This window comes from Chiloscyllium punctatum, chromosome 4 (assembly GCF_047496795.1).
Source record: "Chiloscyllium punctatum isolate Juve2018m chromosome 4, sChiPun1.3, whole genome shotgun sequence".
Lineage (NCBI taxonomy): Eukaryota > Metazoa > Chordata > Chondrichthyes > Orectolobiformes > Hemiscylliidae > Chiloscyllium > Chiloscyllium punctatum.
The window spans coordinates 8,120,831-8,265,009 of NC_092742.1; the positions used below are offsets into that span (position 1 = coordinate 8,120,831).

The 144,179-nt window shown below is 47.3% G+C and overlaps 1 protein-coding gene across 6 annotated transcripts; it reads left to right on the forward strand.

Moving 5' to 3' along the window:
• Window positions 1-5,882: 5,882 nt before the first annotated feature.
• Window positions 5,883-108,589, forward strand: LOC140476059 (probable G-protein coupled receptor 132). Of its 6 annotated transcripts, none has more exons than XM_072568032.1 (3): window positions 5,883-5,969; window positions 87,645-87,756; window positions 107,509-108,589. In XM_072568032.1, exon 3 carries the CDS (start codon window positions 107,558-107,560, stop codon window positions 108,587-108,589), a length of 1,032 nt encoding a protein of 343 aa, XP_072424133.1. In that variant the 5' UTR covers window positions 5,883-5,969; window positions 87,645-87,756; window positions 107,509-107,557. The 6 variants fall into 6 exon arrangements, with proteins under 6 accessions (XP_072424133.1, XP_072424134.1, XP_072424136.1 ...); XM_072568033.1 differs by lacking the exon at window positions 5,883-5,969 and adding an exon at window positions 46,505-46,611; XM_072568035.1 differs by lacking the exon at window positions 5,883-5,969 and adding an exon at window positions 52,523-52,658.
• Window positions 108,590-144,179: the final 35,590 nt, after the last annotated feature.

Here is a 144,179-nt window from a genome sequence, read left to right on the forward strand (position 1 = left end):
TCCATCACTTTCCTGATGATCGAGAGTGGACTGATGGGATGGTAATTGGCCGGGTTGAATTTCTCCTGCTTTTTGTGTACAGGACATACCTGGGCAATTTTCCACATTGTCGGGTAGGTGCCAGTGTTATAACTGTACTGGAACAGCTTGGCGAGGGGAGCAGCAAGTTCTGGAGCACAGGTCTTCAGTACTATTGCTGGAATGTTATCAGGGCCAATTGCCTTTGCAGTATCCTGTACCTCCAACCGTTTCTTGATATCATCTGGAGTAAATTGAATTGGCTGGAGACTGGTATCTGTGACGCTGGAGACCACTGGAGGAGGCTGAGATGGATCATCGACTCGGCACTTCTGACTGAAGATTGCTGTGAAAGCTTCAGCCCTATCTTTTGCCCTGATGTGCTGGGCTCCTCCATCATTGAGGATGGGGATATTTGTGGAGTCTCCTCCTCCATTGGGTGGTTTAATCACCCACCACCATTCACAACTGGATGTGGCAGGACTACAGAGCTTAGATCTGATCCATTGGTTGTGGGATCGCTTAGCTCTGTCTATCACTTACTGTTTATCCTGTTGGGTATGCAAGTAGTCCTGATTGGTGGCTTTACCATGTTTTAGATTAGATTAGATTACTTACAGTGTGGAAACAGGCCCTTCGGCCCAACAAGTCCATACCGCGCCCGCCGAAGCGTAACCCACCCATACCCCTACATCTACATCTACCCCTGACCTAACACTACGGGCAATTCAGCATGGCCAATTCACCTGACCTGCACATCTTTGGACTGTGGGAGGAAACCGGAGCACCCGGAGGAAACCCACGCAGACACGGGGAGAACGTGCAAACTCCACACAGTCAGTCGCCTGAGGCGGGAATTGAACCCGGATCTCTGGCGCTGCGAGGCAGCAGTGCTAACCACTGTGCCACCGTGCCGCCCACCATGTTGATGCCTCACCTTCAGGTACACCTGGTGCTGCTCCTGGCATGCCCTCCTGCACTCTCCATTGAACCAGGGTTGATCCCCTGCCTTGATGGTAATGGTTGAGTGGGGGATATGCCGGACCATGAGGTTACAGACTGTGCTGGAGGACAGTTCTGCTGCTGGTGATGGCCCACAGTGCCTCATGGATGCCCAGTCTTGAGTTGCTCAATCTGCTCCAAGTCTGTCCCATTTAGCACAGTGATGGCGCCATACAACACAAAGGAGGGTATTCTTAACGTGAAGGTGGGAATTTGTCTCAAGGACTGTGCGGTGGTCACTCTTACCCAATACAGTCATGGACAGATACTTCTGCAGCTGGCAGATTGATAAGGATGAGGTGACGTATGGTTCTCCCTCTTGTTGGTTCCCTCACCACCTGCCGCAGACACAGTCTAGCAGCGACGTCCTTTAGGACCCAGCCAACTCAGTCAGTAGTGCTGCTGCCGAGCCACTCTTGGTGGGAGTGGGGGGCATTGGAATTGGATACTGTTTGAATAGACATAGTGTGCAGGAATATGGGGAAACGGGTAGGAGATTGGCATGAGGGGATAGGAACAGTACAATGGCCACTTTCTGAGCTGCCCTTGGGCCTGATGGTATGGGACAGACTGACTGCTGGTGATCCTGCGGGACAGATGCTTTTGGCAGACATTACCAGAAAGAATGAACAACACAAATCTTTAAAGACCATCCTCCATCCCCTCCCCCCATTCCCCTGAGAGGGAATTCCAGAGCTTGGGATGAACTGCCAATGGATTTTATTTCTATTCATTCCTGGGGTGTGGATGTCACTGGTTGGGCCCAGCATTTATTACCCGTCCCTAATTGCCCCTTGAGAAGGTGGGGGTGAGCTGCCTTCTTGATTCACTACAGTCCATGTGCTGTAGGTTGACCCACAATGTCTATAGGGAGGGAATTCCAGGATTCTGACCCAGTGACAGTGAAGGAACAAGGAACAATTAAATTTAGGACTGTTCCAATGACCGGAATTGGAGGGGGGTTGTGACCCCAGTGGATTATATCACTGGAGGAGGGTGAAATAGGCAGGATTGTTTTATAAGATTAGATTTCCTTCAGTGTGGAAACAGGCCATTTGGCCCAACAAGTCCCCACTGACTCCCCGAAGAGTAACCCATCCAGACTCAATTCCCTCTGACTATTGAACCTTACACTATGGATAATTTAGCATGGCCAATTCACCTAATCTGCAGATCTTTGGATTGTGTGAGGAAACCCATGCAGACACGGGGAGAATGTGCAAACTCCACACAGACAGTAGCCCGAGGCTGGAATTGAACCTGGGTCCCTGGCGCTGTGAGGCAGCAGTGCTAACCCCTGAGCCACTGTGCATTCTGTGTTGAGTTCTCTGGATGGCAGAGATCTCAAAGCTGGGTACATCTTGCCCAGGATAAAGTTAATCATTAGCATACAATTCTGCAGAGTTAACCTTGTTGGATCTAATATTCATGTGGACGCCATGGACACAGCTGGGGATATGCCAAGTCAGAGAGTGAGGGAACTGTATTGCAATGTCGCTATTCCCGTCCAGCATTGGGGTCAGCGGGATAGCAGGGCAGTGCAAGGCTGAGGGGTGGGATGGAGGAGGTTGACCACAGGAACTGGGGGATAGAGGAGGAAGGTGAGAGTCTGGCAGGGCTGGTAGGAGCCTGGGGATGGGCTGGATGGGATGTGGGAGATGGAGCGTTCCACTGATCCTCTCAGCCATAAGAAGTGCTGCAACAGGAGTCGGCCCTGCCCTCTGGCCCAAAATCTCCAGAAGGAACAAAATGCACTTACATAGCTCCTTTTGGAGGGTGGGGGGGGTGCGGTGGGGAGGGTGGTGTGGTGGGGTGGGGGTGGTGGAAGGCTCAGTTGGCTGCACAGTTGCATTGCAATGCAGAGCAATACCAACCCCATGAGTTCAATTCCCATACCAGCTGAGGTTAGTTTGAAGGAGTCTCCTTCTTAACCCCTTCCCCCTGTCTGAGGCACGGTGACCCTCAGGTTAATCCATCGAGTCACAGAGTCATACAGCACAGAAACAGACCCTTTGGCCCAACCCGTACATGCTTTTGCCTTGATTTGGTCCATATCCCTCTAAACCTTCCTATCTATTTATTTATCCAGATGCCTCTTAAATGTTGTAATTGTACCAGCCTCCACCACTTCCTCTGGCAGCTCATTCCACACATGAGCCACCCTCTGCGTGAAAATGTTACTCCTTAGGTCACTTTTAAATCTTTTCCTTCTCACCTTAAACCAATGCCCTCGAGTTCTCCCCCACCCTGGAGAAAAGGCCTTGTCTATTTATCCTATCCATGCTCTTCATGATTTTATAAACCTCGATAAGGTCACCCCTCAGCCTCCGACGCTCCATTGAAAACAGGCCCAGCCTGTTCAGCCCCTCCCTGTAGCTCAGACCCTCCAACCCTGGCAACATCCTTGTCAATGTTTTTTGCTTATTGTTCCATTCCTTGTAGCGCCGATATCATTCACAAGATCCCACAGTCGATTACAGTCAGTGAAGCCGTTCTGACAGCACAGTCACTGCAGTGATGCAGAAAACAGAGCAGCCAGACTGTGCACAGCAAGATCCCACAAACAGTGACAATAAAACCTGCTGCAGTGATGTTGGTTGAGGGATAAATATTGGCCTCAGGCCAGCACACCGTGAAATCTGGGTACAGCAGGGCAGTCTGCCAGTTACCTGCATGTACCTCTCAAATCCCAGCCTCTTGGCCAGTTACTCTCCTATTGGTAACCCTGCCTTCAGTTACCTTGTCTCTGAACACTGGGATTCCCTCTTTAAAACATTCGGCCTCTCTCTCTCTCTCCCTCTAATGGTCTCTCTCCCTCGATCTCTCTGATGCTTTCTCTCCCGCTATCTCTTTGCCTCTCTCTCTATCTCCCCCTCTCTCCTCTCTCTACCTCTATCTTGCTGCCTCTCTCTCTTTTCACCTTCCTCCCTCTTCATTTCTCTGCCTCTATCTGTCTCTGTTACTCTTTTTCTCTCTCTCCATCTCTCTGCCTCTCTCACTTCATCTGCCTCTCTCTCCCCATGTCTCTGACTCCCTTTCTCTGCACATCACTTTCTGCCTATCTCTCCCCCTCTCTGTTTCTTGCACCCCCTACTTCTCCCCCTCAGCCTCTCTCTCCCCCTCTCTGTCCCTCTCCCCATCTACCTCTCTCTCCTTCTCTCTGCTTCACTGTCCCCTCTCTGCCTCTCTTTCCTCCCTCTCTGTCTCTCCCCTCTGTCTGTCGTTTTCTCTCTCTCTCACCCGACCTCTGTCTCTCCCCTCTCTCTCTCTCTCTCTCTCTCTTCCCCCCACCTCTGTCTCTCCCCTCCCTCTCTCTCTTCCCCCCACCTCTGTCTCTCCCCTCTCTCTCTCTCTCTCTCTTCTCCCCACCTCTGTCGCTCCCCTCCCTCTCTCTCTTCCCCCCACCTCTGTCTCTCCCCTCTCTCTCTCTCTCTTCCCCCCACTGTCTCTCCCCTCCCTCTCTCTCTTCCCCCCACCTCTGTCTCTCCCCTCTCTCTCTCTCTCTCTCTTCTCCCCACCTCTGTCGCTCCCCTCCCTCTCTCTCTTCCCCCCACCTCTGTCTCTCCCCTCTCTCTCTCTCTCTTCCCCCCACTGTCTCTCCCCTCCCTCTCTCTCTTCCCCCCACCTCTGTCTCTCCCCTCTCTCTCTCTCTCTCTTCTCCCCACCTCTGTCGCTCCCCTCCCTCTCTCTCTTCCCCCCACCTCTGTCTCTCCCCTCTCTCTCTCTCTCTTCCCCCCTCTGTCTCTCCCCTCTCTCTCTCTTCCCCCCACCTCTGTCTCTCCCCTCTCTCTCTCTCTTCCCCCACCTCTCTCTCCCCTCTCTCTCTCACCCGATCTCTGTCTCTCCCCTCTGTCTCTCCCCTCTCTCTCTCTTCCCCCCACCTCTGTCTCTCCCCTCTCTCTCTCTTCCCCCCACCTCTGTCTCTCCCTTCTCTCTTTCTCTTCCCCCCCCTCTCTGTCTCTCCCCTCTGTTTCCCTTTCTCTTCCCCACCTGTGTCTCTCCCCCGCCTCTCTCTCTTTCCTCCCACCTGTATCTCCCCCACCTGTCTCTCCCCCCTTCCCCTCCGCCTCTGTCTTCCCCTCCGCCTCTGTCTCCTCTCTTTGCCTCTCTCTCACCCCCTTGCTTCTCTCTCACTTCCCCTCACTGCCTCTCTCTCTCTCCCCTCTGCCTCTCTCTCACTTCCCCTCACTGCCTCTCTCTCCCTCCTCTCCACCTCTCTCTCCCTCCTCTCCACCTCTCTCTCCCTCCTCTCCACCTCTCTCTCCCTCCTCTCCACCTCTCTCTCCCTCCTCTCCACCTCTCTATCCTCCACCTCTCTCTCTTTCTCTCTCCAATCTATAATATTTGTGGATGAGGTGTGTACTGTGAGGTCTAGTGTTTGTAATGGTTTCAGGATGTAGACCCAGTCAGTTCATTATGATTCGCGTGCACAGTCTGTTACTGAGACAGTGAAAGTTGTGGCTAGTGATTTTATTTGTCAGAAACGAACAAGCAGTTTTTCACCAAATTGGACAGGAAATTGACAAGTTTGGGAAGTGTGTGTGCGTGTGTGTGAAGTGGCCTGAGCTTATAAGGTTCTGAACGTTACTTTCAGTTAAGTTCATCACTGCTGCTACTCAGTCAAAGATAAAACTCATTTCAAACAGCTAAGTTTGGTGTCTCAGTCTGAACAGTACACAGCTGGGAAAATACATTTTAAAAAAGTTTTGTTTGAAATTAAACCCACTTCCTGTCTCATTTTAACCCAGTGAGGACTGAAATAGTAGCTTTAAAAAATCTGACTCAGATTGTTGGAGACACAGAGAGAGGCTGACACACAAAGAATGACACAGTGAGGTGCTCAGATTAGGAGAGAGAGAGAAACTGGAAGATTGAGAAGGGGAGGCATTGGGAGAGAGACAGAGGGCGCATTTTGAGTCGAGTTGTCATTACCTGGTTCCTTCATTGAGGTAAGACATTTAAACAAATAGATTTTATTGATTATTAAGTATTTTGGAGGATTGTGAGTTGCACATTGTGTGTTTTTTTATAAATGCAAGGTTGATGATTGTTTCATTTCATGTTTAAGTTCAATGACAGCAGTTTCCAGGTACAGTTCTCTGCTGGTGTTTATATAAATTAACCAGAGGTTCTTGAGTGAGCTTAGATCTAGTTGGAGTTTATATGAAAACGCTCAAGATTGCAGAGGAATTGAATCGAATTGAACTTATTGTCCTGTGTACCGAGGTACAGTGAAAAGCTTTGTCTTGTGAGCAATACAGGCAGATCCCAGAGTTAAGTAACATAGATAGTAAATAATAGGTTAACAGCGGCATAAACAAAAACACAGGTACAGGCGAATGTTAAGAGTTTGTGAGTCCATTCAGTATTCTAACAACAGTGGGGTAGAAACTGTTCCGAAACCGGCTGGTGCGTGTGTTCAGGCTTCTGTACCTTCTCCCCGATGGTAGAGGTTGTAGAAAAAACATTGCCAGGGTGGGATGGATCTTTGAGAATGCTGGTGACCTTTCCTTGACAGTGGGCCTGGTAGATGGATTCTATAGATGGGAGGTTGGCCTTCGTGATTGTCCGGGCCAAGTTCACCGCTCTCTGTAACTGTCTCCAATCTTAAATGGTACAACTGCCATACCAGGTGGTGATACATCCAGGCAGAATGCTCTCGATGGCGCACCTGTAAAAGTTGGCAAGGGTATTCACCGTCATGCCAAATTTCCTCAGTTGCCTGAAGAAGAAGAGATGTTGTTGGGCCTTTGTAACCAGTGCGTCCACATGAAGAGTCCAAGAAAGCTTGTTGTGGATGACCACTCCCAGGAGCTTGACACTCTCCACTCGTTCCACCTCTGTGCTGTTAATGTGTAGGGGGGCATGAGTAACATCCCGCCGAAAGTCAATAATGGGGTCCTTGGTTTTGTGGACTGTTTGAACACGGCCCCAATCAGCTGATTCCAGACAGTACCAGAGTTGATCCTCTGCCTCCTCCGACCAGCACTGGACCTGTATCCGCGAGGGGGTCTCCTGCTTGAGCTTCTGCCTGTAAGCTGGAGAAAAAACACTGCATTGTGGTCGGAGTTCCCGAAATGAGGGCGGGGGGATGGAGCGGTAGACATCTTTCACAGTGGTGTAGCGGTGGTCTAAAATGTTCGGGCCCCTAGTGGGGCAGGTAATGTTCTGGTGGTACTTGGGCAACACCTTCTTTAGGTTGGCTGGATTGAAGTCGCTGCTTACAATAACAGGGCCTCGGGTATTCCGTCTTCGGGGTGTCAGTGGGGGAGTACCGCACATCCAGAACTTCCTCAACCTTTGCTTGTGTCAGCATGAACACAGCAGTTAGTGGAGCAGTGGGAAATTCCCGTGATAGATAGAAGGGGCAGCATTTGAGGGTGAGGAGTTCAAGGTTTGGGGAGCAATGGCTGCCCAGGGTTACAATGTCCGTGCACCACAAATTGTTGAGTAAAAAGCCAATCCCTCCACCCTTTGAGCTGGAGGAGATATGAAACTCAAAACAAAATCAAATAGACTGAAGAAGGTGGCAAAGAGGCAATAAATGACAATTTCCAAACCTTTAATAGACAGCATATAATCAACTAGCTCTCTGTAAATCTCTGGAACTTTTGACAATTCACTTTTCTCAACATACGCCAAAGAAACATTCATCTGTTTCTTTGACAGAATCTTTCTCTGTTCATTTCTGTGGGACTGTATTCCCCATCTTTCCCCAGTTAAAATGTCTAGAAAAACAGGAGGAGATTATTCAGCCCATTGGGCTGATTCCACTATTTTCCAGGACCACGGATGATCTTCTACTGTGATACCATAGTAACAGGAGCCAAAGTAGGCCAGTCCTCCCATCCAGTCTGATCTTCTACTCCTCCTGCCAAGACATGGAACTTCACCTGTTCCCCATCTACAAGCATTTGCTCACTTGTCCATATCACCACCCTCCCACTCTCACTCCCCAGGGCCCTTAATCTTTGTGGTATTCACAAATCTATCAATCTCAGCAACAGAACATTGATCCCTCTCTGGGGAAGAGAATTCCAAAACTTCACCAGGCTCTGAGTGAAGAAATCACTCCTTCTCTCAGTCTTGCACTGGGGCAGTGGCCTAATGCTCCATCTTCTACCATGACTTTGTCTAGCCCACAAGAGTGCCCTGGGCTGAGGGATCTGAGCTTCAGGATAGAGACAGAGTCAGACATACTCTGGAGAACCATCATAGTTTTCCTACAGTTTGGGGCAGGCCATTTGGCCCATTGAGTCCACACCAACCCTCCAAACAGCATTCCACCCAGCCCCACCCCCCCTACCCTAACCCTATAACTCTGCAGTTCCCTTAGCTCACCCACCTAGCCTGTACTTCCCTAGACACTATGGGGCAATTTCCCATGGCCAATTCACCCTAACCTTTGGACTGTGGGAGGAAACTGGAGCTCCTAGAGGAAACCCACGCAGATCCGGGGAAAATGTGCAAACCCCACACAGTACTCCAGAAGTGGCCTAACCAATGTCCTGTACAGCCGCAACATGACCTCCCAACTCCTGTACTCAATACTCTGACCAATAAAGGAAAGCATACCAAGTGTCTTATTCACCATCCTGTCTACTATGACTTCACTTTCAAGGAGCTATGAACCTGCACCTCAAGGTCTCTTTGTTCAGTCGCACTCCACAGAAGAAAGGAAGGACTGTCGATGCTGGAGAGTCAAAGCACAGCGGGTCAGCCAACACTCGAGGATTGGGAGAGTCCACGTTTCAGGCATTAGCCCTTCGTCAGGAATGGTACAGGAGTTGGGAGGTCATGTCGCGGTTGTACAGGACATTGCTTAGGCCATCTTTTGGAAAACTGTGTTCAGTCTAGCCTCCTTCCTATCAGAAGGATGTTGTGAAACTTGAAAGGATTCAGTAAAGATTTGCAAGGATGTTGCCAGGGTTGGAGGATTTAAGTTATAGGGAGAGGCTGAACAGGCTGGGGCTGTTTTCCCTGGAGCGTTGGAGGCTGAGGGGGTGACCTTATAGAGGTTTACAAAATCATGAGGGGCATGGGTAGGGTAAATGGACAAGGCCTTTTCCCTGGGGTGGGGAGTCCAGAACTAGAGGGGCATAAGTATAGGGTGAGAGGGGAAAGATATAAAAGGGACCTAAGGGGCAACATTTTCATACAGAGGGTGGTGCATGTATGGAACGAGCTGCCAGAGGAAGTGGTGGAGGCTGGTACAATTATAACTTTTAAAAAGCATCTGGATGGGGATATGAACAGGAAAGGTTTGGAGGGATATGGGCCAAGTGCTGGCAAATGGGACTAGATTGGGTTGGGATATATGGTTTGTATGGACGAGTTAGATCAAAGGGTTTGTTTCTGTGCTGTACATCTCTGTGACTCTATCTCGGGGGTTTCCCCTTCCACTTATGTAATTCAGTGTTAAATAATCTTGTTTTCTGATCTTCAGTAACTACCTTGTACATTCTCAGGGAGATATGTGAGCCACCACCAAAGCCCTGAGTCAGCCCTGTCAACGGACATCTGTCAGGGCATTTTGTCAAACTCACTGCTTGCTGTGTCACTGCACTTTCCCTTTGGAAAGACACTTCTCCAGAGAGTTGGAGGAGGTTTCAGCTCTCTCTCACGCCACACTGACTCCCACTAACTGACATTCCACTCACACAACCTGGAGATTTTTCTTAAGGTTCTGATCTCCACTTTGAAAAAAAAGCATCATTCGGATTTGTTCCAAAATACTGCCAGCTCTCCAATTACTTTAGTTTAAGGCTTGTAAGGTGACTCTGTGTGGAGTTTGCACATGCTCCCTGTGTCTGCGTGGGTTTCCTCCAGGTGCTCCGGTCTCCTCCCACAATCCAAAGATGTGCAGTGGATTAGCAATGGGAAACTGCCTGTAGTGTTCAGGGATGTGTAGGCTAGGTGGGTGAGCCGTGAGGAATGCAGGGTTGCAGGAATTGGATAAGGGGTTGGGTCTGGGTGGGATAGTGTTTGGAAGGTTGGGTGTGGACTCAATGGGCCAAATGGCCTGACCCCACACTGTAGGAAAACTATGATGGTTCTCCAGAGTATGGCTGACTCTGTCTCTATAATGAAGCTCAGATCCCTCAGCCCAGTGCACTCTTGTGGGCTAGACAAAGTCATGGTAGGAGATGGAGCATTAGGCCACTGTCTCAGTGCTGCCTGACCTGCTGTGCTTTTCCAGCGCCACTCTTTTTGAAAATACTCCCCAGGTCCTTACCATTAAGTGTATAAGTCCTGATCTAATTTGCTCTTCCAAAATGTAGCAGCTCACATTTATTTAAATTAAACCCCATCTGTCACTCCTTATCCCATTGGCCCATCTGATCAAGGTCTGAGATGTGGTTGGGCTGCGGTGGTGGTTGATGGTCAGGGAAGGGGAATGTTTGGTCTGAATTCAGCTGGCAGTGTATTTGGTGAGACTCTATTTCTGAGAGATGAACCCAGGCAGATCCCTGACTAGATTTTCCTGTCTCCTCTGGGGCTGGCCCTGAATTGGTCACCGAGAAAGTATCGATGTCTCTGCAGCTTCCCCAGGCTTCTCCCTAAACTAACTCAGTTTCTGTGGCATGATGTAAACCCGACAACAGGTCATAATATCTGGACCTTGCATCTCCTGGTTGACTGAGATAGGCTGCAGCATTTTGCAATTGTTCAGGAAACAAAACCATTGTGGTTCGTGACAGAAGAAACAATGAAAATTATACCTTTTTATATAAGCATTGCTCGCTGGTTTACCACATTGCTCTGTTTGGTTTGATTTTGACTTTATTGCTGCATGTATTTTAAAAGAGAATACAATAAATTAGAGTGAGAGGCTTTCTTGCATCACCACGATATGGTGCCATTTTGAATAATTTATGAATAAGGAAAAAGAAAGAAAGATATAAATTGAAGAGAGTCCATCGGTCAGTCCTGAGCCAGCACATCACTGACAACGATACCTTCACCACCATCACTCCATCACCACCATCACTCCTTCATCACCATCACTCCATCTCCACCATCACTCTATCACCACCATCACTCTATCACCACCATCGGTCTATCACCATCACTCCATCATCACCATCACTCTATCACCACCATCACTCCATCACCACCATCGCTCCATCGCTCCATCATCACCATCACTCCATCACCACCATCACTCCATCATCACCATCACTCTATCACCACCATCACTCCATCACCACCATCACTCCATCACCACCATCACTCCATCACCACCATCGCTCCATCACCACCATCACTCCATCATCACCATCACTCTATCACCACCATCACTCTATCACCACCATCACTCCATCACCACCATCACTCCATCATCACCATCACTCCATCACCACCATCACTCCATCACCACCATCGCTCCATCATCACCATCACTCCATCACCACCATCGCTCCATCACCACCATCACTCCATCACCACCATCACTCCATCACCACCATCGCTCCATCACCACCATCACTGTATCACCACCATCACTCTATCACTACCATCACTCCATCACCACCATCCCTCCTTCATCACCATCACTCTACCACCACCATCGCTCCATCACCACCATCACTGTATCACCACCATCACTCTATCACCACCATCACTCCATCACCACCATCCCTCCTTCACCACCATCACTCCTTCACCACCATCGCTCCTTCACCACCATCACTCCATCACCACCATCACTCCATCGCCACCATCGCTCCATCATCACCATCGCTCCATCATCACCATCACTCTCTCACCACCATCACTCCATCACCACTATCGCTCCATCACCACCATCACTCTATCACCAACATCGCGCCATCACCACCATCACTCCATCATCACCATCACTCTATCACCACCATCGCTCCATCACCACCATCACTCTATCACCACCATCACTCTATCACCACCATCGCTCCATCACCACCATCACTCTATCACCACCATCACTCCATCACCACCATCACTCCTTCACCACCATCACTCCATCATCACCATCACTCTATCACCACCATCACTCCATCATCACCATCACTCTATCACCACCATCACTCTATCACCACCATCACTCCATCACCACCATCACTACATCATCACCATCACTCTATCACCACCATCACTCTATCACCACCATCACTCCTTCACCACTATCACTCCTTCACCACCATCACTCCATCATCACCATCACTCTATCACCACCATCACTCTATCACCACCATCACTCCATCATCACCATCGCTCCATCACCACCATCGCTCCATCACCACCATCACTCCATCACCACCATCACTCCATCATCACCATCACTCTATCACCACCATCGCTCCATCACCACCATCACTCCATCACCACCATCGCTCCATCACCACCATCACTCCATCATCACCATCACTCTATCATCACCATCACTCCATCACCACCATCACTCTATCACCACTATCACTCCTTCACCACCATCACTCCATCATCACCATCACTCTATCATCACCATCACTCTATCACCACCATCACTCCATCATCACCATCACTCCTTCACCACCATCACTCCTTCACCACCATCACTCCATCACCACCATCACTCTATCACCATCATCACTCCATCACCATCATCACTCTATCATCACCATCACTCTATCACCACCATCACTCCATCACCACCATCACTCCATCATCACCATCACTCTATCACCACCATCGCTCCATCACCACCATCGCTCCATCACCACCATCGCTCCATCACCACCATCGCTCCATCACCACCATCACTCCATCACCACCATCACTCCATCATCACCATCACTCCATCACCACCATCACTCTATCATCACCATCACTCTATCACCACCATCCCTCCTTCACCACCATCACTCTATCACCACCAACACTCCTTCACCACCATCCCTCCATCATCACCATCACTCTATCATCACCATCGCTCCTTCACCACCATCACTCCATCACCACCATCACTCCTTCACCACCATCACTCTATCACCACCATCGCTCCATCATCACCATCACTCTATCATCACCATCACTCCATCACCACCATCACTCTATCATCACCATCACTCTATCACCACCATCACTCTTTCACCACCATCACTCTATCACCACCATCCCTCCTTCACCACCATCACTCTATCACCACCAACACTCCTTCACCACCATCCCTCCATCATCACCATCACTCTATCATCACCATCACTCTATCACCACCATCACTCCTTCACCACCATCACTCCATCACCACCATCACTCCTTCACCACCATCACTCCATCACCACCATCACTCTATCCCCACCATCACTCTATCACCACCATCACTCCATCATCACCATCACTCTATCACCACCATCACTCTATCACCACCATCCCTCCTTCGCCACCATCACTCTATCACCACCGTCCCTCCTTCACCACCATCACTCTATCACCACCATCACTCCATCACCACCATCACTCCATCACCACCACCACTCTATCACCACCATCACTCCTTCATCAACATCACTCCATCACCACCATCACTCCATCACCACCATCACTCTATCACCATCATCACTCCATCACCACCATCACTCCATCACCACCATCACTCTATCACCACCATCACTCCTTCATCAACATCACTCCATCACCACCATCACTCCATCACCACCATCACTCTATCACCACCATCACTCCATCACCACCATCACTCCATCACCACCATCACTCTATCACCACCATCACTCCATCATCACCATCACTCTATCACCACCATCACTCTATCATCACCATCACTCCATCACCACCATCACTCTATCACCATCATCACTCTATCACCACCATCACTCCATCATCACCATCACTCTATCACCACCATCACTCCATCACCATCATCACTCCATCACCACCATCACTCCATCACCACCATCACTCTATCACCACCATCACTCCATCACCACCATCACTCTATCACCACCATCACTCTATCACCACCATCACTCCTTCACCACTATCACTCCTTCACCACCATCACTCCATCATCACCATCACTCCATCATCACCATCACTCTATCATCACCATCACTCTATCACCACCATCACTCTATCACCACCATCACTCCATCATCACCATCACTCTATCACCACCATCACTCTATCACCACCATCACTCCATCATCACCATCACTCCATCACCACCATCACTCTATCACCACTATCACTCCTTCACCACCATCACTCCATCATCACCATCACTCTATCATCACCATCACTCTATCACCACCATCACTCCATCATCACCATCACTCTATCATCACCATCACTCCATCACCACCATCACTCTATCACCACCATCACTCCATCACCACCATCACTCTATCACCACCATCACTCCATCACCACCATCACTCTATCACCACCATCACTCTATCATCACCATCACTCCATCACCACCATCACTCCTTCACCACTATCACTCCTTCACCACCATCACTCCATCATCACCATCACTCTATCACCACCATCACTCTATCACCACCATCACTCCATCACCACCATCACTCTATCACCACCATCACTCCATCATCACCATCACTCCTTCACCACCATCACTCCATCACCACCATCACTCCATCACCACCATCACTCTATCACCACCATCACTCCATCATCACCATCACTCCTTCACCACCATCACTCCATCACCACCATCACTCCATCACCACCATCACTCCATCACCACCATCACTCAATCATCACCATCACTCTATCACCACCATCACTCCATCATCACCATCACTCCTTCACCACCATCACTCCTTCACCACCATCACTCCATCACCACCATCACTCCATCACCACCATCGCTCCATCACCACCATCGCTCCATCATCACCATCACTCCCTTACCACCATCACTCTATCACCACCATCACTCCTTCATCACCATCACTCCATCATCACCATCACTCTATCATCACCATCACTCTATCACCACCATCACTGTATCACCACCATCACTGTATCACCACCATCACTCCATCATCACCATCACTCTATCACCACCATCACTCTATCACCACCATCACTCTATCATCACCATCTCTCCATCATCACCATCACTGTATCATCACCATCACTCCATCACCACCATCACTCTATCACCACCATCACTCCATCACCACCATCACTCCTTCACCACCATCACTCCATCATCACCATCACTCTATCACCACCATCACTCCATCATCACCATCACTCTATCACCACCATCACTCTATCACCACCATCACTCCATCACCACCATCACTACATCATCACCATCACTCTATCACCACCATCACTCTATCACCACCATCACTCCTTCACCACTATCACTCCTTCACCACCATCACTCCATCATCACCATCACTCTATCACCACCATCACTCTATCACCACCATCACTCCATCATCACCATCGCTCCATCACCACCATCGCTCCATCACCACCATCACTCCATCACCACCATCACTCCATCATCACCATCACTCTATCACCACCATCGCTCCATCACCACCATCACTCCATCACCACCATCGCTCCATCACCACCATCACTCCATCATCACCATCACTCTATCATCACCATCACTCCATCACCACCATCACTCTATCACCACTATCACTCCTTCACCACCATCACTCCATCATCACCATCACTCTATCATCACCATCACTCTATCACCACCATCACTCCATCATCACCATCACTCCTTCACCACCATCACTCCTTCACCACCATCACTCCATCACCACCATCACTCTATCACCATCATCACTCCATCACCATCATCACTCTATCATCACCATCACTCTATCACCACCATCACTCCATCACCACCATCACTCCATCATCACCATCACTCTATCACCACCATCGCTCCATCACCACCATCGCTCCATCACCACCATCGCTCCATCACCACCATCGCTCCATCACCACCATCACTCCATCACCACCATCACTCCATCATCACCATCACTCCATCACCACCATCACTCTATCATCACCATCACTCTATCACCACCATCCCTCCTTCACCACCATCACTCTATCACCACCAACACTCCTTCACCACCATCCCTCCATCATCACCATCACTCTATCATCACCATCGCTCCTTCACCACCATCACTCCATCACCACCATCACTCCTTCACCACCATCACTCTATCACCACCATCGCTCCATCATCACCATCACTCTATCATCACCATCACTCCATCACCACCATCACTCTATCATCACCATCACTCTATCACCACCATCACTCTTTCACCACCATCACTCTATCACCACCATCCCTCCTTCACCACCATCACTCTATCACCACCAACACTCCTTCACCACCATCCCTCCATCATCACCATCACTCTATCATCACCATCACTCTATCACCACCATCACTCCTTCACCACCATCACTCCATCACCACCATCACTCCTTCACCACCATCACTCCATCACCACCATCACTCTATCCCCACCATCACTCTATCACCACCATCACTCCATCATCACCATCACTCTATCACCACCATCACTCTATCACCACCATCCCTCCTTCGCCACCATCACTCTATCACCACCGTCCCTCCTTCACCACCATCACTCTATCAGCACCATCACTCCATCACCACCATCACTCCATCACCACCACCACTCTATCACCACCATCACTCCTTCATCAACATCACTCCATCACCACCATCACTCCATCACCACCATCACTCTATCACCATCATCACTCCATCACCACCATCACTCCATCACCACCATCACTCTATCACCACCATCACTCCTTCATCAACATCACTCCATCACCACCATCACTCCATCACCACCATCACTCCATCACCACCATCACTCTATCACCACCATCACTCCATCATCACCATCACTCTATCACCACCATCACTCTATCATCACCATCACTCCATCACCACCATCACTCTATCACCATCATCACTCTATCACCACCATCACTCCATCATCACCATCACTCTATCACCACCATCACTCCATCACCATCATCACTCCATCACCACCATCACTCCATCACCACCATCACTCTATCACCACCATCACTCCATCACCACCATCACTCTATCACCACCATCACTCTATCACCACCATCACTCCTTCACCACTATCACTCCTTCACCACCATCACTCCATCATCACCATCACTCCATCATCACCATCACTCCATCATCACCATCACTCTATCATCACCATCACTCTATCACCACCATCACTCTATCACCACCATCACTCCATCATCACCATCACTCTATCACCACCATCACTCTATCACCACCATCACTCCATCATCACCATCACTCCATCACCACCATCACTCTATCACCACTATCACTCCTTCACCACCATCACTCCATCATCACCATCACTCTATCATCACCATCACTCTATCACCACCATCACTCCATCATCACCATCACTCTATCATCACCATCACTCCATCACCACCATCACTCTATCACCACCATCACTCCATCACCACCATCACTCTATCACCACCATCACTCCATCACCACCATCACTCTATCACCACCATCACTCTATCATCACCATCACTCCATCACCACCATCACTCCTTCACCACTATCACTCCTTCACCACCATCACTCCATCATCACCATCACTCTATCACCACCATCACTCTATCACCACCATCACTCCATCACCACCATCACTCTATCACCACCATCACTCCATCATCACCATCACTCCTTCACCACCATCACTCCATCACCACCATCACTCCATCACCACCATCACTCTATCACCACCATCACTCCATCATCACCATCACTCCTTCACCACCATCACTCCATCACCACCATCACTCCATCACCACCATCACTCCATCACCACCATCACTCAATCATCACCATCACTCTATCACCACCATCACTCCATCATCACCATCACTCCTTCACCACCATCACTCCTTCACCACCATCACTCCATCACCACCATCACTCCATCACCACCATCGCTCCATCACCACCATCGCTCCATCATCACCATCACTCCCTTACCACCATCACTCTATCACCACCATCACTCCTTCATCACCATCACTCCATCATCACCACCACTCTATCATCACCATCACTCTATCACCACCATCACTGTATCACCACCATCACTGTATCACCACCATCACTCCATCATCACCATCACTCTATCACCACCATCACTCTATCACCACCATCACTCTATCATCACCATCTCTCCATCATCACCATCACTCTATCATCACCATCACTCCATCACCACCATCACTCTATCACCACCATCACTCTATCACCACCATCACTGTATCATCACCATCACTCCATCATCACCATCACTCTATCACCACCATCACTCCATCACCACCATCACTCCATCACCACCATCACTCTATCATCACCATCACTCTATCACCACCATCACTCCTTCACCACCATCACTCCATCACCACCATCACTCCTTCACCACCATCACTCCATCACCACCATCACTCTATCCCCACCATCACTCTATCACCACCATCACTCCATCATCACCATCACTCTATCACCACCATCACTCTATCACCACCATCCCTCCATCGCCACCATCACTCTATCACCACCGTCCCTCCTTCACCACCATCACTCTATCACCACCATCACTCCATCACCACCATCACTCCATCACCACCACCACTCTATCACCACCATCACTCCTTCATCAACATCACTCCATCACCACCATCACTCCATCACCACCATCACTCTATCACCATCATCACTCCATCACCACCATCACTCCATCACCACCATCACTCTATCACCACCATCACTCCTTCATCAACATCACTCCATCACCACCATCACTCCATCACCACCATCACTCTATCACCACCATCACTCCATCACCACCATCACTCCATCACCACCATCACTCTATCACCACCATCACTCCATCATCACCATCACTCTATCACCACCATCACTCTATCATCACCATCACTCCATCACCACCATCACTCTATCACCATCATCACTCTATCACCACCATCACTCCATCATCACCATCACTCTATCACCACCATCACTCCATCACCATCATCACTCCATCACCACCATCACTCCATCACCACCATCACTCTATCACCACCATCACTCCATCACCACCATCACTCTATCACCACCATCACTCTATCACCACCATCACTCCTTCACCACTATCACTCCATCATCACCATCACTCCATCATCACCATCACTCCATCATCACCATCACTCTATCATCACCATCACTCTATCACCACCATCACTCTATCACCACCATCACTCCATCATCACCATCACTCTATCACCACCATCACTCTATCACCACCATCACTCCATCATCACCATCACTCCATCACTACCATCACTCTATCACCACTATCACTCCTTCACCACCATCACTCCATCATCACCATCACTCTATCATCACCATCACTCTATCACCACCATCACTCCATCATCACCATCACTCTATCATCACCATCACTCCATCACCACCATCACTCTATCACCACCATCACTCCATCACCACCATCACTCTATCACCACCATCACTCCATCACCACCATCACTCTATCACCACCATCACTCTATCATCACCATCACTCCATCACCACCATCACTCCTTCACCACTATCACTCCTTCACCACCATCACTCCATCATCACCATCACTCTATCACCACCATCACTCTATCACCACCATCACTCCATCACCACCATCACTCTATCACCACCATCACTCCATCATCACCATCACTCCTTCACCACCATCACTCCATCACCACCATCACTCCATCACCACCATCACTCTATCACCACCATCACTCCATCATCACCATCACTCCTTCACCACCATCACTCCATCACCACCATCACTCCATCACCACCATCACTCCATCACCACCATCACTCAATCATCACCATCACTCTATCACCACCATCACTCCATCATCACCATCACTCCTTCACCACCATCACTCCTTCACCACCATCACTCCATCACCACCATCACTCCATCACCACCATCGCTCCATCACCACCATCGCTCCATCATCACCATCACTCCCTTACCACCATCACTCTATCACCACCATCACTCCTTCATCACCATCACTCCATCATCACCATCACTCTATCATCACCATCACTCTATCACCACCATCACTGTATCACCACCATCACTGTATCACCACCATCACTCCATCATCACCATCACTCTATCACCACCATCACTCTATCACCACCATCACTCTATCATCACCATCTCTCCATCATCACCATCACTCTATCATCACCATCACTCCATCACCACCATCACTCTATCACCACCATCACTCTATCACCACCATCACTGTATCATCACCATCACTCCATCATCACCATCACTCTATCACCACCATCACTCCATCACCACCATCACTCCATCACCACCATCACTGTATCATCACCATCACTGTATCACCACCATCACTCCATCACCACCATCACTCCATCACCACCATCACTCTATCACCACCATCACTCCATCACCACCATCACTCCTTCACCACCATCACTCCATCACCACCATCACTCCATCACCACCATCGCTCCATCACCACCATCACTCTATCACCACCATCACTCTATCACCACCATCACTCCTTCATCACCATCGCTCCATCACCACCATCACTCCATCACTACCATCACTCTATCACCACCATCACTCTATTACCACCATCACTCTATCACCACCATCACTCCATCACCACCATCACTCCATCACCACCATCACTCTATCACCACCATCACTCCATCACCACCATCACTCTATCATCACCATGCCACCTTCTACACTGACCCAACCAACGCCGAGGCCACCAATCCTCAGAGGCCGTACTTTGCCCCGGGGCCTACCCTATCAACGTAGCAGTCACTTTGTTGCCTTTCCAATGATATCAGTTTATCCTGGAGACACTGCAGAGCCCTCAATCAGTTGACCTGGCAGCCACCCACCTCTGTCCTTGAATTGATATTTTCTGGCTGCCTTTTCAAATCTCGATGTGAAATCCTCCCCAGACTCACCAGATTCCTGTTTCAGTTCTTGAATGGAACCCCATGTCCTGCCTTTGCCTGGAGTTATCAGCTGAATGCTTCGAACATACTGGCTGCATCTCCACTACAGGCTGTTCTGCTATAATGTGCCTTTCCCCAGCGCCAATTGGCTACAACGCGATTGAGGAATTGTGGATGTTAAGACCATAAGACGAAGAAGCAGAAGTTAGGCCATTCGACCCATTGAGTCTGCTGTGCCATTCAATCATGGCTGCTAGGTTTTAAAATTCTATTTCCCCCCTTTTCGTGACCTTTGATCCCCTTGGCAATCAAGAACCAGTCTATCTCTGTTTTAAATACACTCAATGACTTGGCCTCCACAGCCTTCTATGGCAATGAACTCTGGCTGAAGAAGTTTCTCCTTATCTCCGTTCTGAAAGGTCCTCCCTATACCCTGAGGCTCTAGGGTCCTAGTCTCTCCCACCAATGGAAACATCTTCCCAATGACCACTCTGTCCCGGCCATTCAGTATTCTGTATGTTTCAGTCAGATCCCCCCTCATCTTGGTGTTTGCCTAACTCAAACTTTCTACTGAATGGGTATAGCCATTGTCTATTTGTGATTTTCTAAAGTGTGAGAATGCAGGGGAACACAACTGTCACGTTGTGGCAGAATGACCTGTGTCCTCTTCACTCAGCTCCGAGCCATTAAATAAACTCTCCTTCCCCAAAAGGATGGAGGTGATCATTCCCTCTATACTTAGGCTTTTAGAGATTTCCTGAATCCTACCTTAGGTTAAACTTTTCAAATGCCTGCATGACATTGCAGTTTGCAGATGACACCAAAATTGGAGCTGTAGTGGATCACAGAGAAGGTTACCTCAGATTACAACAGGATCTTGATCAGATGGGCCAATGGGCTGAGGAGTGGCAGATGGTGTTTTATCTAGATAAATGTGAGGTATTGCATTTTGGAAAGGCAAATCAGAGCAGGATTTGTACATTTAACGGTGTGGTCCAGGGGAGTGTTGCTGAGCAAAGAGCAGGTTGATAGTTCATTGAAAGTAGAGTCGCAGGTGGATAGGAAAGTGAAGAAGGCATTTGGTATGCTTTCCTTTATTGGTCAGAGTATTGAGTACAGGAGTTGGGAGGTCATATTGTTGGTGTACAGGACATTGGTTAGGCCACATTTGAATATAGCACTCAATTCTGGTCTCCCTGCTATAGAAATCATGTTGCAAAACTTCAAAGGTTTCGAAAAGATTTACAAGGATGTTGCCAAGGTTGAAGTTTTAAGTTATAGGGAGAGGCTGCATAGGCTGGGGCTGTTTTCCCTGGAGCATCGGAGGCTGAGGGGTGACCTTATAGAGATTTATAAAATCATGAGGGGCATGGATAGGGTAAATACACAAGGTCTTTTCCCCAGGGTAGAGGAGTCAAAAACTAGAGGGCACAGATTTAATATGAGAGAGGAAAGATTTAAAGAGATCTAAGAGACTACTTTTTCACGCAGAGGGTGGTGTGTGTATAGAATGAGCTGCCAGATGATGTGGTGGGGGCTGGTACAATTACAACATTTAAAAGGCATCTGGGTGGGTATATGAATAGGAAGGGTTTGGAGGGATAATGGCCAAATGCTGGCAGGTGGGACTCGACTTATTTAGGATACCTGGTCAGCATGGGTGAGTTGGACCACAGGGTCTGTTTCCGTGCTGTACATCTCAATGACTCAATGACATTGTGAGCCTTTTAAATCATAAACCACAGCAGCAGTAAGGTTCCCCTTGTCCTTACCTACCATCCCATCGACATCCACATCCAGAGGATCATCAGCCACCATTTCTGCTATCTATAGCTAGATGCCATCACCAGACACATATCTCCCTCCCCTCCCTTATACAGGGACCATCTCCTCTGAGGAACCTGGTCCACTCTTCCTTTACTCCCAATGCTCCCCCCACAGCCTCCTAGCACTTTCCCTTGTAACTCCCTCTCAATCTCCAAGGGCTCAGATGCACCTTCCAACTGAACCAATGATTTTGCTTCACTTCACTCAGTCTAGTCTAGTGTACTCACTGCTCACAATGTGGTCTCCTCTACATTGGGGAGATGAAGGGCAGATTAGGTGACATCTTTGTGGAACATCTACATTCAGCCTGCAGAAATGAACCTGAACTTCCTGTGATCTGTCACTTCAGCACCCCACCCTGTTCCCTGACCAATGTCTCTGTCTCTGACTTGCTGCAGTGCCCCAGTGAAGCTCAGTGTAAGTTGGAAGAACAGTACCTCATTGCAGCCTTCTGGACTCAATGATTTTATGGTGTGAGCACCCTCTCTCAGGTCTTCACCCCAGTCTTCAAACGCTAGGCCATGTCATCACATGGGCTGCTACCATAAACCAACCCATTGTCAGCTAATAGTCCTCATTAGCAGCTATTCATTCCCCTACACCTTTACCCATTCCTTTATTTGACCAACTATTGTTCTGTCTCTATCTCCATCTACTGTTTACTCCTTCTCCTTCCCTCTTCACCTACCAACCCCCCCCCCCCCCCCCCCCACCCATCTTCAGCATTTTCCGACAATGTTAGACTGGGGTGGACAAGGTGTAAGGTCCCATGACACCAGGTTACACTCCAACAGATTTATTTGAAATCACAAGCTTTCGGAGCACTGCTCCTTCGTTAGGTGAACTCATGTGACTTCTAAACATTTTCCTCGCTACCATCAGTTCTGAGGAAGGGTCACCGAACCCGAAACATTAATCTGCTTTCTCTTCCCAGATGCTGCCAGACCTGCTGAGCTTTTCTGGTGATTTTTGATTTTGTTTCTGATTGCCAGCATCAGCCGATCTTTGGCTTTGTTGAATTTATTTGCCTTTCAAACTGGCTGCTGAACCTTTGTGTTGACCATCTTCACACGTACGCCGTTTCTCTGTGAACGCAAACAGTTGCAGGCTTCACACCTCTTTGGTAGTGTTCTGCTTTTCTATTTTCATGATAACCTCACACTTCCCCACACTGTGTTCCAGTTGCTATCTTGTTGCTTACTCAGTGGGCTCAATGTAACTTTGCAGCTTTTCAACCCTTTAGGTTCTCTTCCCCAGAGGTTGCTATTCTACCTGAGTTTGCATCTTCAGCAAACTTCGACGCAATATTACCAGGAACGCAAAGCCCCCGGCGATCCAGCAGAGCATCAGAAAGTGTTGCAGAATCTGTGTAAAGTTAGGAACAAAATTAACATATTGGCAGGGATTCTGTGGCGATGATAATGCAGCTGTGATTGGGCAACTCGGCTTTGTTATTTATACTGAACAACTTTGTTCTCTTTTGTTGATGATTGCTACAACAATAAACCACTGGGCTTCACATGAAAGCAGATAGCCAAGTCAGGTTTAATTGAGATTATTGGATGTTAATATGGATTGAAATGATGCACAGGAGGATATGGGGAAAAGGCAGGAGATTGGCGTTAGTGAGCAGAGCTGCTGTAGACCACGATGCACAGGAACAATACCCGACACAGGGAGAGCAGGAAGGGACACAGACACAATGGGAATCCCCCTCCCCCTCATCGTTGATCAGCCAGTTGGTACTGGTGCCTGGGGAAAGCTGTCAGATGATGAACCTCCCACAAAGCTGCCTGTTTGTGCCCTGGGGTCGGACGCTGTGACCTTTGAGAGCAGTAAAAAAAGTAAAACAGTAAATAACAGCTGGGTGCAGTGTTTCTGGGAATTAACCCCCGTTGTCAGACCCACCCACCTCACTCCAAGCCCAGGTCTCCATTAGAAACACAATAAGCCCTGCCAACTCCCATGTGGATATTAGGAGTTGCCAATTCTCCCAGTGTCATCCTTCCTGATGAATGGCTTTTGCCTGAAAGGTCGATTCTTCTGCTCCTCGGATGCTGCCTGACCTGCTGTACTTTTCCAACACGACACTCTCCAGTATTCTGGGTTCTGGGTAATCCAAGATGGAGGACGGGAAAATTTTCTGGCTGTAAGAGCTGCTCCTTTTTTTTTGAAGTAATTTAGGTGTTGGAGGTGATTTCCTCGAATTCCAGGAGCAGCAATTACTGTTTTATATGCTGTTGCATTGTTTTGGAACTTTGGAAAAAAAAAGCAAAACAACAGCAGTTTTAAAAGGGAGACGGGCAGACAAAGGAAGCACATGGCGAGGTCAGTGCAGGAGAGAGAGAGAGAGAACCTGCACAGTTACCGCCTTTGCTGTTTGAATTCGTGTATCTCTGGACATCGGAGTGCATCTGGGAAAATTAACAAATAATGAAATTCACAACTAATCTTGGAGGAACTGTTGGGCGAAGTTCACAGCACAGAATCAGATAAGTTAATTGTTGTTTTAAGTCTGTCCAAGAGAAAGGCTGTATTAGTGAGTACAGTGGATTCTTTCTTGATTATATGTTTTTGGAGATAAGTCTCTTGATTAAACTTAAAATATAAGCCATAGCTATTAACTTAACTTAGGGCAGTGTTTGCAGAGGAATAAGACGGTATTATTTTCTGGATCTGTAGATTGTGAAGGAGCAAGAATGGCCTTTGCAGTGATATGTACTTCCTGTCAGAAGTGGGAGTTTAAAGAGAGTTTAAGGGTTACTGCGGATTATATCTGCCATAAATGCTGTTGGATGCGAATCTTATCAGATCGAGTGGATCAGTTGGAGAGACAGACAGAAGTGATGAGGAATTTGCAACAGCAACAGTATGTGATGGATGGCAGTTATAGGAAGGGGGAATTCTCAGATACACTCACATAGATGGGTTAACTCCAGGAAGGGTAAGAGAGGTAGGCACCTAGGGGAGGAGTCTTTTGTGGATATACCCATTTCAAACAGGTATGCTGTTTTGGAAAATGTAGGGGATGATGGATTCTCTGGGGAATGTAGCACAAACAGCCAAGTTTCTGGTATTGAGACTGGCTCTAATGCAACGAGGGGTATGTTGGCTTCCAAGATATCAATTGTGTTAGGGGATTCTGTAGTCAGAGGTGCAGACAGAAGTTTCTGTGGCCAGCAGAGAAAAAGCAGAATAGTGTGTTGTTTCCCTGGTGTCAGGATCAAGGATGTCTCATAGAGGGTGCAGAATGTTCTCACGGGGGAGAGGGGTCAGCAGGAGGTCATTGTCCACATCGGAACCAACGACATTGGAAGGGAAAAGGTTGAGATTCTGAAGGGAGATTACAGAGAGTTAGGCAGAAATTTAAAAAGGAGGTCCTCAAGGGTAGTAATATCTGGATTACTCCCAGTGCTACGAGCTAGTGAGGGCAGGAATAGGAGGATAGAGCAGATGAATGCATGGCTGAGGAGCTGGTGTATGGGAGAAGGATTCACATTTTTGGATCATTGGAATCTCTTTTGGGGTAGAAGTGACCTGTACAAGAAGGATGGATTGCACCTAAATTGGAAGGGGACTAATATACTGGCAGGGAAATTTGCTAGAACTGTTTGGGAGTATTTAAGCTATTAAGGTGGTGGTGGTGGGTGGGGGGGGCGGGGGTGGGGGGGGGGGGTCGGACCCAGAGAGATAGTGAGGAAAGAGATCGATCTGAGATGGGTACAGTTGAGAACAGAAGTGAGTCAAACAGTCAGGGCAGGCAGGGACAAGGTAGGACTAATCAATTAAACTGCATTTATTTCAATGCAAGGGGCCTAACAGGGAAGGCAGATGGACTCAGGGCATGGTTAGGAACATGGGACTGGGATATTGTAGTAATTATGGAAACATGGCTCAGGGATGGGCAGGACTGGCAGCTTAAATGTTCCAGGATACAAATGCTACAGGAAGGACAGAAAGGGAGGCAAGAGAGGAGGGGGAGTGGCATTTTTGATAAGGGATAGCATTACAGCTGTGCTGAGGGAGGATATTCCCAGAAATACATCCAGGGAAGTTATTTGGGTGGAACTGAGAAATAAGAAAGGGGTGATCACCTTATTGGGATCGTATTATAGACCCCCCCCCAATAGTCAGAGGGAAATTGAGAAACAAACTTGTAAGGAGATCTCAGCTATCTGTAAGAATAATAGGGTGGCTATGGAAGGGGATTTTAACTTTCCAAACATCAACTGGGGCTGCCATAGTGTTAAAGGTTTAGTGTTAGAGGAATTTCTTGAGTGTGTACAAGACAATTTTCTGATTCAGTGTGTGGATGTACCTACTAGAGAAGGTGCAAAACTTGACCTACTCTTGGGAAATAAGGCAGGGCAGGTGATTGAGATGTCAGTGGGGGAGCACTTTGGGGCCAGCGACCATAATTCTATTCATTTTAAAATAATGATGGAAAAGGATAGACCAGATCTAAAAGTTGAAGTTCTAAATTAGAGAAAGGCCAATTTTGATGGTATTAGGCAAGAACTTTCGAAAGCTGATTGGGGGCAGATATTCACAGGTAAAGCGACGGCTGGAAAATGGGAAGCCTTCAGAAATGAGATAACAAGAATCCAGAGAAAGTATATTCCTGTCAGGGTGAAAGGAAAGGCTGGTAGGTATAGGGAACGCGGGATGACTAAAGAAATTGCGGAAATAGATGGTGACATCTTGCAAAATGTCCAGATTACAGAGGAGGAAGTGCTGGATGTCTTGAAACGGTTAAAGGTGGATAAATCCCCAGGGCCTGATCAGGTGTACCCGAGAACTCTGCGGGAAGCTAGAGAAGTGATTGCTGGGCCTCTTGCTAAGATATTTGTATCATTGATAGTCACAGGTGAGGTGCCGGAAGACTGGAGGTTGGAAAACGTGGTGCCACTGTTTAAGAAGGGTGGTAAGGTCAAGCCAGGGAACGATAGACCAGTGAGCCTGACCTCAGTGGTGGGCAAGTTGTTGGAGGGAATCCTGAGGGACAGGATGTACATGTATTTGGAAAGGCAAGGACTGATTCGGGATAGTTAACATGGCTTTGTGCGTGGGAAATCATGTCTCACAAACTTATTGAGTTTTTTGAAGAAGTAACAAAGAGGATTGATGAGGGCAGAGCAGTAGATGTGATCTATATGGACTTCAGTAAGGTGTTCAACAAGGTTCCCCACGGGAGACTGATTAGCAAGGTTAGATCTCATGGAATACAGGGAGAACTAGCCATTTGGACACAGAACTGGCTCAAAGGTAGAAGACAGAGGGTGGTGGTGGAGGGTAGTTTTTCAGACTGGAGACCTGTGACCAGTGGAGTGCCACAAGGATCGGTGCTGGGCACTCTACTTTTTGTCATTTACATAAATGATTTGGATGCGAGCATAAGAGGTACAGTTAGTAAGTTTGCAGGTGACACCAAAATTGGAGGTGTAGTGGACAGCGAAGAGAGTTACCTCAGATTACAACAGGATCTGGACCAGATGGGCCAATGGGCTGAGAAGTGGCAGATGGAGTTTAATTCAGATAAATGCGAGGTGCTGCATTTTAGGAAAGCAAATCTTAGCAGGATTTATACACTTAATGGTAATGTCCTAGGGAGTGTTGCTGAACAAAGAGACCTTGGAGTGCAAGTTCATAGCTCCTTGAAAGTGGAGTCGCAGGTAGATAGGATAGTGAAGAAGGTGTTTGGTATGCTTTCCTTTATTGGTCAGAGTATTGAGTACAGGAGTTGGGAGGTCATGTTGCGGCTGTACAGGACATTGGTTAAGCCACTGTTGGAATATTGCGTGCAATTCTGGTCTCCTTCCTACTGGAAAGATGTTGTGAAACTTGAATGGGTTCAGAAAAGATTTACAAGGATGTTGCCCAGGTTGGAGGATCTGTGCTAGAGGGAGAGGCTGAACAGGCTGGGGCTGTTTTCCCTGGAGCATCGGAGGCTGAGGGGTGACCTTATAGAGGTTTACAAAATTATGAGGGGCATAGATAGGATAAATAGATAAGATCTTTTCCCTGGGGTCGGGGAGTCCAGAACTAGAGGGCATAGGTTTAGGGTGAGAGGGAAAAGATATAAAAGGGACCTAAGGGGCAACTTTTTCACACAGAGGGTGGTATGTGTATGGAATGAGCTTCCAGAGGAAGTGGTGGAGGCTGGTACAATTGCAACATTTAAGAGGCATTTGGATGGGTATATGAATAGGAAGGGTTTGGAGGGATATGGGCCGGGTGCTGGCAGGTGGGACTAGATTGGGTCGGGATATCTGGTCGGCATGGACGAATTGGACCTAAGGGTCTGTTTCCATGCTGTACATCTCTATGACTCTTTGACTCTATTGGCCTGGGGTCTTCAGCATTGATGAGTAATCCTGAGGGAACGGCTGCAGGTATAACTCCCATCCGTCACTTGGTGGGGAGGCATGTGGAAAGAGGTCTCAGAATGAGTTCATCTGCCAGATGAGAAAGGTTTCATCCCCCAGGATCCCATTCCGACCTTGGCCTGTATGTGCACAGATCCCTGTCACTGAGAGGACAGGTGGAGACAGCCGTTAGATAGAACACAACGACCTTGGCTTCATTACCAAGGTCAGAGGGTACAAGAGCAGGGAGGTGATGTTGCACTTGTACAAGACATTTGTTCGGCCCCAGCTGGAGTACTGTGTCCACATTACATGAGAGATGTGAGTGACTTGGAGAGGGCGCAGAAGCGATTGATAAGAATGACTCCAGGAGTGAGAAACATCAGCGATGAGGATAGACTGGGGAAGCTGGGATTGTTTTCCTGGGAGAGAAGGCAAGCTACAAGCAGCTTTGATCAAGATTTTCAAAACCGTGAGGGGTCTGCACAGAACAGAGAGGGAGACGCTGTTCACACTCATAAAAGAAAGATCGAGACGGCATGGACGTAAAGTGATATGTAAAGGAAACAAGGATGACATGAGGAAATAATGTTTCACTCAGCGAGTGGTTAGGGTCAGGAATGTGCGATCTGGAAATGTGATGGAGGCTATTTCAACTGAGGCATTCAAGAGGGATGGTTATTTAGATCGAAATGGTGTACAGGGATATGGGGAAAAGGCAGGGGGTTGTCACGAGGGGATATAGCTGATGCAGAAACAATACTCTGGAACAATTCTGTGATTCCTGCTGGACGCTCTCAGTATGGAGGGAGAGCAGGAAGGGACAGAGGCACAGACCCTCCACGGTCAGTCACCATTCAGGCGACCTTCTCTGGCCTTTGGGCAGGGATACTGGAGAGGTCACAGGTCACAGGGCTGCAGAACACACACGTGGGACATGTAAGACGGTGTTGGTGGTTGGAGCTGAAGTGGGGGATTGGGGGCAGTCACATGAGAAGTGGAGGAGTCGGAGGGCTGGAGGCTGATTGACTGGGCCAGAGGTAGTGACCTCCAAAGTGCTCCAGACTGAAATAGGGTGAGATTGGAGAATGGAAATCCTCTACCAGCACCCACACACAACCCCCCCACATCCTCCCTCTCCATGTCTGACACCCCCACACCCCCAACCCCTCCCTCTACATGTCTGACACCTTCACACATCCCACCCCCTCCCTCTCCATGTTTGAGACCCCCACACCCCCCCAACCCCTCCCTCTCCATCTCTGACACCCCCACACACCCCCACCCCCTTCCTCTACATCTCTGACACCCCCACACACCCCCACCCCCTCCCTCTACCTGTCTGCAACCCCCACCCACCCCCACCCCTTCCCTGTACATGTCTGACACCCCCACACCCCCCACCCTCTCCCTCTATGTGTCTGACACCCCCACAACCCCCCACCCCCGTACACGTCTGACCACCATTAAGCCCTCATTCCTCCCTCTACATGTCTGACACCCCTCACACACACAGTCCCCTTCCTTCCCTTCACAGATGTGACCCTCCAGTTAGTAATTGCCTGAAGATTTGGGAATGTTGGAGCTAACAAGGATGTGCTTGAATGACTCAGTGGGTCATCGAAACAGGAACAACTGGGGAGGCTAATCCCGAAAGTCTGCTGCTCAGTTGGATGGCTCTCCCACGGTGGCCTTCAGTTGTTGGAGCAGGGGAAGGGCAGGGTAGCTGGCTGGGACTTTGGGGGGATTGGGATTAACACTAAAAATCACAAAAGGTTTTCATTACTGGAGGTACAAGAGAAGGCGTGAACTTCATTGAGAAATTTACTGTGGTATGTGATAGGCAGTAGGCACCTCAGAAGCTCTCAACAGTTTCTCACCTTTATCTCCACTATCTTACTATCTTTTTAATCTTGCACCTCAATACAATGCAGGCGGAACCATCTGCCAGATCAGAATCATCACTCCTTCATTCTCGTTTACTTTGTCTCACATCTATGTCACTCTCACAGACTTTCTCTCAAAGCCTTTTCTCTCAGGTTCTCATGTTTACATCCTCCCTTGTGCCCTCTCTCTTACATACACACACGTTCACCCCCTCTTTCATCAACTCTGATTACGTTTTATATCATTTTCCCTTTTACATGTCTTACCTCTCTCTCTCTCTCTCTCTCACTTTCTCTCTCTCGCTCAGTCTTTCATGGTCAAGATTCAGAGAAGATGACCACTCAGGTGTCCTATCTGAGTAAAACCTATCCAGCCTAACCCCGCTTTCAGAAGAACAAAAAAAATGTACAGCCCAGGAACAGACCCTTCGGCCCTCCAATCCCGAGCCGATCCAAATCTACTGTCTAAACCTGTTGCCCAATTCCTAAGCATCTGTATCCCTCTGCTCCCCACCTTCTCATACATCTGTCCAGACACATCTTAAATGAATCTACCGGGCCTGCCTCTACCACCTCTGCTGGCAACGCGTTCCAAACGCCCACCGCCCTCTGTGTGAAGTACTTACCGCGTGTATCCCCCTTAAACTTTTCGCCCCTCACCTTGAACACCCGACCTCTCGTTATTGAATCCCTCACCCTGGGAAAAAGCTTATCTCTGTCCACCCTGTCTATACCCTTCATGATTTTGTAAACAGGGTCCATTTATTTGGTCCACATGGTGTGTAGGTTACAGATCTTCACGATATAATCAATATTATTTGAAACGCGATGAGGATTTCTATCTCCTACCAACCTATCAGCCAATGACTTTCAGCTCCCAATTCTCCTCCACTTTCCTCAAATCCTCCCATTAATTCCGATGTCTCCAAGTTTTGTTCCCTTGCCAAGGGAAATGCATCCTACTATTCACCCAATTTCCTCACACCTCCATTATATCTCTCTGTGTTACAAAGAAAGCAAATCCAGTTTATCTCTATTCCCGGCAACATTCTGGTAAATCTGCTCTATAGTCTCTCTCGTGCAATAACATCCTTCCTGTGATGTGTGACCAGAACTGTGTGCAGCAATATACCTGCCTTTAGACTAGTTAAGACTAGGTAAATCTGTTGGTGACAGAAAAATAAGTCGGAAGGCAAGTGCTGAAAAAGTCACAAAGATTTTGCTGAGGTATATAGACACAGTGGCTCAGTGGTTAACACTGCTGCCTCATAGTGCCAGGGACCCAGGTTCGATTCCATCCTTGGGCGACTGTCTGTATGGAATTTGCACAGTCTCCCCGTGTCTGCAGGTTAGGGTAGATTGGCCACGCTAAATTGCCCATAGTATCCAGGGATGCCCAGGCTTGATGGATTCGACATGGAAGATGGAGGGTTACAGGAATAGGGTAGGGGGCTGGGTCTGGGTGGGATGTTGTTTGGAAGATTGGTGCAGACTTGATGGGCTAGGGGAGTCAAGGCGAACAGAGACAGATTTTTAATCAGTGAGGAGATTAATGGTTATGGTGAAAAGGCAGGAAAGTGGAGTTGAGGGTTATTAGATTAGCCATGATCTCATTGAATGATGGGCTGAATGGCCTCATTTTGCTCCTGTCAATTAGCTTTATGGTCCCATGTGCTTACATGAGTACAGGGAACAGTTTACAAGTTGCCACTTAAGGTGCCATGTTCATTCCCAAGGTACCTAGGTACAGATCCTTGAGGACAATTCTGAGGGAAAAAAGTTCAGAATAATATAATATAATAAACAAAAAGAAATTTTAAAGAAGTGAATTTAAGACAAAGTCCACTCAGACTGTTCCACAGCCAGGCCAGACCCACCACAATGGTTTATGGTCTCAATACAGTTCCATCAAAACCTCCCTGTTCTTACATTCTGTCCTTCAGCTCATAAAGAAAAATGTAATTAACCCCACGTTTAGGTCCAACAGGTTTATTTAAAATCACAAGCTTTTGGAACCAATTCCTATTGGTAGAGGAATTGAGTTCCGGAGTCTTGAGGTCATGTTGCAGTTGTATAAGACTCTGGTGCAGCCGCATCTGGAATATTGTGTGCAGTTTTGGTCGCCATACTATAGGAAGGATGTGGAGGCACTGGAACGGGTGCAGAGGAGGTTTACCAGGATGTTGCTTGGTATGGTAGGGAGATCGTATGAGGAAAGGCTGAGGCACTTGGGGCTGTTCTCATTGGAGAAAAGAAGGTTGAGGGGTGACTTGATAGAGGTGTACAAGATGATTAGGGGTTTAGATAGGGTTGACCGTGAGAACCTTTTTCCACGTATGGAGTCAGCTATTACGAGGGGGCATAGCTTTAAATTAAGGGGTGGTAGGTATAGGACAGATGTTAGGGGTAGGTTCTTTACTCAGCGAGTCGTGAGTTCTTGGAATGCCCTGCCAGTAGCAGTGGTGGACTCTCCCTCTTTATGGGCATTTAAACGGGCATTGGATAGGCATATGGAGGATAGTGGGTTAGTGTAGGTTAGGTGGACTTGGATCGGCGCAACATCGAGGGCCAAAGGGCCTGTACTGCACTGTATTGTTCTATGTTCTATGTTCTATGTTCTAACGTAGTCCCTTTGTTAGGCCATTGTGCTCTGTAAACTTGTGATTTGAAATAAACTGGTGCCATGGACTTTCTCACTTTATCCAGCCCAGTCCAACAATGGCACCCCAACAACATCACAAAGGAAAGAATGCCTCTGGACGACCTCACTTCCTCCTACCATCAAACATATGGTCTTGAAAAAGACAGAAGGTGACTCAGTAACCCCACTGGAAACAGCTCACAAAAGCTGAAGTGATGACTGATTGGAGAGTGAGACACACTCAGGGGATTCCTGACTACATGCTCGCTCTGTCTTGGAAACCTGCCAGCTGCCCATTCCCTCACTATCCTGACATGTAGCCAAGGAGTACAGCGTGTAACCCAGCAACCTCTCAGCTCCCCCTGATGTGTAGCATTGATGCCAGCTGTCGTGAAAGTTCAGAAACACAGGGCTCAAACTCTCCAGACAAAGATTCTCCTGCATGTGATTGTCCAAAACACAAAGGTCTGAACATGGAACAGGGAAGTGCCTCTGATGGGTCGTAGCTAAACATTACAGAAGTAAATTTAAGAATTGTCCCTTCAGTAGGGGCAGCACGGTGGCTCAGTGGTTAGCACTGCTGCCTCACAGTGCCAGGGTCCCAGGTTCAATTCCAGCCTCGGGTGACTGTGTGGAGTTTGCACATTCTCCCTGTGTCTGCGTGGGTTTCCACCGGGTGCTCCGGTTTCCTCCCACAGTCCAAAGATGTGCAGGTTAGGTGAATTGGCCGTGCTAAATTGCCCGTAGTGTTAGGTGGATTAGTTAGAGGGGAATGGGCCTGGGTGGGTTACCCTTCAGAGGGTCGGTGTGGACTGGTTTGGCCGAAGGGCCTGTTTCCATTCACTCTGTAGCATTCTCTGTCACTGACTCACTCAGTTACTCCTTCTCACTCTCAGTCTTCCTTTATCATTGAAGCTGTCGCCCTCTCTTTTATACTTGCTCTCGTTCTCCCTATCTCCCATTCTCACAAACTATCTTACTCATTGATCTCCTCCTCTATCACCTTCTCACTCTCTCCTGCTCAAGGAAACCTAAGTGAAATATGTATAATTCAGGACACAATGTGGAGAACCATTCTGTCCCTCCTGATGCTGCCTGGCTTGCTGTGTTCCTCCAGCTTCCTGCCTCCTGCCTGTCCCTCCTGACGCTGCCTGCCTTGCTGTGTTCCAGCAGCCTCCTGCCTATCCCTCCTGATGGCTGCCTGCCTTGCTGTGTTCTCCCAGCCTCCTGCCTGTCCCTCCTGATGCTGCCTGCCTTGCTGTGTTCCCCCAGCCTCCTGCCTGTCCCTCCTGATGCTGCCTGCCTTGCTGTGTTCTCCCAGCCTCCTGCCTGTCCCTCCTGACGCTGTCTGCCTTGCTGTGTTCCCCCAGCCTCCTGCCTGTCCCTCCCGATGCTGCCTGCCTTGCTGTGTTCCCCCAGCCTCCTGCCTGTCCCTCCTGATGCTGCCTGCCTTGCTGTGTTCCCCCAGCCTCCTGCCTGTCCCTCCTGACGCTGTCTGCCTTGCTGTGTTCCCCCAGCCTCCTGCCTGTCCTTCCTGACGCTGCCTGCCTTGCTGTGTTCTCCCAGCCTCCTGCCTGTCCCTCCTGATGCTGCCTGCCTTGCTGTGTTCTCCCAGCCTCCTGCCTGTCCCTCCTGATGCTGCCTGCCTTGCTGTGTTCCCCCAGCCTCCTGCCTGTCCTTCCTGACGCTGCCTGCCTTGCTGTGTTCCCCCAGCCTCCTGCCTGTCCCTCCTGACGCTGTCTGCCTTGCTGTGTTCCCCCAGCCTCCTGCCTGTCCCTCCTGACACTGCCTGCCTTGCTGTATTCCTCCAGCCTCCTGCCTGTCCCTCCTGATGCTGCCTGCCTTGCTGTGTTCCCCCAGTCTCCTGCCTGACCCTCCTGATGCTGCCTGCCTTGCTGTGTTCCCCCAGCCTTCTGCCTGTCCCTCCTGATGCTGCCTGCCTTGCTGTGTTCCTCCAGCCTCCTGCCTGTCCCTCCTGATGCTGCCTGCCTTGCTGTGTTCCCCCAGCCTCCTGCCTATCCCTCCTGATGCTGCCTGCCTTGCTGTGTTCCCCCAGCCTCCTGCCTATCCCTCTGATGCTGCCTGCCTTGCAGTGTTCCCCCAGCCTCCTGCCTGTCCCTCCTGATGCTGCCTGCCTTGCTGTGCTCCCCCAGGCTCCTGCCTGTCCCTCCTGATGCTGCCTGCCTTGCTGTGCTCCCCCAGGCTCCTGCCTGTCTACCTTGGATTCCAGCATCTGCGGTTTATTTTGTCTCTAATTCAGGATCCAGGTAGGGAAATGGGTGATGGAAGTGAAGAGGAGAGCAAGATATGACTGAATATTCAACACAATTACAACCACCTTCCTGTCAGAGGCAACTATTGCGGATGTTGGGATCTGTAACTGAAAACCAAAAATGCTGGAGATCACAGCAGGTTAGGCAGTACCATGGAAAGAGAGCATGATGGCTCTTCCTCAGAGAGGACGTGAAGTGGGGAGGGGGCTGCATTTATGCAATAATGGTGGGGGTGGAGTGCTGGGGGAGAACGGCTGCTGACTGTGCAGATTAAGTGATTGGAATGTGAGAACAGCAGAACATTGGTGTGTCTACCTTCGAGACTGTAATGTAAAGATTGTCCCACTGGAGTTGGGGGGGTGGGGGGGGGGGGGGACAGAGGACATGGTTACAGAGAATGTAACAAGTAAAGCTAAAAGAAATGGAAGTCATAGGAGTGGGTTCCCAATCTGAAGGTGCTGAACTCAGTATTAAGTCCAGAAGGTTGTACAGTCTGAAGATGAGACATTGTTTGTCCAATTTGCACTGTGATTCACTGGAGCATATTCTTATGTATCAGAGAGTTTGCCCCAACTCTCATTGATTCCAGTTTTGCCGGGGCTCCTCGATGCCACACTCGGTTGAATGTGGCCTTGATATCAAGGGCTGTCCCTCTCCCCTCCCCTCTGGAATCCAGCTCTTTTGTCCATGTTTGAACCAAGGCTGGAATGAGGTCAGGAGCTGAGTGACCCTGGCAGAACCCAAATTGAACAGGATATTGCTGAGCAGGTGCTGTTTGATAGCACTGTTGATGGTCCCTTCCATCACTTTCCTGATGATTTGTAAACTCATAAGAGACATGGACAGGATAAATAGACAAAGTCTTTTCTCTGGGTCGGGGAGTCCAGAACCAGAGGGCATAGGTTTAGGGTGAGAGGGGAAAGATATAAAAGAGACCTAAGGGGCAACTTTTTCACACAGAGGGTGGTGCGTGTATGGAATGAGCTGCCAGAGGATGTGGTGGAGGCTGATACAATTGCAACATTTAAAAGGCATCTGGATGGGTATATGAATAGGAAGGGTTTGGAGGGGTATGGGCCGGGTGCTGGCAGGTGGGATTAGATTGGGTTGGGATATCTGGTCAGCATGGATGGGTTGGACTGAAGGGTCTGTTTCCGTGCTGTAAGTCTCTATGAATGTATGAAAAGAGCTGCACCCTATTCAGTCTCTATCCATGGCTGAATCACTCCATGCCAGGACAAACTCCTGGTGAATCTCCGCTGCTCCCTCTCTTGTACAATCACACCTTACCTGTCGTGTGGTGAGCAAAACTGCACCTCTCACAACTAAGTCATTTTTAAAACATTGCAACCACACGTGCACCTTACGTTTGATTTATTGAATGAAAGCAAATTACAAGGTTTTCTTGAGTGAAAGAATGAGGAATATTATCCCTTATAACTATATAAAAGTAATAAAAATATGACACAAAATGCATAGACATAAACACAGGTAATAAGCTTCAAAAGAAGGGAAGGGAACATGTCCGACATTTAGAGTCAGTCCTGGAGTGCTGACTATTGTTGTTTCAATGACTTGGCAGTAGCAAAGTTTAAAGGGATCCTTGAATTCTCAGCAAATTTTTATTTTTTCTGGTTGAATTTTCACCAGAGCATTGACTTAAAGGTACAGAGAGAGACACAGAGACACACACACATACACATACACACACAGATAGACATATGGAGACAGAGAGAGAGAGACACACAGAGAGACAGAGACACACACACGCACACATACATTCACACACACACAGATAGACATACAGAGACAGAGAGAGAGACAGAGACAGACAGACACACACACACAAACACACACAGATAGAGAAATAGACATATAGAGACAGAGAGAGACAAGGAGACAGAGACAGACACACATACAGAAACAGAGAGAGAAAGACACACACACACAGATACAAAAAGAGACATATAGAGATAAAGAGAGAGAGAGACACGGAGACAGAGAGAGACACAAACACAGACAGAGAGATGCACAGAGAGAGAGGGAGATCGATAGAGAGACACAGAGACAGAGACAGACACGCACACACATACCGAGATACAGAGACAGTGATACACAGAGAGAGAGAGAGAGAGAATGACAGAGAGATATAGAGAGAAACACAGAGAGAAAAAGTTGCCCCTCAGGTCCCTTTTAACTCTTTCCCTTCTCACCTTAACCCTATGCCCTCTAGTTTTGGACTCCCCTACCCTGGGAAAAAGACCTTGGCTATTTACCCTATTCATGCCCCTCATGATTTTCTCAACCTCTATAAGGTCACCACCCCTCTCAGCCGCCGACACTCCAGGGAAAACAGCCCTAGTCTATTCAGCCTCAGATCCTCCAACCCTGGCAACATCCTTGTAAATCTTTTCTGAACCCTTTCAAGTTTCACCACAGCCTGACAGGAGCAACTTGCACCAATGCAGGGTCTGTAAAACAGTGAAACATCCTAGGGAGACTCACAGAGGGGATTATCAACCTCCCAAAAACAAAATACTGCCAATGCTGGAAATCTGAAATAGAAACACGTGCTGGAGAAGCTCAGCAAATAGCAGTGACAGTGGGGAGAGAGAGATAGTGACAGAGAGAAAGAGAGAGAGAGAGAGAGAGAGAGAGAAAACAGAGGCATTAATTGACTGGGATAAGAGTGATCAGAGATCCTGATTGGGGTAAGGGTGATCGGAGATCCTGACTGGGATAAGGGTGATCAGAGATCCTGATTGGGGTAAGGGTGATCGGAGATCTGAAAAAGAATAGCTACGACGTGCTCCTTCAGCCTTAGGTCTCATTAGTCACAACCTGTGTTATATCAACAAGCTTCCTGTCAGGAAATCCTCTCACTAACAACTCCTAACCACAAAGTTTTGAGGGACATTGCAAAGCAGGGAAGAGGAAGAGGAGTTTAGAGGGGTGGATTTCCAGAATGTTGGGCTCAGACAGCTGGACGTGTGGCTACCATGAGTGTTAGCATTTGGAATGATCTTGAGTTTAGAACTGGAGGAACAAAGAGATCTTGGAGCCTGGTGGGACCCGAGGGGATTATTGAATTGGGGAGGGGGTGGAGCTGTGATGGAACTTGAGGATTTGTATCAGGTTTTGATTGGGCCCTGCTGCTTGTTAGGGTTTAGGTCCACACAGAGCAAGCTCCAGTATGACCACTGGGCTTAAGGGATTCTATCCTTGCACCTGGAATGGATATTACACCGACATTCTCACCCAGGGATTGCAGACATCATTGTGTTGATGGCAGGAAGTTGGCCCTGAGCTTGGTCTGCCTGCTGCTCAACTGAGGTAGATGGTGAGAGAGTGGTTGAGGGAGACGGTGACGGAGGTGGTGAGCGATAGGGTGAGGGAAGTGGTGAGGGAAATGGCGAGGGAGACGGTGAGGGAGTGGGTGAGGGAGATGATGAGGAAGTGGGTGAGGGAGTGGGCAAAGAAAATGGTGAGAGAGATGATGAAGGAGTGCGTGAAGGAGAGGATGATGAAGGAGTGGGTGAGGGAGATGATGGCGGAGATGGTGAGGGAGTGGGTGAGGGAGATGATGACGGAGATGGTGAGGGAGTGGGTGAAGGAGAGGGTGAAGTCAGGAACTGACTTGTCCCCAGCTCTCTGTCAGACATGCTGTCTCCCTAAAGGTGAGGCTGTCGGAAATAATTGACAGGAGAAAGTGAGGACTGCAGATGCTGGAGATCAGAGCTGAAAATGTGTTGCTGGAAAAGCGCAGCAGGTCAGGCAGCATCCAAGGAGCAGGAGAATCGACTTTTCGGGCATGAGCCTGAAGAAGGGCTGATGCCCGAAACGTTGATTCTCCTGCTCCTTGGATGCTGCCTGACCTGCTGCACTTTTCCAGCAACACATTTTCAGCGGAAATATTTGACAAGCAGCCTCCTGTGTGGTCAGAGGTTGTTAGTGAGAGGATTTCCTGACAGGAAGCTTGTTGATATAACACAGGTTGTGACTAATGAGACCTAAGGCTGAAGGAGCACATTGTAGCTATCCCTATCCGAGTCTTCGATCACCCTTGTCCCAGTAGGATGTCCCTGGCCTTATCCCTGTCAGGATTTCTGACTGGATTCAGAGTTTTTTCAATTCTTCTTCCCACAAGCAGCACCAGTATGATTTCCAAATCTGTGTCCTGGATCCAAAGTCAATCTAATGAATGGACAGTTTTCCAATTCTCCAGAAATCTGAGGAATGAAAGCACTATCTCCGTTATGACATAATTCACAGGGGACTTTTAAATAAAAAGGTTTCAATTTAGGCAGTTTGGACCACTCTGTTTGCTTGTTAAATGAAAATATGGGATAGGGATCACAGGCCTTTTGACAGGATAAACCAGAGTCTGATTGGCTGGGAAGGTGGATCACCTTGGAGATGGATGTGTCAGGTGACCAATGGGGAATGTTGAGGGGGGGGGAAGCAATTGGAGGACAAGGGGAAGAATCTCTGCGGCAGTGAGCCTGAGGCAGAGATGTTAGCCAGGGGAACGGGGTGGTGTATGGAAGGGGCTGGCATCTGGAAGCTCAGGGTCAGTTTTGGGGGGGGGGGGGCAGAGTGTGGATGTTCTGCAAAGCGGTCACCTCCCCCCCTCCCCAAGTCTGTCCAGGACTCTGCTGCAACGTTCCAATGAACCACACCTCAAGAAACAACATTTTATCTTCCACTGAGCACTCTACAGCCCCCTGGTCTCGACCGTTGAATTCCACAATTTCAGAAACTGACCCCATGTTCTCTGCCTTTCTGACTGCCTCTCCCCATCTCCTCCCCTGCTCAGCACCTTGCCTTTTTAGATTAGATTCCCTACAGTGTGGAAACAGGCCACTCAGCCCAACAAGTCCACACTGACCCTCCAAAGAGTAACCTACCCAAATCCATTCCCCTACTTTACATTTATCTCTGACTAATGTACCTAACACTATGGGCAATTTAGCATGGCCAATTCACCTGACCTACATATCTTTGGACTGTGGGAGAAACCGCAGCACCTGGAGGGAATCCTCATAGACACGGGGAGAGCGTGCAAACTCCATACAGACAGTCGACCGAGGCGGGGATCAAACCCAGGTCCCTGGTGCTGTGAGGCAGCAGTGCTAACCACTGAGTCACCGTGCCAGTGTCCTGCTCACTATCAGTACGGAGAACCCAATCTCTGCTGCAATTTCCTGCTGAATTTCTCTAGCACCCACTCTCTTTCAGATTTCCAGCTGACACAGTAACTTTGCTTTCGAGGGCAGGGTAGGTGAAGCAGGGTCTTGTTCCTCACTCAGTGGGTAACGCTCTGATCTCTGAGGCTAACGTTCACGTGCTCAGGACACACTTCAGCAAGCTGAGGAGGACAAATCAAGGCAGAATCTTGTGCAGCACTGAGGGAGTGCTGCACTGCCAAGGAACTGCCTTACAGAGAAGGTTCTAGAATGGGGACCTGAATACAATTTCAACAAACACAATTTGTCTGTCTGGCTGATGCCGCATTGCCGCTTGTGGGATCTTGCTGTGTACGAAATCAGCTGCCACAGTGACTATCCCTTCAGAAAACTCTTTGGACGGTCGGTGTGGACTTGTTGGGCCGAAGGGCCAGTTTCCACACTGTAGGGATCCTGTGATTCTAAAACCCGCTTCACCGAATGTGAAGCTCTTTCGGGGTGTCAGGACCGGTGCTACAGAAATTCAAACTTTCTCTCTCCGGAGATCACATGGGGCCAAAATTTCTGAGTTTGATGAGCATGAAAATCCAAACGAAGGGAGTTGTGGAACAGGTTGTAGAAATAGAAAAACTCCAGATTCGCTGCAGGCGATGGTTAAAACCACAGCAGCTGCAATCAACACTGGATCCGAGAGATAGAGAGAGAGAGAGAGGGAGAGAGAGAGAGAGGTCTGTTTCCTTCAATAAGAACAGTTGCTGTTCACCAAAAAAACTCGTCCTGCCTGCCTGACAGCATTTGCAGGGACAGAGAATTAACATCTAAAGTCCAATCTGCAATTTATTTTTTAAGTTTATCTTTTCATAGGATGTGGGTGTCAATGGTTGGGCCCAGTATTTATTGCCCGTCCCTAGTTGCCCCTTGAGAAGGTGGGGGTGAGCTACCTTCTTGACCCGCTGCAGTCCATGTGCTGTGGGTTGACCCACAATGCCCTTAGGGAGGGAATTCCAGGATTTTGACCCAGCGACACTGAAGGACGGGAACTTGCAGGGGGTGATGTTATCTGCTCTTGTCCTTCTGGATGGAAGTGGTCATGGGTTTGGAAGCTGCTTGGAGGAAATGGGAATTTCTTGGGGAAGATTATTTTGAGGGCGGGGGGGTTAAGGAAATGTGGAGGAGCAGAGTGATTGAGATGACCTGTACAGTTATCATTAAAACATTTCAACAGTTAAACAAAATGTGAAAGAAAATGAAATTAAATGCTGGCAGAATGTCAACTGTGTAGCCACTATCAATCATTATAAAAATCTGTCTGGTCCACCAATGTGATTTAGGGAAGGAAATCTTCCTTCCTTCTCCTGGTCTGGCCTACATGTGACTCCAGATCCACAGCAATGTGGTTGACTCTTAACTACCCTCTGAAGTGACCAAGCAAGCCACTCAGTTCAAGGAGTTGGGTAATAAATATTGGACCAACCCGTGACACCCACATCGCCTGCATGAATATTCTTTTTAGCCCTGTAAGATAATGGGATGCTGGGCTTTATCTCAGGGGATGGGAACAGCAACAGGAGGAAACTGTTCCGGTCTTGTTCAGTTTAGACACTGTGTTCAGTACGGGACACTACAACTTAGGGAGGAGGGTTTAACTTCATAGTGGGTGCAGGATGGACTCCTTTGAATGTGCTCAGAGCTGAGGGCTTATCTATGAGGGCAGGCTCTGTGAGCACAGTTAGGGATCTCTCCTTAAGTTCAGAATTGTCTGATCAGGGAGTCTAAATCATCAAAAGCTTCCACACATTGGAGAACAAGTGAAACAGACACAAAACTAAGAACCACAGACACTGGAAATCTGAAACAGAAGTAGGAATTGCCAGAGAAACTCAGCAGGTCAGGTAGCACCTGTACAGAGAGAGAAACAGAGTTAATGTTTCCGGTTCAACAAAACTGGCATTCAGGATTGAGAGATTCTAAAGACCAGTCCAAAAGGACTTGGTGCTAACTCTTTCTCTCTCCACAGATGCTTGGTGTTAGTCAGCGTTAACAGGCCGTTATCAGGGTATTGTTGAGGGAACTCGAGGTGTGCAGATTTCCCATGTTTGACCATGAGGTCCTTTAGCACTTCCTGTGGCTTGGGCAGAGTCCTGACTCTAAAACAAGTACATTTCCCCCTCACTCTCACTTCCACATTTCCTTGCTCTGAGGTAGCTAAAAGAGCCCATACTTGCAGGTGCGCTCACTCACTCTCATTGCTCGAGCTTAAAACCCTCGATCCCATCTGACCTTGGAAGCTAAGCAGACTCAGGCCTGGTGAGCACTGAATGGGAGACTGCCGGGGAATCTCAGGGACACTAGGATCGGAGGGCTATATAACCATTAGAAATTGGAACAGGAGTAGCCTGATTGGCTTCTTGACCATTTAGTGGGATCATAGCTGGTCCTGTGAGTTACTGGTGGTGTCACTGCCTCTAAGCCATCGAGACATAGAGTCGTACAGCACAGAAACAGGCCCTTCAGCCCAACTCACCCATGCCGACCAGGTTTCTAAACTGAACCAGTTCCATTTGCCTACATTTGGCCCATATCCCTCCAAACCTTTCATATCCATGTACCTATCCAAATGTCTTTTAAATGCTGTAATTATACCAGCCGCCACCACTTTCTCTAGCAGCTCATTCCATACACCTACCACCCTCTGTGTGAAAAAGTTGCCCCTCAGGTGCATTTTAAATCTTTCCCCTCTCACCCTGTCTAGCTTTGGACCCCCTTACCCTAGGGAAACAGATTCCTGATGAAGGGCTTTTGCCCGAAACGTCGATTTCGAAGCTATTTGGATGCTGCCTGAATTGCTGTGCTCTTCCAGCACCACTAATCCAGAATCTGGTTTCCAGCATCTGCAGTCATTGTTTTTTACCGAGGTTATTCACCTTGTCTATGCCCCTCATGATTTTATAAACCTCTATAAGGTCACCCCTCAGCCTCTGATGGTCCAGGGAAAAAAAGTCCCAGCTTATTCAGCCTCTTTATAACTCAAACCTTCTAGTCTCGGTAACATCCTTGTAAATCTCTTCTGAACTCTTTCCAAAGTTAAAAATCACACAACACTAGGTTATAGTCCAACAGGTTTAATTGGAAGCACACTAGCTTTCAGAATGCTCCAAAAGCTAGTGTGCTTCCAATTAAACCTGTTGGACTATAACCTAGTGTTGTGTGATTTTTAACTTTTGTACACCCCAGTCCAACACCGGCATCTGCAAATCAGAAATCTTTCCAGTTTCACAACATCTTCCTATAGTAGGGAGACCAGAATTGCACACAATATTCCAAAAGTTGCCTACAATGTCTGTACAGCCGCAACATGACCTCCCAACTCCTATACTCGATGCTCTGACTGTTGAAGGCAAGCATTTCAAATGCCTTCTTCACTATCCTGTCTACCTGTGACTCCATTTTCAAGGGGCTATGTACCTGTACCTGTAGGTCACTCTGTTTGGCAACACTCCCCAGGGTCCTACCATGAACTGTATAAGTCCTGCCCTGGTTTTACCAAATTGCAACACCTTGCATTTATTGGAATTAAACTCTATCTGCTACTCCTGGGCCCACAGGCCCAGTCAATCAAGATCCTGTTGTGACCTTCAGAACCTTCTTCACTGTCTACTATGCCACTAATTTTGATGTTATCCACTAACCTACTAACCATGCCACCTATATTCTCATCCAAATCAATTTCATAAAAGCCAGAAGAACAGTGTTCAAGTCCCACCTGCTCCAGAGGTATGTAAATACATCTCTGTACAGACTGATTACAGAAGGAGGCCATTCAGCCCACTGAGTCCATGCCAGCACTCTGTTGACCATTCCAGTCAGTCCCACTCTCTTGTAATCTCTGGAGAGAGAAGTTTTGAAGAAGGGTCATTGAACTCGAAATGTTAACTCTGCTTCTCTCCCCACAGATCCTGCCGAGACCTGCTGAATTTCTCCAGCAATTCCTGTTTCTGTTTCAGATCCTGCAGCTCTTGATTGGATGTAATAGACAACCACATTGCTGTGGGTCTGGAGTCACGCATCACCCAGACTGAGTGAGGAAGGTTGATTTCCTTCCTGTGTTCTGTCTAATTTCTTTCCTTCCTGTGCAGAGTCCGAGATCTGTGCGCAGCAACAACTTCCGAAATTGGGAGTCAAGGCCGGGAAGGCTGCAGGGCCGAGGGATACACAGAACAGCTACACAGCTCCAAGTGAAGGCTGTTTTCTTCCTGGAAGGATAATAGGGGAACCAGGCAGGTCATTTTTGACAAAACTGACAATTGACAGTGGTTACAAGGTCATTGTTACACCAGGTTTTAGTTCCAGGTTCTTCTACTAAACTCTAATGGAGTAATAGAGATATATAGTACAGAAACAGACCCTTCAGTCCAACTTGTCCACGCTGACTGATATCCAAGATAGATCTAGTTCCATTTGCCAGCACTTGGCCCATATCCCTCTAAACCCTTCCAATCCATGTACCCATCCAGATGCCATTTAAATGTTGTAATTGTACCAGCCTCCACCACTTCCTCTGGCAGCTCATTCCATACACGTACCTCTTTCTGTATGCAAACATTACCTCTTAGATCCCTTTGAAATCTTCCCCCCCTCTCACGTTAAACCTGTTCCCTCTAGCTTTGGACTTCCCTACCCTGGGGAAAAGACCTCGGCTATTCCCCCTATCCATGCCCCTCATGATTTTATAAACCTGCATAATGTCACCTCTGCTATGATGGGATTTAAACCATGTGCAGAGACTGCTTTGGGACTTGGGGTTACTGACTCAGTGACACTACTACGAAGCTGGAGTCTGACGAAGTATATGACCACACCCCCGCACTCATCACTGACGGAGAAATTCACAGCCGCACCACCACTCAATGCCACGTGAACAGTGGCCACTCAGTCACACGCCAGAGCTGTTGACAGGCGGCACCAAGATCTGTGAGTGAGCATCTGTCTGTGGTTTCTAAACAGGAATCAGCTGATGCGCCTCTCCTGCTGATGCCTGTCTCGTGTTCCCTGTGTGAAGGCAGGTCTGAGACACATTCAAAACATCAGGCAAATCCTGACACCTCCCACACACGGAACCTCAGATCAGCTCTGCAATCACCCTGTCAGCTGTGACTGGGCAGGAACATGGACCTCATCGGAGGGCGGTGAGGAACTCACAACGGTGGGCATGGAGACTGGAGTCACATATGGTCCTGATCAGGTAACTACTTTCAATCTAAAGCAAAGAACTGTGGGTGATAGAACCGAGATCATAGAACATAGAACAGTACAGCATGGTACAGTCCCTTCGGGCCTCGATGTTGTACCAATATTTTATCCTACTCTAAGATCTGACATCCCCCCCCAAACCTTCCTTCAATCACCTTAAAATTATGCCCCCTCGTAATAGCCATTTCCGCCCTGGGAAAAAGCCTCTGACTATCCACTCTATCAATATCTCTCAACATCTTGTGCACCTCTGTCAAGTCATCTCACCTCCCATCCTTCTTCATTCCAATGAGTGCGGGGGCATGGTCATATACTTGGTCAGACTCCAGCTTTGTGGTAATGGGACCGAGTCAGTAACCTCAAGTCCCAAAGCGGTCTCTGCACATGGTGATGCTGGAGATCTGAAACAGAAACAGAAATTGCTGGAGAAACTCAGCAGGTCTGGCAGCATCTGTGGGGAGAGAGAAATGGAGTTAATGTTTCGAGTTCAGTTGCTCTTCTCCAGAGCTGTGCCGGTTCCTGATCACAGCCCCTCCCTCTCCTTCTCTCTCTCTCTGAGCTGCTGCAAGAAGGCTTGGTTGGAATTGGTTTATGATACAGAGTGACACCAACACCATGGGTTCAATCCCCACACTGGCTGAGGTTGCCATGAAGAAGTCTCCTTGTCAACATCTTCCCTCGCCTGAGGCACAACCCCCCCTCAGGTTAAACCACCGCCAATCATCTCTCTGCAATGAGACTGTGGTGACATTCAGTTCCTCATAGATGTTTGCAACACAGAAGGAGGCCATTTGGCCCATCATTTTCATGTGACTCCATGAAAGATTTGTCTGAACTAATCCCATTTTCTACCTCTTGCCCCCAAATACCTGGAAGCTACGACAATGCAACTGAATATGCAAATGTTGCTGAAATGTTATGAGAGTTTCTGACTCAACCAGGCAATGAGTTCCAGATCCCTATCTCCCTGTGGGTGAAAACGTTTCCCCACAACTCACATCTGAGCCCCTCTATCACTTCATCGAATCTAGCACCCTCCCCGGTTACTGAGTCTTCTACTTCTGGGAAAAGTGTCTTCCTATTCAGCCGATAGGTGCCCCTCACAGTCTACACCTCTCTCAGGTCACCTCTCAACCTTCACTGCTCCAAGGTAGGCAATCCCAGTCTAACCAATCGTTCCTCATAGCTCAGACCCTCCAGCCAGGCAACATTCTGGTAAATCCCACTCCCTCCTATGTAATCACATCCCACCTCTAATGCTGTGACCAGAACCACTCCAATTGTGGCCTAAGCTGTGTTTAATACAGTTCTTGCATAGTCTCTCCCCATTTTACCCCATGTTTTGGCTAATTAAGACAAGCAAATCTCGTTTTCTACCAGCCCTGCTACCTTCAGGGATCTCTGGACATTTATACCAAGGTCCCTCTTCAGTACCTTCCAAAATCTGGGGGTGATTGTTCGTGAAGTCTATATCAGTGGGGGGGGGGGGGGGGGGGGCAAGAGGCTTCAGGAAAACCGGTGGTAAGTTTGACTTTGTAAGTACAAACATAAAAACAGAAAAGGTATGGAAGATTAATAAAATCCCTGCTGCAAAATCTTTGTTCAATTCTGGCAACCACACATCTGCAAGAAAATCGATGTGTTGAAGAGTGGGCTGAAGAGGTTTGGCAGCGATGAAGGAAATTGGTGAGATCAGAGTGGCGAGCAGAGAAGGCGAAGGGGAGATTTAGTAAATGGTTTTGAAATGATGAAGGTTTTTAATAGCGGAAACTGAAACAGGAAATGTTTCTGTTGGTGAGTGAGTTGGTTGCTTCAGTTCAGAGATTGAAAATAATTATCAAGGGAGCAGAGGGGAAGGAAGGGTTCTCCTTTTGCACAGAATTGTTATCATTTGAATACATGTCAACAGCAACTTGTATCTATAGATGTAAACCATTCGGGCAATCAAATCTGCTCTGTCATTCATTATTTTTATGGCTGATTCTCTGTCTCAATGCTACGTTTATGGGTGGCATAGTGACTCAGAGGTTAGCACCAGGGTCCCAGGTTCAATTCCAGCCTCGAGTGACTGTCTGTGTGGGGTTTGCACATTCTCCTCGTGTCTGCGTGGGTTTCCTCCCACAGTCCAAAGATGTGCAGGTCAGGTGAATTGGCCATGCTAAACTGCCCGTAGTGTTAGGTGCATTAGTCAGAGGGAAATTGGTCTGGGTGGGTTACTCTTCAGAGGGTCAGTGTGGACTTGTTGGGCCGAAGGGCCTATTTCCACACTGTAGAAAATCCAATCTAATTTCCACTTACCCTCCACATCCTTTGGTGCCTTTAAGATTTAAACATTTATTGATAATTTTCTTGAATATATTCAATGGCTTGGCCTCAACAGCTCTCTGTGGTAAAGAATTCCACAGATACACTCCCCGTCAGACTGTGAGAGTGAATATCTGTTAATCAGGATGGTTAGTGACTAACAATGGTTGTGTGTAATAGTAGACCATGTGATAGTAAGGTAAAAACAATGACTGCAGATGCTGGAAAGCAAATACTGGATTAGTGGTGCTGGAAGAGCACAGCAGTTCAGGCAGCATCCAACGAGCAGCGAAGTCGACGTTTCGGGCAAAAGCCCTTCATCAGGAATAAATAATAAGGCCTGGTGTGTGGGGGTTGGATAAGGACAAGGGGGAGGGGGAGTACCTCACACTCCAGAATTGTTGAACTCAATGTCCAGTCCAGAAGGCTGCAGGGTCCCCAAGTGGAAAATGAGGTGCTGTTCTTCCAGCTTGCATTGAAAGAAGGTGGACATCTCGGAGTCTCCCTGGTCAGAGTTGGCAACATCAGAACAGGTGCCACAGAGACAGAGGAACTGGGAGAATGGAATAGAGTCTTTCCAGGATGCAGGGTATGAGGATGTGTAGTCACGGTAACTGTGGGAGTCAGTTGGTCTTTAGTGTTTTTTTTCCCTCTTCAGGCTATATGTCCACCTCTAGTTTACTTCTTACCAGCCTATCTTCAGCATTTAAACCTACATTTTACCAGCTACCATCAGTTCTAAGGAAGAGTCACTTGACCCAAAATGTTAACTGATTGCTATCCATAGATGCTGCCAAATCTGCTGAGTTTTTTAGGGATTTCTGTTTTATTTCTGATTTCAAGTGTCTGCAGTTCTTTGGGTTTTTTTTTAACCATCAGGGGTGTATTGGTCATGGTGAAGGATTTTAACTGCAGATGTTGAGGGTTGATGTTGGATGATGTTATGGAGGTGGGGATCGACAGTCTCAGTGATGTTGTGGATTACTGAGCTCAGAAGTTCACCTTAGGGGCAAATATGACGTCAAGGTTGCAATTATTTTAAACTCAGATAGTTACCAAGGAGACAGATGGAGTTGGTACCTAGGGAACAGAGCTTGTCTCAGACAATGGCTTCTGTTTTTCCAACATTTAATCGGAGGAAACTTCTGTTCATTCAATACTCGATGCAGGATAATGAGGAATGCAATTTCTGAAGCAGACTCTGGGGAGACTCCTAAAATGCTATTGAAGGTAAAGTCATAGAATCAAACTTGTAGATGGTGGACTAATTTACATGGCGATAAATGAGGCCTGCATTGTGCAATTCTCCCACTGTACTGGCAGAGGTATAGCAGTCAGTTCCTGTGCGGCATGAACCCACAACGCTCTTAACTCAGTTCCAACAAAACCCAGTGAACACAGCTGATAGCTGTGTAAAATATCCTGGGTTTTTAGCCACGGAGATGGGGCAAGTGGGGAAAGGACTGCAAGTGGTTTCTGGAAAATACCCATCAGTTCCTCACAACTTGGCTGTAAATTCCAAGGCAATGCCATGCTGGTCCAGCTCCTCTGGCATGCCCTCCTGCAATCCCATTGAACCAAAGCTGATCCCCTGGCTTGATGGTACTCAGTAGTACTCCTGCTGAGCCACTCTGGGTGGTGGACATTGTAAACCCACCATCCAGAGTATGTGCAGGTTAGGGTGGGTTGGCCATGGGAAATTGCCCTATGGTGTCCAGGAATGTTTAGGTTAGGGTGGGTTGGCCAAGGGAAATTGTCCAGTAGTGTCCAGGGATGTGCAGGTTAGGGTGAGTTGGCCATGGGAAACGCGTGGTTACAGGGATAGTGAGGGTTTCTGGGTCTTGGAGGGATGTTCGGCCAACAGTTGGTGCAGGACTTGATGGGTAGGATGGCCTCTTTCTGCACTGTCAGGATTCTATGATCTCTGTGCTCCTACATTTCTGGTCTCAAGAGCATTTTGGTCTAATTTGTACCACTGCTGGCAGTTATATCTTGCATTGTCTGAATACTAAGCTGCGGAATTTCCTCCTCAAACCTTTCCAACACTTTGTCCTCCCATGGGAAGCTCCTTAAGACCCACCTCCCTCCCTGGGGTTTTGGACGGATGCCTGAGCAATTCTGTCTGCAGCTTGATGCCCAATTAAATTTGATGATTTTTCCTTGGGATGTTTGAAAGGTGCTATGTAAATGCAAGCTGAAACTGCTGTTATGTTTTGATGTGGAGGGGCCAGAAGTCACATGGTACCAGGTTATAGTCTAACAGCTTCCTGCACTCCGAAAGCTTGTGATTTCAAATAAACCTGTTGGACTATAACTTGGTGTCATGTGACTTCTGATGCTGTTAATTTTGGAACAGAAAAGGACTTTAGCTTGAGTTAGATATCTTCACACAGGATGCAACGTGAAGTAACCACAGTTTGCTGAAGATTGTGAAGACACTTGATCAAGTACTTGATAGAACATGACCCTAAAAGCTAATTACTTCATGATTAAGTATTGATGGTGTGAGATCAGCATCAGGCAAATTGAAGAGTAAAAAGATCCAAAGAAAGTAACAGGGTGTGTGAAAAGATTACTCGAAGACTTTTCAGACATATCAAAGCTAACAGATCAGTTTTTAGGGATATATCGCTGCAGAGTGTGGCTCGGGGAATATTAAATCCATGAAAGATAAACACATGGAATATTGAAAATGTCTTTAAGAAATGGCAGGGTTATTGAGTGAGTATTTCACAGAGGAAGAGGACTCAATCCCAATGGTATGGGAAATCTAAATATAAAACATAGGAGGAAATGATTGGAATCCTGTAAACTCCTCTTCCTCCAAAACCTATCCAACTCTCTTAAAAAAAAATTCATGGAACCAGCTTCCGCTACATTTTCAGGAAGAATGTTCCTGCTCCAAAAACTCTCGGAGTGACGTTTTCTTTCTCATTTCCCCTCTGGATAATCTTGCAGTGATTTTGAATCCCTGACTTAAATACAAAAATAGGGAGGTTGTGCTTTAATCAAACTGGGGCCTGGGGACCACGTCTGGAATGTTGGTCTCCTTATTTCGGGAGGTTTGTTAGTGCATTAGAGGCAGTTCCAAGAAGGCTTACCAGACTAGCACTTGGGATGCCCTCTGAGGGAAGGCTACAGAGGTTGGGCTTGTTTCCCCTGGAGTTTAGAAGTGTCGGAGGGCGGAAACCAGAGGTCTTGAGGCGTTGTGACCGGGCGGATGTTTCCTCCCGTGGGAAAACCTAGGACGATGTTTAAAAATCAACTGGAAACCCCTTAAATCCAAGGTGTCCTGCCGAGGTGTTCTGGAGAAGGGTGACTGGACCCGAAACATTAACTCTGCTTTCTCTCCGCTGCCAGACCTGCTGAGTTTTTCCAGCAATTTCTATTTTTGTTTCTGATTTCCACCACCCACAGTTCTGTTTGTTCATATCCAAATGATAATGCGGTTTCAGCTATAGAGAGTCTTGTTAAGATGCCAACCAGGGTAACTGTTTTCTGCCCTGATTACAACACCTCTAGGCAGAGACATTGATGTTGAAAGGGCACTGACGTCCAGCACTGAAAGAGTTAAACTGTGAGGTGTGGTGGCACCGAACTGAATTGTCTTGAAAACAGAAACATGAGGTGGAGCTCAAATTGAGGAACTTAATGTTATTTGCATATTCAAGAGGACTGCTGCAGAAACACGTTTTCCTGAAATGTATATGTCCACAAGGGCCAGGAATTTATGAGGTAAAAACAATGACTGCAGATACTGGAAACCAGATTCTGGATTAGTGGTGCTGGAAGAGCACAGCAGTTCAGGCAGCATCAGAGGAGCTTCGAAATCGATGTTTCGGGCAAAAGCCCTTCATCAGGAATACAGGCAGAGAGTCTGAAGCGTGGAGAGGTAAGTGAGAAGAGGGTGGGGGTGGGGAGAAAGTAGCATAGAGTACAATAGGTGAGTGGGGGAGGGGATGAAGGTGATAGGTCAGGGAGGAGAGGGTGGAAAAGGAGATAGGCAGGTAGGACAAGTCATGGGGACAGTGCTGAGCTGGAAGTTTGGAACTGGGGCGTGGTGGGGGAAGGGGAAATGAGGAAACTGTTGAAGTCCACATTGATGCCCTGGGGTTGAAGTGTTCTGAGGTGGAAGATGAGGCGTTCTTCCTCCAGGCGTCTGGTGGTGAGGGAGCGGCGGTGAAGGAGGCCCAGGACCTCCATGTCCTCGGCAGAGTGGGAGGGGGAGTTGAAATGTTGGGCCAGGCGGCGGCGTGGTTGATTGGTGTGGGTGTCCCAGAGATGTTCCCTAAAGCGCTCTGCTAGGAGGCGTCCAGTCTCCCAATGTAGAGGAGACCGCATCGGGAGCAACGGATACAATAAATGATATTAGTGGATGTGCAAGTTAAACTTTGATGGATGTGGAAGGCTCCTTTGCTCTTCCAGCACCACTAATCCAGGATTTTATCAGGTCAGCCACACAACACGCAGCTTAACAAACGTGGCATCAGGAAGTGCAGAAATCTGGGATATCGATCCCAAAAGGGTTCTGACAGTGATTCTGAATGGTACTGTTCAGGATTATGATGAGAAGGTGTTGAACCTGCAAAAGGTGTGAGGCCAGTCAGGATAAACAGCATCAGAGTTGACAGCTTGTTCACAAGTTCCCAATTCTCTCCACACCCCCTTTCCCAGACCACACCCACTTCTTCCTAAATCTGCTATCAGCCCTCTTGCTCTGTCTCATCTGAATCGGAAAGTAAACTAGATCGTGGTCCACAAAGAGAAAGTTTCCATTTAAACTGACAAGCGCATTGTTGACAACTTTCAACAGGTTCTGAGGAAAAGTAAATTCACCTGGGACTGTTTAATGGGGACAGTGCAGAGGCAGCTTTACTCTGTATCTAACCCTGTGCTGTCCCTGTCCTGGGAGTGTTTGATGGGGACAGTGTAGAGGGAGCTTTACTCTGTATCTAACCCTGTGCTGTCCCTGTCCCTGTCCCTGGGATTGTTTGATGGGGACAGTGTAGAGGCAGCTTTACTCTGTATCTAACCCTGTGCTGTCCCTGTCCCTGGGACTGTTTAATGGGGACAGTGTAGAGGCAGCTTTACTCTGTATCTAACCCCATGCTGTCCCTGTCCCTGGGAGTGTTTGATGGGGACACTATAGAGGGAGCTTTACTCTGTATCTAACCCTGTGATGTCCCTGTCCTAGGAGTGTATTATGGGGACAGTGTAGAGGGAACTTTATTCCATATTGAACCGTGTGCTGTCCCTGTCCTGGGAGTGTTTAATGGGGACAGTGTAGAGGCAGCTTTACTCTGTAACTAACCCCATGCTGTCCCTGTCCTGGGAGTGTTTGATGGGGACACTATAGAGGGAGCTTTACTCTGTATCTAACCCTGTGATGTCCCTGTCCTAGGAGTATATTATGGGGACACTGTAGAGGGAGATTTATTCTGTATCTAACCCCATGCTGTCCCTGTCCTGGGAGTGTTTGATGGGGACACTGGAAAGGGAGATTTATTCTGTATCTAACCCTGTGCTGTCCCTGTCCTGGGAGTGTTTGATGGGGACAGTGTCGGGGAAACTTCACTCTGTAACTAACCCCATAGTATCCCTGCCTTGTGAGTGTGTGATGGGGACAGTGTATAGGAAGGCTTACTTCCTGTTTAAAAAAAAGGGAGATTTTCTCTCTCTCTAACCTTGTGCTGTCCCTGCCCTGTGAGTGTTTGATGGGGGACAGTGTAGAGGGAGCTTTACTCTGTATCTAACCCTGTGATGTCCCTGTCCTGGGAGTGTTTGATGGGGACAGTGTAGAGGGAGCTTTACTCTGTATCTAACCCTGTGTTGTCACTGTCCTGGGAGTGTTTGATGGGGACACTGAAGAGGGACCTTTATTATTTGTTTAAAACAGTAAGGGGAGATTTTCTCTCTCTCTAACCTTGTGCTGTACCTGTCCTGTGAGTGTTTGGATGGGGACAGCGTTTTTAGTTTAAAAGAGTAGAGACTGCCTTACTCTGTATCTAACCCTGTGCCTGTGTCTAACCCTTTTTGTTCCTGTCCAGGGAATGTTTGATGGAAACAGTGTGAAGGGAGATATATTCTGTATTTAACCCCATGCTGTACTGGTGTTGGGTATGTCAAGGGAAGTGGTAATGAGTAAATTGTTGGAATTCTGGGCTGAAAGGTGCCCAAGTCTTGATGGACTTCCTCCCTGGGCCTGAAAAGAAGTGGCAAATGAGAACATTGCAGCGATATAATTTTTTAAAGCTCCCAGGTGATGGGAGGTGGAAGGTGCCATTAGATTGTGAAGTCACATGTGTGACTCTATGGCTTGATAAAGGAGGGATGTAGAAAACAGGAAACCTTTGGCGAGTTCACTGTTCGAAACCGTTCTGAAAGACACGACAGCAGAGCACTTAGAAACATTTGAGATGACCAGGCAGAGTCTGCTTTTGTAATCAGATTAGATTACTTACAGTGTGGAAACAGGCCCTTCAGCCCAACAAGTCCACACCGACCTGCCACCCACCCCTCTACATTTACCCCTGCCCCTAACACTACGGGCAATCCACCTAACCTGCACATGTTTGGACTGTGGGAGGAAACCAGAGCACCCGAAGGAAACCCACGCAGACACGGGGAGAATGTGCAAACTCCACACAGTCAGTCACCTGAGGCAGGAATTGAACCTGGGTCCCTGGCGCTGTGAGGCAGCGGGGCTAACCACTGTGCCACCATGTCGCCCACTGTGGCGCAGTGAAAGGGAAATCATAGTAGACCGATTGATTGACGAAGGAATGTTTGTTGTGTCGAAACAGAAATCCAGAAGTCATTTAATAAGGTGCAACATCAAAACGCGTTGTGGAAAATGGATGTTCATTGTGTAGGAAAATGGCTCGCTCACAGGAGAGTCACTGTAAATGAGTCACTTTCTGCCTGGAGAGACAGAACATGTAATGTAGCAGCAGTTTGTACCATTTACAGGAAATTCATCAAAGATCCTCAGACAGTACCTTCAAAACCCACAACCACTTCCATCTAGAAGAGCAAGGTCAGCAGATACATGGGAACACCAGCCCCTGCAAGTTCCCCTCCAAGCCCCTCACCATCCCGACTTGGAAATATATCACCGTTCCTCCACTGTCACTGGGTCAGAATCCTGGAATTCCCTCCCTAAGGACATTGTGTGTCTACATACAGCACATGGACAGCAGTGGTTCAAGAAGGCAGCTCACCCCCACCTTCTCAAGGGGCAACTAGGGACGGGTAATAAATGCTGGGCCCAGCCAGCGACATTCATGTCCCATATGAGTGAATAAAAATGAGTGGTCTGTCGAAGGGATCAGTGCAGGGACCTTAACCTTTTAAACATTAAAATGAATTGATTAAATGACTCAAATTATGCTTCACTACTTTTGCTGATAACACAAAGTTGATCAGAAAGTAGATTCTGAAGAGGACGCGTGGTGGCTGTAAACGGATATAGATCAGTAAAATGATTGTGTAAAGATCTGATAAATGGGGTTTAATTAGGAAAATATGAAATTGTTCAATTTGTTGGTGTTATCCAGATGTTTTGTATTTAATATGTGCTAACGATTTAGATGATGGTAGACAATGGAATCTATTTCATGCTTGGTCTAAATAGCTAAACTTGTTTCTCAAAAACGAGTCACTGCGAGTTCACTTTGGACACTAGATTATTATCTGAAGAAGGCTGCCTTGAAATCAAATGACTGGTGATAACCACTTGCTTTGCTATAGTCTCTCACTCAGCCTATCTTCTTTTCCATCTATCCACTCCACCCTCTCCTCCTTGACCTATCACCTTCATCTCCTCCCCCACTCACCCACTGTACTCTATGCTACTTTCTCCCCACCCCCCACCCTCCTCTAGCTTATCTCTCCACCCGTCAGGCTCACTGCCTTTATTCCTGATGAAGGGCTTTTGCCCGAAACGTCGATTTCGAAGCTACTTGGAGGCTGCCTGAACTGCTGTGCTCTTCCAGTACCACTAATCCAGAATTGATTTTCCACAGTGACTAGTTGGAGAGGTGCTCGTTATTGTCTGATTGAGGTGGAGGAAAGTTTGCTATGAACAAGCTGATCAGCTGATCTCTCCCATTTCTGAAAAGGAATCCCTCGACATCACATCAGGGTGAAACCTAATGGCTCTTTTGAAGCAGTGTTCACACTAGGGGGTGAGCAACAAAGGTATTACTCAGCAGAGACATCCTCGTCCCTTAGAACAATAGAGAAAATGTCCATACATTCCTGGCTTCATGTCCAAAAATGCCCAGATCCCTCTGCACCTGCAAGCACTGTGATCTCTCAACAATTGGAATATTAAACCAACTTGTAAGGAGATCTCAGCTATCTGTAAGAATAATAGGGTGTTTATTGTAGGGGATTTTAATTTTCCAAACATACACTGGGACTGCCATAGTGTTAAGGGTTTAGATGGAGAGGAATTTGTTAAGTGTGTACAAGGCAATTTTCTGATTCAGTATGTGGATGTACCAACTAGAGAAGGTGCAAAACTTGACCTACTCTTGGGAAATAAGCCAGGCCAGGTGACTGAGGTGTCAGTGGGGGAGCACTTTGGGGCCAGTGACCATAATTCTATTCGATTTAAAATAGTGATGGAGAAAGATAGACCAAATCTAAAAGTTGAAGTTCTAAATTGGAGATAGGACAATTTTGATGATATTAGGCAAGAACTTTCAAAAGCTGATTGGGGGCAGATGTTCACAGGTAAAGGGACGGCTGGAAAATGGGAAGCCTTCAGAAATGAGATAACGAGAATCCAGAGAAAGTATATTCCTGTCAGGGTGAAAGGGAAGGCTGGTAGGTATAGGGAATGCTGGATGACGAAAGAAATTGAGAGTTTGGTTAAGAAAAAGAAGGAAACATATGTAAGGTATAGACAGGATAGATCGAGTGAATTCTTAGAAGAGTATAAAGGAAGTAGGGAAATCAGGAGAGCAAAACGGGGACATGACATAGCTTTGGCAAATAGAATTAAAGAGAATCCAAAGGGTCTTTACAAATATATTAAGGACAAAAGGGTAACTAGGGAGAGAATAGGGCCCTTCAAAGATCAGCAAGGCGGCCTTTGTGTGGAACCACAGAAAATGGGGGAGATACTAAATGAGTATTTTGCATCAGTATTTACTGTGGAAAAGGATATGGAAGATATAGACTATAGGGAAATAGATGGTGACATCTTGCAAAATGTCCAGATTACAGAGGAGGAAGTGCTGGCTGTCTTGAAACGGTTAAAGGTGGATAAATCCCCAGGACCTGATCAGGTATACCCGAGAACTCTGTGGGAAGCTAAAGAGATGATTACTGGGCCTCTTGCTGAGATATTTGTATCATCGATAGTCACAGGTGAGGTGCTGGAAGGCTGGAGGTTGGCAAACGTGGTGCCACTGTTTAAGAAGGGCAATAAAGACAAGCCAGGGAACTATAGACCGGTGAGCCTGACCTCGGTAGTGGGCAAGTTGTTGGAGGGAATCCTGAGGGACAGGATGTACATGTATTTGGAAAGGCAAGGACTGATTCGGGATAGTCAACATGGCTTTGTGCGTGGGAAATCATGTCTCACAAACTTGATTGAGTTTTTTGAAGAAGTAACAAAGAGGATTGATGAGGGCAGAGTGGTAGATGTGATCTATGTGGACTTCCGTAAGGCGTTTGACAAGGTTCCCCATGGGAGACTGATTAGCAAGGTTAGATCTCACGGAATACAGGGAGAACTAACCATTTGGATACAGAACTGGCTCAAAGGTAGAAGACAGAGGGTGGTGGTGGAGGATTGTTTTTCAAACTGGAGACCTGTGACCAGTGGAGTGCCACAAGGATCAGTGCTGGATCCTCTAATTTTTGTCATTTACATAAATGATTTGGATGCGAGCATAAGAGGTGCAGTTAGTAAGTTTGCAGATGACACCAAAATTGGAGGTGTAGTGGAGAGCGAAGAGGATTACCTCAGGTTACAACAGGATCTTGATCAGATGGGCCAATGGGCCGAGAGCTTGAGAGCTTGTAGCGCAATGGTAGCGCGTCTGACTCCAGATCAGCAGGTTGCGTGTTCAACTCACGTCAGGGTCACTGCAGTCAACTTCTATGGGTGGCACGGTGGTACAGTGGTTCGCACTGCTGCCTCACAGCACCAGAGACCTGAGTTCAATTCCCACCTCAGGCAATTGTCTGTGTGGAGTTTGCACATTCTCCCCGTGTCTGCGTGGGTTTCCTCCAGGTGCTCTGGTTTCCTCCAACAGTCCAATGATCTGCAGGTCAGGTAAAATGGCCGTGATAAATTACCCATAGTGTTAGGGGAATGGGTCTGGGTGGGTTGCTTTTTGGAGGGTGGGTGTGGACTTGTTGGGCCGAAGGGCCTGTTTCCACACTGTAGGGAATCTAAAAAAAAAGTGGCAGATGGAGTTTAATTCAGATAAATGTGAGGTGCTGCATTTTGGTAAAGCAAATCTTAGCAGGATTTATACACTTAATGGTAAGGTCCTGGAGTATTGCTGAACAAAGAGATCTTGGAGTGTGGATTCACAGGTCCTTGAAAGTGGAGTCGCAGGTAGATAGGATAGTGAAGAAGGCGTTTGGTTTGCTTTCCATTATTGGTCAGAGTATTGCGTACAGGAGTTGGGAGGTCATGTTGCGGCTGTACAGGATATTAGTTAGGCCATTGTTAGTATATTGCGTGCAATTCTGGTCTCCTTCCTATCGGAAAGATGTTGTTGTGAAACTTGAATGGGTTCAGAAAAGATTTACAAGGATGTTGCCAGGGTTAGAGGATCTGAGCTATAGGGAGAGGCTGAACAGGCTGGGGCTGTTTTCCCTGGAGTGTCGGAGGCTGAGGGGTGACCTTATAGAGGTTTACAAAATTATGAGGGGCATGGACAGGATAAATAGACAAAGTCTTTTCCCTGGGATCAGGAAGTCCAGAACTAGAGGGCATATGTTTAGGGTGAGAGGGGAAAGATATAAAAAAGATATAAAGGGCAACTTGTTTTACACAGAGGGTGATACGTGTATGGAATGAGCTGCCAGAGGATGCGGTGGAGGCTGGTACAATTGCAACATTTAAAAGACATTTGGATGGGTATATGAATGGGAAGGGTTTAGAGGGATATAGGCCGGGTGCTGGCAAGGAGGACTAGATTAGGTTGGGATATCTGGTCGGCATGAACGAGTTGGACCGAAGGGTCTGTTTCCATGCTGTACATCTCTATGACTCTATAATTCTAGATCAATTCATTAGCCTGATACCAGCAGGGAAGAAGCTGTTTTTAAACCTGTTGTCCATATTTTTAAACTTTTCTGTCTTCTGCCAGATGGAAGAGAGTATAACGAGGCAACGGGAAGTGTAGGTGGAGTCAATGGAAGGAAGGCTAGATTGTGCGATGGACTGGACTGTGTTCACGACTCTCTGTGGTTTCTGGCTGTGTTGGGAAGAGCAATTACCATACCACGCTGTGATATATCCAGATAGGATACTTTCTATAGCGCATCAATAAAAATTGGTAAGAGTCCTTGCGGACTTGCTGAATTTCCTTAGCCTCCTGAGGACATAGAGACATTGGTGTGCTTTCTTGATAATCACATCAATATGGGTGGACCAGGACAGATTGTTGTGATATTTACTCCTAGAAACATGAGGTTCCTGACCTTCTCCACCTCAGTAACACTGATGCAACGGGGCAAGCCCTCCTCTCTGCTTCCTGAGGCTAATGACCAGCTTCTTTGTTTTGCTGACATTGATGGAGAGATTATTGTCTCTACACCATACCACCAAGCTGTCCAGATTTTTCCTGTACTCTGTCTTGTCTTTGTTTGTGATCTAACCCATTTTGGTGGTGTCATCAGCAAATTAATCAACGGTGTTAGAGCTGAATTTGGCCACACAGTGATGAGTGTATAAGGAGTATAGTAAGGGGCTGAGTACACGGCCTTGAGGGGTTGCAGTGTTGAGGGTTATGATGGAGGAGGGGTGATTGCCTATCCCTACTGTTTTTTTGTCTGTGGGTTTGGAAGATGAGGAACCAGTTGCAGAGGGGATCCTCTGCAGGATATTGGAGGGCAGTTTGGAGTTGCTGTAGATCTGGAGTTACATGAAAATCAGATCAGGTAAGGAAAGCAGATTTCCCTCCCTAAAGAACGTTTGGTGGACCAAAGGGTTTTTAAAATGACCGAGAGTGGTTACACAGTTGCTATTGGACTGGCTTTTAATTCCAGACTTAATGACCTCAGATTTCACCTTCTGCTCCAGTGAGATTCAAATCCATGTGCCTGCAACATTAACTTGGGGTTCTGTCCAGTCACTATCACTATGTAAAACTATCACTACGTCACCAGCTAGAAAAATTAAGTGAATGATTTGGTTCATTGTAAGACCATATAACATGGTCAGAGTAGACCATTCAGTCCAGTGAGTCTGCTCTGATCCTCATTCTTCTATATTCAAGTAAGTACAGGTCCAATCTACTCAGCCTCTCCCCAATCCCTCCCTACCTGGGATCAGCCGAATATACCTTTTCTGGATACATCTAGTGTATCTTTCCTTAGGTGACAATCCAAAATTGTTCACAGTATTCCAACTGTGGTCTGACCCGGCCTTGTACAGGTTTATCTTTATATTTATATTCCATTCCCTTTGAAATAGAGACCAATATTCCATTTGCCTTCCCTATTACCCACTGAACTTGGATGATATTTATTGATTTTTGTGGGATGTGGGTGTCACTGTCTGGCCCCAGCATTTATTGCCCGTCCCTAGTTGCCCCTTGAGAAGGTGGGGGTGAGCTGTCTTCTTGAACCACTGCAGTCTATGTCATGTAGTTAGACCCACAATGTCCCTGAGAGAGGGAATTCTAGGATTTTGACCCAGTGACACTGAAGGAACGGCGATATATTTCCAAGTCAGGATGGTGAGTAGCTCGGAGGGGAACTTGCAGGGGGTGGTGTTCCCATGTATCTGCTGCCGTCATCCGTCTAGATGGAAGTGGTTATGGGTTTAGAAGGTGCTGTCTGAGGATTTTTGATGAATTTCTGCAGTGCATCTTGTAGATGGTCCACACTGCTGCTACTGAGGGAGTGGTTATTGAAGGAGGTGGATGGAGTGATTATTAAGTATGCTGCTTTGTCCTGGATGGTGTCCTGGATCAAATGCATGTTAGATTACACCACTATGAATTGCCTTGGGATGTTTTACTATGTTTAAAAGACTTGTCGTTCTAATGCCTGTTGCCTGTTACCCAGATCCTTCTGCACCTGTAAGCTGTCAGCCAACTTGATATTGCCGGATCTCCTTGACCAGGGATCCTAAATTAGTCTCGTCCCATTTGCCAGCATCTAACCCTCTAAACCCTTCCTATTCACGTACCCATCCTGATGCCTTTTAAATGTTGTTATTGTACCCAAACATTGGTCTGTGACTCACTCTTGTGTTTGAAGGCCAGGCGTGAATTATGTCACTATGAAGCCCATTTCTGTGAAGGTGTAAAACTAATGATATCTATACAGTGTACCAGCAGACGATCTCTCACCCAATCTGACTTTAATGAGTTTCCTTCTTCCTCAAATTACTCTCTTTGGGTCACAGTTGTTGACTTCTCCTCAATAACCATCTTGCTTTGATTTAGGCTTTGATTATGATCAAGTTGATGGTAATTTGAGACAAGTCATAGGTCACAAGTTCGATCCCCATACTCGCCCACGTTGTCAGCTTCCACGCCAGCCTTTAATTCCCTGGGTTGTTCTGTTGCAGTGGTAGCATCCCAAAATCTGAGCCAGGAGGCCAGGATCCAAGAAAGTCCTACCTGTCCCAGAGGTGTGTAATGACATCTGTCCAATACAATTTCTGTCTTAGAGTGAGGCCTGGCTTGACAGAACATAGTCTTTCTTCACAATCTGATTACCATGGTAACCAGTCAGTGAGCATATTCACATTAGGCTGTTAATTCTACTTTAACAAAAGAACACACATTTATTACATAGTGAGGAACAATCATGAAGGTGCCTCCCATGTGATGGCTGTGAGTCTTTGGAACTCGCTGCCATAGAGCGCTGTGGGGCAAAGTCTTTGTGTATATTTATGACTGAGACAGACAGATTGTTCATCTGTTGGGAAGTCCAGGAAAAGGGCAGGAAAGAGGACATGAGGAATTTTGGATCAGCCATGACCTTATAGAATAGCATAGCAGGATTGAGGAGCCGAACGGCCTCCTCCTGTTCTTATTTCCTATCACCCTATGGTCTTCTATTTATGACAATGTGGAAATATATTACTGCAAACAGCAAAAAGGAAGATTCAGTGCTTTAACCCAGCAACGTGGTGCCACTGTTTAAGAAAGGTGGTGAGGACAAGCTAGGGAACTATAGACCGGTGGGCCTGACCTCGGTGGTGGGCAAGTTGTTGGAGGGAATCCTGAGGGACAGGATGTACATGTATTTGAAAAGGCAAGGACTGATTCGGGATAGTCAACATGGCTTTGTGCGTGGGAAATCATGTCTCACAAACTTGATTGAGTTTTTTGAAGAAGTAGCAAAGAGGATTGATGAGGGCAGAGTGGTAGATGTGATCTATATGGACATCAGTAAGGCTTTCGACAAAATTCCCCATGGGAGACTGGTGAGCAAGTTTAGATCTCATGGAATACAGGGAGAACTAGCCCTTTGGAGACTGGAGGCCTGTGACCAGTGGAATGCCACAAGGATTGGTGCTGGGTCCTCTACTTTTTGTCATTTATATAAATGATTTGGATATGAACGTAAGAGGTACAGTTAGTAAGTTTGCAGATTACACCAAAATTGGAGGTGTAGAGAACAGCGAAGAAGGTTACTTCAGATTACAACAGGATCTTGATCAGATGGGCCAATGGGCTGAGGAGTGGCAGATGGAGTTAGAACATAGAACATAGAACAATGCGGCACAGACCAGGCCGTTCAGCCCTCGATGTTGCACCGACCTGTGAACTATTCTCAGCTCGTCCTCCTACACTATCCCAAAATCATCCATGTGCTTATCTAAGGATTGTTTAAATCTCCCTAATGTGACTGAGTTAACTACATCAGCAGGGAGGGCATTCCATGCCCTTACCACTCTCTGAGTAAAGAACCTGCCTCTGACACCTGTCTTAAATCGATCACCCCTCAATTTGTAGCTATGCCCCTCGTACACGCTGACATCATCATCCTAGGAAAAAGACTTTCACTGTCTACTCTATCTAATCCTCTGATCATCTTGTATGTCTCGATCAAATCCCCTCTTAGCCGCCTTCTTTCCAATGAGAACTGACCCAAGACTCTCAGCCTTTCCTCATAAGACCTTCCCTCCAGATCAGGCAACATCCTGGTAAATCTTCTCTGCACCTTTTCCAATGCTTCCACATCCTTCCTGTAACAGGGTGACCAGAAATGTACACAGTATTCCAAGTGCAGCCGCACCAGCGTTTTGTATAGTTGCAGCATGATATTGTGGTTCCGGAACTCAATCCCTCAACCAATGAAACCTAACACACCGTATGCCGTCTTAACAGCACTATCCACCTGGATAGTTTAATTCAGATAAATGCGAGGTGCTGCATTTTGGGAAAGTAAATCTTAGCAGGACTTATACACTTAATGGTAAGGTTCTAGGGAGTGTTGCTGAACAAAGAGACCTTGGAGTGCAGGTTCACAGCTCCTTGAAAGTGGAGTTGCAGGTAGATAGGATAGTGAAGAAGGTGTTTGGTATGCTTTCCTTTATTGGTCAGAGTATTGAGTACAGGAGTTGGGAGGTCATGTTGTGGCTGTACAGGACATTGGTTAGGCCACTTTTGGCATATTGTGTGCAATTTGTGAAACTTGAAAGGGTTCAGAAAAGATTTACAAGGATGTTGCCAGGGTTGGAGGGTTTGAGCTACAGGGAGAGGCTGAATAGGCTGGGGTTGTTTTCTCTGGAGCGTCAGAGGCTGAGGGGTGACCTTTTAGAGGTTTATGAAATCATGAGGGGCATGGATTAGGTAAATAGACAAGGTCTTTTCCCTGAGATCGGGGAGTCCAGAACTAGAGGGCATAGGTTTAGGGTGAGAGGGAAAAAATATAAAAGAGACCTGCGGGGCAACTTTTTCACACAGAGGATGGTGCGTGTGTGGAATGAGCTGCCAGAGGATGTGGTGGAGGCTGGTACAATTGCAACATTTAAGAGGCATTTGGATGGGTATATGAATAGGAAGGGTTTGGAGGGATATGGGCCGGGTGCTGGCAGGTGGGACTAGATTGGGTTGGGATATCTGGTCGGCATGGATTAGTTAGACTGAAGGGTCTGTTTCTGTGCTGGACATGACCCTATTTTAGCAAACATTCAACCTGAGTCAGACATCTTTCCTATTTTTACTGTTTAACTTTTTACTCATCTTGTTTTTTTTTAGAAGTTGTCTGCACATTTGCCGGTTGTGATTTTCTCTTTTCCCTCCTTTTCGACAGACGGCAGGCAGCTGACTCACTGATCTTTCTCACCAAACCCTCGGGAAGAGAACTCTGATGAGTTTTTTTTCCAATTACTTTGACTATTTTTGGACTGTCAAACAGCACACCTGCTAGACTTGATCTGCCGCTGGCCTCTGGTTTCTCTCTTTCCTGGCTTGCAAAAGCTCAACACAGGAAACATCTCACACATCACCCCAACGGGTAACTTGAAGGTTATGTAAAAGCAGTCATACCTTCTTGGAATCCCTGGCTGTGATTCACTGGTAATATTGATGCATTTCTGATCCTTGGAAATAAAATACGATGTCTTCACAGAATTGAAAATCCAAAAACTGCCGAGCTCTGCTTTCGAACCCAAGTTTCCATAAACTTGGAAATATAAACTTTCAGCACAATTTTCAGACCATAATCTCGCTCCCATTATTTCGGACCCGACTTATCAAAGGTCCCTCCAACACTGCCCTGGCAGAGTTTTCCAAGCCTTTACAAGAAGGATAGACAGTTTGAGGGAATTGAGGAGACTGGTGTAGCTGGGGCTGTCCTTAAGGTAGAGAATTACGATAACCAACAATTGTGTCTTGGACCTCCCCCGTCAAGATGGCACAATGATGCCTCTTCTTCCTCAGGAGTCTCAGGAAATTCCACATGTCCGTACGGAACCTCACCAACGTTTACATATGCACCATCGACAGCATACTGTCTGGGTGCATCACGGCCTGGTACAGCAGCTGGTCTGCCCAGGACTGTAAGAAACTACAGAAGATTGTGTGCACAGCCCAGACCATCACTGAAGCCAACCTCCCATCCATGGACTCCATCTGCACTCCTCATTGCTGTGAAGACATTGCCAACATCAAAGACCCCTCCCACCCTGGTAATGATTTCCTATGACCTCTCCCACCAGGCTGAAGATACAGAAGCTTGAACACACACACCAACAGGTTCTAGAACAGCTTCTTCCCCGCTGTTAATGGACTGATGAATGGACCTGTCTAATTTCAATCGAATATTGATCTTGCTCCGTGCCCCTCCTGTGCAGTGTAACTTTATATGCCCCGCTCTGATTAAGTAACCTATGCTCAGAATGTCCTTGTTTAATATGATCTGTCTGTACTGCTCGCAGAACAAAACTTTCCACTGTGCTTAGTTAAACATTGCACAACACCAGATTATAAAGTTAAAAATCACACAACACCGGGTTATAGTCTAACAGGTTTATTTGGAAGCACTAACTTTTGGAGCGCTGCTCCTTCATCAGATGGGCTACTGAAAGCTAGTGCTTCCAAATAAACCTGTTGGACTATAACCTGGTGTTGTGTGATTTTTAACTTTGTCCACCCCAGTCCAACACTGGCACCTCCAAATCATCACTGTACTTAACAACAAATCAACTCAAACCAATCGAAGGTGGGGGTGGTACGTAATCAGGGGACAATTGGCACAAGAAGCAGAGTTTAAACAAGAAAATGTTTTTTAGAGAATGAGTTTCAATGATCTGGAAGGGCAATGGAAGCAGATTCAGCAAGACTTTTCAGATGTTAGAATGCTTGATAAAGGAGACATTGCAGAGCTCTGGAGAAAGTGCAACGGAGTTTATTGAATTCAATAGCTGTTACAAACAGCTGGAACAGGCAGATTAGCTATATATCCTGCTGTTGGGATCTGGAATCATAGAATCCCTACAGGCCATTCAGCCCATCAAGTCCTCAGTGACACTCTGAAAAGCATCCCACCCAGACACATAACCCTGCAGTTCTCATGACCAACCCACCTCGTCAGACACTATGAGCAATTGAGTGTGTGACCAATCCACCTCACCTGCACATCTTTGGACTTTGGGAGGAAACCAGAGCTGCCAGAGGAAACAAACACAGACACGGGGAGAATGTGCAAACTCCATGCGGTCACCTGAGGCTGGAATTGAACCCCTGTCTCTGGCACTGTGAGGCAGTAGAACTGACTACTGAGCCACGATGCCACCCTGGAGATCTGGAATTTTCAATTCCAGTTTGTAAAATGGAGTGAGGGCAGAATTTGGCCACACAGTCTGAGTGTATGGGGAGTATAGTAGGGAGTTGAGTCCCAGCCTTGTGGGACACAGGTGTTGAGGGTTATTGTGGGGGAGCTGTTGCTGTCTATTCTTACTGATTTTGATCTATGGGGCAGGAAGTCGAGGATTCAGTTACAGAGGGGGGAGCCGAGACCGAGGTCTCAGAGTTGAGAGACGGGTTTGTTTGGAATTATGGTGTTGATGGCAGAACTGTAACCAATACTTAGGAGCCTAACGTGGGTATCCTTGTTACCCAGATGTTCCAGGGATGGTGTAGGGCCAGGGGGATGGTGTCTGCCCTGTTACACTGGTAGACAAAGTGTGAAGGATTGGGACAAGCTGGGAGGCTGGAGCTGATGTCAGCCATGACTCACCTCTCAAAACATTTCATAATGATGGCAGTCAGAGCTACCGGGCGGGATGCATTGAGGCACACTGCAGGATATTTCATTGGCACTGGGATGATGGTGGTCTTCTTAAAGCAGGTCAGGACTTCTGATCGGAGTGAAGAGAGGTTAAAGATATCTGCGAATACACCCACCAGCTGGTCAGTCCTGGATCTGAGTGCATGGCTGGAGACTCCACCCAGGCCAGTCACCTTCCGTGGGTTCACTCTTCAAAAGCCGATCTGACCTTAGCAGCTGTGACCATGGGGACAGGGACACCTGAGGCTGTCTGAATAGGTGACATTGTTTCACTGCGTTCTGTTCACAGCAATGTATTGAGCTCAGTACGGATGGTCTGTTGCCTGCGATTCTGATCGAGTTTGGTCTGTAGCCTGTTGTGTCACATAAGCCTGGCCACAAATGACAGGTGACGATCAGATTGGTCTAGGACTCAAGCTTAGATTGATATTGCCTCACAGCATCTCTCATACCTTTATGAAGATCAAACCTGGATTTCCCGTGTAGGTCAGGGTTGCCTGACTTTACCTCTCAGACCTGGACTTCAGTAGGGAGGGCATTTCCTGGTTCATTCATAGTTTCCAGTTAGGAATCATTCCACAACACCAGGTTATAGTCCAACAGGTTTAATTGGAAGCACTAGCTTTCGGAGTGCTGCTCGTTTATCAGCTGGTTGTGGAGTATAAGATTGTAGGACACAGAATTTACAGGAAAAGTTTACAGTGTAATGTAACTGAAATTATACTTTGAAAAATACCTTGATTGTTTGTTAAGTCTCTCATCTGTTAGAGACTTATTTTTAACTTTGCACACCCCAGTCCAACACCGGCATCTCCAAATCTTGGGAATCATTCCCATTAATTTCTTGGGCATGCAGTCTTCTGTACACTTACCAATGAAGTCTGGCCTGGAGCTGAGATGACTGACCCTCCAACAACCACAGCCATATTCCTATGTGCCAGATATGACTCCAACCAGCGGAGTGTTTTCCCCCGGTATCCATTGATTCCATCTTTGCCAGGGCTCCTTGATATCTAGGGCTGTCCCTCTCCCCTCCCGTCTGGAATTCCACTCTTTTGTCCATGTTTGAGCCAAGGCTGTAATGAGGTCAGGAGCTGAGTGACCCTGGTGGAACCCAAACTGGGCGTCACTCAGCAGGTTATTGCTGAGCAGGTGCTGCTTGATAGCACTGTCGGTGGCCCCTTCCATCACTTTACTGATGATCGAGAGTGGACTGATGGGGCAGTAATTGGCTGGGTTGAATTTCTCCTGCTTTTTGTGTACATGACATACCTGGGCAATTATCCACATTGTCGGGTAGATGCCAGTGTTGTAACTGTACTGGAACAGCTTGGCGAGGGGAGCAGCTAGTTCTGGAGCACAGGTCTTCAGTACTATTGCTGGAATGTTATCAGGGCCCATTGCCTTTGCAGTATTCTGTACCTCCAGCTGTTTCTTGATATCATAGAGTTATAGAGATGTACAACATGGATCCGCTCCACCCTCCTCTCTGACCTATCACCTTCATCCCCACCCCCATTCACCTATTGTATCCCTGACGACCTGGTCAGGTCCACGCCCCCCTACAACCCACCCTCCCGTCCTGGCACCTTCCCCTGCCACCACAGGATTCGCAAAACCTGTGCCCACACCACCTCCCTCACCTCCATCCAAGGCCCCAAAGGAGCCTTCCACATCCATCAAAGTTTTACTTGCACATCCACCAATATCATTTATTGTATCCGTTGCTCCCGATGCGGTCTCCTCGACATTGGGGAGACTGGGCGCCTCCTAGCAGAGCGCTTTAGGGAATATCTCCGGGACACCCGCACCAATCAACCACACCGCCCCGTGGCCCAACATTTCAACTCCCCCTCCCACTCTGCCGAGGACATGGAGGTCCTTGGCCTCCTCCACCACCGCGCCCTCACCACCCGATGCCTGGAGGAAGAACTCATCTTCTGCTTTGGAACACTTCAACCCCAGGGCATCAATGTGGACTTCAACAGATTAGATTAGATTAGATTAGATTAGATTACTTACAGTGTGGAAACAGGCCCTTCGGCCCAACAAGTCCACACCGCCCCACCGAAGCGCAACCCACCCATACCCCTACATCTAGATCTACATCTACCCCTTACCTAACACTACGGGCAATTTAGCATGGCCAATTCACCTGACCTGCACATCTTTGGACTGTGGGAGGAAACCGGAGCACCCGGAGGAAACCCATGCAGACAAGGGGAGAACGTGCAAACTCCAGTTTCCTCATTTCCCCTCGCCCCACCTTACCCCAGTTCCAACCTTCCAGCTCAGCACCATCCCCATGACCTGTCCTACCTGACAATCTCCCTTCCCACTTATCCACTCCACCCTCCTCTCTGACCTCTCACCTTCATCCCCACCCCCATTCACCTATTGTACTCTTTGCTACCTTCTCCCCAGCCCCCCCCCCCCCCCCCCCCCCACCCCCACCTTCCATTTATCTCTCCACCCTGGAGGCTCCCTGTCTTCATTCCTGATTAAGGGCTTTTGCCTGAAATGTTGATTTTCCTGCTCCTTGGACACTGCCTGACCTGCTGTGCTTTTCCAGCACCACTCTGACCTAAATTCTGGTTTCCAGCATCTGCAGTCCTCACTTCTGCCTATGTACAACATGGAACAGATCCTTTGGTCCAACGCATCCATGCCGACCCAATCTAGTCCCACCTGCCAGCACCCGGCCCATATCCCTCCAAACCCTTCCTATTCATATACCCATCCAAACGCCTTTTAAATGTTGTAATTGTACCAGCCTCCCCCACTTCCTCTGGCAGCTCATTCCATACACGTACCACCCTCTACGTGAAAAAGTTGCCCCTTAGGTCCCTTTAACATCTTTTCCCGCTCACCCTAAACCAATGCCCTCTAGTTTTGGACTCCCCCACCCCAGGGAAAAGATCTTGTCCATTTATCCTGTCCATGCCCCTCCTGATTTTATAAACCTCTATAAGGTCACCCCTCAGCCTCCGATGCTCCAGGGAAAACAGCCCCAGCCTATTCAGCCTCTCCCTATAGCTCAAACCCTCCAACCTTGGTAACATCCTTGTAAATCTTTTCTGAATGCTTTCAAGTTCCACAACATCCTTCCAATAGGAGGGAGACCAGAATTGCACACAGTATTCTGAAAGTGGCCTAACCAATGTCCTGTAATTGATTGGCTGAAGACTGATATCTGAAATGCTGGGGTCCTTGGAGGAGAAATGGGACTGGGTGTGGGTTCTGGGTGTAGCAGAATGACCCATTCTCCCATCCCTTGCATTCTCACTGACCTACACACACTGGCTCAAGTCCAGCAAAACTTTAATTTTAATATTCTCCTGCTTGTCTTCTCCAGACTGGAGGAAACTCTCATTGAGGCCTCTCGACTATCTCTGATTTCCTTCACTCTGGCACTGAGGACTGAGCTTTGTGCTGTCTGAGCAATAGACTTGCAAAGGATTTGGACCAAATGCAGGCAAGTGGCACTCGATTAGTTTGGGAACCTTGTTCAGTATAGACGAGGTGAACTGAAGGGTCTGTTTCCACACTGTATGACCCTATGACTATAACTATCCCTCTCAAATCCTCTTCCTGCCTGGCACGGTGCTCAGTGGTTAGCACAGCTGCCTCACAGTGCCAGGGACCTGGGTTCGATTCCAGCCTTGGGCGACCGTCTGTGTGGAGTTTGCACATTCTCCCCGTGTCTGTGTGGGTTTCCTCCAGGTTCTCTGGTTTCCTACCTCAGACCAGGTGAATTGGCCATGCTAAATTGGCCACAGTGTTAGGTTTGAAAATGTGTTGCTGGAAAAGCGCAGCAGGTCAGGCAGCATCCAAGGACCAGGAGAATCAATGTTTCGGGCATCAGCCCTTCTTCAGGAATCTCAGGCTCATGCCCGAAACGTCGATTCTCCTGTTCCTCGGATGCTGCCTGACCTGCTGCGCTTTTCCAGCAACACATTTTCAGCTCTGATCTCCAGCATCTGCTGTCCTCACTTTCTCCTCATAGTGATTAGATTTCTTACAGTGTGGAAACAGGCCCTTCGGCCCAACAAGTCCACACCACCCCGCCGAAGCACAACCCACCCATACCCCTACATTTACCCCTTACCAAACATTACGGGCAATTTAGCATGGCCAATTCACCTGACCTGCACATCTTTGGACTGTGGGAGGAAACCGGAGCACCCGGAGGAAACCCACACAGACACGGGGAGAACGTGCAAACTCCACACAGTCAGTCGCCTGAGGCGGGAATTGAACCCGGGTCTCTGGTGCTGTGAGGCAGCAGTGCTAACCACTGTGCCACCGTGCCGCCCAGTGTTAGATGCATTAGTCAGGGGTAAATATAAAGTGGGGGAATGGGTCTGGGTGGGTTGCTCTTCGGAGGGTTGGTGTGGACTTGTTGAGCTGAAGGGCCTGTTTTCATTCTGTGGGGAACCTAAATATTAATATTTTAGATCGACTAGGCTCGTACTCACTGGAATTTAGAAAAATGAGGTTGTGGAGTCTCACAGAAACACATAAAATCCTGATGGGACTGGACAGGCTAAATGCGGGGAGAATGTTCCTGTTGTTGGGGAAGTGCAGAACTAGGGAGTTACAGTCTAAGAATAAAGGGTAAGCCATTCAGGACTGAGATGAGGAAGAATTTCTTCAGTTGGAGAGTTGTGAACCTGTGGAATTCTATCCCACAGGAAGCTGTGGGGCCAGTTTATTAGATTTATTCAAGAGGAAGCTGGATGTAGCCCTTGTGGCTAAAGGGATATAGGGGTATTGAAAGTAAGTGGGAATGGGATACTGTGATTGAGTAATCAGCCCCAATTATACTGAGTGGTGGTGCAGGCTTGAGGGGCCGAATGGCCTACTCCTATGTTTCTAGATGCTCCTTAAAACTGACCTCTTTGACCATCCTCTTGGTCATCTGACCTGCTACCTCATTTTGAAATGACTCAGTAAAGCTCTCTGTAGAGAGCCTGGCAAGGTGGTGCTATGTGAAAGGTGCTACATCAATGTTTTGTTGTTGTTGTTGTAGTACTGGGAGTAGTCAAGCAGGCTTTTTGAAGTGGTGTTGTCACGACTCAGTTGTGTTTGAGGTGGTTGCCAGATTCACCAATGAGAACCTGGCAAACGGTTAAAACAAACACTTCCTACGAAGTCCTTGGGGGAGGAAACTGTCCTTAACCAGGCAGCCTGTTTCCCTTCCTTCCCAAACAAAGGCAACTTCAGACTCAGCCATCAGGCAGTGACATTGCAATGGGAACAATTCGCCTTGCTGCAGAGAATCTTATCGAGCAGGTCAGTGTGGATGGTGTATGCCTCTCACACTCTGCATGTTTCAGAATGTTTTCAGTGAGAGCTCCTGTTCTCCAAGTGTATTGCTGTTTTCCAACACGTGGAGGTTTGATACTCGTTTCTATCACAGCCGTGTGCTATTGAACATGCACCTCGCTGTGTGCTGTCAGTCGCACCCTATGCACGGGCACACAGCTTTGCAGAGATAAAACTAAAGAATGGCAGATACTGGAAATCCAAGATAAAACCAGAAACTGCTGGAGAAACTCAAAAAGGTTCGGAGCATCTGTGGAGGGAGAAATAGTAACCACTTTGAGTCCAGTGATCCTTCTTTGTGTCTGTTGTGTTTCTCCAGAATTTTCGTTGCTTGCTTTAGATTTTGAACACATGAAATGTTTTGCTTTAATAGCAGCATCAATAGAGCTGTACTCTATTTAACCCTGTGATGTCCCTGTCCTGGGAGTGTTTGATGGGGACAGTGTAGAGAGAGCTTTACTCTGTATCTAACCCTGTGCTGTCACTGTCCCTGGGATTGTTTGATAGGGGACAATGTAGAGGGAACTTTACTCTGTATCTAACCCTGTGCTGTCCCTGTCCTAGGAGTGTTTGATGGGGGACAATGTAGAGAGAACTGTATGCTGTATCTAACCCCGTGCTATCCCTGTCCTGGGAGTGTTTGCTGGGGACAGTGTAGAGGCAGCTTTACTCTGTAACTAACCCCGCGCTGTCCCTGTCCTGGGAGTCTTTGATGGGGACAATGAAGAGGGAACTTTACTCTGTATCTAACCCCGTGCTGTCCCTGTCTTGGGATTGTTTGATGGGGGACAGTGTAGAGGTAGCTGTACTCTGTATCTAACCCAGTGCTGTCCCTGTCCTGGGAGTATTTGATGGGCACAGTGTACAGGGAGCTTTACTCTGTATCTAACCCCGTGCTGTCCCTGTCCTGGGAGTGTTTGATGGGGACAGTGTAGAGAGAACTTTACTCTGTATCTAACCCCGTGCTGTCCCTGTCCTGGGAGTGTTTGATGGGGACAGTGTAGAGGGAGCTTTACTCTGTATCTAACCCCGTGCTGTCCCTGTCCTGGGAGTGTTTGATAGGGAGAGTGTAAAGGGAGCTTTACTCTGTATCTAACCCTGTGCTGTCACTGTCCCTGGGATTGTTTGATAGGGGACAATGTAGAGGGAACTTTACTCTGTATCTAACCCCGTGCTGTCCCTGTGCTGGGAGTATTTGATGGGGACAGTGTGGAGGGAGCTGTATTCTGTATCTAACCCCGTGCTGTCCCTGTCCCGGGAGTCTTTGATGGGGACAATGAAGAGGGAACTTTACTCTGTATCTAACCCAGTGCTGTCCCTGTCCTAGGAGTGTTTGCTGGGGACAATGTAGAGGAAGCTTTACTCTGTATCTAACCCCGTGCTGTCCATGTCCTGGGAGTATTTGATGGGGACAGTGTGGAGGGAGCTGTATTCTGTATCTAACACCGTGCTGTCCCTGTCCTGGGAGTGTTTGCTGGGGACAGTGTATAGGCAGCTTTACTCTGTAACTAACCCCGTGCTGTCCCTGTCCTGGGAGTGTTTGATGGGGACAATGAAGAGGGAACTTTACTCTGTATCTAACCCCGTGCTGTCCCTGTCTTGGGATTGTTTGATGGGGACAGTGTAGAGGGACCTTTACTCTGTATCTAACCCTGTGCTGTCCCTGACCTGGGAGTGTTTGATGGGGGACAATGTATAGGGAGCTGTACTCTGTACCTAACCCTGTGCTGTCCCTGTCTTGGGAGTGTTTGATGGGGACAATGAAGAGGGAACTTTACTCTGTATCCAACCCCGTGCTGTCCCTGTCCTGGGAGTGTTTGATGGGGACAGTGTGGAGGGAGCTGTATTCTGTATCTAACACCGTGCTGTCCATGTCCTGGGAGTATTTGATGGGGACAGTGTGGAGGGAGCTGTATTCTGTATCTAACACCGTGCTGTCCCTGTCCTGGGAGTGTTTGCTGGGGACAGTGTATAGGCAGCTTTACTCTGTAACTAACCCCGTGCTGTCCCTGTCCTGGGAGTGTTTGATGGGGACAATGAAGAGGGAACTTTACTCTGTATCTAACCCCGTGCTGTCCCTGTCTTGGGATTGTTTGATGGGGACAGTGTAGAGGGACCTTTACTCTGTATCTAACCCTGTGCTGTCCCTGACCTGGGAGTGTTTGATGGGGGACAATGTATAGGGAGCTGTACTCTGTACCTAACCCTGTGCTGTCCCTGTCTTGGGAGTGTTTGATGGGGACAATGAAGAGGGAACTTTACTCTGTATCCAACCCCGTGCTGTCCCTGTCCTGGGAGTGTTTGATGGGGACAATGAAGAGGGAACTTTACTCTGTATCTAACCCCGTGCTGTCCTTGTCCTGGGAGTGTTTGATGGGGACAGTGTAGAGAGAACTTTACTCTGTATCTAACCCCGTGCTGTCCCTGTCCTGGGAGTGTTTGATGGGGACAGTGTAGAGGGAGTTTTACTCTGTATCTAACCCCGTGCTGTCCCTGTGCTGGGAGTGTTTGATGGGGACAGTGTAGAGTGAGCTGTACTCTGTATCTAATCCTGTGCTGTCCCTGTGCTGGGAGTGTTTGATGGGGGATAGTGTAGAGGGAGCTGTACTCTGTATCTAACCCCACACTGTCCCTGTCCTGGGATTGTTTGATGGGGGACAGTGTAGAGGGAGCTGTATGCTGTATCTAACCCCGTGCTATCCCTGTCCTGGGAGTATTTGATGGGGACGGTGTAGAGGGAGCTGTACTCTGTACCTAACCCTGTGCTGTCCCTGTCCTGGGAGTGTTCGATGGGGACAATAAAGAGGGAACTTTACTCTGTATCTAACCCCGTGCTGTCCCTGTCCTGGGAGTGTTTGATGGGGACAGTGTAGAGTGAGCTTTACTCTGTATCTAACCCCGTGCTGTCCATGTGCTGGGAGTGTTTGATGGGGACAGTGTGGAGGGAGCTTTACTCTGTATCTAATGCCATGATGTCCCTGTCCTGGGAGTGTTTGATGGGGACAGTGTAGAGGGAGCTTTACTCTGTATCTAACCTCGTGCTGTCCCTGTCCTGGGAGTGTTTGATGGGGACAGTGTGGAGAGGGAGCTTTACTCTGTATCTAACCCCGTGCTGTCCCCATCCTGGGGTGTTTGGTGGCTGGACAGTGTAGAGGGAGCTTTACTCTGTATCTAACCCCGTGCTGTCCCTGTCCTGGGGTGTTTGGTGGCTGGACAGTGTAGAGGGAACTTTACTCTGTATCTAACCCCGTGCTGTCCCTGTCCTGGGAGTGTTCGATGGGGACAGTATCGAGGTGAGCAAACAGAAAATGTTGGAGAATCTTGGTTGGTCTGATAGCAGGTGTAGAGAGAAATGCAGGTGAAACTTTTGGAGTGGTATGCCACTCCATCAGAATGATGGTTATCTCAGACTTTCTTCTTTTTAATGTCCTGAGTAACTTTCTGTGAATAGTTTCTGCATCTTCTTATGGGTCCTTTCTGTCCAACCCTCTTCGTTTCCACTTGTCTGCAGCATCCATTCTCATTCCTGCTGTAACTCTTGCTATGTCTCTGCCTCCCTCCCATCCTCTCATCTCCTGCATTGCAGAGAACATCTTTGGGATATACACACCAAACAACCCATCCACCCAGAGGCCGACCAATTCAACTCCCCCTCCCACTCCATCACGGATGACAAATCCTGGGCCTCCTCCATCACCAAATCCTAGCCACCCTACTCCTGGAGGAAGCACCCCTCATCTTCCACGTTGGGACCCTCCAACCCCATGGCATCAATGTCAATTTCACCAGTTTCCTCATCTCCCCTCCCCCCACCTCATCCCAGATCCAACCCTCCAACTCGGCACCGCCTTCTTGAACGGTCCCAACTGTCCACCCTCCTTCCCACCTATCCACTCCACCCTCCTCTCTGACCTATCGTCATTGTCCCCAGCTGCATCTATTACCACCTTCCCAGCTATCTTCCCCCCAGCCCCAGCCCCACCCTCCTATCTATCTCTCAGCCCCCTTTCCCCACCCCCAACATTCCTGATGAAGGGATTAGGCCAGAAACATCGACTCTCCTGCTCCTTGGTTGCTTCCTGACCTGCTGTGCTTTTGCAGCACCACACTTTTCGACTCCTGCGTCTCTCAGTCTGTTGAAACTTACCTTTGCTGTTTAAGTATAAACAGGAAATCAGGGACTGGTTGAACCAATATGTCACTCCTGACATGTTTTCACAGTCTCTCCCTCTCTCCTTCACCTTGTACCTCACCCTGTCTCTCCAGCCATCTCCTTGTTCATCTCTTGATACCTTCTGGACGTCCAAACTCTGGTTCTCTCTGTCTTGATCTCTCTCCAACATCTCACACTTTCCTTGTCAGTCTCCCTCTTTACAGTCCCACACTTGCCATTCCATTTTGTGAGTAGACAGGCAGGGGGCTGGAAGAACACAGCAAGCCAGGCAGCATCAGGAGGTGAAGAAGTCAGCGTTTTGGGTGTAACCTCTTCGGGACTGGGGTGGGTGTGGGGGGAGCTGTAGATAAAAGGGGAAATGGGCGCAGGATAGAGAAATAGGGATAGGTGAAGACAGGTGGAGGGTATGACCTGGTTGGTCAATGGGAGGAATGAATCCGGTTGGTAGCTGGAATGAAGGGTCTGTCAGAGGAATGGAAAGGAGAGGGAGGGGCCGGAAAGGGAGGGGTAGGGGCTGGAAAGGGAGGGGGAGGGGCTGGTAAGGGATGAGGAGGGAGGCTATTTGAAGTTGGAGAACTCAATGTTGATTCTTCAGAGCTGTAGGCTGCCCAGGTGGAAGATGAGGTGTTGTTCTTCCAATTTACACTGTGGTTCGTTGTGGCAATAGATGAGGCCAAGGATGGTCATTTTAGAAAGGGAGTGGTTGGGGGGAATTGAAATGGGCAGTAACTGGGAGGTCCGGTCAGCCTCTGTGGGCCCAGCTGAGATCCGCGGTGAACCGTTCCCTAAGTTTACGTTCGGTCTCCCTGATGTAGAGAAGACCACATCGGGAGCACCTGATGCAGTCAACTAGGTTGGAGGAGAGACAGGTGAACCTCTGTCTCACTTGGAAAGGGCTGTTGGGGGCTCTGGGCAGAGGTGAGGGGGGTGGGGTACTGGCAGGTTTTACACCTTTTCCAGTTGCAGGGGAAGGTACCTGGGGGTTCGGGGGGGAGAGTGGCACAAACCAAAGACTGTCGATGGGAACAGTCCCGGCAGAAGGCAGCGAGGGATGGGGAAGGGAAGAGGTTCTTGGTGGTGGGGTCTAGTTGGAGCTGGCAGAGGTGTTTAAGGATGATCTGTTGGATGCGGAGATGGGTGGGGTGGTAGGTGAAGACAAGGGGGACTCTGTCTTTATTGCATTGGGATGGGGAGATTTAGAGCAATGGAGTTGGGGAATGGAGGTGGTGTGTTGGAGGTGTGTCTGGATGACCGAGGGAGGAAAAACATGTTGTTCGAAATAGGCGGACATCTGGGAAGCTCGTGAGTGGAATGCCTCCTTGTCCAAGCAGATGCAGCAGAGACAGAGGAATTGGGAAAACGGGATGGAGTCCTTGCAGGACGCGGGGTGGGAGGAGGCATAGTCCAGGTAGTTGTGAGAGTCAGTGAGTTTGTAGTTAATCTCTGCCCAGAGACTGTCACCAGAGATGGAAATGGAGAGATCAAGAAAGGGAGGGAGGTGTCCGAGATGGACCAAGTGAATTTGAGGGCAGGGTGGATGTTGTGGGTGAAGTTGATAAACGGCTCCAGTTCAGCCTGGGTGCACGAGGCTACACTGATGCAGACATCGATCTAACAGTGGAGGAGTTGGGATCCAGTGCCTGTCCCGACTCCCTTCCCAGCCCCTCCCCCTCCCTTCCACTCCTCCCTGCCACCAACCAGATTCATTCATCCCGTTGACCAACCAGGTCGTACCCTCTACCTGTCTTCACCTCTCCCCACTTCACCACCCTGCCCCGGCACCCCCTTTACCTGCAGCTCCCCCCACACCCACCCCCAGCCCTAAAGATGGGTTGCACCCAAAACACTGACTTCTCCAGCTCCTGATGCTGCCTGCCTTGCTGTGTTCTCCCAGCCTCTTGCCTGTCTACCTTGGATTCCGGCACCTGCAACTTTTTTGACTCATTCCCTTTCGTGAGGGCATGAAAGGACCTTTCTTCAAAGGGGAAGTAAACTCTGTCCAAAGGTCATTCAATTGGAAAAGTTTGCGAGGGGTTTTCCGTGAGTGTTGAAGCAACAGATACTGCGTGTTGATGCTGATAATGATATAAAATTTGAAAAAGTATTTTTCTTTTAAATTTGAGGTTTTCTGAGATGAGTTTATTTCTTGCCACAAGGGAAAACCCAACAGAAACTGTGCTGTGGGAAACAAAGCCTGTGAAGCAATTCTGCCAGTTTGTTAGCAGACACAGAACTATGTTATGCAAATAAAACAGACACACACAAATAATTGTTCTGACACATTAGCATTAATATTCACAGTTATTCTGTAGATGTCAATGTGATGGTGTGCTATGTCCCTGGCACTGATGTAGAATGTTTTATATTTAAGAGACTTGGCCGTACTGAACGAGCGCAGTGCTGCACTTACAGGAGCAATGGTCCAGGTCAGACATTCAACTCTGTCAGCCCTTTGAGGTGGATAAAGAAGATCCCATGGTGCTCTCCTGAAGAGCAAGTTGTGAATATCTAAGTGACTGGACTGATATTTATCCCTGACTCAAAACCACAAAATTGGCCTATCTGGTTATCGTTGCATTGCTAATTGTGGGATCTTGCTTTGCACAAGCTGGCTTCTGTGTCTCTCACATGACCACCTTGGCACTCCACCAAAATTATTTAGTTGGCTATAAAGTAAACAAGGACATCCTAAGGGGGCAAAAACTTCTTCCTTTCTGTAACATAATTTATAAAGGTTTTCATTAATTTCTGCATAATCTCACACTAAAACACATCGATTCAGCTGTTTTACACATCTTTGTTCTTCCTTCATTTGCGTAATCCTGAACTAATCCCACAAACTCTCTCCCCATCACCCTGCATCAATCGCCAAACTAATCCCACTGCCCAGTTCTCTCCCCATAGCCCTGTATCAATCCCCAAACTAATCCCACTGCCCTGCTCTCTCCCCATAGCCCTGTATCAATCCCCAAACTAATCCCACTGCCCTGCTCTCTCCCCATTGCCCTGCATCAATCCCCAAACTAATCCCACTGCCCTGCTCTCTCCCCATTGCCCTGTATCAATCCCCAAACGAATCCCACTGCCCCGCGCTCTCCCCATAGCCCTGAATCAATCCCCACACTAATCCCACTGCCCTGCTCTCTCCCCATTGCCCTGCATCAATCCCCAAACTAATCCCACTGCCCTGCTCTCTCCCCATTGCCCTGCATCAATCCCCAAACTAATCCCACTGCCCTGCTCTCTCCCCATTGCCCTGCATCAATCCCCAAACTAATCCCACTGCCCTGCTCTCTCCCCATTGCCCTGCATCAATCCCCAAACTAATCCCACTGCCCTGCTCTCTCCCCATTGCCCTGCATCAACCCCCAAACTAATCCCACTGACTCCCTCTCTCCCCATTGCCCTGCATCAATCCCCAAACTAATCCCACTGCCCTGCTCTCTCCCCATAGTCCTGTATCAATCCCCACACTAATCCCACTGTCCCTGCTCTCTCCCCATAGTCCTGTATCAATCCCGAAACTAATCGCACTGCCCCCCACTCTCTCCCCATCACCCTGCATCAATCCCCAAACTAATCCCATTGCCCAGCTCTCTCCCCATAGTCCTGTATCAATCCCCACACTAATCCCACTGTCCCCACTCTCTCCCCATAGTCCTGTATCAATCCCTACACTAATCCCACTGCCCCGCTCTCTCCCTATCACCCCGCATCAATCCCCAAACTAATCCCATTGTCCCCGCTCTCTCCCCATAACCCTGTATCAGTCCCCAAACTGATGAAGGGCTTTTGCCCGAAAAGTCAATTTTCCTGCTCCTCGGATGCTGCCTGACCTGCTGTGCTTTTCCAGCACCACTCTGATCTAAACCATGGTTTCCAGCATCTGCAGTCCTTGTTTTTAGCTAAATTAATCCCACTGCCCCACTCTCTCCCCATTGTCCTGTATCAATCCCCAAACTAATCCCACTGCCTCGCTCTCTCCCCATTGCCCTGTATCGATCCACAAACTAATCCCACTTCCCTGCTCTCCTGATAACCCCGTATCAATCCCCAATTAATCCCACTGTCCCATTCTCTCCCCATAGCCCTGTATCAATCCCCACACTAATCCCACTGCCCTACTCTCTCCTCTTCTCTCCCCATAGTCCTGTATCAATCCCCACACTAATCCCACTGCCCCACTCTCTCCCCATAGTCCTATATCAATCCCCACACTAATCCCACTGCCCCACTCTCTCCCCATGGCCCTGTATCAATGCCCACACTAATCCCACTGCCCACTCTCTCCCCTTCTCTTCCCATAGCCCTGTATCAATCCCCACACTAATCCCACTGCCCTACTCTCTCCCCTTCTCTCCCCATAGTCCTGTATCAATCCCCACACTAATCCCACTGCCCTACTCTCTCCCCATAGCCCTATACCATCCCCACACTAATCCCACTGCCCACTCTCTCCCCTTCTCTTCCCATAGCCCTGTATCAATCCCCACACTAATGCCACTGCCCCATTCTGTCTCCATAGTCATGTAGCAATTTCCTAACTAATCCCACTTCCCAGCAAGTAACTCCTGACTCCCCAAAGCCTGTCCTCCATCTATAAAGCAAAAGTCAGGAGTGTGATGGAATATTCCTCACTTACTGGATGGGGGCAGCTCCAACAACACTCAAGAAGTTTCTCACCATCCAGAACAAATCAGCCACCTGATTGGCACCACATCCACAAATGTACATTCCTTCCCTCATCGTAGGCTTCAGTCCTGGTGAAGGGCTTTTGCCCGAAACATCGATTCTCCTGCTCCTCGGATGCTGCCTGACCTGCTGTGCTTTTTCCAGCCCCACTCTAACCTAGACGATGGTCAGCAGCAGCCTGTGTCCTACCTGCAAGATGCATTGCAGAAATTTGTCCAAGATTTCTTATACATCACCTTGCAAACCCATGACCACTTCCAGCTAGAAGGACAAGCAGATAGATGGGAATACAATCCCCTGCAAGTTCCCTTCCAATCATCTGACTTGGAAATGTATCACCATTCCTTCAGTATTGCTGGGTCAAAATAAGATCTTCAAAACTAGGAACAGGAATAGACAGTTCAGCTCCTGAGCTTGCTCTGTCATTTAATACGATCATGGCTGACCTCATCTCAGCCTCCACATTCCTACCTGCTGTTCATATCTCTTCAATCCATTACTAATTAAAAATCTATCTCCTCCTTAACTTACTCAAAGTCCCAACATCTCCAGCACTCTGGGGGAGTGAAACTCCACAGATTTATGACCTTTCGAGAGGAGTAATCTCTTCTCATCTCACTTTTAAGCCTGCCACCCCTGCTTCCAAAACGATCACCTCTCAACCTGGATTGTCCCACGTGAGGAAACAGCCTCTCTGCAACTGCTTTGTCAACTCTCTTTCGCATCTTATAGACCTCGATTAGATCTCCAGTCCTTCTTCCAAAACCTTGGAATTTCCTCCCTAAGGGCATTGTGGATCAACCTCTAGCACAGGGATGGCAGCAATTCCTGAATGTGAAGCTGTTGGACTGGGGTGGAAAAGGTCAGGAATCACACAACACCCGGTTAGAGTCCACGGTTTGTTTGAACTCAGAAGCTTTCAGAGCACCGTTCCTCGGTCAGCTGACGAAGGGGGCAGTGCTCCGAAAGCTTGTGATTTCAAATAAACCTGTTAGGCTATAACATGTTATCTCGTGAATTCTGACAGTCAATAAATGCAGGTCCACGGGTGAATGAAAACAAATCTCATTTAAAGTTGACATCTTGAGTGCCACTGATTTAATCGCCTCACTGCAGGTGCTCTGCCCTCATCCCCAGCTCGTCAGCTCTGAAATTCCCAAACGGAACCTCTCCAACTTTCCAGCTGTCCCACTTCCTTTAACATGCTTTTTCCAACCTATTTCCTTAACCAGGTCAATGGTCTTTATCTTGATGTCAGGTATTGTCCAATGATGTTGGAGGCCTGTGACCAGTGGAGTGCCACAAGCATCGGTGCTGGGTCCACTACTTTTTGTCATTTACATAAATGATGTGGGTGTGAACATAGGGGGTATAGTTAGTAAGTTTGCAGATGACACCAAAATTGGAGGTGTAGTGGATAAGGTTACCACAGAATCTTGATCAGATGGACCAATGGGCTGAGGAGTGGCAGATGGAGTTTAGATTAGATTACTTACAGTGTGGAAACAGGCCCTTCGGCCCAACCAGTCCACACTGACCGTCCGAAGAACAACGTAACCATTCCCTTACAGTTACCCCTTCACCTAACAGTATGGGCAATTTAGCATGGCCAATTCACCTGACCTGCACATTTTTGGACTGTGGGAGGAAACCGGAGCACCCGGAGGAAACCCACGCAAACTCCACACAGTCAGTCGCCTGATGTGGGAATTGAACCCGGGTCTCTGGCGCTGTGAGGCAGCAGTGCTAACCACTGTGCCACCCACTGCCACCGTGCCGCCCATGGAGTTTAATTCAGATAAATGCGAGGTGCTGCATTTTGGAAAGGCATATCAGGGCAGGACTTATACACTTAATGGTAATGTCCTGAGGAGTGTTGCTGAACAAAGAGACCTTGGAGTGTAGGTTCATAGCTCATTAAAGGTGGAGTCGCAGGTAGATAGGATAGTGAAGAAGGTGTTTGGCATGCTTTCCTTTATTGGTCAGAGTACTCAATACTCTGGGAGTTGGGAGGTCATGTTGCAGCTGAACAGGACATTGGTTAGGCCAATTTTGGTATACTGTGTGCAATTCTGGTCTCCTTCGGAAGGATATTGTTAAAGTTGAAATGTTTCAGAAAAGATTTACGAGGATGTTGCCGGGGTTGGAGGGTTTGAGCTATAGGGAGAGGCTGAACAGGCTGGGGCTGTTTTCCCTGGAGCGTCGGAGGCTGAGGGGTGACCTTATAGAGGGGCAAGGATATGGTAAATAGGCAAGGACTCCCCCAGAGGTGGGGGAGTCCAGAACTGGAGGTCACAGGTTTAGGGTGATAGGGGAAAGATTTAAAAGGGACCTAAGGGGCAACTTTTTCACACAGAGGGTGGTGTGTGTATGGAATGAGCTGCCAGAGGAAGTGGTAGAGGCTGGTACAATTACAACATTTAAAAGGCATCTGGATGGGTATATGAATAGGAAGGGTTTGGAGGGATATGGACCAAGTGCTGGAAAATGGGACTAGATTAATTTAGGATATCTGGCTAGTGTGGACGAATTGGGTGTGTTTCTGAACTGTATATCTCTACATCTCATTGATCCTGTGCAGTGCCTTGGGACAACTTGCTATGTTATTGGTGCTATGTAAATGCAGATTATTGTTGGTGGAACTGTGTGTTTGCGTGGTTTGCTGCAGTGTCAGCCCCCTCCCAGTAGAGCAGTGAGCTGTACTTGCTGGATTGATGGTGTGTCTGCAGCCTCAGAGGTACCACCTTTACACTGGGGAACCTGGGCAGCCACTAAATCCGGCTTGAACCTTCAGAGATGCCAGTGTTTGAAGATGAGCAGGAGGTTGGCAGGAAGTTTTGGAATGTCTGGGGAGAAACGTTTCTCTATGATGAAGGCCATCTGGAACTGCCCACCCATCCTAACAGTTCCTCCTCTGTGGCTGATGACTCTTGAGGACTGTGTGGTTATCTACATAACTACAACTGCGTCATTATGTGGGGAACTTTGAGATCTTGCTCTGGCATGCGATACACAATGTAGAAAGCAAAGCCTTGTCTTTTCCACTATTAATCATTATCTCACACAGTATGAGCTGAAATGACCTTATTGAACTCAATACGGTTACTCAGGTTCTATATCGAGTACAATTTTTGGGGAGGCTATTGAATTATTGGCAAAATTTGAGTTTGCTTTGTAGTGGGAAACTATGATAAACCAATCCCTAACACACAGTTTCGTCCTATTTCTAATGAGGGTCTGTAATTAGAAGTTGTGGGATTATGATAACAATCATTTTACCACCAAGTGGCTGAGTGTTTAATGAACCTTATCTCACAACGGAGGCAAGGCCAGCTTTATAAAAACGTGTAAATGCATCAATATGTAAACAGGTAAACATGTAAATATAAATTAGGGCAAATTCAGCCCCTCGAACCTGCTGTACCATTAAATAAGATCACGGCTATTCCAATTACTCCACACTCCTGCCCTCGATAACCTTTCACCCTCCATCTTATCACAAATCTATCCCTTAAAAATATTCAAAGGCTCTGGATCCGCTGCCCTTTGAGGAAGAGAGTTTCTGTGAGAAACTTTTCCCCACATCTTTGTCTTAAGAGATTGACCCCTAATTCTAGATTCTCCCACGAGAGGAAATATGCTCTGCATATCTGCCCAGTCAAAACCCTTCAGGATCTTATACGTAGCCATCAGGTTGTCTGTTATGCCTCAAAACTCCAGTGGATAAAAGCCCATCCCGTCTCTCCTTTCTTAATGAGACAATGTGCCCATCCCAGACATCGGTCTGGAAGACCTTCCCTGAATTGCGTCCAATGTTCGACTCCTTAAAGAAGGAGATGGATATTCTCCATGCCACTCCAGATCCTTGGATAACCTGAAAGAACTGCTGCAGTCTCACAGAGGTACCTATGCAAGATCCTTCAAATCCAGGGTCAAGACAGATGGTCCTCTACTAAGTCAAAATCTGAAAGTTCAAAGTGTAAACACTTAAACACTACCAGGTCATCCATGTCCCTGACACTGGACCCTCAGTGTTAGTGCTCCACAAAAGCACCAGCAGGAATAAGTCCCAGGAGGACAGGGAAATCCTTTAGGGAGGTCTTCAAAACTCCCTGATGTGGAGTTTTGAAGACCTGACCTGACACTGACACATGGGAGACCCCAGTCTTAAGACAGAACCAAACCGGAGAAAGTTGATCAGACAGACACACTAGGAGATCTCCTCAGGAACAAGGTGTGAAAGGAAGAGTAGAAACCTTTCAATATCTCATCTACCTGATCCTTCAAGCATCACCTGCCCACAGTGTGACAAGGTCTGCAGATTGGATGTTGGACTTAAGAATCATCCAGAGTCCTACTGAACCCGAGAGAACTCTCCATCCAGAGAGCCTGTCTAAAGGGAACGTTGACCCACAATGTCCTTAGGGAGGGAATTCCAGGATTTTGACACAGTGACACTGAAGGATATATTTCCAAGTCAAGATGGTGAATGGCTTGGAGGGGAACTTGCAGGGGGTGGTGTTCCCATGTGTCTGCTGCCCTTGTCCTTCTAGATGGATGGTCATGGGTTTGGAAGGTGCTGCCTGAGGAGTTTTGGTGAATTTGTGCAGTGCATCTTGAAGATGGTACACACTGCTGTTACTGAGTGTCGGTGGGGGAGGGAGTGGGTGTTTGTGGATGTGGTGCCAATCAAGCGGCTGCTTTGTCCTGGATGGTGTCAAGCTTCTTGAGTGTTGTTGGAGCTGCCCCCATCCAGCGCAAGTGGGGAGGATTCCATCACACTCCTGACTTGTGCCTTGTAGATGGTGGACAGGCAGGGTAGGGTCAGGGGCAGGATGGGTGGGAGCAGAGTGAGGTGGAGGCAAAATGGGGTCGTGGGTGGAGTGGAGCAGAATGAGGTGAGGGGCAGAATGGTGGCTGCCCCCCACCGCACCTTGCAGTGTCTATATATAGGAGAAAGTGAGGACTGCAGATGCTGGAGATCAGTGCTGGAAAAGCACAGCAAGTCAGGCAGCATCCGAGGAGCAGGAGAATCGATGTTTAGGGCAAAAGACCTCCACCAGGAATGAGGTTTGTGGGCCATGAGGGGCTGAGAGATAAATGGGTGGGTTTGGGGGGAAGGCAGCTGGGAAAGCGATAGGTAGATGGAGATGGGGTGGGGAAGAAGGTGATAGGTCAGAGAGGAGGGTGGAGTAGCTAGATGGGAAAGATGATGGACAGGTCAGGAGGATGGTGCTGAGTTGGACACTTGGGACTGGGATAAGTTGGGGGGGGGGGGGTGGGGGGAGGGGAAATGAGGAAGCTGTTGAAACCCACATTGATCCGGTTGCAGGGTCATTCATCCAGGCGATATCTATTTCCGGAAGATTGGTCATGTCGCAGAGGCTCTGGGATAAATGTCACACAGATGTTGGGTCCTCATGATGGCATGTTCAGGTCTCTCGACATGAGTTCACATGATGTCAGCTGGTCTTTGTGATAAACGAGGCTGTGCAGGTTTGAAAGCAATGCAGTGAGTAACCGTTTCCGAGAGTTGATTTGGTGAAGCTGACACTAACACAGTGTTTCCTATCCAACAGTAGTCTGCCACGTCCTGCGTCGCACTCTCTCCAACCAGTTTGATCATGAGAGGACAGTAATCAGCGAGACTCCCTGTCGATTACCTTCTGCGCAAAACATTGCTTTGAAAAGGTAAATGCTTCAGTTCGTTTTGTTCCATCTCTGTTGGAAGTATTTTGGACTCGGCAGAGTCTGTCTAATGTATTGTCTGATTTACTGCAAGTGTTTAGTGGAGGAGTTAGCTCAGTCTGAGTGCTGTGGGTCTCACAGCAACACGTGCAGTGAACAGGATACTCCGAGATAGACAGAGAGAGACAGAGGAAAGTGGAGCACGGGGAGCAGGAGTAGAAATTAAAGAGGATCAGGTGGAGAGAGGGAATGAAAGAGTAAGTGAAAGAGAGAAGTGAAGGGGAACTGAGAGAGAAAAGGGGAAGAGGACGGAAGAAATGAGTTGCGAAGAGGATGGAAAATAATAGTCTCTGTTTTCATTGATGACATTAGCGGCACGATTGAACAAGGGAACAGTACTATTTGGAATAAGCAGGGCTAGTGCCACCCCTCCCCCAGTCACTCCACCCTCCCCCAGACCCATCACTCTCCCCCAGTCACTCCACCCACCCCCAGACCCCCACTCTCCCCCAGACACCCACCCTCCTCCAGTCTCCCACCCTTCCCCAGACCCCCACCCTCCTCTAGTCCCCTCACCCTCCCCAGACACCCCACCCTTCCCCAGATCCCCACCCTCCTCCAATCCCCCCACCCTCCCCCAGACCCCAACCCTCCTCCAGTCCCCCCACCCTTTCCCAGGCCCCCACTCTTCTCCAGACCCTCACCCTTCCCCAGACCCCCACCCACCCCCAGTCCCCCACCCTTCCCCAGACCCTCACATTCCCCCAGTCCCCCCACTCTTCCCCCGACCACCACCCTCCTCCAAACCCCCCACCCACCCCCAGGCACCCCATCCTTCCCCAGACCCCCACCCTCCTCCAGTTTCCCCACGCACACCCAGATCCCCACCCTCCCCCAGTCCCCCCACCCTTCCCCAGACCCTCACCCTCTCCCAGTCACCTCACCCTCCTCCAGCCCTCCCACCCTCCCCCAGTCCTTCCACTCTCCTCCAGTCCCCCACCCTCCCCGTCCCCCCACCCACCCTATCCCAGTCCCCTCACCTTCCCCGTCCCCCCACCCACCCCCAGATCCCTACCCTCCCCCAGTTTCCCCATCCTTCCACAGTCCCCTCCCCCAGTAACCCCCCTCCCCGAGTAACACCCCCTCCCCAGGTCCCCCCCGGCCCCCGTAATTCGGAGCGGGTGGATACGAGGGTGCAGGACTTTGTAAGGCCCGTGTAACTGCTGCCTTCCCACCTGCTCAGCTACCCGTTGTCCTGGGGAGTCCGGTCCCCGAGGACCTGAAAGTGGGGCTGAGGTTAGCTGTGGGTCAGCGCTCTTTCACCGCTGAGTCAGAATGTGAGGATTTGGAACTCTGTCTCTGAGCACTGCGGTCTCTGAAGAGAGTGCTGCACTTTCAGGGGAGCTCGCTCAGCTGTCCAACCTACCTGCCCTCACCAGGAATCCCACTGTGCTGTCCCAAACAACAGCAGGACTATGTTTTGTGTGCTTTGTGGGGTCTTTGCGTGTGCAGTGCGGTGATCGGTGTATGGACTGTCAGAGCAGCTACATGTGAAGCTTACAGGGAACATGATACTGAGCTGAAGGAACTGTCACAAGACACATGTCCCTCTGAGCCTGGTGAAGGTCACTAATCCTCACCCTGCCACACTTGGAGGCTTCAGTGAAGGGATGATCGAGATCAGAAGAGCACAGACTTCCCATCAAATAATCAGTGTGCTTGGGAATAAAGGTTAAAATAATAAAAAATTAAAACATGCAATACACAGGAAAACAGAAATAAGGAAGGAAATCAGAAGCAATATTTTGTAACTCTTTTGAGTTACAAATACCTTTTGCTTATTGCTCAACAGAATGATGACTGACTCACAAGGTCCTCCTGTCATATTGAGATGTTCTGTATGAGCCAGAGAATGTGGGAAGTGACATTCTGCGACTTTAAGGCTGAGATTGTAAATAATTGCACAATCATTTTGTAAAGGAGACTTTAAAAAAACACAAACAGGGCATTCAGGTCTGTGCTGGTAGAACATGGAACAGTTCGATGTTGCGGCCCTTGAGTGCTAACACTCAGCACGAGATTCCACCCCCACCTCTTCCTCTCAATTCGAGAGACCTGGATTTGAATTCCAGATGGTGAGGTTTTGAATTTCGTTGATACGATGTGGGGTTAAAGGCTGGTTGGATGATTACCATCATTGCTTGTAGGCGGCATGGTATCTCAGTGGGTTGGCACTGCTGCCTCACAGCGCCAGGGTCCCGGGTTTGATTCCGTCCTCGGGCGACTGTCTGTGAGGAGTTTGCACGTTCTCCCCGTGTCAGTGTGGGCTTGATCAGGCTCCCTCCCAAAGACGTGCACATTAGGGTAGATAAGCCCATAGGTGTATAGGTTAGATATTTAGTCAGGGGGAAATGTCGAGCAATTGGGGAGGGAAATGGGTCTGGGTGGGTGGGGAGGGGTCAGTGTGTACTTGTTGGGCCAAATGGCCTGTCCCCGCAGTGTCGGGATAGCAGTGCTAACCACTGTGCTGCCTGGTTTATAATGATGGCCTGTTGTTTTGGGAAATGGAAATGTTTTCTCTATGCATACTCCTATCGAATTTCCTCATAACTTTAAAAGACGAGATTACCCATTTGCCTTCAGTTTTGTAAAGAGAAGGGCTCTACCCAGCTCAGTCTTTATTGACAATTAGAACATTTAATTGCATCCTTGTATTCGGGGATCAATGTTGTAAATCCATCGAGCAGTTTCTCCGTTCAAATATGCAGACCAGAGTCTGCACAATACTCCAAATGTGATTGGACTGAGGGTTGATCCAAATTCACCTGAACTATGGTATGGGGCTTAGACCAGCTCCTCCCATCACCTTCCTGACAGCAACTAGGGAAAGGCATCAGATGTTGGTCTTATCAATTACACCACAGCCTGTAAATGACAACGATACTGTGTATCTGGTGGGATGAGATTAAACCAGTAAACCATCCGGGATAAGGCAGGAAGGTGGCTCTGGGATAAGGCAGGAACGTGGCTCTGGGCAGGAATGTGGCTCCAGAATAGAGCAGGAATGTGGCTCTGGGATAAGTCAGAAATATGGCTTTGGGATAAGGCAGGAATGTGGCTCTGGGATAAGGCAGGAACGTGGCTCTGGGGCAGGAATGTGGCTCTGGGATAAGGCAGGAACGTGGCTCTGGGATAAGGCAGGAACGTGGCTCTGGGCAGGAATGTGGCTCTGGGATAAGGCAGGAATGTGGACAATTGGCTCAGACTGCCCAGGTGAAACTGGATGGACCACCTGGCATCGACCTTGGAACCGGAAAAGACAATGGCCAAAACAGAAACAGCCCTGTAGACCCTGTGAAAGTCCTCCTCGCTAACATCTGGGAGCTAGTGCTGAAACTGGGAGAGCTGTCTCCCAGTCTGACATAGCCACTCTTATGGAATCATACCTTACAGATAATACCTCAAACACCACCATCACCATCCCTGGACATGCCCTGTCCCACTGACAGAGGTGGTGGCACAGTGGGATACAGTCAGGAGGGAGGTGCTCTGGGAATCCCCAACATTGACTCCGGACCCCATGAAGTCTCATGGCTTCAGGTTAAACACAGGTACGGAAACCTCTTACTGGTTACCACATAGCGTCCTCCCTCGGCTGATGGGTCAGTACTCCTCCATGTTGAACAACACTTGGAGGGAGCACTGAGGATGGAAAGGGCACAAAATGTACTGTGGGAGGAGGATTTCAATGCCCCCCCACCAAGACTGGCTTAGCAGCAGCATTACTGATTGAACTGGTCAGGTCCTAAAGGACATAACTGCGAGACTGGGTCTGCAACAGGTGGTGAGGGAACCAACAAGAGGGAAAAACATCCTTCACCTCATCCTTGCCAATCTGCCAGTTGCAGATGAATCTGTCCATGCCAGTATCGGTAAGAGTGACCACCTTACAGTTCTTGTGGAGACAAAGTCCCTTCACATTGAGAATACCCTCCACTGTCTTGTGTGGCACTATCACCGTGCTAAGTGGGACAGACATCAAACCAATCTAGCAACTCAAGACTGGGCATCTATGAGGTGCTATGGGCCATCACCAGCAGCAGAACTGTATTCCAGCACAGTCTGTAACCTCATGGCCTGGCATATCCCCCACTCAACCATTACCATCAAGGCAGGGGATCAACCCTGGTTCAATGGAGAGTGCAGGAGGGCATGCCAGGAGCAGCACCAGGTGTACCTGAAGGTGAGGCATCAACATGGTAAAGCCACCAATCAGGACTACTTGCATACCCAACAGGATAAACAGTAAGTGATAGACAGAGCTAAGCGATCCCACAACCAACGGATACAATCTAAGCTCTGTAGTCCTTCCACATCCAGTTGTGAATGGTGGTGGGTGATTAAACAACCCAATGGAGGAGGAGGCTCCACAAATATCCCCCTCCTCAATGATGGAGGAGCCCAGCACATCAGGGCAAAAGATAGGGCTGAAGCTTTCACAGCAATCTTCAGTCAGAAGTGCCGAGTCGATGATCCATCTCAGCCTCCTCCAGTGATCCCCAGCGTCACAGATACCAGTCTCCGCCAATTTGATTCACTCCACATGATAGCAAGAAACAGCTGGAAGCACTGGCTACAGCAAAGACAACGGGCCCCGATAACATCTCGGCAATAGCATTGAAGATGTGTGCTCCAGAACTCACCGCTCCCCTAGCCAAACTCTTCCAGTTACAACACTGGCATCTACCCGACAATGTGGAAAATTGCCCAAGACACATCCAAGCCATCCAAATACCACCCCATCAGTCTACTCTCGATCATCAGGAAAGTGATGGAAGGGGTCAGCGACAGTGCTATCAAGCAGCACCTGCTCAGCAATAACCTGCTCAGTGACGCCCAGTTTGGGTTCTGCCAGGGCCACTCAGCTCCTGACCTCATTAGAGCCTTGGCTCAAACACGGACAAAAGAGCGGAATTCCAGAGGGGAGGGGAGAGGGACAGCTCCTGATATCAAGGCCACATTTACCTGAGTGCGGCATCAAGGAGCCCTGGCAAAACTGGAATCAGTGGGTATCAAGGGGAGACCTCTCTGCTGGTCAGAATCATACCAAGTATGTAGATGTGATTGTTGGAGGTCACTCATCTCAGTTCCAGGATATCTGTGTTGGAGTTCCTCAGGGTAGTGTCCAAGACCCAATCACCTTCAGCTGCTTCATCAATGACCTTTCTTCCATCATAATGTTCACCAATGATTGCACAATGTTCAGCACCATTCAGATACTGAAGCAGTCCCTGCTCAAATGCAACAAGATCTGGGCAATATCCAGGCTTGGGCTGAGAAGTGGCAATTAACATTCACACCACACAAATGCCAGGCTATGATCATCACCACGAGACACTCTAACCACTGCCCCTTGACATTCAATGGTATGACCATCACTGAATCCCCCACTGTCAGCATCCTTGGGGTTACCATTGACCAGAAACTCAACTGGACTCACCACATAAACACAGTGGCTACACGAGCAGGTCAGAGGTTAGGAATACTGCGATGAATAACTCACCTCCTGACTCCCCAAAGCCTGTCCACCATCTACAAGGCACAAGTCAGGAGTGTGATGGAATCCTCCCCACTTGCCCTGGATGGGGGCAGCTCCAACAACACTCAAGAAGCTTTACACCATCCAGGACAAAGCAGCCACTTGATTGGCACCACATCCACCAACACCCACTCCCTCCGCCACCACCACTCAGTAGCAGCAGTGGGTACTATCCAGAAGATGCATGGCAGAAATTCACCAAAGATTCTCAGACAGCACCTTCCAAACCCATGGCCACTTCCATCTAGAAGGACGAGGGCAGCAGATACATGAGAACACCACCCTCTGCAAGTTCCCCTCCGATCCACTCACCATTCTGACTTGGAAATATATCGCCGTTCCTTCACAGTCGCTGGGTCAGAATCCTGGAATTCCCTCCCTATGGACATTGTGGGTCAACCTACAGCACATGGACTGCAGCAGGTCAAGAAGTCAGCTCACCCCCACCTTCTCAAGGGGCAACTAGGGATGGGTAATGAATGTTGACCCAGCCAGCGACACCCAAGTCCCACAAATGAATGAAGAAAAGCCATGGTCTTATTGAACAGTGCAGCAGCTTTCAACTATTCATTGTACTCATTATTGACTTAAGACAGCATGCTAGAAAGCAACCTTTACTAGTTTAGTGAGGAAAAAGAAACGTGCAGGGTAATAAACAGTATCGGTGGATGTGTGGGATTACAGACAGAAATCCTTGCCTTTCCGGTCTCTCCACATGTGCTGCAGGAATAGACTCTGTGCCCTGTGAGAAGGAAGTGTGTATAGATCGGGGCACTGGGAGAAACTACAGAGATACTGTGAAGGCGACTCAGAAGTATCAGGAATGGGGGAGGCTACTCTTGAGCTGATTCTACGTAAGGGGGCCAGTTAGCTCAGTTAGCAACACTGATGGGGGTTTGTTCCCACACTGACTGAGATTACCAAGAAAATCCCACCTACCCAAGCCTCCTGTTGCCTAACGTGCATGAACCTCAAGTTAAACCACCTCCAGTTGTATCTCTCTCTTGGTTTCTGTCTCTGCTTCTCTCTCTCTAATGAGGGAGCAGTCCTATGGTGATTTTAACCTTTATTCTATCACTCACTGAGATTGTGGGTCATGTGTTCACTAATTCCATCCACCTACGCTGCCTCTTTGATCTTTTATACGATCACTCAGCAAATATCTATTATCGCAAGATTTAAAATTAATTGGATATTTAATAGGAGACAGGATCAGACTTCTATCAGCTTTTGGAAAAGTTTCCAACTTCTCTCCAGAATAATTAAAGCAAATTACTGTGGGTGCTGAAAATATGAAATAAATAAAACAGAAAGAACTGGAGAAATTGAACAGGCCTGGCAGCATCATCTGTGGAGAGAGGAACAGAGTTAACCCCAGGCTTGATTAGATTCCCTACAGTGTGGAAACAGGCCCTTCAGCCCAACAAGTCCACACCCACCTTCCAAAGAGTAACCCACCCAGACCCATTTCCTTCTGATTAAGGCACCTAACACCCTGGGCAATTTAGCCTGGCCAATTCACCTAACCTGCACATCTTTGGATTGAGGGAGGAAACCAGAGCATCTGGAGGAAACCCACGCAGAGGATGTGCCTGAGGCTGGAATTAAACCTGGGACTCTGATGCTGTGAGGCAGTAGTGCTAACCACTAAGCCACCATGCCACCATTACCACTTATTAAGAAACTATCCAGCTCTGCTTTTAACCTTCTCCTGGCTCAGATTCCACCACCTTTTGAGAAAGAGAATTCCAAGAATTCTTGACCCTCTGTGAGAAAAATAATTCTTATTGTCTGTGTTTTGATGTGGGTGACTCCTGATTTGGAAATATTGGCCCTTAATTCTTAATTCTCCCACAAGAGGAAACATCCTATCAATACCACTCAGGATTTTATATGTTTCAATCAAGTTACCTCTTACTGTTCTAAACTGCAACAGATGCAAGCTAGTCCACTCTTTCGTCATAAGACAACACACTGATCTAAAGTATTTTAGATTAGATTACATTACATTACAGTGTGGAAACAGGCCCTTCGGCCCAACAAGTCCACACCGACCCGCCGAAGTGTAACCCACCCAAAGCCCTACATTTACCCCTTACCAAACACTACGGGCAATTTAGCATGGCCAATTCACCTGACCTGCACATCTTTGGACTGTGGGAGGAAACCGGAGCACCCGGAGGAAACCCACGCAGACACGGGGAGAACGTGCAAACTCCACACAGTCAGTCGCCTGAGGCGGGAATTGAACCCGGGTCTCTGGCGCTGTGAGGCAGCAGTGCTAACCACTGTGCTACCCAAATCTAGTAAATCTTTGAACTGCCTCTAAAGCCTTCCTTAATAAATAACAATACTGTACATATCGTTCAGTAATGCCCTGATTAACTGAAACATAACCTCCCTACTCTTGTTTTCAATTCCCCTTGCAGTAAATTAATACATTCTATTAGTTTTTCTAATTACTTGTTGTACCTGCATATTAGCCTTTAGTGATTTATGCACAAGGGCACACAGATAAAAATCTCATTAAGATGTTTACATTTCATTCTTCCAGTCAAAATTGACAGTTTGATATTTTTCAACATTCTATTACATGCAGATGATACAAAGATAGGTGGAGTTGTGGACAGTGAGGAGGGCTGTTGTCGGCTGCAGAGGGACTTAGATATGATGCAGAGCTGGGCTGAGGAGTGGCAGATGGAGTTCAACCCTGCCAAGTGTGAGGTTGTCCATTTTGGAAGAACAAATAAGAATGCGGAATACAGGGTTAATGGTAGGGTTCTTGGTCAGGTGGAGGAACAGAGGGATCTTGGGGTCTATGTACATAGATCTTTGAAGGTTGCCACTCAGGTGGATAGAGTTTGTAAGAAGGCCTATGGAGTATTATCGTTCATTAGCAGAGGGATTGAATTCAAGAGTCGTGAGGTGATGTTGCAGCTGTACAGGACTTTGGTTAGGCCACATTTGGAGTACTGTGTGCAGTTCTGGTCGCCTCACTTTAGGAAAGATGTGGAAGCTTTGGAGAGGGTGCAGAGAAGATTTACCAGGATGTTGCCTGGAATGGAGAGTAGGTCGTACGAGGATAGGTTGAGAGTTCTCGGCCTTTTCTCGTTGGAACGGCGAAGGATGAGGGGTGACTTGATAGAGGTTTATAAGATGATCAGAGGAATAGATAGAGTAGACAGTCAGAAACTTTTTCCCCGGGTACAACAGAGTGTTACAAGGGGACATAAATTTAAGGTGAAGGGTGGAAGGTATAGGGGAGATGTCAGGGGTGGGTTCTTTACCCAGAGAGTGGTGGGGGCATGGAATGCGCTGCCCGAGGGAGTGGTAGAGTCAGATTCATTGGCGACCTTTAAGTGGCATTTGGATAGGTACATGGATGGGTGCTTAATCTAGGATAGAAGTTCGGCACAACATCATGGGCCGAAGGGCCTGTTCTGTGCTGTATTGTTCTATGTTCTATGTTCTATGTACATTTATGTCCTCTTCATAACTTAATTTCTGATCCATAAAAAGTGTCATCAGGAAGCTGAATAAGTATATCTTCTATCCCTTTTCTGAGCCTTTTATATATATTTTAAGACAGTGTAGCCTCAGCATTACCTGTGTGGTACACCACTCACTGCAAAACAGCAAATAACTCCTTTATGCCTACCCTCCTGTCTGAAGTAGCCAATCTTCTATCCATGCTCGTTTGTAACCCCTACATCACAAACTTTTATTTTCCACAATAGTCTTTGATGTGGCATCTTATAAAATGCATTCTAGAAATTTACGTACATTCTATCCATCCGTTTCACTTTCTCTGCAGCCTGTTTTTTTCTCCTCAGGGACCCGGTAAATTGGTGAAACGTGATTTCCCTTTTACAAAATGATGTTGATTCTGACTTCTCTCGGTGCTTTGCTCTTTCAGATGGATTCTAACATCTTCCCTAAAGCCTCTTAGTTTCCTGCTTTCTGTTTCCCTACTATTTTGAATCATCACTTTAATAAACTATTTGCTATTTTCCAATCTAGTCGATGTTTCTTTGAATCTAGGGAGTTTGAAAATAAAAAATTATGCATCAACTATCTCACTAGATACATCTTCTAGGCCTTGAGGGTGAAGTCCATTAGAACCTGGTTACTTGTCAGCCTCTAGCATCAACAACTGGCTCAGTACCACTTCGCTGGTGATTGTAACTTTCTTGAGTCCTTCCCTCCCTTTCATTTCCTGATTTGTAGCTAGTTCTGAGATGTTACATATTCTTCTATTGTGAAGACCAATGAAAAATATCAGTTCAATTCAGCAGCTGTGTTCATTTTCCAAAAATCAATTCAACACATTCACTTTCTATTGGATCAATGCTCACTTTGCGAACTCTTATCTGTTTAAAATATCAATAGAAACTCTTAATAACTGGTTTTACATTTCTAGGTAGCTTTGTGTTGTATTCTAATTTTCCTTCCTTCTTTGCTATTTTTTATATTCTGTCCAATCTTCTGATCAGCCATTTATCTTTATGCAAGTATCTGCTTTTTAAAAAAAATTTGATTCAAGATTTACCAGTTCCAGTTAACCATGGATGCTGGGTCCTCCTTTGAAATTTTTCTTCCTTGTTGAAATATGTCAACTCTGTGTATTCTAAAATGTCCCCTTGTGCGTCTATCTCTGTGTCTCTATTAATGTATCTCTTAACCGAGTTTGCCAGTTCATTCTGCTTTCATGCCCATGTAGCTGCCCTTATTTAAGTTTAAAATGCTAATGTTAGACCCTTCTCTCCCTCAACTTGAATGTCCAAAAGAATCATTTTAGGGTCACTGTTTCCTAGGTGTCCCCTCATTAAGAGTTCATCAGTTATTCTGATTGTGTTGCATAATGCTAGGTCTGTACCAGCTCTCTGGTCAGCTCCAGAATATGATGCTCTAAGAAATTATTCTGGCTCATTCAATTACTTGGAAGTCTGGATTCTGGGATTCCTTCTGTGCATCTCTCCATTCCCTTGTCCTTTAAGATGCTCCTTTAAACCTATTACTTTGACTGAGCTTCTGGTCCCCTGCACTCTCATCTCATTACGTTCCTGTGAAGCACCTTGTGGTATTTCATTAAAGGTGATATATAAATGCAGGTTGATTGGCTATAAACAGGTCCAGGTTGCAGGCGGTGGAGGGGTCATCTCTACTGATTCTCTGCCTCTCTTCTGTGGTTATGTATGAGCCCAGGTGTCACTGGAGAGGGGGGTATGCGGTGTCCATCAGTGTTCTCGAAGCCTTTAGAGAAGGTAGCCTAGCACAGGAGATACAGTGCTATGTTTCCCCCTCCAACTCCACTTTGATTTCATCCCCTCTCTCCCTACCCTCCTCACTTTTTTGATGTCAGCATTGCCCTCAACAGAATTTGCTTGTTAATATACAATTGGCCACAAAGATGTTGTCCTGGTGGTGGAAAAGAACATACTTAATAAAGTCTACTCACAACGGGACAAATATATGCAAGTTGGTGTTCTGTTATTGAAGAATTCCGTCACCATTTAACAGAGAGTTTCTGTCCCCAGTATTCTGGAACACACTGAGTGCAACTTGGAGCTGAAGTGATTCAGAGGTCGGAGGGAGAGAGGCTGCAGAGTATTTTGAACACAAGAATCAAAAGGCAAATGTTGAGGAGTGACTGAAAGTGAAAGAGCACCAGGAAATCAGATGGGGCAATGGCGGTGACCCAGTTAGTGTGGAGGAGTTTGAGTGGAATGGAATAATGAACAGGGAGTGAAATCATCAGGAAGTGAGTGGGTTCGGGATTTACAAGGAAGCTCATTAGTGTGAGGGGTGGGCAGGATAGGATAGAACTGGACAGTGGGGAGCCCTCAAAACTGTGAGGACATAGCCTGGGAACCAGAAGTTGCAGTAATGCAGATTAAAGCCTATGCTTCCATAGTAATGATGCAACTCATGCAAGTTACGTCTGCATACCCTTGATTTCCCAGTCTTTAGCAATCTTGCTTTATTCTTGGTCTACTATTTTTGCTTTAATTTGACCTAATATCACAGAATGGTCACAGTGCAGAATGAGATCACTTGGTTTATAGTGTCTGTGCAGCATGAAAAATGTGTTGCTGGAAAAGCGCAGCAGGTCAGGCAGCATCCAAGGAGCAGGAGAATCGATGCTTCGGGCATAAGCATGTCTATGCAGCATCTCACTTACAGCTTTCTGCTGCCTACCGTTCACACACTCTTCCCCTTCAAACAACTATCACGTTCCCTTTTGAAAGATTCAATGAACCTGCCTCCACCACACCTTCAGACAGCACAATCTAAACCCTCACATTCACTGCTTGGAAAAGATGGTCATCTGGTCACTTTGACTTCTTTTGCTAATTACTGTGACTCGTTCTCAATCATTCCATGAGCAGGCACATGTAATCCCTCTTTACTCTCATGATTTTGAAAACTCTAATCAGATCTTATCTCAGCTCCAAGAAGATCTTGGTTCTGTTGAATCTAATCTCTCCATCTCTCTCTCTCTCCTTCCTGTTTTCACTGCAGATGAGGTGGTGCGGGTGTGAGGTCTGAGATCTCAAAATACCCACCAATTGCCGAGGGGTTGACTATATCAGTATAAGGCCAGAAGACTAAGGGCAGACGTAGACCATTCAGCCCATCGAGTCTGCTCCATCATTCAATGAGATCATGGCTGATCCGATAATCCTCCTGCCTTTTCCCCATAACCCTTAATTCCTTCCTAATTAAACATCTGTCTGTCTCAGCCTTGAATATACTTAATGACACAGCCATGACAGCCCTTGACCAATAAAGACTTTCACAGGTTCACTACTGTCTGACAGAAGAAATTCCAGCTCATCTCTGTCTCAAATGTCAACCCCTTATTCTGAGATGATGCCCCTTTGGCCCCAGACTCCCCCACAAGGGGATGCATCCTCTCCACATCTCCCCTGTCAAGGCCCCGAAGTAACTTGTCTGTTTCAATGAGGTCACCTCTCGTTCTTCTAAACTCCAATGAGCACAGGCCCCAACCTCCTCAACATCTCCGCAAAATGCAATCCCTCCCTGCCTGGGATCACCCTCTGGATGGCCTTCAGTGACATTAAATCTTTCCTTCAAGAAGGAGACGAAAGTTCTCAATATTCTAGCTGTAGTCTAGCGAGTGTTTTGTACAACTTTAGGAAGACCGCTCTATTTTAATACTCCGTTCCCTTTGAAATAAAGGCCAACATTCCAGTGGCCTTCCCTACCACCTGCTGAACTTGGATGCTAGTTTTTTTTTGATTCATAGGCAAAGACTTCCAGATCTCTCTGCTGTGTAGCGTTCTGTAGTTCTGTTTGGTGCTAAGGACTCTGTCCATCTTGTAAGGTACAGGGCCTGTCAGGTACAACAAGGTGGGCCAGGTAGCCATTCAGAATACACACAATGCTACGCCCTCGTCCCATGAAGTCAAGGTTCCCTCTCACACACACTCATTTAGAGTCATAGAGTCACAGAGATGTACAGCACGGAAACAGACCCTTTGGTCCAACCTGTCCATGCTAACCAGATATCCCAACCCAATCTAGTCCCATCCGGAATTTAGACAAGGCAAAAGTTAGGCTGAGAGATAAAACTAAAAGGATTGTGTAGGAACGTAAAAAATAGGAGCAGGAGTAGGCCATTCGGCCCTTGAAGCCTGCTGCACCATTCAGTATGATCATGGCTGATCAGACCTCTGTTCCCACCTTGTCCCCATATCCTTTGATCTCTTTAGCTTCAAGAGGATGAGTTGGACCGAAGGGTCTGTTTCTGTCTCTATAAGGGTCTGACTCTATAACTATATCTAACTCTTTTGTGGAGACTTTCAATATTTTGGCCTCAACTGTTTTCTGTGGCAGAGGATTCCACAGGGTCACCACTCTCTGGGTGAAGACATTTATCCTAACTTTGTACAACTCTTCCCATGTAATTACACTTCTAATGGATCATTGCTGGGTTGAGCTGGGGTTGAACTTTAAAGTGTCGAACCAAGTGAGTTTCAGATCAGCTGGGGGGGGTAGGGGAAGGGTGGGTTAACGGTGAGTAAACTGAGCGTGAAACTGCAATGATGTAGAAGCTCTGACATTACCCAATGGGGAGGTCAAGGTGGTCATCCCTCTCTTATTGCCCAGCTGCTTTCTGGCTGAATTGTGTGAAGGGGTTTGTTTAGCCTGTGCTGGGGAATTCACCCTCACCATATGGTGGTGGGAGGGCGTGGGAGGAGGGCTGGTAAGGGGGTGGTAGCTGCATTGGGATAGCTTCCTGATACATTTTCGCTGTTGGGATGCATTCCCAGTGCCTTGCTGGGATTACAATCAGTGAACTGAGGATGACTGAGCGTCATCATCGGGCTGCCTGTAACAGAGACAGGAAAGATGATTGAGGCAGTTCCTCCATATCAAGGCTGGAGGTATCTCGGAGCTGGATGGGCCCATGGTCTGGAAGACAGAGAGGCCACATAGAGGTTCCCCTCTGCTCTGAGGGGCTAACACCTCTGACCCCTTGAATATTTTACACCTTCCTTGTCTCCAAATCTCCAGTCTGTCTGCCATAGGTCAGAGAATGCTCCCCCAGAACTATTCAGTGGTAGCAGGGAATGGCATAGTTAGGGGAAGAGATAACTGTCCTCTGAAGCAAGGTTAGAGACTCCCAAAGTCAATGCTGTCAACCTGATCGCAAGGTTCAGGTCATCCCTTCTGAGCTGGGGAGCAACCTGAGAGGGGCAGGATCCAGCTGTGGTGACCCACATAGGTACTAATGGTACAAGTAGGATTAGCAAAGAGGTTCCACTAAGAGATTGCAAGCAGCTTGGAGCTACACTCAGAGGTAGAACCATTCTCAAAAAGGGTCACTGGACCTGAAACATTAACTCTATTTCTCTCTCCACAGGTGCTGCCAGACCTGCTGAGTTTCTCCAGTAATTTCTGTTTTTGTTTCTGATTTCCAGCACCCACAGTTCTTTGTTTTTTTTTAAAAAGAGTTAAACGTGTGGCTGAAAGATTGATGTGGGAAGTGGGTTCAGATTCACCAGCACCAGTGCTGGGGAAAGAGAGAGTTATTCCACTGGGACAGGCTTCACCTGAACCATGGTGGGTGGTCTCTTGGTGAATTCAGTTGGAGATAGAGCCTTAAATTAATTAGGCAGGGTGCGGAGGTGCCGGTGTGGACAAAGTTAGATGCCACACAACATCAAGTTATAGTCCAACAGGTTTATTTGAAATCACAAGCTTTCGAAGTGCTGCTCCTTTGTCAGGTGTTGCGTGATTCCTAACTTTAAACTAATTAGTGCCAAGGAGGATTCAATTAAAGGGAAGTTTAAAAAAAATCAACAAGAAATGAGACAGTAAAGGGACAGGCTGATGAAGAGATGAAATTAATTAAAGTGTATCAGGAAGGGGTAGGAAGGACCCACAGAAAATTGCAATTGAAAATAGAACCAGAATAAGAAATAGAGGTAGAAGTTCAAGGCTTAAATGCTCTTTATCTGAATATGCACAACATTTGTAACAAGGTAGATGATTTTACACCACATGTAGAAATAAAAGAATATGACTTGATTGCTAAATAGCAATCCAGGGATTTGGCTGAAGGGTGATCCAAAGTGAGGACACAATATTAGATATTCTGGAAAAATACATCAAAAAGTGAAAGAGGGTGAAGTCTTTATTTGCTAAATAAAGGGAAGTCCTGTTGTGGCAGTGAGCAGGTACAAATGTATTGTTACAAATTGTACAGGGATTAGTAGGGCCACAGCTGGAGGATTGTACCAGTTGGAGCACATGATCGAATGGTGGAGTAGACTTGATGGACCGAGTGGCCTAATTCTGCTGTTATATTGTGTGGTTTTTGGGTTCTGATCCCTGTATTTTAAGAAAGAGTAGACTGGCCTTGGAGTTTGCTCAGAAGAGATTCACTTGACTGATTCCTGGGATGAAGGGGTTGACTTGTTTAGAACAGTACTCATTTAAAACTGAAATGCGAAGGAATTTCTTCTCGCAGAGGGTAGTGATGGTCTGGAACTCTCTAGCCCAGAGAGTCATGGAGGTTAGATCATGGAAAACATTTAAAGAGGAGGTAGTTAGATTTTTGAAATTGAGACTGAGAGCTACAAGCACCTGGGACAGTAGGGGCTTGGGCTAGATCAGCCATGATTTTGTACAACAGCAGGGCCAGGCTTGAGGGGCTGAATGGTCTACTCCCGCTCGTATTTCTCATGTCCTTGTGTTCTCAAGAAATCAAACATAGACAGCTTGGGGGAGTAGTGGAAACAAATTTTACTTAAGTGGGTCACATAAAATGGAAATTTGCACATTTAACGTTGTGTGTCACACCCAGCTTTAAAATGTGTCCTCTTCCTCTTCTTACTGAATACTAACCTCTGTGGTTTTTGCAATTGTTGAGAAAGATTTCTCTTCAACAGCAATAACAGTTCTTATTTCTCTAATCTCTCAACATAACTGACGTTCCTTATCTGTGGAATAATGAATATTTTCTGTACCCTCCCTTAATCTTTCTCCGTTGTACAGTCTGACAGCCCGAATTGAACACAATTCTCCAGATGAGGTCAAACCTACGTTTTATTCAAGTTTGACTTGCCCTCCTTATTGCTGGGTTCAATAACTCTGTGGTGGTCTGTTTGCTCTCAGTCTCTCTCCCAGCCCCTCTGTTCCTGCATTCCTTTTAGAATTGTACCCTCTGTTTTATTCTGTCTTGCCTCATCGTTCCTATCAAAGTCAATAATTTCCCACTATTCTGAATTCAACTGTGTCTGCCACTGGGCCACCCATAACAACCTATAATCTTTGGAAACCGAAAGAATGGTGAATACTGTAAATCAGAAACAAAACCAAAAGTTGCTGGTAAAGCTCAGCAGGTCTGGCAGCATCTGTGGAGAGAGATCAGTATTAACGTTCCAGGTTGAATGACCCTTCCTCAGGATTGATGCTCAGTATGATTCCCCTCACAGTTACCACCATGTTTTGCATCAGCTGCAGATTTTGAAATTGTACCATGTGCAGTGAGGTCTAGGTGAAGGATATTTATCAGACAGAGCATGGGCTTGGACACTGATCCCTCTGGAACCTCATGATAAACCTCCTCCCAGCTAAAAGCAGCCATTCATCATTCCAGATGAAGGGCTTTTGCCCGAAACGTCGATTTTCCTGCTCCTCAGATGCTGCCTGACCTGCTGTGCTTTTCCAGCACCACTCTAACCTATTTAAAAATCACACAACACCAAGGTTATAGTTCAATGTGTTAAACTGGAAGCACTAGCTTTCGGAGTGCCGCTCCTTCATCAGGTGGTTGTGGAGGACACAATTGTAAGGCACAGAATTTATAGCAAAAGTTTACAGTGTGATGTAACTGAAATTATACATTGAAAAATATCTTGATTGTCTGTTGAGTCTTTCATCTGTTCGAATACCATGTGTAAATCACAAAACTTTTTTAAAACGTTGCATTCTCAGGTTAACTGTAACAATTGGTGTGAGCCAGATAATATGTTGAAGGTGTTGGCCCCCTGTGTTCTCTGTCTATGACCTGATGTTTAGATTGATTCTAATCTAAAAAGTGAGATAACAGAATTTTACATAAATTCATGCAGTTTTTGAGCTCAGAGTTCTCCATGAATGCATGCAGTTTTTGAGCAAAGTACAATGTAACTCTGCAAGTACAAATTCACCCCACAAACGTATATATATATATATATATATATATATGTGTGCATGTGGGTCTGTGTGTGTGTATGTGTGTTTGTCTGTCTGGGTTGGGGGTTGTGAGTGTGAGAGAGAGTGTATATCTGTGTGTATGTGAGTGTAGAGTGTCTTAGGTCTATGAAAGGGTGCATGTGTGAGAATAGGAGTGTGTGTGTGTGTGTGTGTGTGTGTCTGGGGTGGCGGAGGATGGGGGTTGTGAGTGTCTGTGAGAGACAGTGTCCAAATCACTCTAATCTAGACTCTGATCTCCAGCATTTGCAGTATTCACTTTCGCCATTCACCCTGACTCTCTGGCTGTTACTCAGGCTGTGTCATTTCCATATTGTTGCATATCCTTCCATTCTATGAGCCCCAATTGCTCAGAATTCTCTTCATCTTAATAAATAATATGAACTCTCAGAGGAACCACACTTTAGGAAAATCCTAAAGTCCTAGACAGAGCACAGGTAAGTTCTGTTCGACTGTCCCTCAATTTGAGAATGATATCTACTCTTTTTTTAAATTATTCATTCATGGGATGTTGGTGTTGTTGGTTAGGCAAATGTGAGGGGATGCATTTTGGAAGGTCAAGTGCAGGTGGAAATTATACAGTGAATGGCAGAGCCCTTAGGAGTATTGATGTGCAGAGGGATCTGGGTGTGCGGGTCCTCAGATCACTGAAAGTGGCAGTGCCGGGAGATAAGGGAGTAAAAAAGGCCTACGCCATGCTTGCCTTCATTGGAAGGGGCATTGAGTATAAGGATAGACAAGTCATGCTGCAGCTTTATAGAACTTTAGTCAGGCCACACTTGGAATACTGCATCCAGTTCTGGTCACCACACTACCAGAAGGATGTGGATGTTTTGGAGAGGGTACAGAGAAGGTCTACCAGGATGTTGCCTGGTCTGGGGGATTTTAGTGATGAAGTAAGGTTGGATAGACTGGGTTTGTTTTCACTGGAACGCGGGAGGTTGAGGGGTGACCTGATAGAAGCTTAAAAGATTGTGAATGGTGTGGATAGAATGGGAAGTATGAGTCTTTTTTCCAGGGTGGAAGGTCAGTTACTAGGGTTCAAGGTGTAAGGGGGAAAGTTTAAAAGAGATGTGCGAGGCAGGTTTTTCACACAAAGGGTGGGGAGCGCCTGGAACATGCTGCCAGAGGAGGTGGTGGAAGCAGACACAATAGCAACATACAAGAAGCACCTGGTCACATACATGAATAGGAGGGGAATAGAGGGATACAGATCCTGTAAGTCAAGACAGTTGTGTCAGAGCAGGCTTGGGGGGGTCGAAGGGCCTGTTCCTAAACTGCATTGTTTTTGTTCTTATTGCCCACCCAAAGGGCATCCAAGAGTCAACTACACTGCTGTGGGTCTGGAGTCACACGTAGGCCAGACCAGATAAGGAAGGCAGATTTCTTCCCTAAAGGGCAATACTGACCCAGATGCCATTTTCCAACAATCGACAATGAATTCATGGTCATCACTTGACTCAATTCCAGGTCCCCAGAGCATTATCTGGGTCTGGATTGGCAGTTCTGTGATAATACCACTAGGCCATCACTTTCTGGGATCCTGCTCTGGGCCTTTATGAGACAGTATGTGAGATTTCTCCAGCTGCAGGATTTTGGGTACATGGGGCAGGGCGGTCATGTGAGAGCAAGAGCAGGATCTGCTCTGTCTCTTTCCGTTCCTGCCACTAGTCTACCCCATCATGAGGTCCTTTAGGCTAAAGCCTGATGTAGCATGAGGGACAGGTGTCACCATCTTGAAGGGATTGGAATCTCTTCCCAGTCATGTTTCCAGGTGAGATTCAGAATGTCCTTGTCGAGTTTCCTTTGTCCTCCACCTGGAACACCAACTGACTGAGAGAACGTGACCTCTCCTTGGGCATCCAAACATAGGGGGAGAGTAGGCGATGTACAGGGGGAGAGTGGGGGATGTACAGGGGGAGAGTGGGGGATGTACAGGGGGAGAGTGGGGGATGTACAGGGGAGAGAGTAAAGACCTGAATTGTGTTGAGGGGCTGGACTGTACCTGGATTTAACCTTCACCCTGTCTGGAAGTGAGTGGAATCTGGATTAGTGGCAGCATCCTGAACTGCTGTGCTCTTCCAGCACCACTAATCCAGAATCTGGTTTCCAGCATCTGCAGTCATTGTTTTTACCTGGAAGTGAGTGGAAACCCAGAGAGGGGAGGGGCTTTGCTGGGAGGGAAAGGAATGATGATAAGAGAAATTAAGACAAGCTTTTGTTATTTTGGCATATAGTAAAGTGTATTTCCCCTGCCAGCACCTGTTTCTGGTTGCTTGACGCTAACACCATCTTTCCTCCTGCCCTCTGTAACAGTCTCAGTGCTGGTGTTTATGGGGCGGGGGAGGGGGAAATGCCACACGCAAAGGGGAAGTTGAAATGTGATTTCATGTTGGGTTGTTACAGTAAAGATTTTCCTTTTCTTTCAGTGTGTTCCCGGGAGTCTGTGGCTAGGATGCTCCCAGGGTTCCCTTTGCAATGATGAACAGCAGCCAAGGTGCGATGCTAACCTGTAACATCAGCTACGACCAGGGCACAGTGCCACTGATCACTGTCTACAGCCTGGTTCTTGCCATTGGGGCCCCTGCCAACTTCGTGACCTTGTGCCTGTCCTTGGTGAAGATCTGCAGGAAGAACGTCCTGTCTGTGTACCTGTTCACCCTCTCGCTGTCTGACCTGCTGTACATGGGCACCATTCCCCAGTGGATCCTGTACGTCAAGAACCACAATAAGTGGACGCAGAGCGACACAGCCTGTCAGCTGACTGGCTTCATCTTCTTCAACAACTTGTACATCAGCATCCTCTTGCTGTGCTGCATTTCCACTGACCGCTGCTTGGTCGTCCTCTACCCCATCGAGTCCCAGTGGCGACGTCGACGAAAGACAGCGGTGATGGTGTGCATTGGCGTCTGGCTCCTCGTGATGATGGTCCACCTGCCGGTCTTCTTCCTGTCCAGTGTGAAGAGCGCCAAGGAGAAGAACGACTCCTGCTTCGAGACGATCCCCATGCCCCCACTCGTGGCCAAGTTCAACTATGCCCGTTTTAGCGTGGGCTTCTGCATCCCCTTGTTCATCCTGGCTCTCACCAACCTGCTGATCTTCCGAAGGATCCAGGCCAGCCCGTGCCTCAACATCCGTGAAAAGACCAAGGTGAAGTACCTGGCTATCGCCATCATATTGATCTTCCTCGGTTGCTTTGCACCGTACCACCTCGTCCTCCTCAGCAGAGCCATCGCCTTCTCCCTGTATAAGGACAGCTGCTGGTTTGAGGAAAAGATCTACAACGCCTCCACCCTCTTCCTCTGCCTGTGCACCATTAACAGTGCCATCAACCCGATTCTCTACATGTTCTCCTGTGAGAGTGTCAGGCAGGAGTTCTGCAGAGAGGTCCAGTCCATCAGGAACCACTCCAGTCGCCGGAGTAACAGGACAGACAGTTACATTCTGAGGAATGGACAGACCTCAGGGACATCTGTGTATAGAATGGAACATATTGCCAGTGAAAACTGACCCGAGATTGGACTAAGAACTTGCCTTCGCAAACCGACATTTAACATCATCTTGTTCTCAATTAAACGCGACTGGATTGCAGAGTAAGCTTCAACAGGCTCACGTTAGTGGGCAGCTAGGAATGGTGTGCAAATTTCAGCGTGCACACAAAACAGTGGAGTCTTCTGTGTGTTCCATGCTGCCTGGAAGCGCCCCAGCAATTCCCTCTCAGCATTGCTCATGTGCTGGAATCCCTTGTCTTACTACCTCAACCCAGGACCAATGCCCACACGGGGAAGGAGATTGGAGTGAGACTTGCTCCCAGTCTCACCTGAAGGTCATCTTGAGACCACTCCAAGTGATGTGAACAGTGTACTGGGACATAGCCTGTGTTTCCAGTGGTTCATCTGTTACCGCGGGATTATCGAACTGGGAATCATTGGGAGCGATAATTGACAGCGGACGGTGCGACTCCAAAATTGGTCAAAGCAAACCATGTGTCCTGTCAGCAAATCTCATGCTTCCTTCAGCCCCTGGGACAATGAGCAATGGTGATGTGGGTCAGTCAGCCTGACTCCAACCACTCCAACATCACTTTGACCAATGTCCATCTGTTCACACCTTAATGCCAGCAATAGTCAGGCAATACAGCCTACCCGAGAGTCTAGTCAAAGGGCAAAGTCAATGTCAAGGATTATACCTTTGGGATAGTCTGGATCAATTCCCAGTTGCTTACAATAGCCAGTGTCCAGAATTCTGTGCAGGTTGGCCATTTCCTTCAGGGAGGTGTGTGCAGCAATGTTATTGAACACTGGGTGATGATTTGCCCCGTTCACTGGGTACAGCTAGGTTCTAGAAGGTTCTGAACAGCCACGAAGCCTGCCATTCAGTGGGACAATGCCTGTCTTTATTTAAACTCTCTGAGTTAGCTCAACGTCTTTGAACACTGCTGGCCAGCAAAAATCTAAATCACACAGTTCACAGATCCTACCCTTTGAATGAACACACAGTTCCTAAATTCCTAAATTCCCTCCTGAATACTGTCACTCTGGGGTCTCAGGCTGTAAGATCTTAGGAGGTATGAGCATGATCTTCTTACTCAGTTCCTCAAACCTGCCCCAACATTCCATACAATCTGTTCTGCAGACGGGTCTGAAATGTAAACTTTGTTTTCTGTCTCCACAGATGCTGCTAGACCTGCTGAGTTCCTCCAGCCATTTCCGTTTCTGTTTCGGATTTCCAGCATCTACTGTTCTTTTGCTTTATCAATGCAACCAAAATATACCAGAATTCCATAAAAGATTAAGAATCTATCTCAGCCTTAAATAAACTCAATGATGGGCCAACCACAACTCTCAGGAGCCCTCAAGATATTTAACAAGTACTTTGATAAGTGTATACGACACCATAGCAGACAAGGTATCAAACCAAGTGCTAGGAACTGGGGTTAGAATAGATGGCTGTTTGATGAATCAGCATGGCATGATGGGCCAAAGGGCCCCTTTCCTCAATGTAACAACTTTTTATGACCCTCTGGAAAACAGAATTCCAAACATTCACAACAACGAAGGAAAGAAATTGCTCTTCATCTCAGTGCTCAATGACCCTAACCTTGGGACTGTGACCCATGCCCTCTATTGTCCAACAAGGGGGCAAACAATCTCTTAGCTCTTGATGAGGACAGTGTAGAGGGAGCTTTACTCTGTATCTAACCCTGTGCTGTCCCTGTCCTGAGATAGAATCTTTGGTATCTCACCCTCAGAGTTGTTGGCACAAGCACTGACTATTTCCTTTGTCGGTTCTGACGATATTGATGTCAACTGAACATTTTTACATCATTCACAAGATAAGGGTGTCACTGGCTCGGCAGCATTAATTGCCCATCCCTAATTGCCCAGGTGGCAGGTGAGAGTCACCCATATTGCTGTGGGTTTGGAGTCAAATGTGGCCAGACCAGCTAAGGATGGCAATTTCCCTCCCCAAAAGACATTAGTGAACCAGATGGGCTTTCCCGACAATCGACAATGGATTCATGGTCATCATTAGACTCTTAATTCCAGATTTTAAAAAATTCAGATTCCATAATCTGCCACAACGGAATTTGAACCCAACTCCACAGAACATTACCTGGATCTCTGGATTAAAGGTTTAGCGATAACATCACTGGACCATCACCTTCCCCATGAGAAAGTGGAAACAAAAATTGATACGATCATCTGAAAGAACTGAAATGCACAATCAGATACTGTGTGGTGAGGAATGTCTGAACTGAAGTGTCCTATCTTGAATGATTATTGCTGTATATTCAGATACAGCACATATTGTAGATAGTGTTATATAAATTCAGCAATGCAATGAAATATCGTTTATCATGGGTTTTAATAAATATCTTCTCAGGTACTCTGGTCAACCTCTCAGAGATAATGTCTCAGGGACTGCGGTTTGCCTCTTGTTGACCGTGCTTGGATCACATAGAAACACACTTATAAACAAGTGCTGATATTGAAAACTCACCAACACTCACCCTCAGATACTACTGGCTTAATTACAATAAGAATCACATTAGCCAAGCCCAGTTAATCCCCGGAGCGTTTCCTCAGGCTGGAAGCTCACTTGATTCAGAGGAAGATCGAGAGGGGATGTCATGGGATTCCTGGAGTCTGGTGATGGAGTGTCAATTAGGTTCATTAATAAGACCATAAGAAGCAGGAGCAGAAGAAAGCCATTGAGCCCACCAAGTGTACTCTACCATTCATTGAGATGTGATAAACTTCCAACTCCACTTTCCTGCCTTTTCCTTATAACCATTGACTCTCTTCCTGATTAACGGCCAAATGACAACCATTATCTTTGAGACCCCCACAATCTCATGATGCCACAAGAATCATGGGGCCATGGGGCAAACTCTTAGGTTAGAGTCGTTCCTGACACATAGGAAGGTGGCTGTTGGATGTCAGTCACCTCAGCTCCCAGACATCTCTGCAGGAGTTCCTCAGGGTAGTGTCCGAAGCCCAACCATCTCCAGCTGCTGCATCAATGACCTTCTCTCCAACATAAGGTCAGAAGTAGGGATGTTTATCGATTATTGCCCAATGTTCAGCACCATTCACCAACTCCTCAGATACTGAAGCAGTCCGTGTCCAAATGCAACAAGATCTGGACAATATCCAGGCTTGGGCTGACAAATGGCAAGTAAAATTTGTGCCACACAAATGCCAGGTGATGATCATCACCAACAAGACACAATCTAACCACCACCCCTTGACATTCAACAGTGTAACCATCACTGAAGTCCCCTGCTATCAATATCCTGGGAGTCATCAATGACCAGAAACTCAACTGGACTCACCACATAAACACTGTGGTTACCAGAGCAGGTCAGAGGCTGGTAATCCTGCAGCAAGTAACTCACCTCCTGACTCCCCAAAGTGTCCACTATCTCCAAAGCACAAGTCAGAAGTGTGATGGAATACTCCCCATTTGCCTGGATGGGTGCAGCTCCAACAACACAAGAAGCTTGATACTATCCAGGACAAAGCAATTGGGTTCAGGCCTCTGGCATGGAGCCTGTCCCCGTTGCTCAGAAGGGAAGGGTGGAGAAGAGCAGAGCAATAGTTATTGGGGACTCGATAGTTCGGAGCACAGATAGGCGGTTTTGTGGGGGCGAGAGAGACTCACGTTTGGTATGTTGCCTCCAAGGTGCAAGGGTACGGGATATCTCTGATCGTGTTTTCCGGGTCCTTAAGGGGGAAGGGGAGCAGCCGGAAGTCGTGGTCCACTTTGGCACCAACAACATAGGTAGGAGGAGGGCTGAGGATGTTAGGCAGGCTTTCAGGGAGCTAGGTTGGAAGCTCAGAGTTAGAACAAACAGAGTTGTTGTCTCTGGTTTGTCACCCGTGCCACGTGATAGAGAGTCAAGGAATAGGGAGAGAGAACTGTTAAATGCGTGGCTACAGGGATGGTGCAGGAGGGAGGGATTCCGGTTTCTGGATAACTGGGGTTCTTTCTGGGGAAGGTGGGATCTCTATAAACAGGATGGTCTACACCTGAACCTGAGGGGCACCAGTATCCTTGGGGGGAGGTTTACTAGTGCTGTTGAGGGGGGTTTAAACTAACTCTGCAGGGGCATGGGAACCTAAACTGTAGCTTTAGGGTGCAGGACCTGGAGTGTAGGGAGGGTAGGAACATGGTATCAATCTCAAAGGAGGGTGCCTGTAAACAGGAAAGTGGCTTGAAGTGTGTATACGTCAATGCAAGAAGTATATGAAATAAGGTAGGTGAACTTGCAGCGTGGGTTGGTACCTGGGACTTCGATGTTGTGGCTATTACGGAGACATGGGTAGAACAGGGACAGGATTGGCTGTTGCAGGTTCCAGGGTTTAAATGTTTTAGTAGGGTCAGAGGTGGGGTAAAAGAAGGGGAGGTGTGGCATTGCTTGTCAAAGATAGTATTACAGCGGTGGAAAGGACGATGGATGAAGACTCGCCATCTGAGGTAGTTTGGGCTGAGGTTAGGAATAGGAAAGGTGAGGTTATCCTGTTAGGAGTTATCTACAGGCCTCCTAATAGTCCGAGAGACGTAGAAGAAAGGATTGCAAGGATGATTCAGGAGAAGAGTGAAAGTAATAGGGTGGTTGTTATGGGGTCTTTAACTTTCCTGATATTGACTGGGAAAGCTATAGCTCGTGTTCGTTAGATGAGTCGGTGTTTGTCCAATGTGTGCAGGAAGGTTTCCTGACACAATATGTAGACAGGGCAACAAGAGGTGAGGCCATATTGGATTTGGTTCTGGGTAAAATTGGAGGTGTTAGAATTGGAGGTAGGTGAGCACTTTGGGAACAGTGACCACAATTCGGTGACTTTTACTCTAGTGATGGAGAGGGATAAGTGTGCACTGCAGGGCAAGAGTTATAGCTGGGGGCAGGGAAATTATGATGCGGTGAGGCACGACTTAGGATGTGTGGCTTGGAAAAGTAGGCTTCAAGGCAAGGGCGTAATTGATATGTGGAGCTTGTTCAAGGAGCAACTATTGAGTGTCCTTGATAAGTATATACCTGTCAGACAGGGAGGAAAGGGTCGTGTGAGGGAGCCGTGGTTTAATAAGGAGTTGGAATCCCTTGTTAAATGGAAGAGGGCGGCCTTTGTAAAGATGAGGTGTGAAGGTTCAATTGGGGTGATTGAGAGTTATAAGGTAGCCAGGAAGGATCTGAAGAGAGAGCTAAGAGCAGCAAGGAGGGGACATGAAAAGTCCTTAGTTGGTAGGATTAGGGAAAACCCAAAGGCTTTCGATAGGTATGTCAGGAATAAAAGAATGACTAGGGTAGGAATAGGTCCAGTCAAGGATAGTAGTGGGAAGTTGCATGTGGAGGTTGAAGAGATTGGGGAGACACTGAATGAATACTTTTCGTCAGTATTCACTCAGGAACAGGACATTGTTGCCGATGCGAATACTGAGTCACAATTAATTAGAATGGATGGCTTTGAGGTATGTCGGAAAGAGGTGTTGGAAATTCTGGAAAGGGTGAAAATAGATAAGTCCCCTGGGCCTGATGGCATTTATCCTAGGATTCTTTGGGAAGCAAGGGAGGAGATTGCAGAGCCATTGGCCTTGATTTTTATGTCCTCGTTGTCTACAGGAATAGTGCCAGAAGACTGGAGGATAGCAAATGTGGTTCCCTTGTTCAAGAAGGGGATTAGGGATAACCCTAGGAACTATAGGCCGGTGAGTCTCACTTCTGTTGTGGGCAAAGTCTTAGAGAGAATTGTAAGGGATAGGATTTATGAACATCTGGATAGGAATAATGTGATCAAGGATAGTCAGCATGGTTTTGTGAAGGGCAGGTCGTGCCTCACAAACCTTATTGAATTCTTTGAGAAGGTGACTAAGGAGGTGGACGAGGGTAAAGCGGTAGATGTGGTGTATATGGATTTTAGTAAGGCATTCCCCATGGTAGGCTACTGCAAAAAATACAGAGGTATGGCATTGAGGGTGAGTTGGAGGTTTGGATTAGGAATTGGCTGGCTGGAAGAAGACAGAGGGTAGTAGTTGATGGTAAAGGTTCATCTTGGAGTGCAGTTACTAGCGGTGTTCCGCAAGGATCTGTTTTGGGACCACTGCTGTTTGTCATTTTTATAAATGACCTGGAGGAGGGGCTAGAAGGTTGGGTGAGCAAGTTTGCAGATGATACGAAAGTTGGTGGAGTTGTTGACAGTGAGGAAGGATGTGTCAGGTTACAGTGGGATATAGATAAGCTGCAGAGCTGGGCAGAAAGGTGGCAAATGGAGTTCAATTTGGGTAAGTGTGAGGTGATTCACTTTGGTATGAATAACAAAAAGATGTGGTACTGGGCTAATAGTCGGATACTTGGTAGTGTGGATGAGCAGAGGGATCTTGGTGTCCATGTACACAGATCTCTGAAAGTTGCCACCCAGGTAAATAGTGCGGTGAAGAAGGCATATGGCATACTGGCTTTTATTGGTAGAGGAATTGAGTTCCGGAGTCCTGAGGTCATGTTGCAGTTGTATAAGACTCTGGTGCGGCCGCATCTGGAGTATTGTGTGCAGTTTTGGTCGCCATACTATAGGAAGGATGTGGAGGCACTGGAACGGGTGCAGAGGAGGTTTACCAGGATGTTGCCTGGTGTGGTAGGGAGATCGTATGAGGAAAGGCTGAGGCACTTGGGGCTGTTTTCATTGGAGAAAAGAAGGTTTAGGGGTGACTTGATAGAGGTGTACAAGATGATTAGGGGTTTAGATAGGGTTGACCGTGAGAACCTTTTTCCACATATGGAGTCAGCTATTACGAGGGGGCATAGCTTTAAATTAAGGGGTGGGAGGTACAGGACAGATGTTAGGGGTAGATTCTTTACTCAGCGAGTCGTGAGTTCATGGAATGCTCTGCCAGTAGCAGTGGTGGACTCTCCCTCTTTATGGGCATTTAAACGGGCATTGGATAGGCATATGGAGGATAGTGGGTTAGTGTAGGTTAGGTGGGCTTGGATCGGCGCAACATCGAGGCCAAAGGGCCTGTACTACGCTGTATAGTTCTATGTTAAAGCATCCACTTGATTGGCACCACATCCACAACACCCCCTCCCTCCACCACCGACGCTCAGTAGCAGCAGTGTGTACCATCGACAAGATGCACTGCAGAAATTCATTAAGGCTCTTCAGATAGCACCTTCCAAACCCACATCCACTAGAAGGACAAGAGCAGCAGATACATGGAACATCACCCCTGCACGTTCCCCTCCAAGCCACTCACCATCCTGACTTGGAAATATATCGCCGTTCCTTCACTGTCACTGGGTCAAAATCCTGGAATTCCCTCCCTAAGGGCATTGTGGGTCTACCTACAGCACATGGACTGCAGCGGGTCAAGAAGGCAGCTCACCCCCACCTTCTCAAGGGGCAACTGGGGACGGGTAATAAATGCTGGGGCCAGCCAGTGATGCCCGCATCCCACAAAAATTAATAAATAAATAAAAAGAAATAATTTCACTGGATCCATATGTTTGGAAGGCTGCTCAGAGCCATCTGCTCACACTGCCCTGATTTATATCACTGTCCCTTTACTGTGGGGCAGTGGGTCCAAATCCTGGGTCTCCTGAACACTGCTGTGGCTGCTCCTCCAGGCGAAGGGGCGGTTCAAGAAGATGCCCCCTACCTCCCCGGGACAATTAGGGCAGTACCAGAAAAAGCCCTCGAGCGCTCAGACACTTAGGTGAGTTCTCAGAGGCTGTTGGTTTCCATGGTGGGACCCAACATTGGTAGGCAAGGAGTGAGTGAGAAAGCTGTTAGAGTGGGTGGGGAAACTTAATCAAAAGTACCGGTGTATACTAAATATCAGAAAGTAAGCCACATCACAGGATTTACCAAACTTTGTGCATCAACAAAGCTAATACCTCCTGTTAAAATTATCACCAGTCTGAGCAAAACCACATATGTATTTCCATAACTATTGTAAGTTCACATCGAATCTGGGTGAATGTAACACATTCAGTCACACAATAATCGGGAATACAGATACTGCATCAATATGCTTAATGTGAAACTTGTACCATTTTTAATTGTGTTTTGTTTTAAATAAAGTTATTAAGTATTTTCTGCTATTAGTGTCTGATTTCTGAGAGTATCAGATTCCGATCTAGAACTTTTTGTTTCTTAGGCAGGCACCACCTTGATCTATGTTGCTTTCGAATTTTTCTTCAGGAGGATGCATCGAACTTTCAAGAGAGATTATAGAAAAAAGACACAAGCTTGAAATGAAACTGGGCAGGGCTGGCAGTACCCACCAGGTCTGTCCAACCCTGGGATCCGGCATAGAGTTTCCATGGAGACCCTTCATCAGTATCACTCCCAATTCCATCCTTAATGTGATCAGCATGAATTTAGCTCCATCCATACCTCGGGAGAAAGTGAGGACGGCAGATACTGGAGATCAGAGTCAAAAAGTGTGGTGCTGGAAAAGCACAGCAGGTCAGGCAGCATCTGAGGTGCAGGAGAATTGACGCTTTGAGCAATGAATGATTGCTGATGAAGAGCTTATGCTCAAACCGTTGACTCTCCTGCTCCTCGGATGTCGCCTGACTGGACGTGCTTTTCCAGCACCACTCTTTTCGACTCCGTCCATACCTCGCAAGGCAGTTCCATTCCATTTGTTAGCAAGGTTTAATTGGGTTTGCAATCACAGAATAGTTGTTCACAGTTCAGGCATGCGTTGTTTTTCTATAGCATTTTGGCTAGACCTCAGAGAGACTTGTCAGCCCAGTTTTGGTTTCCTCAATAGATAGGTGCCTTGAAATTTTGAAAAGCGTGCGGAGGAGGGACAGTGGACTGATTTGTATTCATTCATAGGATGAGGGTCCCACTGACTAGGCCAGCATTCATTGCCCATCCTTACTTTATTAGAGTCAACCACATTGCTGTGGGTGTGTAACGATGGCAGGTTTTCTTCCCTAAAGGATATTAATGAACCACATGGATTTTTCCAACAATTGGCAATGGTTTTATGGTATCAGAACATTCTTAATTCCAGATTTTTTTTACTGAATTTAAACTCCACCATGTCCCGTGGTGGGATTCAAACCCAGGTCCTCAGAACATTAGCTGAGTTTCTAGATTAATAGTCTCATGATAATACAACTACAACCTGTAACTGGACTGGTCACCAATGTAAACTATCTCAGTAATTGAAACTGGCTTATCGAGTTGAGATGTATAGATCTCGAGGGGGTCTGAATATAAGTCAACAAGACAATACCGTGAATTGATTGTAATCCAGTTGCTAGTTTGTTCCAATTAATTAGGTTAGTGAGGAGCACAGAGGGTTAAGGGGTTGGGGGGCTGTTGGTGGTCACTGATCTGCTTGGTTAAAGCCAGATCTAGATTCGATATCTGGAGCTGGTGTTTTCTCCCTGAGAACACAGAACCCGCTGAGGCAGGCTTGTGGGGGAGCTGCTGATTCACTGAATTCTTTTCAAGTGAGGACAGAGGTACTCTAAAGAATTCGGAGCTAGCGTGATCTCCTAGACTGGTATCAATTACTAAGGAGGTCAGAGAGGCTGCTCCAGGCGTTTAACCCCACCCAAACTGCCTGGGGCATTTAACCTCTATTTCTGCCACCCCCAGAAATCTGGGTTGGAGTACTCCTACAGGGTTTGGAGACAGTGGGGTCTGCAGATGCTGGAGATCAGAGTTGTGAGTGCATTGCTGGAAAAGCACAGCAGGTCAGGCAGCATCCGAGGCTCATTCCTGATGAAGGGCTCCAGCCCGAAACGTCGATTTTCCTGCTCCTCAGATGCTGCCTGACCTGCTGTGTTACTCCTACAGGTTATCATGGCCACGTGAGACAGACCGACTGCAGCGTGGGATTGTTACCGAACACAATGCTCATATGTTCCGAAGAAAATCCTGAGCTTCTGGAATCAAGCGTACACACCAATCTGGAAGTTAGACTTTTAATATTTAATACGTGTTTTAAATATTGAATGAATAAATGGAAGAGTAAGTGTACAGTAACTGAAAGAGGATGATGCACTTGACTCAAGCTTCAAACTATTAGAGATTGATATCGAATTGAGAAAATGATTAATTAGAACAAGCGACAGTGGTTAAACAAAGCTGAGATTTTTGTTATCCATTTGTGGGAGGTGGGTGTCACTGGCTGTGCCCAGGATTTATTGCCCGTCCCTAGTGTTGCCCCTTGTGAAGGTGGGGGTGAGCTCCCTTCTTGAACTGCTGTAGCCCCTGTCCCTTGTTGATTGAAGGTAGTTTGAGCAAGTGAACATGCCCTGTCTAATTTTGACAGAGACAGAAATGAGTAAATAAACATTTATTTCTGAGCTGTGAAAACCAAGTGCAAACAGTACGTTGTCCTCCAGTGAATAGTTTTGTTTCAAACCTAAAATTCACAGCCAACAATGATTTTAATTAACCACAGAATTCACAGGAAACCAGTAGATTAGAAGTTTTCAACAAATAATTAACCGCTCTAACTCCTCAAGTAGAGCACCGAGCTCTCTGAAGTTGGCATTTCATTTTCTGGATTAGTTTAGATAGGAAATTGTTGCATTATAATGTTAATCACATTATCTTCCTGTAGTCATTTTTGACTAAAAGGTAATTTTCACACATCCTGTTTAGACTGTTACCGAATCAAAGAGTAAAGCTCCTTCTGCACTGTCCCCATCAAACACTCCCAGGACAGGGACAGCACGGGATTAGATACAGAGTAAAGCTCTCTCTACACTGTCCCCATCAAACACTCCCAGGACAGGGACAGCACAGGGTTAGATACAGAGTAAAGCTTCCTCTACACTGTCCTTATTAAACACTCTCTGGACAGGGACAGTCTGGGATTAGTCACAGAGTAAAGCCCCTCTACATTATTCTCATTAACCACTCCCTGGATAGGGACAGCACAGGATTAGATATAGAGTAAAGCTCCCTCTACACAGTTCCCATCCAACACTCCCAGGACAGGGACTACACAAGATTAGTCACAGAGTAAAGCTGTAGCTGTAGAGCACGGGAGCCGTGGTTTACTAAGGAAGCTGAATCTCTTGTCAAGAGGAAGGGGAAGGCTTATGTTAGGATGAGATGTGATGACTCAGTTAGGGCGCTTGAGGGTTACAAGTTAGTCAGGAAAGACCTGAAGAGAGAGCTCAGAAGAGCCAGGAGGAGACATGAGAAGTTGTTGGTGGATAGGATCAGGGTAAACCCTAAGGCTTTCTATAGGTATTTAAGGAATAAAAGAATGACAAGAGTAAGATTAGGGCCAATCAAGAATAGCAGTGGGAAGTTGTGTGTGGAGTCAGAGGAGATAGGGGAAGCACTAAATAAATATTTTTCAACAGTTTTCACTCTAGAAAAGGACAATGTTGTCGAGGAGAATACTGAGTTACAGGCTACTAGACTAGGTGGGATTGAGGTTCACAAGGAAGAGGTGTTAGAAATCCTGCAGAGTGTGAAAATAGATAAGTCCCCTGGGCCGGATGGGATTTATCCTAGGATCCTCTGGGAAGCTAGGGAGGAGATTGCCGAGCCTTTGGCATTGATCTTTAAATCGTCATTGTCTACAGGAATTGTGCCAGAAGACTGGAGGATAGCAAATTAGATTAGATTAGATTAGATTAGATTAGATTACTTACAGTGTGGAAACAGGCCCTTCGGCCCAACAAGTCCACACTGCCCCGCCGAAGCATAACCCACCCATACCCCTACATCTACATTTACCCCTTACCTAACACTATGGGCAATTTAGCATGGCCAATTCACCTGGCCTGCACATCTTTGGACTGTCGGAGGAAACCGGAGCACCCGGAGGAAACCCACGCAGACACGGGGAGAACGTGCAAACTCCACACAGTCAGTCGCCTGAGGCGGGAATTGAACCCGGGTCTCAGGCGCTGTGAGGCAGCAGTGCTAACCACTGTGCCACCGTGCCGCCCACAAAATGTGGTTCCCCTGTTCAAGAAGGGGAGTAGAGACAGTCCAGGTAACTATAGACCAGTGAGCCTTACTTCAGTTGTTAGTAAACTGTTGGAAAAGGTTATAAGAGATAGGATTTATAATCATCTGGAGAGGAATAAGTTGATTAGGGAAAGTTAGCACGGTTTTGTGAAGGGCAGGTCATGCCTCACAAACCTTATTGAGTTCTTTGAGAAGGTGACCAAACAGGTAGATGAGAGTAAACCAGTTGATGTGGTGTATATGGATTTCAGCAAGGCATTCGATAAGGTTCCCCACAGTAGGCTATTGTACAAAATGCAGAGGAATGGGATTGTGGGAGATATAGCAGTTTGGATCAGTAATTGGCTTGCTGAAAGAAGACAGAGGGTGGTGGTTGATGGGAAATGTTCATCCTGGAGTCCAGTTACCAGTGGTGTACTGCAAAGGTCAGTGTTGGGTCCACTGCTGTTTGTCATTTTTATAAACGACCTGGATGAGGGCGTAGAAGGGGGGGTTAGTAAGTTTGCAAACAACACTAAGGTCAGTGGAGTTGTGGATAGTGACGAAGGATGTTGTAGGTTACAGAGAGACATAGATAAGCTGCAGAGCTGGGCTGAGAGGTGGCAAATAGAGTTTAATGCGGACAAGTGTGAGGTGATTCACTTTGGTCGGAGTAACCGGAATGCAAAGTACTGGGCTAATGGTAAGATTCTTGGTAGTGTTGATGAGCAGAGAGATCGCAGTGTCCAGGTACACAGATCCTTGAAAGTTGCCCACCCAGGTTGACAGGGTTGTTAAGAAGGCATGCAGTGTTTTAGCTTTTATTAATAGAGGGATTGAGTTCCGGAACCAGGAGGTTATGCTACAGCTGTACAAAACTCTGGTGCGGCCGCACTTGGAGTATTGTATACAGTACTGTTCACCACATTATAAGAAGGATGTGGAAGCTTTGGGAAGGGTGTAGAGGAGATTTACCTGGATGTTGCCTGGTATGGAGGGAAGGTCTTACGGGGAAAGGCTGAGGGACTTGAGGCTGTTTTCATTAGAGAGAAAAAGTTTGAGAGGTGACTTAATAGAGACATATAAGATAATCAGAGGGTTAGATAGTGTGGACAGGGAGAGCCTTTTCCCAAGTATGGTGACGGCGAGCACGAGGGGACATAGCTTTAAAGTGAGGGGTGATAGATATAGGACAGATGTCAGAGGTAGTTTCTTTACTCAGAGAGTGGTAAGGGTGTGGAATGCTTTGCCTGCAACGGTAGTAGATTCACCAACTTTAAGTACATTTAAGTCATCATTAGACAAGCATATGGACATCCATGGAATAGTGTAGGTTAGATGGGCTTCAGATTGGTCTGACAGGTCGGCGCAACATCGAGGGCCGAAGGGCCTATACTGCGCTGTAATGTTGTATGTTCTAAAGCTTTCTCTACACTCTCCCCGTTAAACACTCCCAAGACAGGAACAGCACAGGGTTAGATACAGGGTAAAGCTCCCTCTCCACTGTCCCCCATCAAACGTTCCCAGGACAGAGACAGCACAGGGTTAGACACAAAGTAAAGCTCCTTCTACACTGTCCCCATCAAACACTCACTGGACAGGGACAGCCTGGGGTTAGTCACAGAGTAAAGCTCTCTCTACACTGTCCCCATAAAGCAGCCCCCACCACAGCACTGCTTTAGACACAGATTAAAGTTGTTGTGTGCTGCACCAGCACGTGTAATTGAACCTCAAACCTCAGTGTCTTGGCAAAATGAACACAAATCTTTTGTTTTTTTCTGTGCACTTGCTGTTTGTGTTGAATCTAGTTCATATTTCATTTGGAGCAGCCACGATGACCACAGTTTTGTACTGCGATTTCGTTAACAGTACCTGAACAGGAAATAAGCCAGCCAGTTTAAAGTCTAAATTAGGTCACAGCAATGCAATTGGATTTGATTTATTGATTGTCATGTGTATCTTGTTACAAACGACGGTGAAAAGTGTTGCGAGTGTCGCCACTCTCCGGTTCAATCAGAGAACACAGAACAATAAAACCACAACATGGAAAATAACGGCAGAAGAATTCCTTTTTAAGAAGTGTTCAACTTTACAGTCCTTCTTGATAAATGTTCCACCGTGGGCCATGGGTGTGGTAGCCAGGCACAAGTCCCCTTCACACTGCTGCTGGAGTGAAAGTTGCCTCTCACTTCCACTGAGGGCCTCACCATTATGAGTCCTCGATGGGCCACTGCAATCCTGCCCCCCATGTCTCTGGGTACCGCACTGGCCCAAACCCAACTCTGCCTCCACCACAGTGGGTCTACTCTGGGCCCACCTCGCCAACATAATCGCCGCTGATGTCACCGGATCTTGTACTGGGCTCAGACTCCACTCCGCCGCACCTACCATGAGTGGGCACTAGGACCGTTTCGGCGATGCCAATGCCACCAGGAAAACAATGCAACCTCCAAACCTACCCACCGGGCCAAGTCACTGCTACTCATCATGACCAAACTCTTCAACAAGAGGTGAGTAAAACAAAAGAGTAAAAAAGAACAAAACAATTATGAGAAAAGAGAGAAAGAAAAGAAAGGAAAAGAGAAGCAGATGGAACAGATGAGCCCCTAACTCCAAATCCCAACTCCACTGTCATCTTAACCAAAAGCTGAGGGAGTAGAATGGAGATTAATTCCATCAGCTCCTCAATTTGTGAATTAACATGGAAGTGCCAGTGAATATAAGAATTTGGTGTATCTGCTCATGAACAATTCTTCATTTGAGTATCTCTTGTTTTGTACTGATCAGCTCATTGGGTATTGAGCCCCAATATTGACTGGCCCATGTAGTGTCTCAGCAGTAACCAGGTTATGCTGTTCCCTGGCATAGAGTGGGATGTTTGGCCACGGAGGGGACTCTGGTAATGGAAGTCACACCTCAGATGAGTAATATCCACCCGCACGCCATCTATATCTATCCCCTCCAACACATTGCCTACCTGGGCACGAGGACTGTGCCAGGGAGGACTTTGGTGGCAAATCCAGGGGGCAGGGTCACTCTAGTCCACTGAGTTATACCCCTCAGCTGTTGAGAGGCAGGTGCTAGATGCATGGCACATTCAGAAGTGGCAATGGGATTGTAAAGACTGCACTTCCTTTCTGTGTTTTTGACTAGGGACTGCAATGGGAAAAGAAATGCTTTCAGATCCAAGGACTTTATTCACTGCTGGGACATGGGCATTGCTGGCTGGAATAGCATTTTGTTGCTTGACCTTAGTTGCCCTTGAAGCTGCCTTCTGGAAACACAACAGTCTTTGTGCTGTGAGTAGACCCCCAATGCTGTCAGGGAGGGAATTGCAGGATTTTGACCCAGCGACACTGAAGGAACAGTAAAGGAAAGAATTGATGTTGAAAGTGGTGGATGTGATACCAATCAAGTGGATTGCTTTGTTCTGAATGTTGTCAGACCTCTTGAGTGTTGTAGGAGCTGCACTAATCCATTCCATCACATTGTGCCTTGTAAATTAGATTCCCTACAATATGGGAAACAGGCCCTTCGGCCCAACAAGATCAGACCAACCCTCTGAAGAGTAACCCACCCAGACCCATTCCCCATATTCACCCCTGACTATGAGCAATTTAGCATGACCAATTCACCTAACCTGAGTAGATAGTCGACGGGTTTTCGAGAGTCAGGAGGTGAGTTACTGGCTGCAGATACACAACTTCGGACTGTTCTTGTAACCACAGCATTGACGGGGTTGGTCCAGTTCAGTTTCTTGTCAATGGTTAGTCCACCCACCACCACCCCCCCCACCCCCCCCCTCCCCCCCCACCCCCACCCCAGGACATTGAGAATGGTAAGATTCTGCAAAGTTAAAGCCACTGAACGTAAGGTCAATGTTTAAATTTTCTTGTCGGAGATGGTCATTATCTTGCATTTGTGTGGCACACATGTTATTTTATACACTGTAATAGTGTTTCTACAAGAACTATAATAAAGTTGGCAAACATAATATCATCTTTGCTCAACCACGTTTACTTTCATCATGCTTTTATTTTCCAGGTGCATTGTTAAGACATCTTTAATTTAATAGATTCCAACATTTCCTGACAGCAAACTTCAGGTCAACTGAAAGCTCCCTGCTTTCACTCTCTTTCCTTTCTAATATCTTGGAATTACATTCATTACCTTCCAATCCATGGGACTCGTTTTAGAATGTTGGGAAACTTTGAACCACAAGCCATGGGTGGCACGGTGGCACAGTGGTTAGCACTGCTGCCTCACAGCACCAGGGACCCGGGTTCAATTCCTGCCTCAGGCAACTGACTGGGTGGAGTTTGCATGTTCTCCCCATGTCTGCGTGGGTTTCCTCCGGGTGCTCCGGTTTCCTCCCACAGTCCAAAGATGTGTAGGTCAGGTGAATTGGCCATGCTAAATTGCCTATAGTACTCGGTGCATTAGTCTGGGGTAAGTGTAGAGGAATGGGACTGGGTGGGTTGCTCTTTGGAGGGTAGGTATGGACTTGTTGGGCTGAAGGGTCTGTTTCCACACTGTTGGTAATCTAATCTAAAAAAAACTGTGCAGCTTCCTCTTTCAGAACCCTTGGATGTAGGCCATTATTTCCTGAGAATTTATTACCTCTCAGTCACTTAAGTTTTTTCAATGGTTTCTGCTGATGTTAATTGCCATAACTTTCTCATTCTTACTAACTCATTGGTCCCTCTTTATTTCTCATATTCAATTACTTCAATTTCTGTGGGGATAGGCACAAAATATTGATTTTAAGTCTCTACCATTTCTCCAATCCCTACAACACCTTTTTTTCTGATGTGGAGGAGCCGGTGTTGGACTGGGGTGGACAAAGTTAAAAATCACCCAACACCAGGTTATAGTCCAACAGGTTTAATTGGAAGCACCAACTTTCGGAGCGACGCTCCTTCATCAAGTAGTTGTGGAGGCAGTGCTCCAAAAGCAAGTGCTTCCAAATAAACTGAAACATAGAAAAGTACAGCACAGAACAGGCCCTTTGGCCCACGGTGTTGTGCCGAGGTTTAATCCTAATGTAATATATAATAATTTAACCTACACACCCCTCAACTCACTGCTCTCCATGTGTATGACCAGCAGTCGCTTAAATGTCCCCAGTGACTCTGCTTCCACCACCACAGCTGGGCAACACATTCCATACATTCACAACTCTCTGCATAAAGAACCGACCTCTAACGTCTCCTTTATACCTGCCTCCTAATATCTTCAAACTATGACTCCTCGTACCAGTCAATCCTGCCCTGGGGAAAAGTCTCTGGCTATTGACTCCATCTATTCCACTCATTATTGTTGGACTATAGCCTAGTGTTATATGATTTTTAACTTTTTTTCCCTGCTTTTGTTTCTAAGATGCCAGTGTTTACTTCAGCTATTCTGCTGCTTTTTATTTACTTGATAAGTGTCTGAAGAATTGCTTTCTCCTTTCCAGGCCATTTTACTGTCATAATCTATTGTCCTGCTGTTATCATCTTTTTGTCACCCTTGCCTGGTTTCTATAATACTCTCAGTTTTCTGATTCAATATGTGATGATGCTGCACCTTTAACAAGGTTACGCTGTTCTTGGCTTTTATTTTTCAGAGTGAATATAAGAGCAGCAATTCTGAAATGTCTGGGTTTAACTAGAGAATGTTTTCAAGTTTTTTTAAAAAAACACTTGTACAATGAAAGGGGCATGGCCAGTTCTCCCAGCTCAGCTTATCGCTGGGTTGGTTTGGTCTCTGGCAGTCTGGCTGTTCACTGAAAGCAGTCAGGCAGTGGGAGGCTGCTGGACCAAGAACCAGCTCCGAGGAAGAAGGTATTTCCAGGCTGAATCTCTCTACCATCTCTCTCTCTTCCTCCTGTAAGACCCTGTGTTTGATTTCACCTTGTGTGCCAAGGGGTGTTCACAGGGATTGTTGCAGGAATTTGGTACAGCATCATTGAAGATGGATAGTCTGTTCTGTTTTCGGTTAGGTTAAGTTATGCTGCATTCTGCTCTCTTTTGTTTGTGGTTCATTCCCTAATCTTGCAAATCAGTTCTGCTGTGTTTAAAACTGAGTAGTTTGGCCAGCTGCATCACTCTACACCTGCTTAACACAACTAGCAAGGTTAGGGTCTGGGCCACTTTTGTGAAATGTTTTGAGGGGGTCTGGTCTGGTTCATATCACTATCCTCTGTCATTGTATAAGATGCTTCTTTTAATTCAATGCGAGTATTAACTTACCCAAGGCCCTGAAATGTTAACTTTGATTTCTCTCCACGGATGCTGCCAGACCTGCTGAGCTTTTCCAGCAGCCTCAGTTACTTTGAGTTTTTATTCTGTACAGCAGTAGGTCACAGTGTGGAAACAGGCCCTTCAGTCCACATCCACACCACCCCTCCGAAGAACATCCCACCCAGACTGCTACCCTATCCCAGTAACCCTGCATTTCCCATGGCTAACCCGCTTAGCCTGCACATCCCTGAACTATGGGCAATTTCGCATGGCCAATCCATCTAACCTGCACATCTGTGGGAGGAAACCGGAGCACCCAGAGGAAACCCACGCAGACACGGGGAGAATGTGCAAACTCCACACAGTCAGTCACCGGAGGCTGGAATCGAACCTGGGACCCTGGTGCTGTGAGGCAGCAGTGCTAACCACTGAGTCACTGCTGTTTGTTTCCTCTTTACAATGCGTGCTTTTTTCTCTCTGCTTTATGCAATCGTTATCATTTTGCTATAACATACTGTGTACAGATGTGGAAACCGTCACCTGTTTTCAATAGGACTGTGTTTGAGTTTTACCTCTTGGCATTCTGACCATTTAGGTAACTTGTGATGGAGAGACATAGCGAGCTTGAAATTTTAACTGTTTCTCTGTCTCTCTCTCTCTCTCTCTCTCTCTCGCGCGAGAGAAAGAGAGAGAGAGATTGAGAGATCTGCAGACTGTCTTCAGCATTCTCTGTTTGTTTCATTGAGATAATTTGGTGAGTGGAGGTACTTAATCTGGTCTCACTACCTCCCATTGCAGAATTCTCTATTGTACCCTGAGCTAAAGTTCCTTTAATTTATTGATTTTGTGGGATGTGGGTATCACTGGCTGGCCAGCATTTATTGCTCATCCCTAATTGCCCTTGAAAAGATTGTTTATTTATTGTTTCACATTTTAAAATATAATTGTCTTCTAAAGCCCAGTGTTTGTATAACACCTTTGAAATTCTGCATTTTGATTTGAACCCTAATTTCTCAAACTGTCTAATTCTCTGCATGGTGGCTCAGTGGTTAGCATTGCAGCTTCACAGTGCCAGGGACCTGGGTTCAATTCTCCCTATGTCTGCATGGGTTCCCTCCCACAGTCCAAAGATGTGCAGGTTAGGGTGAAATTGGCCACAGTGTCCAGGGATGTCTAAGTTAGGTGCGTTCATCAGGGATAAATGTAGAGTAACAGGGTAGGGGACTGGGTGGGATACTCTTCAGACGGATCTGTTAGGCAAATGGGCCTGTTTCCACACTGTAGGAATTCTATGATTCCTTCATGGACTGTACCAACTGCATTCTCTCTCTCTTTCCCATTCCAAGTTTACATCCTGTTGAGAGGAGACGACGTCTTTAATCTGGCATCAGGCAAACAACATAGTCTTGGACCCTCCCACTCATGGCTTTAGAGAACAGTTTCTACACCCTGATTTTCCACTCTCGCAGGCTGTATGCCTTCCTGTACCAAAACCATGTAGATTTCTGGGAGGAACAAATCGCTGCAGATGCTGCCAATCAACAAATGCTGGCGATCCCAGTGGGTCAGGCAGCATCCATGGAGAGAGAGCTAGCGAATGTTTCAAGTCTAGGTGACTCTTCTTAGAGTTAGAGTGAAGTGTACAGGGTGAAGCATTCATGTAGTAGTTGGTGGGAAAGGTGTGCTTTGGAGTACTTGGGGAGATAGAATGTTGATAATTCAGAGTAACTGATCAGAACACGAATCTGGTAGTTTGTTGCAGAATTCCTTAAGAATACTTAACCCCCTCCCCCCCCCACCCCCCAACAGACTTTGGTGCTATTGACAAATTTAGGAATTATGTTTAGAATTGCTAACTTAAAGAGTAGGCAGTGGTCCCAGTACTTGCTCCTTGTTCCCACACCACCTTACTCCTTCCGACCTTCTGAATAACTCGTCTTTGCTCCCTTTCTCTACAGTTTCTTGTCTCCTGCTTCCACATGCTCTGACAGCACTCATCTGTTTCAAAAACAGAAGTTGCTGGAATAGGTCAGTAGGTCTGGGAGCATCTGTGGAGAGAAATCAGAGTTAAATGTTTCAGGTCCAGTGACACTTCCTCAGAACTGGGGAGTTCTGAATTTGTTCTAAGTTTGTCAGGCAATCCCTTCCCAAAGGCAAAAAGTGTGGCGCTCGAAAAACACAGCAGTGTGTGCAGCGTCCAAGGAGCAGGAGAGCCATCAGAGCTTATCTCTGAAACGTCAACTCTCCTGCTCCTCAGATGTCCTGACCTGCTGTGTTTTTTTCCAGCACCACACTCTCGACTCTGATCTCAAGCATCTACAGTCCCCACTTTGTCCTAATCCCTTACCAAAGACCTTTTAGAAATCTGGAATTATCACATCTATGACATTACTCCTGTTTATTTTACCTGTTACCTCTTTGAAGAATTCAACAAATTTGGTTGAGCAACCTTTCTCCCTTTGAAATCACAGAGATGTCCAGCACAGAAACAGACCCTTCAGCCCAACTCATCCGTGCTGACCAGATATCCTAACCTAATCTAGTCCCATTTGCTGGCATTTGGTCCATATCTCTCTAAACCTTTCCTACTCATATAATCATCTAGATGCCTTTTAAATGTTGTAATTGTAGCAGTCTCCACCATTTCCTTTGGCAGCTCATTCCTTACATGCACTAGGCTCTGCGTGTTAAAGTTGCCCCTAAGGGCCCTTTTAAATCTTTCCCCTTCACCTTAAACCCAAGCCCCTCAGTTTTGGACTCTCCCACCATGGGAAAGAGACTTTGTCTATTTATCCTATCCATGCCCCTCATGATTTTATAAACCTCTATAAGGTCACTCCTCAGCCTCCGATGCTCCAGGGAAAACAGCCCCAGCCTGTTCAGCCTCTCCCTATAGCTCAAACCCTCCAAACCCGGAAACATCCTTGTAAATCTTTTCCGAACTCTTTCAAGTTTCACAAGTTTCCTACAGCAGAGAGACCAGAATTGAACACCGTATTCCAAAAGTGGCCTAACCAATGTCCTGTACAGCCGCAAGATGACCTCCCAATTCCTATCTGTCCAATGCTCTGTCCAATAAAGGAAAGCATGCCAAATACCTTCTTCACTATCCTATCTACCAGCAACTCCACTTTCAAGAAACTATGAACCTGCACTCCAAGATTGCTTTGATCAGCAACACTCCCTAGGACCTTCCTATTAAGTGTATATGTCCTGCTAAGATTTGCCTTTCCAAAATGCAGCACCTCGCATTTATCTAAATTAAACTACATCTGCCACTTCTTGGCCCATTGACCCATCTGATCAAGATCCTGTTGTAATCTGAGGTAACCTTCCTCACTCTTCACTACACATCCAATTTTGGTGTCATCTGCAAACTTACTAACCAAGCCTCCTATGCTCACATCCAAATCATTTATATAAATGACGAAAACAGTGGACCCAGCTCTGATCCTTGTGGCACTCCACTGGTCACAGGCCTCCAGTCTGAAAAGCAACCCTCCACCACCACCTTCTGTCTTCAAGCCAATTTTGTATCCTAATGGCGAGTTCCCCCTGGATTCCATGTGTTTATTATTGTATTTTTGGTCCCTAGACATTACAAAAGGATTAATAGTGAGGGCTGGATGAAGAATGTTCTGCTGTTGTTACGTGAAATGTACCAGGACTGCTGACTGCATACTCTGTTCCGCTGAGTATGATTGATCACTGGATAAGCTTTTGCTGTTGTCAGTAGACGTGACTGTGAGCAGCATCACACTTATAAGCAAACGGTTTCTGGCAGAGATAGTTGGAAAAAAAGTCACCTCGATGGTTTCCTGCTTTGCAGTATAAGTCTGCCTCTCCCTGTTAGAAAGATCCTCAAGTCTGCCTGAACCTCTCGGTCCAGACGTAGAAGGCTATTCAACCATAAGGGAATCACTGTTGGCCCCAAGTTCTAGCTGGATGGGTGGAATATTGCACCAACCATTTCTTGGTAACTGACACTACTTGGTGGGAGTGAAGAAGGCATTAGTGACACATGGAAGGATTACTGTGATGTTTAACGGTACACCTACACTTAATGTTTGATATTGCCCACTCCATTTACTACAATATCCATAAAAGATTTTTGAAATGGTGCAACAGAAGTCTGAGTAATAATCTGTGATGTGGTTCACAGATTAATTCCTTGATTCTGTTGGGGAAAGGGTAGAAGATTGGCACTAGATGACAGAGTTGGTGCAGGTAAATTGAACTGAAAGCCTCCATCTGCTCTGTAATAATTCTGTGATTTCTGTGACATAGAGTTACTCATCTTTACATTAAACCCTTCCCAGGAAAAAGGAATTTCCTTTTGATTTTTAGGTGAGATTATACACAGTAATAGTAACATGTGAATGAGAGGTTTGAAGTTTTCAGCTTCCAGATTTCAATGGTGTCTGTCCAATATTGTTCCAATTCCTGTGCAGTTGCTAAACAGGGAGGGAGCTGGTGTAAGGAATGATTTATGGTCACTAAATTCCGTGAGAATCTCCTGAGTTGTCTGAACCCAGACATTCAGAGACATGTACAGCACAAGACAATACTCCCAGGGTAAAGCTGTCACAGAGCGTAGAGCTAACGGGATCAAAGGTGAAATTGAATCTACAGCATTCAACTTTGACAGAGTTAAAGAGGAGATTGCAACAGTTAGCTGATGTTCAGGAAATTGCAGCTGTGCTATTAAACAAATCAGTCAAGTTAAAATTGAGCTGCATCAGCCACATTTTTAAGGTTTGCACTATTTGTGGAGGGAGAGTATAACACATTTTAATGGAGGCGAGTACAATTTTGTCCTTTAAGAACCATTGAGAAATATTTGGACAGGTACATAGATGGGAAAGGTATTGAATAATATGGACCAAACGTAGGCAAATGAGACTAGTTTAATTGTCAAAACTGGTGACATGGACAAGTTGGGCCAAAGGGCCTGTTTCTATGCTGTAATCCTCGATGACTCTATATTGAGTTAAATGTGTTTTATACTGTCTGTATTAGACTTCGTCCCACTTTACAAGGTAAGATGTTGCACATTATCTGTGGCTTGTGTTATGCTCCCAGCTGATACTATGACAGGACTAGTCTGATCCAGACTGAAATCTGTCTTGACAGATCATATGTTTTTTCTTGTTGGTTTTAATGAGTTGGTGTCTCACTGTGAAACTGGCACACACAGTGCTGCAGATAAAACAATAAAACAGAAATTTATTACAAAATAAAGATAAAACAGAATAAATCAAGCTATTTTCTCCTTCATTAATCCAGCTGAAAGACAAACAGTATTAGTGACTGATTTGCTCTGGTGTCTCTCAATATCTTTACCAGTTTATTCTTTGACTTGAAGCATAAAGAAATACCACTCCTTTTAAGAGAATCTACTCAGCACCTGAACTATCGCTCATGCCTTCGAACATGTTAAGGAAATGCGTTTGCTTTGTGCTACTATTGCAGTTTTAATACTTACTTCCTTTCCTGATGCCTCCTTTATTAAAGATTGCTCAGATATTCTTGCTACTGCAATTGTTTTCCCATTTAAATTTAAGTAATTGGAATGACTATGTCCAATCTTATTGCAATGCAAATATGTTAATTTCTTTACATCACTCTTTGGTTGCTACAATTCTGCTTTATTACCTCTGCCTATTCTCTAAAACCTTGTGTCTGTAGATTTTCTATTCCTCCAATTTCCCTGAACATTTCCATTTGCCAATCTCTCCACCAGTATGAGGTATCATAAGCATCTGCCAGAACTGTTGCCTCTCTGATCTTAAATACTTGCTGCTCTTCTATATAAGTTTACAAGTTGTAGGAGTGTTATTCTTGAATTTTTCCATGATTGTGTTTTCTCTTACATTCTCTTGGAGAGATCTAGATTATTGATCTGACACCATTTCATTCATCCTTGTGAATTCTAAAGCACAGTTCTAATCATTCTTGTAAATGTATCATTTGGTTTCTTTCTTGTAATTCTAAATTGTAATTGTTAAACTTCAGTCAGAAGTTCTCAAGCTTTAAGTACTGCCTCTCTAATAGTTGCATACTCTACAGACGGTTCTTCTGACAAACTGGTTGCACGGTCATATCAGTAGCTGTGAAAACACTGCAATATTTAGGTCTAAGCATATTTTGGCCATGCCAGCTAACTTCTCGAATCAGATAACAGATTTTTCAACTCCAAACTCACTAAATTTAGGCATTGAGCATAAATTCTTAGTTAAAAAGAGGTCTCTCAACAGAGTCAGAATCATCATCTAAGTTCTTTCCTTCTTTATTAAAAGCTGTTCCATGTTAACTCATGCTCCCGAATTTTCCGATCTCGTTGATGTTCAGCGTTTTTTTAAGATTCCATCTTTATTCTCATTATCCTCAATCTATCTTTTTCTCCCTTTCCATTTCAAATTTTTAAACTCTAGTCCCTGTGTTTTTCTCACTCCTTTAAATCAAACATTTTCATTACTAACTCAAGATATCTTCTAATTATGATGTGTTAATGTCAGATTTCCTTTATTCCAATTTTAAATGTTGGATAATTACTTGTAGCATCTCATTTTTACAAAATGCTGCTTTTACTTTCAATTTATCTTCTCGCACTGTGTTTGTCAAATATTTTAACTAATCCACAGTGATATTCTCTAATCCCAGAAAACTGTTAGCAACATTCAGAGCCATGCTATAAACATCACTGCAATACAGTTGCTTTATGCCCAGACCCATTACTTTGTCATTACTTTTAAAAGAAAGACACAGATCCCTCTCTTAAATGCAGTGAGTTCAAAATCATGTATAAGCCCCCAGTTGTTATAAACTTAGTTGACCTTATTACTCAAAGCTCCAGACTGAATTCTGGCTTGATATATTATAGTTTTTGCTGGCTCTAATGAGGTGATTTTGCATTGACACACAATTGTGCAATGATGCTGATGTTTCAATAATAAATGCGTGTCATGGTGGCTCAGTGGTTAGCACTGCAGTCTCACTACGCCAGGGACCCGGGTTTGATTCCAGCCTCTGTGCGGAATTTGCACATTCTCCCTGAGTCTGTGTGGGTTTCCTCCCACAATCCAAAGATGTGCAGGTAAGGGTGGATTGGCCATGCTATAATTGACCATAGTTGTTAGGTGCATTAGTCAGAGGGAGATGGGTCTGGGTGGGTTACTCTTTGGAGGGTCGGTGTGGACTGGTTGGGCCGAAGGGCCTGTTTCCACACTGTGGGGAATCTAACCTAAAAAAAGGAGTATTATCTAGATGAAATGAGGATAAAATTTAAAAAAAACTTATTTACATAGAACACATGATCAAAGTTTTTGAAACTTTTAGTTTTTCAATGAAAACTAAATACGCTGCAGATCGCTACAGTCAGACAAAGGAAGACAGAGAGAAAGGAAGCTAATGTTTCAAGTCTAGATGACTCAATAATTTACTCCTACATTGTGCGAAAAAATGCAATGCCTTAATCCCAACAATATCCCTTCACAAAATTCAGCCAGAGAGAATTCCTTTCTCAATGATGCACAGCATTTGACTGAGCTGGGCAATCACCTCTCAGTCTTGCAAATCCTTGATTCTCTCTGTAATTGAGCGTAAATTTTCTCAGCTTCAAATAGCCCCTCCAGGGTTTTAATGAATCACTTCTGGTTTGGAATTTTAAAAATAAACTCCTTACACTGAACAAATCTATTTTTTTAACAGTTCAAGACTATCTCCCTTTCTCAGAAGCAAATTTGTTACACACTCAGTTTCAGCCAAAGCTTCTGCAAACGACTGAACTGAAACTTAAAAGCTTTTTAGATTAGATTAGATTACTTAGATTAGATTACTTAGATTAGATTACTTACAGTGTGGAAACAGGCCCTTCGGCCCAACAAGTCCACACCGCCCCGCCGAAGCGTAACCCACCCATACCCCTACATCTACATTTACCCCTTACCTAACACTATGGGCAATTTAGCATGGCCAATTCACCTGACCTGCACATCTTTGGACTGTGGGAGGAAACCGGAGCACCCGGAGGAAACCCACGCAGACACGGGGAGAACGTGCAAACTCCACACAGTCAGTCGCCTGAGGCGGGAATTGAACCCGGGTCTCTGGCGCTGCGAGGCAGCAGTGCTAACCACTGTGCCACCGTGCCGCCCTAAGATTTAATCAGAGGAAAAGAAAACAACCCCTGACCTTCAAAGTTGAAATTTACTGTCCAATTATTTACTTAAGTTCTGCCAATGTAAATAATTTCCAATTAATTCTCTCTTGGATTTTTTAAACATGAATCACTATGGCTATAGAAGTAATTAAAAGGTAATCATTAAACCCCAAGCAAAAACAGGAGTTGCTGGAAAAGCTCAGCAGGTCTAGCAGCACCTGTGCAGAGAAATCAGAGTTAACATTTGGGGGCAGTGACCCTTCCTCTAAGGAACTCCTGTGGAGATGTCCTGGAGCTGAGATAACTGATCTCCAACAACCACAACCATCTTCCTATGTGCCAGGGATGACTCCAACCAGCAGAGGGGTTGCCTCTGATACACAGTGATTCCAGTGTTGCCAGGGCTCCTTGATGCCACACTTGGTGGAATGTGGCCTGAATGTCAAGGGCTGTCCCTCTCCCCTCCCCTCTGGAATTCAGCTCTTTTGTCCATGTTTGAACTGAAGGCTGTAATGAGGTCAGGAGCTGAATATTCCTGGCAGAACCCAAACTGCGTGTTAATGTTTCAGTTCCTGGTAACTTTCTGTGAGTGAAAATAATACTCATCTAGACATTTTGTCACCCATTTTGAATCTGTGATCACTAACTGTTGACCATTCACCAGAAGGGTCTTTCAACATTCTGAAAAAAAAACCATTAAGTTACCTCTTAAAAATCTCTGCTCCCTTGACAATATTTCTAACTGTTCAATTTCTCCTTATCAATGAATCCCTCATCCCTTGGTAAATCTCTGCTGTTCCCTTTCTGAGGCCTTTCCTGATGTGTGTGGGTGCTATCTGCAGTTCTCCAGCTGAAGCTGAACCAGTGACATGGTCCTCTTCCTTTCCCCATTGTTGAAGGACCGTGTTATGATGTTAGGAGAAAGTGAGGACTGCAGACGCTGGAGCTCAGAGTCGAAGAGTGTGGTGCTGGAAAAGCACAGCAGGTCAGGCAGCATCCGAGGAGCAGGAGAATTGATGTTTCAGGCATAAGCCCTTCATCGGGAATTCTGATTCTCCTGCTCCTTGGATGCTGCCTGATCTGCTGTGCTTTCCTAGCACTACACTTTTGTGTTATTGTATTGACAATTGTCCAGGATGTAAGGGCTACTCCCATGAAGCGAGTAGATGGGTGCGTGAACACACATGCAGCATAAGCAACAGATGGTCAGTACATTGAGTTTAGGAGTTGGAAGGTCATGTTGCAGCTGTGCAGGGCATTGGTTCAGATACTTTTGGAGTATTGCATTCAATTCTGATCTCCTAGTTATGGGAAGATGCTGTGAAACTTGAAAGGGCTCAGAAAACATGTTGCCAGGGTTGGAGGACTTGAGCTTTAGGAAGAGGCTAAATAGGCTGAGGCTATTTTCGCTGGAGTGTCAGAGGCTGAGGGGTGACCTTGTCGAGGTTTATAAAATCATGGAGGGGCATGGATAGGGTAAATAGACATGGTAAAAATCCTCTTGCAAGGATGCCTGCCTTGAAGAAGTTTTTCTCCTCTCTCTACAAGAATCTCAGGGAGTCCCTCTCCCACTGCAACTCCCAGGTCATTTCCTCTGCTCTGAAGCTCTTCAACCATGTCCTGAAACAAACTCGGTACCACAGCCACATTTGCTTCCTCAGTGCATGCCTTCGTAACCAACTCATCCCACACGGACTCCAGACCACCTTTAAACCAGCAGAGTTCGAACCCGAACAGGACAAACAGTACAGACTACACATTCAAAAACACCAGCAACAGTTCTCCTTCAGGATCCTCCGCTCCACGCTTGCAGCAATGCGCTGGCACCTAACCTCTCTCCAGTCAGTCTTGCCTCAGCTGAGGGCCACACTCTCTCAGAATTGCAAAGGACCCACTCTGTACTACATCCTCAGGAGAATTCATACTCTCAACAAACAGTATTTCAATTCCATCTCAAACATCAAAAACTGTAAGTACAACAAACTTTTATCCACCCACCTCTATAACCAGCGCGCCTCAAACATTCCAGAATATTCCCCTGGCCTCGGAAACGCCATTAGCCATGTGGCTGACGCAGCTACCACCCCCACGCTGAGTGATGATGTCACTTCTGCCCCCATCATGGCCACTCCCACAGCCACTTCCGCCCCTCACATCATCGCTGATGCCACATGCTCAGTGACCTCCGCCACCCCTACTGCCATGATCACCATCACTTCCACCTCCACCAGCGCCACTCACCTGCATTCTGCTGACACGGCCCCCACAGACCCCACTGTCACTATCCCCACCCCCCAGAACCCCAAGGGGAACATTACCCCTGCTCATGCCTCCACCCCCATTCCCCCCACCATCACACCCACTCCAGGTACTGGCTCCGACCCCACTCCCGGCTCCGACCCCACTCCCAGCTCCACACCCACACCAGATCCCAGCTCCCGGCCCTGCCGAGTTTTCACCATCCCTCCAGACCTCCCCCTCACTGAGGACGAATGATCAGTCCCCAGCAAAGGACTCACCTTCATCCCCCTCCGTCCACACATCAATGAATTTAATACACGCCGTGATGTCGAACACTTCTTCCGTCGCCTCCGCCTCCGAGCTTACTTTCACAATCAGGACTCCCGCCCACCTTCCGAGGACCCCTTCGCCCACCTCCAACACACTGCATCCACCTGGACACCCCGCACTGGCCTATTACCTGCCCTCGACCTCTTCATTTCCAACTGCCACCGGGACATTAACCGCCTCAACCTGTCGTCCCCCCTCCCCCACTCCAACCTCTCACCCTCACAACGCACAGCCCTCCAATCCCTCTGCTCCAATCCCAACCTCACCATCAAGCCAGCAGATAAAGGGGGCGCAGTGGTAGTCTGGCGCACTGACCTCTACACCACTGAAGCCAAACGCCAACTCGAGGACACCTCTTCCCACTGCCCCATCGACCATGACCCCACCCCCCATCACCAAACCATGATCTCCCAGACCATACAGAACCTCAGGAGATCTCCCACCCACAGCTTCCAACCTCATAGTCTGGGAACCCCGCACTGCCCGGTTCTACCTCCTTCCCAAGATCCACAAGCCTGACCACCCTGGCCGACCCATTGTCTCAGCATGCTCCTGCCCCACTGAACTCATCTCTACCTACCTTGACACTGTCCTATCCCCCCTAGTCCAGGAACTCCCCACATACGTTCGAGACACCACCCACGCCCTCCACCTCCTCCAAGACTTCCGTTTCCCTGGCCCCCAACGCCTTATCTTCACCATGGATATCCAATCCCTCTACACCTCCATTCGCCATGACCAGGGCCTCCAAGCCCTCCGTTTTTTCCTCTCCAGACGTCCCCAACAGTACCCTTCCACTGACACTCTCATTCGTTTGGCCGAACTGGTCCTCACCCTTAACAATTTCTCCTTTGAATCCTCCCACTTCCTCCAGACCAAAGGCGTAGCCATGGGCACACGTATGGGCCCCAGCTATGCCTGTCTCTTTGTTGGCTATGTAGAACAGTTGATCTTCCGTAATTACACCGGCACCACTCCCCACCTCTTCCTCCGCTACATTGATGACTGCATTGGCGCCACCTCGTGCTCCCGCGAGGAGGTTGAGCAATTCATCAACTTCACCAACACATTCCACCCTGACCTTAAATTTACCTGGACTATCTCTGACACCTCGCTCCCCTTCCTGGACCTCTCCATCTCCATTAGTGACGACCGACTTGACACTGACATTTTTTACAAACCCACCGACTCCCATAGCTACCTGGATTACACCTCTTCCCACCCTATCTCTTGCAAAAATGCCATCCCGTATTCCCAATTTCTCCGCCTCCGCCGTATCTGCTCCCAGGAGGACCAGTTCCACCATAGGACACACCAGATGGCCTCCTTCTTTAGAGACCGCAATTTCCCTTCCCACGTGGTTAAAGATGCCCTCCAATGCATCTCGTCCACATCCCGCACCTCCGCCCTCAGACCCCATCCCTCCAACTGTAACAAGGACAGAACGACCCTGGTGCTCACCTTCCACCCTACAAATCTTCGCATCAACCAAATCATCCACCGACATTTCCGCCACCTCCAAAAAGACCCCACCACCAGGGATATATTTCCCTCCCTACCCCTTTCCGCCTTCCGCAAAGACCGTTCCCTCCGTGACTACCTGGTCAGGTCCACACCCCCCTACGACCCACCCTCCCATTCTGGCACTTTCCCCTGCCACCGCAGGAACTGTAAAACCTGTGCCCACACCTCCTCCCTCACCTCTATCCAAGGCCCTAAAGGAGCCTTCCACATCCATCAAAGTTTCACCTGCACATCCACCAATATCATTTATTGTATCCGTTGCTCCCGATGTGGTCTCCTCTACATTGGGGAGACTGGGCGCCTCCTAGCAGAGCGCTTTAGGGAACATCTCCGAGACACCCGCACCAATCAACCAAACCGCCCCGTGGCCCAACATTTCAACTCCCCCTCCCACTCTGCCGAGGACATGGAGATCCTGGGCCTCCTTCACCGCCGCTCCCTCACCACCAGACGCCTGGAAGAAGAACGCCTCATCTTCCGCCTCGGAACACTTCAACCCCAGGGCATCAATGTGGACTTTAACAGCTTCCTCATTTCCCCTTCCCCCACCTCATCCTAGTTTCAAACTTCCAGCTCAGTTACTGTCTCCTTGACTTGTCCGACCTGGCTATCTTCTTTTCCACCTATCCACTCCACCCTCTCCTCCTTGACCTATCACCTTCATCCCCTCCCCCACTCACCCATTGTACTCTATGCTACTCTCTCCCCACCCCCACCCTCCTCTAGCTTATCTCTCCACGCTTCAGGCTCACTGCCTTTATTCCTGATGAAGGGCTTTTGCCCGAAATGTTGATTTCGCTGCTCGTTGGATGCTGCCTGAACTGCTGTGCTCTTCCAGCACCACTAATCCAGTAAATAGACACGGTGTTTTCCCCAGGGTAGGGAGTCCAAAACCAATGAGCACAGGTTCAAGATAAGAGGGGAAATATTTAAAAAGGTCTTAAGGGGTAACCTTTTCATGCAGAGGGTGGTGAGTGTATGGAATAAGCTGCCAGAGGAAGTGGTGGAGGCTGGTACAATTACAGAATTTGAAGGGCATCCGGAATGGGTACATGAAAAGGAAGGGTTTAGTGTGATAAGGGCCAAGTGCTGGCAAATGGAACTGGGTCAGATTGAGGTATCTGATCAGCAGGGATGAGGTGGATCAAAGGGTCTACATCTCTGTGACTCGATGGTACAATACTCTGGGGAATCAGGGCCATGTGGCAAAGAGGTGGGAGCTATGTGTGGGTAATGCTCACTGACAGTTTTATCATCAATACGTGCTGCTATGATGGTATGAAATATTGGACCCACAGCTCCTTACGTTGGTGATCCCAAATCAGCAAAGATAGGACGACACCTGTCAATCTCTCAAACTGTTGCTTAGAAACTGGAGGACACCATTCAGCCCCTTCAAGGCTGTAGATAGAAACTGGAGGAGGCCACTCTGCCCTTTAAACCGGTGCTGTTCTGCAGTGAGATGGTGGCTTGCAGGTCCCATATATTTGGTCAGTTACCCAGTCAGAGAATGTTGGACACTAACCTGACCTGTTCATGTGGCAACGAGGAGGAGGTGCAGTTCCCTCAAGAGTGGAGAGTGAGATCCCACAAAGCAGTCCTTAAAAAATATCAAACCCAAATCCAGACTTCATTTCCAGAGGGGTGACATGGCAAAGTGGGGAAATTATGTCAATATGAAACTATAATTTGCTGAAGAAACTCAGCAGGTCTGGCAACATCTGTGCAGAGAGAAAAACAGAGTTAACGTTTTGAGTCCAGTGTGATCCATCTTCAGAACTGAGAAGTGGAAATGTGCTCGGTTTAATCCTGTTGATTAAAATGGGGGGAGGAACATGTGTGACAGAAGGCAAGGTGAGGGAAAGGTTGAAGGGAAAAGAAGGTTAGGGATTAAAGATGCTGTACAGTATCGCCCAAAATGAGTGGACTTGATGGTAGTGAATGACAAACTGTTAGTTTACAGTAGACGTCAAATACATATGAAAGGTCAGCTCTGACTGAAACCAAAAGTCGCAGAAACTAGATGCAGATACTGAGAGAAACAAAATCTGATAAAAAGGCCAGCGTTCTTGCCGTGAAATTGAGCTCAATGTTAACTCCTGAGGATTGTAATGTGCCAAATGGAGGAGAAGGGGATGCTGCTCCCTCAGTTTCTTTGAGTTTCACTGGAAAGCCCAGGAGGACACAAACATGACTGTGAGAGTGAGATGGCATATTGAAATAGCAAGCCTCTGGATGATCGGGGTCAGAGAGAGAGGAGGTGGGCTGCAGATCCGTCACTCACTCTGGGTTTGGTCTCTCCAAAGTCTGGAGAGGGCTGCATCATCGGGTAGAGACAAAAACAACTGCAGGTTCTGGAATCCAACGTAGACAGACAGGGGGCTGGAGGAACACGGCAAGCCAGGCAGCACCAGCAGATGGAGAAGTGGATGTTTCGGGTATAACCCTTCTTCAGGACTGGGGCTGGGGTTAGGGGGAGTTGCAGATAAAGCCATGAGCAGAGAATAAATGGGAAACACTGCAGTAAACTGCTGTTACACCTGGAAGGTGGCGAGAAGACAGTGAGGGCATACAAGGCAAAAAAGACAAGCGTTCCACTGATTGCAAAGGAAAGGGACATACAGACGGGAACTTACACACAGGGACTAACAGTCGGGGACATATAGACAGGGTCTTACAGACAGGGATTTACAGACAGGGACTTACAGACGAGAACTTACAGATGGGGACTAACAGACAGGGACTAACAGAAGGGGACTAACAGACAGGGACTAACAGTCGGTGACATACAGACAGGGACTTACAGACAGGGACTAACAGTCGGTGACATAAAGACAGGGACTTACAGACAGGGACTAACAGACAGGGACTGACAGACTGGGACTAACAGACAGGGACTTACAGACAGGGACCTACAGACAGGGACTTACAGACAAGGACTAACAGACGGGGACTAACAGACAGGGACTTACAGACAGGGACTAACAGACAGGGACTTACAGACGGGGACTTACAGACTGGGACTTACAGACAGGGACTAACAGACAGGGACTTACAGACTGGGACTTACAGACTGGGACTTACAGACAGGGACTTACAGACTGGGACTTACAGACAGGGACTAACAGACAGGGACTTACAGACTGGGACTAACAGACTGGGACTTACAGACAGGGACTAACAGACAGGGACTGACAGACTGGGACTTACAGACGGGAACTTACACACAGGGACTAACAGTCGGGGACTAACGGATGGGGACTTACAGACAGGGACTTACAGACGGGGACTTACAGACAGGGAGTTACAGACTGGGACTAACAGACAGGGACTAACAGACGGGGACAGACAGACGGAGTCTTACAGACCGGGCTTTAGAGACAGGGACAAATAGACAGGAACTTACAGACGGGGACTAACAGACGGGGACTAACAGACGGGGAGTTACACACAGGGACTAACAGACGGGAACTAACAGACAGGGATTTACAGACAGGGACTTACAGACAGGGATTTACAGACAGGGACTTACAGATGGGGATTTACACACAGGGACTAACAGTAGGGGACTAACAGACAGGGACTGACAGACAGGGATTTACAGACAGGGATTTACAGACAGGGATTTACAGACAGGGACTTACAGATGGGGATTTACACACAGGGACTAACAGTAGGGGACTAACAGACAGGGTCTTACAGACAGGGACTAACAGACAAGGACTTACACACTGGGACTAACAGACAGGGACTTACAGACAGGGGCTTACAGACAGGGACTTACAGACAGGGACTTAGAGATGGGGACTTACACACAGGGACTAACAGACGGGGACTAACAGACAGGGACTTAAAGACAGGGTCTTACTGATGGGGACTTACAGGCAGGGATTTACAGACAGTGACTTACAGTCAGGGGCTTACAGACAGGGACTTACAGATGGGGATTTACACACAGGGACTAACAGTAGGGGACTAACAGACAGGGTCTTACAGACAGGGACTAACAGACAAGGACTTACACACTGGGACTAACAGACAGGCACTAACAGACGGGGGCTAACAGACATGGACTTACAGACAGGGATTTACAGACAGGGATTTACAGACAGGAATTAACAGACGTGGACTCACAGACAGGGACTTACAAACAGGGACTTACAGACAGGGACTTACAGACAGGGACTTACAGACAGGGATTTACAGACTGGGACTAACAGACAGGGACTAACAGACAGGGACTTACAAACAGGGACTTACAGACAGGGACTTACAGACAGGGACTTACAGACAGGGATTTACAGACAGGGACAAACAGACTGGGACTAACAGACAGGGACTAACAGACGGGGACTGACAGACAGGGGCTAACAGACTGGGACTAACAGACAGGGACTAACAGATGGGGACTTACAGACAGGGATTTACAGACAGGGACTAACGACTGGGACTAACAGACTGGGGCTTACAGACAGGGACTTACAGACAGGGACTAACAGACAGGGACTAACAGACTGGGACTAACAGACTGGGACTAACAGACTGGGACTAACAGACGGGGATTTACAGACTGGGACTTACAGACAGGGACTAACAGACAGGGACTAACAGACTGGGGCTTACAGATGGGGACTTACAGACTGGGACTAACAGACTGGGACTAACAGACAGGGACTAACAGACTGGGACTTACAGACTGGGACTTACAGACGGGAACTTTCACACAGGGACTAACAGTTGGGGACTAACGGATGGGGACGTACAGACAGGGACTTACAGACGGGGACTTACAGACAGGGAGTTACAGACTGGGACTAACAGACAGGGACTAACAGACGGGGACAGACAGACGGAGTCTTACAGACCGGGCTTTAGAGACAGGGACAAATAGACAGGAACTTACAGACGGGGACTAACAGACGGGGACTAACAGACGGGGAGTTACACACAGGGAATAACAGACGGGGACTAACAGACAGGGACTTACAGACAGGGATTTACAGACAGGGACTTACAGACAGGGATTTACAGACAGGGACTTACAGATGGGGATTTACACACAGGGACTAACAGTAGGGGACTAACAGACAGGGACTTACAGACAGGGATTTACAGACAGGGACTTACAGACAGGGATTTACAGACAGGGACTTACAGATGGGGATTTACACACAGGGACT

Coding starts and splice junctions, on each gene's coding strand:
- LOC140476059 (XM_072568032.1), top strand. CDS start 107,558: ATGATGAACAGCAGCCAAGGTGCGATGCTAACCTGTAACATCAGCTAC.